This window comes from Panicum hallii, chromosome 2 (assembly GCF_002211085.1).
Source record: "Panicum hallii strain FIL2 chromosome 2, PHallii_v3.1, whole genome shotgun sequence".
NCBI classification, from domain to species: Eukaryota; Viridiplantae; Streptophyta; class Magnoliopsida; order Poales; family Poaceae; genus Panicum; species Panicum hallii.
In genome coordinates, this window is record NC_038043.1 from 52,179,733 (window position 1) to 52,315,152 (window position 135,420).

Genomic DNA, 135,420 nt, shown 5'->3' on the forward strand with positions numbered 1-135,420 from the left:
GTATGATAAATAAAACACGACTGCTTACTGATTACCCAATAAGTGGCAGGGTTTGAATCAAATGAGACAGCATCCTTGCCTCCTCTATCAATTGCTCTCAGCACATCATCTTGAGTTAAAAGTGAACTGCTCTTGCTCACTTTGTCTGAAACTGCACTAAAAATTGACTCAACAAGTACATCACTACTATCATCATCAGCGTTGGATGACCTTAGAGATGCCGAGTCCTCTTCTGCCACCAGAGGTGTTGATGGGAACAATCTCTGGAGTTCTTCCAATAGCAACATGGTAAAATATGGCATTAGACAAAGACACAAAACTGAACTTCGAAATTGTGCTGTGGATTACCCAAACTAACAAGGGCCTGCACCCCGAAATCCGCAATTGTGACAGGAGTTTGGTCATTCTTTTCAAGAATACTCTTGCCACCTGAAAACAGCGACCTCTTCACCTGTCAAAATGTACAACCGAACAGGCAAAACGGAGCTCAGACACTTTCTCTAGTGAGATGTCAGTCAAACATTCAGATCTGTTCCACCATATCCAAAAGATAACTCACAAAAATTACATGTTGATACAGTACAGACTATTGGCTGCTTATCATACAAAGCAAACACTGTTGAGCTTCCGGAAGTACTATGCTTCTTCAGTAATATCTCAAATTCGACCTAGATCAACGTCGGTTCTCTTTTTGGATGATGCATGAATAATTTGCTTATGAGTACATTCAGCATTGTGTGAATTATTATACCTCAACGTTTTATTTCTTAATGTAACCCATATAGCATGAACTTACCTCTACCATGGTTAGTGTTTCCTGTCCCAGGCATAACTATATTGTGCTAAGAGTTTGACCCATTTTGTCTTGGAAAATGGAATGGCGTGCTCTAGGTATAAAAAAGAGGGTGTACCAGATGCTGAAAGACCCCGCATAAGGTCTCTAGGGAAGGAAATTTCTAGAAAGCCTTACCCTTGCTTAATTGCAAGGAGGCTGGGGAAGGGAATTTCTAGACCACGACTGCCCTTAGTACATGCACTACTAAGCAGATGGTCATTTTGAATCCTTTTGTTTAAAACTAATTAAATAACAGTTTATGCGAATGAACAATGCGAACCACTTACGCATATAACGAACACATGCCTCATTGGATGGCTTTACTGAAGTTTGTGGGTGCATAGTAAATCAATGCTATTAGGATCACAAACCTAGGTAGTAGTGGCGGAGCTTAAAAGAAGTAAAGACTCAAGAGGATGCCATCAGTACTATATTGTTGCTTAATGTGCAAATTTATTAATTTCTAAGCATCAGTACATACATGTAGAGAGAAACTTTGGATTGAACAAGTTTCATGGCTTTTGAAAGCACGGCATCAGATTGGCAGCCTGGTGCTCCACAAATTAGTAAAGACAGATGTTTGTAAAGAAGAAATCAAAACAATGTTGGTCTCAAAGATCAAGCCTTATGCAAAATACTTGACCATTTAGATAATTTCTGTCCAGTCGTACTGTTGCATTGCCAAGATGGGAGCCTGTCAGAGCCCGGTTCGCGATTTAGACATCTAATATTTCCCCAATGGTGCACGAATTCTATGCATGACTGCCTACATCAACTGATCCCACCAAACTGAAACTGATCCGGCGCAGATGTATAAAAACGAAGCCTCTAATTTTATCAAACCAGTAAATCAGGAGGAGAGGGGATGAAGTCAACTCACGTCAACGCAGAGGCGACAGGCGCGCTCGACGACTGCGGCGGCCGCGGCGAGCTCGCGGTGGTGGGAGGCGCGCTCCGAAGGGAAGGGGAACCCGTAAGCCTCCGCCGCCACTGACATTGCTGCATCCCCAGCCGCCGCCCTGTCCAGGAACGAGCACGAGTGAGCCTGTGGGCAGAAGCGGCGGCGGCCGGCAGGCGACAGGCAGGGTAGGGTTAGCCCGTTAGGGTCCGGAGGGTCGCGAGTTCGTTCACCTGACGGAGAGGCGGGTGTGACGGGGAGCCGGCGGGAAGTACAGCCGGCCGCGGCCGGCGACGAGGAGGCGGTGCGGCGGGAGCGAGAGGTGGAGGAGCGGCATTGGTTGTGTGTGGCGGGAGCGAGACGCGCGGCGCGGCTGCGATGCCGCCGCGGGCGAATACGTATACGTATTCAGAGGGGTATATTCGGGACGTGGTAGAAGAGAAAATACGCGTTCAAGGTACTGGATACGCCATCTCTTGCTAATACGCGTCGCGCGCGCGTGTACGGGCGGCAACCTGGTAAGTGGTAAGAATGGCCCATTCCGTTACCTCCTAACTGGGCTGAGCCTAAGTTTTATGTTTTCGAGTTCAGTTGGGCCTAGAAGTAACCGGGCTATAAAAGGCAGTTAGCGTTGTCAAAATTTCTAATAGGGACCCATTCTTGAGCTAGGTGCCGTTCACGAGAAGATTTACAAAAACCACGTCACATGTCTATGTAAGTTGTTAATATCCTCTTACAAATTAACTACCACCTCAATTGCCTCAAACGTTTCGCGCATGCATCCTAATTGGAGAGTCCACCATCACAGGCCTGGTCTAAGTTAGTTAGTGTCTTAGTGCTATGCATTGCTGTGGTATGGTGAGAGAGGCGTGAGTTCAGTTATTCAATTTGTTGAGGGAAATTTGCAACGTTTCCTAAATCGTGAACGGCACAAGCCAGCACGGCCCTGCCAATTTCATGGACAGTGCATCCTCAAGATGAATTAATGTATTTTTTTTTCACAACGGGAGGAGGCATAGGTGGCTAGCTGCTCCAGCTTTGGAGTGCAGGACGGTCCGACCGGATGTAGAGTGCCCCGGTGTATAGAGCTACTCTAACCTTCAGCCCTAAATTAATTCATTTTTTTTGTTGGCAGGGAAGTGTTTTCATGTAGCAGTATAGTAAAATCTACGTAGTATATATATCACCACAAGATGTACAAGTGAATGCATTAATTCATCATCACTGGTTCATATATTACAAATCACCAAGTCCCAGCAGCAGCGGCTCTCCCTAATCAACGAGACCTCCATTAACAAAAGGATCGGATGGATCTTCCCATACCCTCTCACTCATCACAAAATGATACCACGCACGGATTCACATCCATCGTCTCCAGCGTATGATAGCAGAGATCACAGTTACTTCAAGAGTAGCACGGTTCGATCGATGGACGGACGGAGCTAGCCATGGCGGGCGGGCTTAGGAGGATCCTGATAATCCGAACGTGTCGAAGATGGTGGTGTGCAGCGGGTCGCTGAGGTGGGTGGCCCAGTTGTTGAGCGGGCCCTTGCCGGTGGCGGCGGCCTGCACGGCGAAGCCGAGGAAGGCGACCATGGCGAGGCGCGCGTGCTTGATCTCCGCCAGCTGCAGCCGCTCCTTCTTCTCCGGGTCGGCCGCCAGGCCCAGCGGGTCGAAGTAGGAGCCGCCGGGGTAGATCCTCTTCTCCGGGTCCAGCTCGGCGTTGCGCTGGAACTCGATGTAGCCGATCACGAGCACCTCGATCCAGATGAGCGTCGAGATGGAGAAGGGCAGCGGCTGACCCAGGTAGGACGACCCGTCCACCAGCTCCACCTGCCATGCCATGCCATCATCATCAATGCAACGCTCATGATTTCATTCATCAACGCTTGCACGGCATGGGTTTAATGAAAGAAAATGGGTATGTACGGTACCTTGCCCGCGTCCTGCCAGGTGACGCCGGTGAGCCACTCGACGGAGAGGGCGCCGAGGGTGGCGAGCATGGCCCAGCGGCCGTGGATGAGCTCGCACTCGCGGAACCGCTGGAGGCCGAACACCTCGCTGTAGGGCTGGAACGGGGTGGACTTCACCTCGGAGGACTCGAACCGGGTGCCGATGATGGCGCCGGCCTCGTTCTTGGCCAGGTTCTGGTCCAGCGAGTCCAGGTCGAACTGCAGGTACTCCACGGGCTTGCCGAGCCCGAACGGGTCGAACCCGTAGTCGCCGACCAGCGACCCGTCGAGGTAGTCGGGCGCCACCGCGCCGGGGAACCATAGCGGCCGGTCGGAGCTGGTCGACGTCTTGGTCACCTTCTTCGGGGCAGCCGCCTTCTTGCCGAACCCGAACCGGGCCACGATGCGCCCGTTCTGCGGCGCCGGGTCCGCAAGGCGGGTGCCCAGGAATGTGCTCGCCGCGGCGGCCACCGACGAAGCCATGGCTGCTGCTCCTTGTCCTTGCTGGTGTGCTGAGAGGTCCGGTGGTGTGTGTGTGGCGGGGGAGACGGCTCGTCACGGGGTACAAATAGGATAGTGCTTATAAGAAATTCCGGTGTTATCCCCGCGTGGCAGATCGGACGGCCCTCGGACGGATGTGATCTATTTGACGGCCGCGATGGGCTCTGCCTTATCCGGGTCTTATCTGCATGGTCCAATGGATGGGCTGCTGGCGAAGGGCCTTGGGACACGTGGAGGGCCGTGATTGGGAGGAGGGCGCTTCGAGCGCCTCTGATTTGTGGTCTTCACCTCTTCGGAGTGCCAGGGGCTGGGAAATATCGGCCAAAATAATCTTGGAGACCATGTGGTTTTGGAACCCAACATGGGTGTGAGGCTCTGTTTCTGTCGCTCACGGCAACAGATATCTCTGGTTCTGTAAAGTTTTGGACGTGCATTGTTTCAGGCAGCATAGGCTGGACTGATGTGAAATTCCATTTTATTTCAGTTGCTTGTTCTGTCCAGCTAGCCAAGTGAAAATGCTGCAGTTTTCTCACACGCCTGGATCCAGCACAAAATGCTCCAACACCTTGTACTTCTCCACCTAAGATATTTTCCAGTTCATTGAGCCCGGTACACAGAAATTCAGATAAACAACACATCAACTGATTTCATGTTCATCACAATATTCAAGTGAACACGGAGCCTCTCAAGTTATCGCCACCAAGATACAAAAGAGGAAAGCTATATTTCTCAGCTTATGAGTAACATTGATCCCCACATACCTCTTCATACACTTTGAGAGAATGAGTACACTTTGAAGACACATGAGATAAATACAAAATATCTGTCCAATAGTAAGAATAATCTGCATCCTTTTGTACGGCAGAATGCTGCACCACACGACAAGCGGCCAAAGATGTCTCTGTGGTGAAAGGGGATGACTGATATTTTCTCGATACGGTCCAGATGTTACTGTTAATTCTGTTATCCGTGGAAACTCTCCTCTGCAAAAGGCTGACCTAATGCCTCATGGAATAAAGGTCTCCATCAAATTTCGTAACAGCTTCGTTCGGCTTTGGAATTTCTGATCTTTCTTCTCTCTTCTTCTTTTCCCTGCAAGTATAGTTAAGTTGGGTAAGTTTTCTGTCACTGGAATGACAATCCAAAACAGTAAACATATGGGCAACATGGACAGTGCAAAAGGGTGGAGAGCATGTAAACCAAGCAATTCACAGTCCTTACTAAAAGAGGAGAGATTCAAGTGGCCCAAAAGGGTAAAACCCTAAAATTCAATGATGAGGTTATATATCTCAAGCATTTAACTCACAATAGAAATTCTCAAATAGCTTAGTGGTATCATTTAATGAATATATCCAACTTAAATGACATGTAAAGTGACAAAACATTAATGTATTGCTGGGATATGGTATTTACCTATCGACGTATTCCTTGAGAAGTTCCTTGGCTTGAACCAGCTTCGAGAGTATGTTGCGGTAAACATCGAGGTCCCTATCCACACTTCTTTTATTGATGTTTAATGCAGCGCAAAGCTATCAAACGAGAAATGAAGTCAGTGCTTGCTGGAAATATTAGCGATGTAGCAGGGAATAGGTGCATTCAATTCTGATATCAACACCAAGCACTATTAAACTGCTCAAATGCTTAGCTGAAACATTCGTTACACATTACAAAAATGACTTTATCAGGATGTGCTACACTGCCTCGCATGTGCAAAAATGGTAACCTACAATTGAAGGGCAATCTATCATAGGCCCAAGCACCAGCTAACAACATTATGAACAAAAACTGTAAATACAGTTAGTGACAAGGCTACCCGACAGTACTAGGTAGAAGAGCACACCCCATTCAAATCACAGGTGTCATTTCAAGGTCAAATGTTGTAGAAGGAAGCCTAACTTTGATGAGTCTGCCTATAGAATTATCTGGATAGGTCCTAGAGGATGCTAAATGCTACCTAGCACAGACTTACCTCGACCCTAATTGTTATTTTCTACTTTGTTAGAAACATCATAGAACACGGATCAATTCCAAACTGACTCCCATGCCATAACAATTAACATATTTGCAATCCCTTGGAGAACAATATTGAACAGGCCAGTACAAAAAAGAAAGCTATGTAAAGACAATAAGATCTCACAAATGAATCCAGTTATAAGTGGCTCAATGTTTTCTTGTAATGAACACTGCGTATTAAATATAAGATTCAGATCAGACGATGAATTGATTTAGGCCAAACTGTGTGCACTTTAGCCACAAATAAGACATACATAAAAAAACAAGTCCTTTCTGTAAAAATCTCATAGTAGAGAAGCTTATAGGTAAATAGGAAGCATAATTGAGAACACACGCAACAACTAACAAGAAATGCACAAAAGAAATCAATAGTGGCAGGAACAACCTTGTCTAGAACTGTTGGCTCCGTTGCATTTGCAAGCTCAAGCAAACGGAACAAGCCAACTGCAAAGAACCGACTATAGCTGAAGTTTGCCGTACCCTTGGCCCTTTCTGATATATCTTTCAGAATGGCCTCTATTTCTCCATCTCTGGAGGAGAAATCAACTAACGAGTTACCATTCTGAGAACGTGCCCACTCTTCCATCTTTTGTGCATCAGCTCTGTACAGCAGACAAAAGAACACATATTCTGATTGTTCACAATAGAAATGTTACTATCTGAGGAAAGAAACTTTATGTATGCCAAGTTGCCAACTAGTACCCCAAAACGCATAAGTTGTTATTGATGCCAAGAAAGATAGCATCTAGTGAACCAAAAAACAAAAAACATGTGAACATTTAACTACTGTACCTCAGAAATATAAAGGAGGTAAAGTAAATAAGCTGGTAAAATCCTTCTCTATGAAAAAATCCAGATTTCACAAAAAAGTTGAAGAGTAAAATAAGTTTCATGCAACATTGATGGCTTAGAATAACAACAATTTACCTTAAAAGAATAAGGGCATGTTTCGATGTTACAGTATTCGAAAATATCTTTTAAGAATGTATTATGATATACCACAGTTTATGATTGCTACAGTACTGACTGGATGATAACATGACTCACAAAGCCAAATATGTGGGCTATGAAATGTACCTGTATTGATCAGGATCTTCATTTAACGCTGTTATATATGCCTTGAAGATGGAATCCCTGTCCTCATTGCTGGGGTACCCTTCCATGAGCTGATCATAGACAGTGACAAAACCAAGAGCAAACACAGGATCGTACTGATAGGTTCTTTTGTATCGCATCAGATGTTGCTGAACCAAAAGTTCTTGTAGGACTGTAGTGTAAATGCTTGGGATGGGGCGTTTGTATGACTTAAGGAAGTTCAGCTTTGTTTCTGCGACAGTAGGTGGGACATCTGCACAAGATTATAAATAAATTAGAAGTTGCACAAGATGTTCTGCATCGGATCCAGTAAGTTTTAATCGGAACATATTGAACAGTGTGTGCATTATCATGGCCCAATAGAAAATACTTGACAGGTGATTTACAATTTGTTTGAAAGTAGACATGACAAGTTGTTTGTTAATTTTTTTCTCGAACCAACAGGAGGACTGCGCATCATTATATTAAGAAGGATTAAGGATTGGTCTGACATATAGGATTGGGCTTGTTATTGCATTGATCTTATTCTACACTGTATGCCAAAAGTCTATACCCTATAAATTAACTGCTCATGATTATATTCTACACGATAAAGCTTATTTGGATGACTTGCTCGTACCAGTCCTCATTTTTCAGAAGGACTGCACACCAGTCCTCTTCATGTGGAATTCAACACATAAAAGTTCAGTGAATTGCGTAACTGCATTTTCTAAGGAAGTAGCAGCATGAAGTGGGACTAGGAACCTGACTGAATCTGATCGACTGAAAAGAATTTAGTATTTGAGCTCATTTCAAAACCTTATTGCATCTGAATTATGCTGTCTCTAGCACAGGCAAAAGGTGAAGAGTTGAATGGAGCTATGGATGCATAGATTGAATTCTAGGATACCGTGCAGCCAGCAAACCCACGAGTAATTGGGTTGATGGAAACAGATATTTGGATTTGATTGCTCACAGCAAAGAAAGGTCCGCTGGAACAAAAGTGTTAGAACAATACATCCAAACGAGCTAGAATTTTTTTAAAGAAACGAGCTAGAATTCATTGCCAACAAAAGCCACACCAGCTCACTGCAGGGAGCATGACGACGACCACAGAAGAATCTGAGGTGGTGTGCATAGGTGAAGGAGGCACCACCGCTGGCAAGGCCAGGAATCGCACATTGGTAGGTGAACTTGGGATGAGGAGGAGGAAGTCTTTTGAGGTGAATCGCACAGATTGGATGGTGATTCGGATTCACTAGTTTGAGATAGCGCTGCAGCCACAACCCCGACAGGACAGATAGAGATAGCTCACCGCCCGCCGTGGCCACGCACCGCACCACCGAGCGCGAGCCCCGCCGAGCCCTCGCGCTGAGCACGACGGCGCCGGAGACGGCCGCCACCGTGGACGACGGCCTCCACTCGGAGGCTCCGCGCAGCGCCGCGAAGGGAACCGACGATATGGCCGCCATGGGACACCCCTTTGGTCCTACAGCCGGTCGTTCCGCCAGACGCGGCGGCGGGTGGTCGGCGCCGCCGACGAGGGCAAAATGGTAAATGCAGGGGAGCGAGTGCGAGGAAAGGCTATTGTTCGTCTGGGTAGCGAGGGATGGGATCTTTCTTATCCAGCAGGCCTATGCAGGTTCCTCGGCCACTACTACGTTGCCACGTGGCAGCTATTCTTTTGATAGGAGATTTAATTTTGTTTTTGATACTTTTTAAGGTCTTTTGGGCAATTTTTATGGGCACGAGAGGTTGGATTTGCTTGCGGCTTTGCAATTAGGATCTGGAATCTAGTGGACTGATGGCTTCGGTTTAGACTTTAGCAGCTAAATGTTTCCTGAAATGTTTGGTCCCTGTTACTTTCTCTTAGTGGTGTGTACGCAACAAAAACATATGATAACATTTTCTGAATAATTTGTTTGTTTGTATAAGTTGATTATGTGTATTTTAACGTGATAATGTTCCTTCAATTCGAGTGCAAACTAGGTCTGATAATCATGGAGCAACAAAGAACATGTGTATGTGTGTTTGATAACTGCATATTCATGTAGCAAATATGCTTCTTTGAAACTTTTGTATATCTCTAACTCTAGCAAAAGCTGCAAATGTTGCAAATATCTTTCCTTGAAAGCTAATATGAATTTGAAATATATAATCTCCTGTTGAGTACATAGCATAGATATGAGCAAAAAAATTGACATATTTTGTGTGATATTTCCACTTTAGTTTGTCAAACTGAGCCAAAATATCATCCACCTTTATGAACAAAAACTATATCAACTTTTAAGAAACTACCCTATGAGCACAAAATAAGAGATTTGGACAATTTTGAACTAATTAGTTTATCCTAATTGTTATGTATTTAAAAACTAAAAGGAATATGATGGGAAACGTGATCATATCTTGGTTATGTGGTGTGATAAAGTTATAGGTCATCTACTAAACTTTAGGGTATTAGGGGGGTAGAGAGAAAAGTGGCAAAGGGAAATAAGAGGTAGACTCAACAAATAACAGGAAGCTTATCCACTTGTACAACCTTTAGCTAGAGAGAAAAGTGAGCAAAAGGGAATAAGAGGTAGACTCAATAAATAACAGGAGGCTTATATATCCACTTGTATAACCTTTAGCTCTGATTTTATTAGTTCTTAGTCTCTATAATAAACACTCTTTAACCATCGATACTCATCCCTACTAGCAATGAGCAATTGAGCATGGAGAAAATGGAATATCATAAATAGTATGATAAATTCACAACACTTTAGCTAAAAGATTTTCCATAGCCATGTGGTAAGCATGGTAATAATAGCAAAAATAAAATTGATCTTCTACAATCCAACTAGTGGTTATTTTTTTAAGTGGCTGGAACTTCCAGTAACTACTATTCTAGCACCCAATTGTTCTTCACTTCATTCCATTGCGTGAAATCCTTCATTGGCTAAACAATCATTTGGTGATGCTATTTCAGGCTTTGCTCTCACCGAAGCTATTGCATTGTTTGTCCCAATAACGGCCTTTTCTGATTTCAGTTGTTGTAAAATTGCAATAAGTAGTGTAAAATTTATAGAAAATACTTAACAAAGAAATGTAGGCCAAAGGTTAAGGGCATAAATTGTTAAAATTATTTTCATTCTCCACTATGCTAAAGAAGCTATGAGTTGTGTATACAAATCACAAAAGCTTGTGAAACTCAATGGAATATTCAAAAGAAAAATGTAGTTTGAGTTTAATCGAATGATGCCTCTGATATCCAAACTCTTTAGTTGATGGCTGCTTTCCTCTTTAAGCAATAATAGATTTTTGACTTTTCCAATTGCACGTGTTGTATTTTCTCTTTTAAAGATAGCGCCTCCTTTCCCTCTTATACTTTTTTCCTTCCAAGTGACGTGTTCCTTTCCTTTACATGTGTTATGTAAAGGTGCAGAAACAATTAATATTATTTTTTGCATTTTCATTTACATGTGGAGATGTTGTTCTTTGAAGAAGAGACCTGATTCAATTCATAGTTTTTAGTGTATATAATACACGGATGTCCCATAAGATAAGTAAAAGTATAAACTAACAATTTTATTATAAGATAACAAAAGCAATAACCGCCTAAATAATGACAATTTATTGTTAGCATATATATTAGTATTATAATATTGATCGTGCGATGGCTTAGTCACTCTCTCATTGGTAAGGCCTCTCTCCCTCTTCATTATGCCTCCTCCATTATTGAGTTACACCCTACATAATCAATCGTTATTAACCGTAATTCATTGACACATAGTAAATCTATTACCGGTTGGATCAGTAACCACGATGCACCAGCACCACAGCTCATGCGCCTGGGCTTCCACGAATGTTTGGTTTGCTGTCGCACTGCGGCGCTACGCGGCCACAATACCGCAGTTCATCTTTTACGCCAAGGATCGCCTAAAGTTCGGCGTCATATTTTTGGCGCAGCCACAACAACAGCGTGGCATATACAGGGTGCGTTTGGTTGAACTGTGAAAAGGCTGCTGTCACATGTCTACTGTGAAAAAGCTGTTGTGAGATGCCTGCTGTGAAAAAGCTGAAAGTCGTTTGGTTCAAACTGCTGTGAGTTGTCGACTGTGAAAAAGTTATATATTATTTTTATGCAAATTGACAGTATACAATATTTTTTTGTGATGACCAAATTTTTTTTCCTCTAAATCTTTATTTATATATATGAAAATATTTGGAGTTAACTTTTTTTATTCTTTTTTAATTTATTTTCCTGTATATGAAAATCTTTATTTTCTTATATATAAAAAAGAATTGGAAAGGTATATATACGCGACCAATAGTAGGTGTGTAGTTTTCACAAATTCATAAAAACTGCAAAAGTAGGGTACAACCTGCTTTCAAATTTGTACTACAGCAGCTTTTTCAAAGCAGATGCGGAAAAGCTGAACCCCTTGGTTCAAGAAGCAGAAGCAGGTTCTGAAAGCTGAACCAAACGCAGCCATAGTTGCGCAATAAACAGATTCAAAAACTGGGGCGGGCGGAGGCGCGGACACGGCCAACGCGAAGACCGGCGGCGCGAGGCAGGCAGGGGCGGGCGGAGCGGAGACCAGCGGCGCGAGACAGGCAGGGGCGAGCAGGGAAACAGGCGGCTTGCGTCCTATGGGACGAAGGAGGAGGAAGATGAGGATGACTGCACGAGAGATTGACATGCGGGTCCCGCATGTAATAAGCTAATAATGTGAAAACGATCACCTCAACCTACGTGCATGTACCTCGAACCAAATAAAAAATTAGGTTAGATCTAACCTCTCAACCAAAGGCTAGATGGATTGGACCCAATCCAACGAAAAAAAATAGAAATGGACCCAACCTATTCCACTTCATTCCTAAAACAAGCAGAAAACCGATGTTGCCACACATCTATAACTGCGAGGCAATATTACAACCTCTGCTATCTAAGGTTGTCCAAGTATGGTGCTTACTACAAAGAAAATTTTAGTGCGGTCATGGTGCACCAGCATATAGATGCTGCCGCTCATGCACCGGCCATCATCGCTGGGGAAGAATTGACTGGAGGTGTTGGATCCGAGGGCTAAACTTTAGCCCTCGTCACATCAAATATTGGTTAATAGTCAGAGTATTAAATATAGACTAATTATAAAACTAATTACACAGATAGAGGCTAATTTGCGAGATGAATTTATTAAACCTAATTAATCCATGATTTGTAAATTAATCCACAATATACTACAAATTATAGATTAATTAGGTTTAATAGATTAGTTTTCTAATTAGTCTATATTTAATAATTCTAATCAGTAACCAAACATTTGATATAATATTTGATATGATATGGGCTAATTTAGCTCTTGAATCCAAACACGGCCAGCTGAAAGCTACAATTGGACGGGAACATGTCTGCTTTCAGAGTTTCACTGCTGTCACCTCCTTCCTCGTTCCTCCGGCGGTGCATAGAAAACAGTAGGATCCATCACGGGCCAATGATTTGCTCCACTGTAGCAGCAGCAGCATAAAGCCGCAGTCCACAGGCCATCATATAAAAGTCAACCGGAAAAAGACGCGATAAAATGGGCGAGATCAAGGATGCAGAACGCACTGTAGCGAAAGCTGGAGGTGAAACGGTGAAAGAAAAGGAGATCACTTTAGAAGAGTGGGGAGCGTGAGCGCAGCCAGCCCGGACCACAAGCCTCACCGTGCCTGGCGTGGTAACTGGTAACTTGCCTCATGGCGATCTCCGGCGAGGAGAGGCACGCGCCCGCCGGAGGCGACTCCGGCGGCGGGAAGCTCTGGAACCTCTGCCGTATGCCCTTCCGGCTGGCGGGCGGGGCGCCGGCGCCGGCGACTCCGCAGTCGTCCTCGTCCGGGATCCACCACTCCGCTGGCCGGTACGGCCACGAGGCGCCCGTCGCTGGGGACGGAGGCGCGCAGGGGGCGTCGGCGGGGTCGATCTCGTCCGTAGCCAAGTCGCTGCTGCCGGCCCGCCGCCGCCTCAGGCTCGATCCGGCCAATAAGCTCTACTTCCCATGTGAGGACGCGAGAAATTAAAGCTCTTTTAACTCTTGCTTGTTTAATTATGGGATCTCCTCTCGAGTAGTCTGGAAAGTAGCCATTTTTGCCTGATCTGCTTAGGTCGCATGCCTAAAACCCTTTGATTCCGCTATGTTTTTTCTGCAATTCTTTATTAGTTTTGCGCGATCTTAGCTATTCCGAAGTTGTCTGTGTAGGAAGTGGGATCTTGTAGGCCGATTTGGTGAATGAGTTGCTTGATTCTTGGAATGTGTTCGTTGGGGTTTGGTTTTGGTCGGCGACTGGGATAATACCCTGGCTCCATTTCCACCCGATTTTCTTGATCTTGGTGTAGATTGTAGTGGTTATATCATCAATCTATGAGTTCGATCTAAATCGTAGTGGACACTTGTGTAGTAGTAGTTCCAGTAGGGAGTACCATTACTGAATTTTTAGTAGAAGACTAGAACTCACAAGATTCTGGAACTGAACTTCAAGTAGGATGGTGTCCATAGCATTAACTATGTTGCTACCTCTGATTTTTTTTAGCTGATTTGGCACTATATTAAATAAGAGAGAGGGATGAGAGGAAGAAATCGAGTCTCATGCAACGCCTGTTTGGATCTCATTGGGGGTTATAAGAATCTGGATAGTGGATAAGGATTATAATCTGGATTCTGCCCCTAATAAATGCTGTTATCCCTTTCTCTCCCCCTCACTCGCTCTCCAAACAATCTCCATATAGTAGGGTTGATTGATTGAGGAAGATAGTTGGATTCTTATAGTCTGGTGATTGGATTCTTATAATCCACACAAGAATCTGGGGGTGTTTCGATCTCATAGGGATGGTTTCTTCATAATAGGTGTGGAAGATAGTTGGATTCTTATAGTCTGGTGATTGGATTCTTATAATCCACACAAGAATCTGGGGGGTGTTTCGATCTCATAGGGATGGTATCTTCATAATAGGTGTGGAAGATAGATGAGTGGTGGATAGGAGGGATTAAATTGAGTGAATAATTAATTTCTTGGCCTATGGATAGACATGGCGCATTGGAAACAAAAATGGTGTCTAGAGTGGTGTCCATGTGACATGGCAAGGTATGGAAACTACTTGCTGGTGTCTAATTGGAATGCCCTAACATTAGCATGTGTATAGCTTTAACGTTGTATGTCGGTTTAATCAAATGCCTGTTTGCAGCAGTTGTTTGTATCTAGCACTTGGGCAATAGAACTCATACCCTGGTAGATGGGGGTAATGAGATTTTGATTTACTTTATTTGCAAATTTTTTTGGTTGATTGTTGATGCTATGATGCACAAGTTTGCTGCGGCTGAACATGTAAATGATACATACTTATAAGTCTTTATTTCTCAAGTTGGCTGTGGTAGAACTCTACCTATTGTGCAAATTTGGTGCAGCTTTCTGATGATCATTAGCATAATTTTGTGTTGTCGTTTTGTGACATACTGTTACATTTGTAAGGCAGTTATTGTAGGTTGCAATGTTCGGGGAAATTGTATTATTCTGTTGTAGTAAAAACCTGTTAACAGATCAGCAAACAATCAAATATGGCATAAAGGCTAAAGCCTAGTTTTCTGGGGTTCACAGAAACTCCAAATGAACTCCAGCTAATTATCAACTTTTTGAATGCCAAGTATCTTGTTACTATATTGAAGCTGAAATGCTGTCTAGGACTAGAATCCTTGTCAGAATCAGATAAGTTATTATTCAATGGACAAGAAAAATGCATGATTGGCTAAATCATTCCCAGGCTTGATTTACTTTCAGCTTAATACTTGCATAATCACTTGTGCTCTTATGTTCTAATGAGTAACAGCACCAACAAAGAAGTTTCCATTCAACCTCATATTTGTTTAACATTTGCTATTTCGTGAAGAGAAGCTAATGGCATTCCCATCTTTGCCCTGTATAGATGAACTAGGAAAGCAGGTCAAAAGTGCAATTAGGATAAAGAATACAAGCAAGTCTCATGTAGCATTTAAGGTTCGTATGTCATATCTCATTGCACAACTCTATTCCAACATAGTATGTGTTGAATTAGCAGTGTATACACTACTTTTGTTGGTAATGATTCTTTTTTTTTCTGGCTGTTAACTGACATTGGAATCACTAGTTTCAAACAACTGCACCCAAGAGTTGCTTCATGCGCCCTCCTGGAGCTGTCCTTGCCCCTGGGGAGACTATTATAGCAACTGGTAATACCGCTATAACCTTGGATCTGTACTTGAAAAACAACAAGGTTTCCAGTGTTCTGTTTTGGTTCTTATCGTTTCATTTGTCTAACTTTCCAGTTTTTAAGTTTGTGGAGCACCCAGAGAATAATGAGAATATTCTACAAAAGTGCAAGGTCAAATTCAAGATTTTGAGCTTGAAGGTGAAGGGACCAATGGAATATGCACCAGAACTGGTTAGTAGCTTTTCCTGCGTTCTTGTTTGATTTCTACCAAAATCATGGCTGGTTAAAGAGGTGGGAGAGTATGGTAACTGTAGAGGTGAGTGCCTTACCGCCTTAGTCATAATTGATGCCCTAGGTGGGAGGTCACTTGGTGTATTCTCCACGAAGGCTAAGTAAGAAATTTTTTTCCCAAAGATGATACTGTCCGCGTGAAAAGGAAGTTTATGAGGTGGCAAGAGAGTTGACACATTTTTGGCATACACCTTGGGTAGAATAGGATGAGCTGGGCAGGAACTCTTATTTCGAGCTTATGACTAAAGTAAGCCCACTAAGTTGGGTATTTAATTTATTGGGTGTCTGGTTTTGGGGACCTCCTCACCTAGGGTGGATTTGTCCTTTATGGGTATGATTTTGGTAGGGTGACACCATTCTTGTTGTATTAGACTCAAAAAGCTTATGGATGTTACAAGCTGTGAAGGACTAGCTCATACTCAAACTGAACAAGCGAGATACATTCTGAGTTAGGATAAAATAAAATTCACTTTATTACTGCAAACCAAACACCTAACAAATTAATTACGCAATTTAGTGATTAGGGACTGCTAGGGTGGATTATAAGGGTTGTTAAGGTTGGTTAGTGGTTGCCGCATAATGAGAGTTTATGGCATCTGCCTGTAATTTGATTGTAGTGAGTATTTGGGCTGAGCCCTTACGAGCTCACAAGGTCCCTATCACCCCCTTACCGTTAGTTTGTGTAATATATTTCATGACATAAAGCAAAATCACATGTGCTCATTTTCTAGAGCCTTTTTCATGTGATGCCACCTGTACAGGGGAACTGAGAATTTTCGGGTGCTTATTATTTCTTCTTACTTACAATGCCACCTTTTCCTCCTAGGTTGATCCAGGTCTTAGCTTTGCTGTCCTCAGTAAATTAAATTATTTACTCTCTATGTTTCCAAACAATGTCTCAGTATTGTATTAATTTTGTAATACAAGGCATATTTTGGGGGATTCAACTAAAGCGAACATTTGTTTTTCTTAAAACTTAAAAGCGCTTACTCCCTCCATTCCAAATTATAGGTCGTTTTGGCTAGAAGTTATGTATCTAGCCAAAACGACCTATATTTTGGAATGGAAGGAGTAGTTGATAGGGTGATCCTAGTTGAACAATTTGTTAATATTTTGCATCTTACACATCTGGCCCATTCTGCATTTGGTGTTTTGAGTTGAATGGAACATGAGACAATGCATGCTTCTTGTCCTTGATCCAATACATGATATTATTGAGATTTGAGATGCAGATGCTATAGGGTTCCAGAAACTCTGAACTTATGAAGGGGCTCATGGCCTTGTGGCTAGTTCAGTTGTGTTCTGTGGATCATGTTCCTGTAAAGTGTAATCTGTAGTACGTCTTGTATTCTTGACTGAGGTGTGTTCATGTCTATGTGGGTGATGTGTATGTCTGAGTTTTGTTGCTTTCCGTTTGGAAGAGTTTGTGTTTTTGGACCAGTTCTCCCTCTTCAATGCAAAGATATGCAGCTCTCCTACGTGTTCAAGAAAAAAGAACTCTGAACCTTTTTTTGCTGCATTTTTTGTTTATACCATGTGGATGCTACTTTCCCCCAATTATCAGTAACTTCTTTTGTGTACTCAGTAGTTCTTTCTCTGTCTGGAAAACTAACCTTTTTTATTGATGTAGTTTGATGAGCAGAAGGATCAAGCTGTTGTTGAGAAGATCCTGAAGGTTGTTTTCTTGGATATAAACGGTCAAAGCCCTGTAAGCAAAAGATAATAACTATTTTGTAACTGTGATTCTTTTGATGGACACTGGAATTCTAATGATCTCACTCGTTAATTCTTTTTCAAAGCAACTGGAAAAGCTCAATAATCAATTAGCTGAGGCAGAAGCTGCACTTGAGGCACGGAAGAAACCTCCAGAAGAAAATGGCCCAAAAATTGTTGGTGAAGGGCTTGTCATTGATGAATGGGTATACCTCTCAGGCTCTCTCAGCTGACATGAAATCTTCTGGCTTTGTCTGGTTCAGTGATAAAATCCATCATTACATGTGTTCACTGCAGAAAGAGCGGAGGGAAAGATACCTTGCGCAACAGCAGGTTGAAGTTGTCGATTCGGTGTAAATTGTACCTTCTGTTGCTCCGCAATCTGTGCACATGGCTTCAACAAGGGCTGTGACATTCTGTAAACTCTTAGGTTTTGCTGTAGTGTAGTGTGTGTTGTAGTCTAGGGTTGTGCTTGCAGGATCAGTCCCCAAAGGACAAGCTAACCTCCAGTGTTATCAGTACTTCCCATGTAATTGTGTTAACAAATGTGTTGGGTGCTAGTGTTGGATGCGTTTGTTTGTCGGAACAAAATAAAGCTTATAATTGTTGGGATCAGAACAGGTTGGAGTGCCATGTAGGATATCTGCTTCCTGTTCATAATGGTTTGCAAGTGCTGTGCTGATTGGGGTGGGCTGGATCATATTGATAAGAGTTTCGAAAACTTAAAAACCTGTTGCAACCTTGCTTGCATTTTCTTCGTCTATTTGTTGTGTTGATCTGTAATTTTAGTTTTAGTTTTGGGTGCCCTTTCATGATAATTGATTTGAGTACTACGAAGCTGCTCTATCTACTTCTCCAGTGTGAGATCTGTTGTTGATAACATCGCTGGTATCAAATGCAGCTATTGCCATAGTAATTTAATCTGTAATCGGCCATGAACTACTTGATTCCTAAGCCAGATTTGCAAGATTAAATTACAGTGCACCGCATATACAACCTACTGATGCAAGTGTTACAATAGTAATGACGTATAGATGCTGTATAGAGCTCGAAACTTAATATCCCTGGACAGATGGCTCGAGATTAGAGGAAGAACCGTATGAGACATGGACCAGATCATTCGTTATTACAAGTTTTATCTAACAGTTGGACACCCACTGCTAGCCATCAGCACTCCAGTCATATAACTAAAACATAGAGAATTCTAAATCAAGCCTATGAGTGAACATAAATTCATATTCTCTTAATGAAAAAAGTAAGCATAAACCATACTAGTTCATCCCATTTGATAAATTTATCACCTATTCACATCCATGGAGGTATGTTCAGAGGTACAGAATTAATAGCTTGATACCTTGTGAATACAGGTCACTATGAATGGTAGTGATCAACCATTTGATCACCTAGGAGTACTGAACAAGGATCAGACGTCCTTATGGACACACTAGTGCTCCATTTAACAACCCTGCAACTTGTTTAACCGTTTGAATCACCAGGCCACCAGTCCCTCAACACAATGGTTTGTCTCCTGGTGCAATATAAAACCACTCGATGTTTACAAAATTTTTCGACTGCGACATCCACTTGCGCGCAAAATGTAGGACATGACCAGAAAGCTACAAATGATGATGCTCCACGACGAGATTCGTGAGATCTTGTATACGCATATAATATCAGCGATGGATTTCAGATAGTCTGTCTACGCAATTATCTGCGGCCTGTCACTTCAATCACTGCAAGTCTGCAATTTATTAGTGAGCCAACTAATCTTCTTATTAAATACTGTTCGTTTAAAAAGTGATGTAGTTTTACATTGACCCATTACTGACAGTTACCGGAAACGATTTACTGTGGCCTCTGATGCTAGTAATCTGTCCTGTAAAGAACTCCGAGGGAGATTTTAAAGAAGTCAAACTGGATTGTCATGCCCGTTAGAGAGATCGATGTTTGTCTCACTGGCTTTATGATTCATGCGGATAACCATCAGGTCCTAGCAGAGTATTATAGTGTGTATCTTAATGCAGTGTCAGAAACAAGATGCAAGCGAGCACATGCAGCAAGAAGGCTTGATTCTCGGCAGCTTCTTCCTGCTTCTTGCATGCATGTTCGTAACGGATAATGCTCCAGATCAGAGAACCTATCCACACCAGTCTTCACAGCGGATGAATTTCAGAGACCAAGCGACCGGCTAACTCTGATATCGGAGTACTCTGCATTTCATCTGCCATTTCCGCGGGTGGTTGAATTTCAGAAACCAAGCGACCAGCTAGCTCTGAATTCAAATCCAAAGCCCACTGAAACTTGCTGCTTTGGAGTGGAGTTGCAGGCGCGGCTCGAAATTTGGCGATCAGTATGAGCCGAGAGGGACGTGAAGCAACTGAACTGCTGGACGCGACGACTTTAAAAGGTGATGCGAGCCAAACTAGCGACAGGTTCAGGCAAGATGAAGTGGATGCTGCAGAGAAGACAAGCGCCTGTAACTGCAGTGCACATCGGAATCACGAGCCAGAAGCAATACCATGGACGCGAGGCCGGCCACGAGCTCCCGGTTTGGCGGAACCAATGGTCCGCCGCCCACCTGTTTCCCGAGGTGCTCGCGAAACCATTGGCCGCTGACGAGGTGGCACCGACGCACACCACGTCAACACATGTGTGTATATATATAGCTCGTTCTGCACAATCCTCCACGAACACTGACGACGTTCTTGAGGAGTTGTTCAAGTTTAAGCCACACAGCCGCAAAGGCAACGGAGTGGATTCAGAACGCAGGAGGACGGGGAGGATGAGGTTTGCGGTGGCGAACAAAGCGTACATGGCGGTGACGCTGGGCGCCGCCATCGAGCTCAAGGAGCAGGTGGCCAAGCCGTGCTCGTCCGCGGCGAAGCGCCGCGCCGCGCCGGTGCTCGCGGCGGAGGCCGGAAGGGTCGACGGCGGCGCCGAGGAGTCGCTGAGGATGGTCATGTACCTCAGCTGCTGGGGGCCAAGCTAGGCTCCAGCAGCCATGGAGGAGTGGCTGGTGGTGCCGCAGCTGCATGTACATGTTTCGATCGACAGCTGTACCGTGAGGTTGCTAGCTACCACTTGCTAGTGGCCGGCAGCATCTGCTTTCGTTCTCGCTGAGCTCCGAATCCAGGAACCGTCGTGTTCTTGGCTGGATGCTCGTCCAAGGCTCAAGCTAGCGGAATCAAAAAAAAAAAAGGCTCAAGCTAGCAATGTTACAATCAAGCTGCCATTGTACGTCCCTCAAAAGAAAAAGCTGCCATGTACATTTGTTAAAAGATGAACTTATAAATCTGGAGCAATCCAATGTCTTGCCCCCCTTTTGCTTTGTGCTTCGTTTATCTTGCACAGAGCCACAGAGTAGTTGCACAGACTTGATGCATGTGACTTGACCAAGAGAAAAGAGAAAACAAAAGGAGAATCAAGCTACTAACAGTCAGGAATCTTAAGATAATACTAGTACCGTGTTATCCCAAGAGAGCACGACCAATTATCGGTGTCGACCATCACCATTATTTAGTCTGAGTACTGCACACAAAGTGGCCGTGCAGAAATGGACAAGAGTGCATGCAGCAGCATCTGCAAGGCGACGGAGGAGGGTGCCCCACAGCCAGATGACGGAAAACGATGACTCACCACCTCGCCTCGGGATAAGCCTCGACACCTGTGGTAGTCTCACTCAAGCTGGTACCAACCGATAAGGCCATCATCTCGCGCCCTCCTTTGCACCCGGTTTCTCCCCTTCTTCTCCCACGAGCCGGCGCGGCAGGATATGCTTAGTGTTTGAAAGCCCAAACATAAGCCTCTTTTGCTTAAGATTTTTGTTATCTCAAACAGAGATTAAGGCGACTGTCACTGTCTTTGTGTAGACCATGAGTTCCTACTTTTGTACTACTCATGTCTCAGCATACATATCATAATGATATGAGTGATATTTGTGTATATGGACTCGTTCAGCGACCTGTAAGGAAACCCATGAATGCATACATATCATATTATTTTAAGGAATAAGAATTATATTTCGGAAATATTTTAAAAAGCTTCTTTCCCTTAAGATTCAATGAACAAGATAGAAATTAAGACAAGTACTACTGTCTTGTGTAGAACATGAGTTCTATCGAAATTTTGCACCAAACCTTGTCAACAAACTTTGTACGAAAAATACTAAGAGCCTTTCTTCCATGTGAATTATTCACATAATGTTCATTGGTGTGCATCTGCTCAAAGGGATCAACCCAACTTATTATGTTGAGATGTCTATCATAAGATTAGCATCACTGTTAGTAAGATGACATTTCCTCTCACGGAGTAGTCATCTAGGAGTACTTGGCCGGGATGGTTGGATTGTTGATGGGCCACTATATCTAATTTTTCAAATCGAATAAAGGTAGCTGATTAGATTAAAAGATGTAATTGAACAATTATTCACCGCATTGTTAATGTTTCATTAATTGGTGCCACATTAGCCATTAGCCAACACTCACCTGATTCAAATAAATGTCGCACTGCATAAACCTATCTAGTTTAGGGAACCGGAATGACCGGATGATTTGTGATTTCCATTGAATTCATGGACACTGCAGGAGAACCGGCTTAGAGTCCATGCTTGTCAAGAATCAATGTAGAATGGACATGGTTACAAACAGAAATCGAAAGAACAGTGGACCCGACGAGGGAATCCGGGCCTCGAACAGGCACAACAATTGAGTGTGTGCTAACTGGGGTGTCACATCAGCATGACAGCAGAACACTTCGACTTGAACTGTGGATTTGAAAGTTTTGTCTTGTGCTGCGGGTGCTGTGCTCCGGACTCGACCAAGAATGGAATCCACAGCGGAGCAAGGGCATGTTTAGATTAACTGTAAACGCAAAAAGGTGTAAACGTAAAATAAGGGCTGTAAAAGTTTAAAGTTTTTGCATCTCCCACCCCGTAAACGCAAAAAAGCCGTAAACGCAAAATTTTTGAAGGAATCTTGCCAATTTGAAGTACTAAATGAAGTCTATTTACAAAACTTTTTGTATAGATGGGCCGTAAATCGCGAGACGAATCTAATCAGCCTACTTAATCCATGTTTGCAACAGTGATGCTACAGTAACTATCCGCTAATTATTGCTTAATCATGGATTAATTAGCATCATTAGATTCGTCTCGCGATTTACAGCCCATCTGTGCAAAAAGTTTTGTAAATAGACTTTATTTAGTACTTCAAATTGGTAAGATTCCGTCGCAAAAAATTTTTACATTTACAGGGCCCAAATGCTAAAAAAAATACGCCGGTCCATTTAGATACGTAAAGACAAAAACGTCGTTTTTGCAAAAAAATTTTGCCTTTACGGCGTGATCTAAACAAGCCCCAAGTCGAAACGTGAAGGAGAACCACGTGACCCACAGCCGAGTTCACGCAGCTCTCGTGTCGTGAGAAGCACGCGAGAAACTCGGCGAGATGCAGCCGCAAAACCGGCCGTGTCCTCATCCTCCGGCCCCGCAAAAGCACCCGAGCCAGGAAATGAGGAAAAGGGGCGCAGGAACGGATAATTACCAAAACCGCCCGTCCCCGAAAACCACCAGCCACAATTACCGAAACCACCCTCCGGCCCGCTACAAATACCGCCCCCTCTCCCACCCTCCCACACCTCCCAGCGCCAGCAGAGGTGTAGGCAAGGAAGCAAGCGCGAGCCGAGCTGCAGGGGCGAAGGCATAAGAACAGGGCTAGCAGTAGCAGCGACCGCCCCCCACGGTGGTTTCTGACGAGATGGCGGCGCCCATGAGCCGGGTGTGGGCGGCGGCCACGGTGGCCGCCGTGCGGGCGCAGCGGGAGAGGGCGCCCTCCGCCGGGGCGCGGGACCGGCTGGCGGGGCTCGCCCCCCAGGCGGCGGCGCTGGCCGGGGCGCGCGCGGCCGCCGGCGACGGCCGCAGGCAGGCCGGCGCCGACGAGTCGCTCCGCAAGGCCATGTACCTCAGCTGCTGGGGCCCCAGCTGAGTGAGGATAAGCCTTGTGGCCCGTGGGGCCCTCGGCCCATGTGGATTGGATGCTCCAGTGCCGTTGAGATGCTGGGGGTTCTGGTGATTGGGATGAAACATAGCAAAGCTGGGACGACTCTAGGGTGACTTGTACATATGCTTCCTGTAAATATCTCATGGGACTAATTGGGGAAAAATAATCAGAATCGCTCGGCTCCCTTCTTATTTGCAACTGATTCTCGGAAGGTTTCGATCGATCAGAGAGATTCAGAGCGCACGCGCGACGAGACACCTCTGCCGCAGATGCGGATTCGGGTGGAAACTATTTTAGCCATGTCGAAGCGCGATTCCTTTCTTCGCGAACCGCGGCACGACCACGCCGGGGAGAGCGAGCGCGAGAGAGACGCGACAGCCGGCAGGCGACGGGCAGTCGAAGCCGGACAAGGCCGTGGTGGAGCCTGACGGGGGTTGGCTGCTGGCCTGCCCTTCACGTGGCGTCACGTGACGCCGGGCCACCGCGGTCGCCTCCATGGACGGGTGGGTGGCGTGGCGCGGCCGAGGCATGGGCGAGATGGGGCCGACCGTGGACGGCGCGACGCGACGGGACCCCGGCACGCGTGCGCGATGCCGGTGCATGCACCAGGGGTGCGCCGTCGCCCCAGCCCCTGCAGCATCATCCTGCGATCCGTCCGGGGAGCCGGCGTGGGAGCGAAGAGCAAGTGGGCAACTCACTCGGCGGCTCCGCATCATCATGCCGTCATTGGCGGTGCGGCCGTAGCGGCTCTCCTAGTCTCCTTATCTCCTACGTTACTGGGCTGGCATGCAGGAGTCTCCTTATCAAACCAATGTAGTACTCGAATCCTACGCAACAAATGGCCCATAAACGCCACGTATACAAAACAAACCTTGCGGGTCCATCAAACAAACGCGATGGATCCAACAGAAGGTCCTGGCGGAAACGCGCTGTGGCCCAGGGGCCCATAGCCATGCATCGCGGGCTTGCTTGCTATGATCAACCTAGGCCCATATCGCACACGAACAGAAAGTACACAACACAGCAGAGGACGTGACCAACAGGCTCGTACTTGAACAGGATATCCACTGCCACCATGCGCGATACAGCAGAGGAAAAGAATACTCAGGTTTCCATCCAATCACCATCCAGTAATCTCCTGTGCTACGATACAATGCAATACACACGCCAATCAAACGCTACGTACAAAGAATACCACGCACGCCGCCGCACCACCGCACGCCCAGATGGCTAATGCAAGCGTCCTCGCCGCCGCTCGGAGCCTCAGACGGTCAGACGTTGTCGGGGAGGTCGAAGTGCTGGACGCCGAGCACCTGCAGCGCGGCGTTCTGGACGAAGAGGACGACGCCGCACTTGGCGGCGCGGAAGCCGTCCCAGAGCGCGAACTGCACTGTCCCGGAGACCGTCTTCCTCGCCGAGGCGCCCTCCCGCACGGCGGCCACCTTCTCCAGGCGGCGCACCACGTGGTCGTTCAGCAGCGACTTGCCCTTGTTCTCGCCGCGCCCGCAGTCGGTCACCAGCCCGCTCTCGTACAGCGCCGCCAGCACGCTCGCGCCGCCGGCGCCCTCGGCGCGGCTGCGCAGGGCGCCCGTGAAGGACGCATTCAGCGTCGTCGGGCTCGGCCGCTGGAACGTCACCTGCACGCACGCCAGCACGCGGATCGGATCAGATCAGATCAGATCAGGTATCCAGGTCGTGGTTTCGACGCCGCATCTACAGTGACGGTGACACCCCATCAGCAGAACCAACCAGTATACGACAGATCTGAATAATCCTATTGTTGATCTGAATAATTGTTGATTGCAGATCTAGCAAGCATAAGAACTGAACAGTGGCTGATGAGACGTTCTGCATCAACAGGCTATCAGAATATCATGCTTCTGCTTAATTTGCAGACCACTTGATGATTGAACAGCTTCTATACTATTGAATTATCTATATCCGTGCAGATGACATGGTGGCAACAAGATCGGACATGCCATGGTAGCTAGTTACCTTCATGGCTGGCGCCGGGAACCTGGGCGCGTCGCGGACGGCCTGCGCGAGCGCGTCCTGGTCGGTGCCGACGCAGTGCGCGCGGCCCTGCACGACGACCTGCGGCGTGAAGAGCGTGTCGAGGCGGAGCGCCTCCACGTAGGCCTTCTGGCGCACGGTCCAGGCGCTGGACGCGAAGGGGTCCTTCCACCCGCTGTGGTCCCAGTAGTCGACGTGGAACGCCAGCACCACCACGGCGGGTCCGCCGCCGCCGCCCTCCTGCTCCGCGGAGTCCTGCGCCAGCCGCGACGCCACCGCGTCGGCCTCGGGCGACGCCCCGCACCCCTGCGACGCGAACAGCTCCACCAGCACCGGGCCGGGGGCGGCCTGCTGCTGCGGGTCCTCTGCTGCCTCGTCCCCCGCCGCCGCCGTCACGCCGCCGCCCCTGCGGCCGAAGCACGCCAGCAGCCTTGGCGCCATTGGTCGTGGTAGGCAAGTAGCTGCCGGCGGTAGTGGTGTGGTGCGCCTGGCTACGGGAACGCCGTGGTGAAGGGAATGAGGGGATCAAGTGATGAGCGGGATCGCGCGGTGGCGTGTGGCGGGCAAGGCAAGTAGTAGGTGTAGGTGTCCCGGGACGGCGTGGTGTGTGGTGGGGTAGCCGCTAAGTGGGTGGAACGGAACGTGGCGGTGGCGACGGCAGCAGGACACCAGCCTGTCAGCACGCAACTCCTCTTGGATCTTCGCCGGCTGGCCGCCATGTGTGTTCGTGCCCGCCTAACCTCCCAGCTCCAGCTCCTGCTCCCCTTTCTTTTCTCAGATTTTTTTTTTATCTCTTCTGCCGCGGACTTTGCATTTCTTAACGTGGATCCACCAGGTTCAGTGCGATCTGTAATCACATCATTCCGTGGCCATGCTCTTTGAGCTTTAGGGGAATGGAAGGAGAATGGGAAGAGGAGGAACGGTGGAGCACGCTTTTGCTTTCACGATCGAAGGGATGCGATGCTTTGGGTCCGGTGTGTGTATCTTGTGGGCGCGGCGGCCGCCGTGTCGGCGAGTGGTTGGATCCGGTCCGTGAACAAAGAAAAAAAATTGAAATGTAGTCTTCTAGCTTTTTCATCCTTTGTTTTAAAACTTTATTTCTTGTATTTTTTAACCTCTCATTTTGAGGTTTAGAGCCTGAGAGCTATTGTATTTTTTTGGCTGTATATAAAAAGGCAGGTTTCAACTATTATCTAAAAGAATCAGATACCAGGACTGGCTTCCGCAGGATGAAACAGGCGGGGCGGGGAGGGGAGCTGCTAGCGTGGGGAGACAACGATCGCGCGCGGTGGCGAGTGCGGCGGCGCACCTGACGGTACGTCGACGTCCGACCTGATCGGCACCGTCGGCCGATCCACCGTTGGGAGGGCTCCGTCGCCTGTCGGCGTGCCTGGCAAAGTACCGTGGCTTATGTGGGCTGGTACTGACACCATTGTCAGCACGCTTTCAAATGGACTGGCTCTGGCTACCGATTTCAAGTGGGCTGATGAGGATGGTAAGCCCAACCAGGCCCTTTCCTCCTTGAAGTAGCAGGCTTTGGTGGATTATCGAAGACGAATAATGTACCGCCGTTTCTTGCGGGCCCACAGTGGGAGTTCCTCCGGAGTCCAGACACATATGAGCCTGTGGTCGGTAGTAGCTATTGGAAAGTACCGATAGCCTGTTTGGCATACTCAATGAGGCCCATATAAGCGAACTCATATGTTTGGGCCATATTTTGGCTTTCCAGGTCGAGCCCGAAGTATTTGCATTCCTTTCCTGCGTGGGCGGAAGAGTCCATTTGATCCATGTCACTCTTGCAGCTCGATTAGCTGGCACGATGAAGTTAAGATGACTTGCATTTTGAGCTAGCTGGGCTGTCTGCCTGCTGCCATGTTTTTAGTCTCCGGATCTAGTCTCCCCGCTCCCTAACATGGTGAAACTTTGTTGTGTCTGTAGACGGGCCACAAAGTCAATTAGTCGCATCATGCAGTGAAGCTTTATCTACGGAGTCTGGACTTTGGAGTCGCTGCGTCTGACGCATGCGTATCTACGGAGAGCGGAAACTTTTTCCCGGGCTCCATTTCCACAGCTGGCGTCGTGGGGCGGCCGACTCCCCCGGCCTCTCCGGACCGGACCCGCCGTCAGCTCGTCACAATCCGCGGCCCACCGTGGCGCACTCGCCTCGTCCGCGCCGCGTGCGCGAAGCCGCGCGCGTGGCGCCAGCCGTCCCCCGCATTCCGCTGACCGCCGCGGCCGGTCGTCGTCGACGACGCCGAGCCCCCGCCGGGATCGATTGCAGGTGCTGGGTGAGTCATCGGGTCCTTGACTTTTACGGTTCCAGAAAGGAAAAAAAAACGCATCAGGGCTAAGGTTGCAGGGGAGCGCCATCACGATCAATCAGCTGAATCAGCTCCAGCCAACGCACCGTCCGCCCTGCAGCCCCGTTGGGACTTGGAAGGCAACCCAACGCCAGGCCATGAACTCGCGATGTGTGTGGATATGCTTAGCAGCGATACGCTGACGCAACGACTAGGATAGTGGTAGGACGAGTACTCCGCTACTACTGTGCATAGCGGCAGCCCATGATGAACGAGACCGCCGGATGCCGTGCGTGCGGGAGAAACACGCGGCCGGTGGCGCGGCCCCGAATCGGATCCCGTCACGTGTGCGCGCCGCGCGTCCTCGGAAGGGAAGAAAAAGAAATGGTGGTGGGCTGGTGGTAGTAGCTGGGAGCTGCTGGGAGAGAAAAAAGCAGAGGGTTATCCACAAATTTATCCGGATCACGTTGCGTAATCCGCCGCGGCGCCGCGCCAACAACCGCCTTTCGGGCGCGCGCGCGGATCAGGTTATTTTTCGCAGGTTGCTGGAAAAAGTTGTCACGCGCATTTGCGCCCGCGTGCGCGCAATTAATCCGCCTAATCTAATCCGGAATGGCCCGGGCGCTTCTTCTTGTTTTTTGTTTTTTTCAAAGACTGGGCCGGGCGCTTCGGCTTTCCCCCACCGGGGCCACCTCGCCTCTCGATCGCTTTCTCGCCACGACGACGAGAGAGCTGAGCTCGTGACGGCCATGCCGCTGCTCCTGCTAGCACGTCGCCGTCGCTAGAAATCGCCCGGCTAGTCATATGATCTCGGAGGGCTGGATCTGCTGGTTTGGCGGTGTTCTCTTTTTTTTGGGGGGCGTAGTGGCCATTGGGTTCTTTCGATCCGCTCTCGCCCGCTTTTCCGGCTCCGGGAGCACGGGAGAACTGAGAAAAGGGATCGACTTGGGGCCCGGATGAGACCGGATCGGGCGTGGATAAGACGACGCTGCTAGTAGTAGCGCCTGTTGTTGTTGTTTTTAAAGATCATGAATCTTGCGCGTTCAGCGTATATTAATTAAAAGAAGGAAGAGAATTGATCTTATTTATAGATAAATAGGGTCCGAAACCAAACAAATATAAGTACAACATCTACCATTATACACTAGTCGGTTGTACTGGAACATCAACTCGCACCGTACCATACCATCTCAACTCAAAACACAGCAGCAGCCGGTTGGACTAGGACATTAACCAAAACTCACTCGATTTTGGCCGGTCGAATTGGAACATCGACACAAGTCTCGATGAAAAACTCCGCCTTTTGCTGTTGCCTGGCGAGTTTGGTGGCTCCATCTGCCTGCCTTTGTATTTATTTCCGACACGCTCTTCTCGTTCCTGATTCTGTGATGTAGCACTGTTTGCATCGTGGATAAGACGGAGACGCGATTTTTCTTTTTGGCAATGCTTTTTTGTGGGCTAAAGATGTGTGCTCAGTGTGTGGTTACGAAGGAAAAAGGTGGAGAGAGTTTAGTTGAGCAGCGTGTTCGTACAATAATCTGCTCCGAGATCATGCGCGGCTCGTTTACATTGCTTCTTTTTGGAATTTGGATGATCGAAGCGGCTTGCGAACGCCCGACCCGGCAGAAGTTCTAGAAGATAGCTTGCGGATCTTCTCTCAACAAAAGTAACTAGTAGTTGTTGGGGCAATGGATAACGCATACTCTCTGCGTCTCGGTATATAAGACATCTGATTTAAAAATTGATATTAGTATTACTGCATTGTTTTAAAAATTTAGAAATATATTTAATTTTCTCTATCAATACTATTATAGTATTACTGCATCGATGTGAGCGCGTATTATATTATAGAACTCGAGAGTAAAAAATTATATATTAGGATGAAAGGAGCGCGTCTTATATTATTATGGGATTTACGGGACTTAAGTACTACACAGCACAACGTCCTAGTACGCGCATACGCTAGTCCTTCTCCCTGACGCAGCTGCTGGTAAGCTGGTCTGGCCGCGTGTCAGCTTGCTGCGGGAGCGCGGCGCCCTGGCCGGTGACGCTGACGGCGTCGTTATCCCTTCCATCTAATTCCAAGCAGGGCGCGTCGTCCGCCGTTCCACGTGACGTAGGTGCGGCACAGAAACGGAAAAGAGAAAGGAAAGAGGAGAACGAACAAGGGCTCGCGTTTCAGCGTGCATGTTCTGTTGCTCGCTGGCTTCCCACGGATTCTTCGCCGGATGATAGCAAATCATTCATAGGCAGCTCCCGTGAGCCCGTGGCCATGGTGGCCGCCGCGGACGGAAATGGCGATGATTCTCGGAGGCCCCCGTCCATTTCCATCGCCTTTTCTTCTGAAGCGCGAACGATTTCTGAAGAGATTTTCGTCGCCTGATGAAAAGCTTTATGCTTATCAGGGCACATCGATCGATCGGCAAATGCGAATAGCTTTGCTGTCGTGGTAGGAAACAGGGTGGAAATCCATGCCACCATACGGATCATCTAGAAATCGATCACATGTTTGAACGAACGTACTACTTTGCAGCCGTTTTCCTGAATTCCGCAACTCTCAGCTTAAAAAACTCATTCTCATTTGACCTTGATCGATCAAAACGCCGCGATTTTATATTTTATCTTTTCGGCAATGCAAGTGTCAGCTTTAATTGCTGTGGATCTGGAAGTCAGTACCCGGTAGTCAGCAAGAGTCCATGCACACGGAAAATGGCAGAGTTTTAAACTTGCAACTTGCATTCATATTCAAATCCGATTTGATCCACACCCCACATCGAGTATCCGAAACAAAGAAAAAAGAAGACAACAAACGAAGACTTGTTGACCCTTGGTCATCATCCAGTCACCCTACCTAACGCGACGATTTATAATACAGTGAATCCTTAAACTTTTGAAATTTCCCGCTAAACCCGAAGAATTAATTCCGTATGAGTAAATTATTGCCCGACACCGTCAGCACCGAGCGACGTCCGGGCGTCACGGGCGCACGGCTGGCCGGCTACTGGGCGCCGCCGCCGAGCTTGCCGTTGCCGTTGGCGCCGCGCATCTCGAGGTCGGCGCCGACGTGCACGTCCTCGTCGCGGATGAAGCGGCCCCAGTACCAGTGCGACTTCCACACGAGCACCATCTCCTCGATGGGCACGTTCTTGGTCTCCGGCAGGAACAGCGCCACGAAGATGGTCATCACCACCACCCAGGCGCCGAAGAAGAAGAAGAGGATGAACTTGAAGCGGCACAGCATGGGGAGGAACGCCTGCGCGATGATGAAGGTGCACAGCATGTTCACGGACACGTTGATGCTCTGCCCCGCCGACCGGATCTCTAGCGGGAAGATCTCGCTGGGCACCAGCCACCCGAGGGGGCCCCACGACCAGGCGAACCCGGCCACGTACGCGCAGATGAAGAGCACCACGATGGCGGCGTACGCCTTGGGGATCTCGGCGACGCCGGAGAACCCGAACTTGGCGCCGATCAGGCTGCCGACGACGATCTGGCAGGCGAGCATCTGGGCGCCGCCCTGCAGGAACAGCTTGCGGCGCCCGAGGCGGTCCACGGTGACGATGGACACGAAGGTGGCGAAGACGTTGACGAGGCCCGTGATCACGGCGGACATGAGCGAGGCGTCGTCGGCGAAGCCCAGCGTCTTGAAGAGCACCGGCGCGTAGAACATGATGACGTTGATGCCCGTGAGCTGCTGGAACATGGGGATGACGATGGCCATGACCAGCTGCGGGCGGTAGCGCGGCTGCAGGATGTTGCGCCACGGGTGGGCCACCAGCTTGGACTCCTCGCTGGCGGCCACCAGGTCGTTGTACTCCTCCTCCACGTCCTCCGTGCCGCGCACGCGCTTCAGCATCCGCTTGGCGGAGTCGGTGTGGCCGCGCTCGATCAGGGAGTTGGGGGTGTCGGGCAGGAACAGCGCGCCCACGGCGATGATGGCCGCCGGCACCGCCGCCAGCGCGAGGCTCACGCGCCAGCCCCAGCCGCCCTTGATCTTGGCGGTGCCGTAGTTGATGAGGTTGGCACACAGGATGCCGATGGTGATCATGAGCTGGAACCCGATGTTGAGCATCCCGCGGAGGCGCGCCGGGGCCATCTCCGACAGGTACACCGGCACGGACTGGTTGGCGAAGCCGACGCCGATGCCGAGCAGGACGCGGCCGAGGATGAGCATGATCACGTCCTTGGCGGCGCCGTTGAGCGCGGCGCCGATCAGGAACGTCACGCCGCCGCCGAACATGGACCACTTGCGCCCGGCCACGCGCGTCACCGTGGCGGCGAAGAAGGAGGCCACGAGCGCGGCGAGGTAGAGCGAGGAGGTGAACATGGTCAGCAGCTGGCTGTCGAACTTGCAGTACTGGTTGCTCTGGTTGCGCTCCGCCTCCTGCTCCTTGCGGTAAACCGACGGGAAGAACTTCATCAGGAACGGGTTCATCGACGTCACGCCACCTGATCACCATTGCAGAACGTCAGTATTTTTCTTTTCTTTGGCACTGGTTTTGCTTGTAGGAATATTCTAATTTTCTGAAGGAATGATCTGATGTAATAGTATTTTTGGTTAATTGCAAGAAGGCTTGGTGATGCATGGAAAGATTCTTCTTGGCTTTGCAAAGATTTTGGGGAATGGAATAAAGAAAAGGAGGGGAATATCGCAGTTTTGTTTGTATGTGTAAAATCATGCGTCGGGATGTCCGGCAGCACGGTAGGTGAACTAAGCCCGAGAAAAATACCCTGATTACCCTGATTCACAAGAACAGAGCAGCAGCGTGCGAGATGCAAACAAAGAGTGCATTTTTTTCTCGCTCTTTTAATGACAGCCATGTTTTTTTTAAAAAAAAAGAAGATCGAGAAGAAGAAGATGAACCGGAGCAGAGAGATGTCCGGCTTACCGGAGATGCCGATGTCATATCCGAAGATGAGGCCGCCGGTGGCGGCGACGATGCAGGCGAGGAGCACGAACATGGTGAGCTTGCCGGGGTAGTCCTTCCCCCCTCCGGTATTCACCACCACGCCGCCGGCCATTGCGACAGCTCACACTCAACCAGAAAGCACAAAGCTTTCACCTCTCTCTCAAGATCACAGGCTAGCAGCTCCGCACGACAGGCCTATGCCAAAGTGAAACGAAGCGTGGAATGAAGAATGGAAGTGCTCGTGAGCGCCCAGAGACGGAACGTCGACGAGTTCAGGGAGGAAGAAGTTCAGAGGCGAACGATGGCAGTGCTGGGACGGGGGAGGAGCGAGCTGGCATTTATAGGCGGGGAGAGGAGTCAGGAGGGGCCTCCATGGCTCCATGTGAATGGGCGCCGAGTTGGAGGGTGGGGCTGCCAGCGTGGGCCCTGCGCTCCCCTCTCGCCCCGCCGGTTGGCGCCCGTTTCCCCGTTCATTAATTGTAGCCGTGGATAAATCTTTATCCGGCTACCGGCCCCACCCCCACCCCCGTCTCCTTCCTGGAAAGACCCCGGGCGGCCATTAATGTGAACACGCTGCCGGCGCAGGTGCAGCTGCTTTCCGCTTCCGGCGATGGCGGAGGGGGAGGGCCGCCTCGCCGCCGTCCGCCGCGGCGCGCGCGTACAAGCCCGAGATGGGCTAGCTGGCGGTGTTATCCGTTCCCCCTCCCGTTTTCGCTGGGAATGTAAACGTGCAGCGGATTACGGCATGATTAGGTTGGCGGTGGAGGGATTAGTGGCCGAATCTCCTGTGCTGGTGTCTGGATTCTGGAGCACCACCGGCTGATGACTCGGCGCCAGGTCATGCGCGCTTCACGCGTAGCGTAGCAGGGTCGATGGGGTACCTTATTCGTGCTGATCAAGTACCTCGTCGGAGGTACGATTTGCTGACGTGGAACCGGCTGTGAAAGTGCAGGTCAACGGTGGTCAAAACCAGAGCAAAGTAGCAAACTGATGCGGCAAGTTGCACGAAAGAATGGCAGTGCTAATATTACTGTAGCTGTCGTTTTCTCGAAATAAGGCAGTAGCGTTTTCACACTACTCGCGTACAGTCGACCGTTTTTCACATGGTCTCGCGTCTGTGTACGGAGTACGTGTTCCAATCTCGTTTCGCTCGGCGCCAGCTATCGTGCCTACGATGTTACCAACCGTCTTGCAACGTAACTGTCATGGAAACTAATGGCAGGCTGAACGGGTTTATTTTTTCTCTTAGGTTGCCTGTCTGGCCTGACGGATGGCCATCGTGCATAACTCGATGAAATCAGATAACGGGATGCGTTTATGATCAAGCCGTGACGTGCTGACCGGCCGCAGGATCGAAAGAGCCCGAACTTGGCTGCATTCACCCAACACATGCGCGCTGCCACGAAAGTTGGGCGAATGATGGGGGCCATTATTCTAACACAAAGCACGGCCACACGAAATCAAGCTCGGGCGACAGTGCTACCGTATCATCGCGCACATGTGACAGGTTGGCACGAACGGCCGTCCAGCTACGGGATATCTACTTATCGCACGTGCGACTAGTCGTCGTATTATTACTATTTCCAGCGAATACATGCGATAATACGGTGGCTAGTTATAAGTGCGATAAACAGACGTTGCACTCCTCCGTCGGACATCTTCCAGGAGAGTGGAAGATCATGGCCCTCGTCACGTACGGCCTACATGGTCCGGTGCCGTCCAGGGCGCCGACAGCCTTTCCCGATCCGTGAGCGTGTTAGGAACTAACGATTCGCCGGAGAGATTTTTCGCCGTACTGGCTCACGCCACGCCTCTGCGCCGTCGCTGTGCGCGGCGGGCGCCCCGGCGGAGTCAAAGGAGGCGTGCGACGGTGGCGCAGGCGCCCGGGGGCCGGCTAGCTGGCCGGATCGCGCCGGGTGCTGGTCCAGGCAAAGCTAGGCCGCAGGTGTGGGATCGGTCCGGCCGGATACGCTAGCTAAGCTTGCAGCCGTCGACGTCGCCGCGTCGCTGAAGCGACAGGGACGCCGCCTCCCATTTCTAGTTTCCTACCGCTGCCGCTTCCGGTCGCGTGCGAGAGACCGAGAGCAAGGCCAAACGCCGGTCACGATCCTAGCCTCGCCATCGTTGGGTGGTACATGGCAAGCAGTAGCTGCTATAATTTGGTCAAAGGGATGATGCAGATCTCGACGGTCGGGAGTAGCCCATGTCGGTCTCTCCTGTAGCATTTAGCACGGGCCGTGCGTTTGGGCTTCTTCACAACAGGGGCGGGTACTTTTGAATTTGATCGACCTTCGTTCTTGTGGTCCAGGCCCTGGTTCAACGCGCAGAGTACGTTCTGTACGCGAATGTAGGTCTACTCACTGAACCGTGGAAGCGCATGCCAGTAGGAGGTGACCGTAAATACACAAGGCTTTTCTTTGAAAAAATAAATACACAACTAAACAAGGCTACTACGGAGATGCACGTGGCATGTACATGGACGCATGAGGCATCGCAGATCGTACTACTGAGGAGTAGGCCGCTTGTTCCTCCATAGCTCTTGCAGCTTGCAGAACGCAGACGGGACGGGGGAGGCACAGGGCAGGCCTGCGATGCTAGTCAACGGTCAACTGCGAGGGAGACGGGCCATGGATCGGAGCAAGAGGAGGGAGAGGTCGATGCGCGTGCGTCGCCGCGATGACGAGAGCGAAGCCAGCCGTCCGACGACGGGTGGGTCCGGCGACCGGCGGCTTTGAGGTCATGGTCGAGCCCAAGACGTGTGCATGTGAGCCTGCCAGTGCGTACGCAGCGCGGCACCTCCGCATGGGCCCGCCTTTTCCAGCCTCTCGAGTCAATGCCGGCCAGCCGGGTCAACTGCTGCTGATACCACCAGTCGACTGCGAGTCCTGATGCTGATGGGCTCTTCCACAGCCTCTACTGTCGCCGGGATAAGACCCCGCTGAGGTTTGACTTGATAATTGATCTGAGACGACGCTGGCATGCTGCTGCACATGTCGGCTGGCACGGCTAGTCCGCAAGAGCCCGAAAAAAATGTGCGGGTTGGGGCCATGCTGACTGTGGGCCGTGTGACCAAGGGAAAGTGGGGCCCTGCAAGCAGCCTCGTCTGAAGAGGAGAAGTACTGGACCCCGGCCCACCAATCAACATCCGAGTCCAAGAGGACAAAGAGGAGAGCTGCCGCAACTTTGCAATTTGCATGGTGCATTGCGTCCACCCGTTTTTGTATACTGCACTTTCTCGACTTTTCGTCGGCCATGCGACGACTGCTACGCTGTGCGGGATACACATTGTCGCATTTGAACACTGTTATTACTATGCGATCATCGAATTTCCAAATAAATTAGTAGTACCTGCAAATACAGAATACGTTATCTGCCCTCTGAACTGCTGCTCAAAGTCCAAAACAATCGGCTAATTGTACTAGACTAGTCCGAAGAAACTGAGCTGCGCGACAGCAAGCAGCAGCAGCAGCAGATGAACAATGTGCCGCTACCAGTAACCAAGGCGGAGTTCTAAAACCCTGAGCTTTACGTGGTGGAAAGCTCGCCGGCGATTCTCGCGCCATTTCTTAGTTCTTGGAGTGCAGGACAGCTTGGTGCTCCGTCCATCCACCAAAACTAGAAAAGTTGTTTATTTTGAGACTTCAACTGCCCTCTTGTACCGTTCATGTGTGCTTTACGGCTCTACGTACGCCCCGGACCACAGGCGCTGTGACCTGACCTGTGAGATGTTTACAGTTTACACCGTATCCGTATCGGCAGTCAATTACAGTGACACTCAGGACTAGGGCAGAGGATGCAAGTTTTCTTCCTTGAGCGTATGATTTTTTTTTTCAAGGTCAATGCTGGGGACTCACAGTCTCACCGGCAGGTCTTCCTACGGCTGCCTCGACAGTTACGACTGTCACATTCAACCAGCAGGTAAAGCAGGTTTATCCAGCAGGAATTTTCACTATACTAGTACAAGTCAAGCAGATTCCTTTTTCATCGCATCAAAGAAGCGGCCCCGCCAGCGATCAAAAGCTGGTGGAAGAGAGGGATTAGACTAGACTCGACTACTTGGAATCGACATGTGCAAAACGGGCGTCCACAATTAAAATTTGGTTGGGTTAATTACCCTTACTACTCCAGGTATAGATGAGCACAAATTATACGAGTTTATTGTTCCGCAGCTGAGTCGCTCGGCAGCACGAGCGTGTCTTTTCCTCATCTCATCCCTGGTCCTAGTCAAAAGCGGCCGCGCTTCGAATGCATGCGTGCACACTGTTTGGGCGTTTTATTCTCTGGAATAGATTTGTTGTAAAGAAAATTTAAGAGGGGTCGCCCTCTCTGGTGCAGATGGAGCACGAACTCGCGGGCCGTATTCTGTGGTGATCAGGTCCTTCGATTTCGTTCCAAACGCTAATGCCGTCCCAGTCACGCGTAATCATGTGCAGATTCTGGTCTACATTCTTCCAAAAAAAAGATTCTGGCCTACATTGTTCCGAGAATGACATGCAGTTTGTAATTGAAAAAAGTTTGCCATCTTGCCCATAGTGGCTCGTCAGCTATCACCATTGGCCACGGGTGCTCTCTCGCCTGTGATTTGATTTGGAATCCCATGTGTTGGGCACTAGTGTGATTTTGTGAAGCGTAGGCCCATGCCTTGCGATTGTGTGTGGGGGACATGGAGGAGACGTAGGAGGCAAAGGCACCGAGAGGCGAAAAATGACAGTCACCTCGGAGCGAGGCGGACCTCCGGTTCAGTTCTGATCATACAAAGTTGCAGACGCATTCGGTGAGGGTCCACGGCGTACGGCATGGGGAGCTGCTGGCAACACTGGAGAAGGGCCCAAATTCGGTAATGAACTGAAGAAACAAACACTGGGCTCACCCAGATGCTCGACGGAACAGGCCCACAAATGTGCTGGGCTTGGGCATGTTCAACAGCTCAAACGGGAGGAGGAGGAGGCAGCGCAAAATAGAGATAAGGATAACCAACCCCTTCGTGGGCTTCAGTTTGTGTAGATCGGCCCAAATGGCGCATGATCACGGGACGGATCGCGTCACACAGGGCTGATAAAACCCATCTAAACAAAGCCCAAAGCCGTAAAGCCGTAAGCCGTCGCACAGAAACGCCGCAGCGGGCAAAGCGAGGCGCAGCCGGACCTCGCGGGTTCGCGGATACGCGCGGCGCGGCGGCATCACAGGCCTGGGGCACGGCGGCGCGCCCGTCCGGGGAGTCGATCTCGACTGTGGCCTCCGGTGCCTGTGGTCCAGCGGAACTGCGGATATGGAACCACTCGAGCAGCAGCGGTTAGCGTCCGCCATAGGCCATTGCTTTGAGGTTTCAGGAATGGAGGAGCTGCGCGGCCACCACCATTGACGATTTTGAGATCGTTGAGAGGAAACAAGAGATCGTTGAGAGGAAACAAGAGACCCGCCCAAAAAAAATGAAAAAAAGAGAGATCAATGCGTTTGCCGGGAGTCGAACCCGGGTCTATTGCTTGGAAGGCAATTATCCTAACCGTTGGACTACAAACGCCTTTGTTGGGTTCCTAAATTACAACCGATTATAAAACTATTAACACGGAACCATTCTACGTACAAGGCCCTGGACCCTACGTTGTTAGTCATCAATACTTTTGCCTCTCTGCTCACAGGGCTAAGTTTTCTGTAGGCAGGTCAACTCAACAAAAAAAGGTTGGGAAGAAAACAGCGTCAGATTAACATAATCTCCGGATGATGTAGTAGCCAACCTAACCCAACAATCACCTCACGGTCTTCCAGAATCCCGGAACATCTTTCCAGCATTGACGTTCCAGAAGAAAAGCTGTTGATTGATGCATAACGGCGCCTCCTTCTCTCAACTGCCTTGGACTGTGAGACAAGACACCTTGCACATCACAGGGTCCAATGCCACTACGCAGCTGACGGTGCGACCAATTGTAAGGTTGGCCGGTGTTGGAACCTGGAAATCGAGTAGAGGGAATTGCTTTGCTTGTTGGACTCTCGTTTTCATGTGTTCACTGCTCGGTGAATGGCTGCTGGAAAAGGCAGCTCGCCTGATTGACTGATGACTGGGGAACAAACTCCTGATTTACTGAACTTGCCCCTGGAAAAGAAACCAGTCCTGGCTGAATGATCCGTGTTTGGAGATGCTTTGGCCACTGTCTCTGAGACTCTGACTGAAGCTTCTCACGACAGGTCGAGTAGCCGGTAGGATGTTCTCCAACTGCCATCGCGGCTCATATCTCTCAAGTCCAACTGACTGCTCAAACATCTTGTCTGAACCTTGAAGCAAACGAATGCTCCTAGTCTAGCAGGAGCTGACCTGACTGTTCGGCCGAGAGGGGGACAGGAAACTAGAAACGCAGCCATCAAGCTGATGCCAATGTTGCGTGTCTCCTTCAGCCAGTAATTGGACATCGGGCTCTTGACAGGGAGGTTGAGCAATAGAAGCACGGACGGTCAGTCGGTGATAGGGGCAGGTACACGCTCCAGGGCCTCGGCGGCAAGAACACGGGATTATGCAATGCGATGCTGGAAGTTTCCACTGGTCCAGGATTCAGATTCAGTCATACAGAAGTACTGGTGTTGCACATAAAGCAGTGTACTGTTCAATGGCCGTGCTTCTGCATCGCCGTTACAGATTTACAGTAGCTTCCAGGATCAGTCAGATAACTTCATCGCCCTGCTTTGACTGGAGAGTACAATCTTCAGAGCACCTGCAAGGCTGGAGCACGTGAGATGAACCCACGGCTAGGAGTACATCCTTCAAAGGTCCGCAGACGGCCGCAGCAATGAATCGAGTGCGTCAGAGAAGAGAAGACGACCAGAAGCCAATGGATCCACAGCTTCTGCGGGCAATATGTATGCCCACATGGATGGATCGAGGTAGAGAAGACGGTGACTTGAGCCCATGATCGGAGCTCGTCGGCAGGCACGCAGTACCTGCACTTTACCGACTGGTACTGCGAAAGCGAAGGCGACCCTACCGCGCTGGCGAAAGCTCAGATCGATGTGCCATTCTGCTGCTGGACGAATGGTTTCCATCACACATTTGAGCCATGGTCCAGGCCGCCATCCTTTGTGTCAGAGATGAATGTGCTCGCGGCAGGCAGGAAATCATCCCACGCACAGGTGAAAATGTGTGATTTTTTTATGCTGATGCAGTCACTACAAGGAAGGAAGGATGAATGGATTCGTTGTTGAATGGACTTGCAGTTTTTATTTCACAGAGATGAGTGATATACACATGGGGTGACAAATCACCGGGTGATTCATTCTTTGATTCCTTCACAGTAACAAAAGATGCAAGGAACTCGTGTGTTAGCTAGAGGTACAGTACTGGTAAGTGACAGCTAGTTCTTGTCGCCAAGGATTACAGGCTCCAGATGCCATGGAAAATGCTCCTCAGCTTGCTCCCGCCAAGCTTCTTCACGATCCGTTTGGCGTCCGGGACATCAGTCTCCGCAAGCTTCTCGAGATTCCTGCCATGGACAACAGACCATGAGAAATTTGTTGAGATGCGATCAGCATGGGGTGACCAGCTCTTCATCGGTGTCGTTGTTTGTACCTGACATGCTCCGAGGACATGATCTTCCTCCGCCCGGAACTGCTGTCCGTGAGGTGCATCAGCGTCGACAGCAGGAACCGCTTCGCCGGCGTGGGCTTCTCCTCGTCGAGACCCAGCAGCTGCAGCAGCTGCGCCACGCTGCGGTCGTCCTGGACGAACCGCTTCCGGTTGCGGTGCACGGACACCAGGGCGCAGAGAGCCTCGGCCGCCATGTCCCGCGTTTCCGGGGACTTGGCCGCGCGGAGGACGCTCACCATCTCCGGCATGAACCCGGCGTCGCCCATCGCCTTCCTGATCTCCTCCGACACCTGGCACAGGCGGTGCGCAGCCTTGAGGGCGCAGTGCTGCAGTGTGGTGTCGCCGTTGCGGAGCAGGGAGAGGACGCGGTCGAGGAACCCGGCGGCGAGGAGCCGGTCCGTGGAGGTGGGCGGCGAGAGGCAGACCGCATCGATGGCGCGGAGGGCGACCTCGCGCGCCTTGGAGGAGCGCGTCGGGGAGGACGGGTCGAGCGCGCGGACGAGGGACTCGACGGCGCCTTCCTGGATCACGGCCTCCCTGGCGGAGCCGTCCCCCCCGGAGGCGATGGCCGCGAGGAGCTCCATCGACTGGATTCGCGCCGCGTCGTCCGTGGCGGCGCCCTGCGAGAGCGACACGAGCGCCGGCACGGCCCCGGCGTCGGCCACCATGTACTTCCTGATCTCGTCGACGCCCGCGAGGCTCCGCAGCACCCGGCACGCCGCGCACACGAGCTCGCCGCCGCTCGCGCCGTGGTCCGTGCACACGTTGAGCAGCGCCGTGACACCGCCGTGCGCGGCGACGGCCCAGGCGTTGTCCGAGTTCTGGGTGAGCCTGCAGAGCACCCGCGCCGCGCGCTCCTTGGCCGCCGCGCTGCAGGCGCCCGCGTCGAGGACCCGGACCACTGGCGCGATGACGCCGCCGACGACCAGGTCGCCCCTGTGCGCGTCGGACCCGGCGATCACCGAGACCGCCTCCAGGGCCTCCTCCTGGACGCGCGCGTCGGGGCACTCGAGCAGCGCGACGAGGATGCCGACGCCGTCGGGGACGTCGGAGGCGACGACGCGGACGCACTTCTCGTCGTCGCGCAGCACCTCGGCTAGGGCGGCCGCGGCCTCCCTCCGCATCTCGGCGCCGCCGACCCGGAGCCTGGCGAAGAGGTCGCGCACGTAGAACCGCACGTCGTCGCGGGTGGCCCCGGCGCCGGGCCGCGGCACCACCAGCGCCCGCGCCCGCGCGAGCGCCCCCGACGCGTACACGTCGTCCAGCCGCGCCACGTTCGCGTCGAGCGCGGCGGCCAGGAGGTCGAGGTCGCTGCGCAACCGCAGCTTGCCGCCGCCGTAGTGCCGCCCCTGGCTCCGCGGCACCAGCTCGAGCGCCTCCCGGGCGGCCGCCGCGACGTCCCGCAGGAGGCTCACGAACGCGTCGCACCTCCCCTCGCCGTTCTCGTCATCGGCGTCGGTGGCGGTGATGTCGGCGAGGCCGGCGTGGAGCCGGTTGAGCCGATCCCTGATGAGCTGCCACTTGAGCGGGAACAGGGTCGCGGACAAGGAAGCGGAGGCCAAAGAACTGACGGCGTCCAGCGCCTCCGCCAGCATCCCCTGCTCATCCGCCTCCACCTCTTGGCTCCCCGCCGCCGCCGGCGCGGCCGCTTCTTCCTCCCCTGCTTCTCCCATCCTCCTGTCCGGAGCTGTCAGTGGCCCAACAGCATCCGTCTGCTCTTCTCAGACGAAGGCTCACATGCGCTGGATTCCTGCCGCGCTTGCATCCCGGTGGTCGAGCGAAGAAGAGGAGGGGTGGAATGGGGAGAGAGTGGTTTTTCAACAGGTGCCGGGTCTGGCCGGTGGCTTTTTCACCGTTGATGCAGCTTTACTTTTCGTGCATGTGGGATCGAAGCTGGTCCCCCAGGACGCTGCGGGCCCCATGTGTCTGCTGTCCAGGCACCAGGGCCAGGTAGGCATCGCCAGGCAAGTTTTCCAAAGGTTCTCAGGTTCCAGGCACCCGGCGAGGCAACCTGGCTATGGGACCCACTCCTCCTTGGATTCTTCCCCCAGTACTTGCCCACGCCTATTCTCTCTTTTTCTGAAAAACGCCTATTCTCTCAGGCTGCCATTCTTCTCCTATCTCCTTCCCCAAAGTTCTCCAGTGGAGTCTTCCTCCTATTTCAAGATCCGCCCTTGATGGATGGTGGTTAAGTCCATGTGTATTGTTTACCATCTCAGTTTATGTGCACTGTTACTGTTACCATTTCAGTTCCGTGCAAATTTGCTACTGGGTTAGAATGGTTTGAAGAGATGCTGCCCATGGGCGATGCTTCCCAGTTCTGTTACCAAGTTTCAGACAAGATTTTTAGGATATCTTTTGTGCAGATGAACTCTTCATCTAGTGGTGAGGATGATGAGTTAGTGGAGATATCTTGTGCAAGCGATGATGAAGAAACAAATAGGGCTGCACTAAGTCAATTGCACCATATGCAACAATTTGGAGGTGTCACATCCATGATGGGTACGTAGTTTCATGATCAAAACCAAAAAGTTGAAAACTGGACTCTCTGGATGTGAATGGGTTATGAAAACACTTGACAATCCCACACCATGCTACAACATGTTTAGAATGAGCAGGGAACTTTTTTATATAGGTCACATGATGTGTTAGTGTCGTCATATGGATTGAGGTCAACAAATAAGATGAGTTCCGTTGAGTCCTTTAGCTATAATTCTGTGGATAATTGGAGCACCACAATCAATTAGACAGGATGAAATCCAGTTCGAGAGGTCAACCGAGACGGTTAGTAGAAAATTTAAATAATGCTTTCAAATGTATTTAGACTGTGTGGTGATATTGTGAAACCAAAAGATCCTCAATTTTGAACAATGCACCCTGGACTGTAGAGTCCTCGTTTCTCTCCACACTTTGATAATTGCATTGGAGCAATAGATAGGACACATATACCAATTGTTGTTCCGTCATCGAAGTTGCTTTAGCATGTAGGTCGATATGGCTACACGACTCAGAATGTTTTTGCTATTTGTGACTTAGACATGAGATTCACCTTTGCGGTTGCGGGTTAGCCTGGTTCTGTACATGATATGCCGGTCTTCAATGATGCTATAAATAAATACGGTGATAAGTTCCCTCATCCACCGCAAGGTAAGTAGATATGTTGCATACAAGTGGCAGTATTACTGGTTGTGTGTGCTAAAATTCTAATTGTGCAATTTTTTGTATTAGAAAAATTTTATCTAGTGGATTCGGGTTACCCTAATCGTACTGGTTATCTTGTACCATAAAGGGAACAAAGTACCATTTGCCGGAATTTTGACAAGTTCCAAGATCAAGAGGAAAAAAAGGAGGTATTGAATTACTTACATTCATCCCTGCACAAATATTGTAGAGCGATCGTTTGGTATATGAAGATGATGTGGCGGATTTTGTTGAACTTACCAAGCTATCCGATAAACAAACAAAGCAAAATAATACTTGCTTGCATGGCCCTACACAGAAAGTGCAATGACAGATCAGGATTCTGGTATATGTGACCAAGATGAGACTGTATGCCAATGCTGCCATCCTCTTCGTATTGATAAAGTGGTGCTAATAGTCAATTAGGCGATGAGGATGTCAACATGAACGCCTTTCAAGATTCTATTGCAAATGCTTTGTTTCTTAGTGATGGCTAGTGACTGCGAGAGGGTGTTTGTACAGACAAATACTGCTTTTGTGTGAATGTGGCTGCGACTGTACTGATGCACTTTCGGATGTATGTCTCATAGCGTAGGCGTTGAAACCAGTGATATGATCATATTAACGTACGCATGCACCTGTGATAAGTGCTGCATTTGGTGGTAACATAAAAGAAAATAGCAAGGGTATAAAAGGAATGTACACATAAATATCCATAAAATCAGCTGCCAGAATCTAGGTATCCGAACAGCAATATGCAGATTTTGTCTAGAATCCATGCAAAATCCTGGATTCTCATATTCTTAAATCCTATCCAAACGCCACCTAAAACACAAGCGTTTGGCTACCCAGTACTACTACATGCCAGCCAGGCTTCAGAATGTGATGAAGAGCGTTGACGTGATAAAACCACCGGTCCAAAATTATTGTGAGTTTGAAGATCGGATCATGGTGACAGGGGGGAGACCTGGACAGGAGCAAGATAGATCCACTGGAAGAAGCGGAAGGGAAAAGGGAAGGGGGAGAGACAGAGAAAGGGAAAGCGGAAGTTGTGCCGGCGGGGGTGGAGATGGGCTTGATGATTGTACTGACAACTTGAACCGGATGAAAATTTTGTGCCTGGTGAGTGAGGCAGATACACGACGAGGCACGAATGAGGCGGAGGGAGGGCTGCAGCAGCGGTGCCGGTGCGTGGAGTGTGATAGCTGTAACTGCACGGCGGTGCTAAACTGGAAGAGTTGAGGCGGGCGCTTTTGCTTTGGCGTCTTCATTTCAAGGACAGGTAGTTAATGGAGCTGGAGGCGGGTGGGCCCGGCAGTGGGCGGCGGCGGCGGACCTACCGGCCGGGGAGCAGGCGCGGCACGAGCGCGCGACTGCTGATGCATGCGCTGGCTGGACTCTCCTTTTTCTTGATCATGCTGGCTGGGCTCTCGGGGGAAGGCGACGGCGAGGCTCCCCCTTCCCCACCCTGGGGATCGGCGAGGTTTGGTGCGGAGCGGCAAGAGCACGACGAGGGGAATGGAATGGCGGCACAAGTGACCAAGCTCCGCGCCTGCCAGCCCCCGCTAGCTGGTAGTTTTAGGGCTGTGTGACATACCCAAATGCTAGGCGTACTCTGTGAGTGCGCATGCAGCGTTAGAGATTATTGGACTATGGGTAATCCCCAAAAACATGCCACGAATTAGGGTGTGTTCGTTTCCTGAAGACTAAAGTTTAGAGGGGTCACATCAAAGAGAATCTTGTCATTTAGAAGTATTAAATAAAGTCTAATTACAAAACTAATTTCAGAACCCCAGTGCTAATTCGCGAGACGAATCTAATGAGGTATATTAGTCCATGATTAGCGGATGATTACTGTAGCATCACTGTGGCAAATTATGGATTAATTAGGCTCATTAAATTTGTCTCGCGAATTAGCACCCATCTGTGCAAAAAGTTTTGTAAACAGATTTTATTTAATACTTCTAAATAGCAAGATTCTCTTTGATGTGATGGGTCTAAAGTTTAGAGGGTAGGAAACGAACAGGGCCTTAGTAGGAGCAGTTTAAGAGGCGCGGAGAAGTGGTAGTTTTATATTTCATTCTATTTTAATTTTGCTTTTCAAGGTGATGTATCTCGAAAAGCGAAAATAATTAACTTTGGCACTAGATGGAAGTAACATGTCGTCAAAAAACCAAAATGATTATTTACAAGTCAAACCAACTTATAACCACCAAATTTGGATACAGTACCAAGAAAACAACTCTCTAGTAAATAAAAATTTATAACATCATTGTTTAGAAAGGGTGTGTAACATGGTACATGTAAACATAATAAGATATGGAAGCGCTACTTATATAATAAAAAAAACCAAACGGCTACGGTACTATGAGCATGATTAGTACTTCAGCGGCAACAAAGTGCACTCAGAGTTAGAGTAAATCACACTGTAGCGTTGATCGTTTGGCTTGAATTGTTGTACATTTTCAACCTATATACATATACAAGGGCACTTTTAACCATTCATATCACGAGAAGCAGCATCGAGTACTTACCATGGACCGACGGCATCATGGCAAAGCCATCAAAATCTGTCAAGTCGATCCAGGCACCTAGCAGCCAGCTGCAGCCTGCAGCCGAGGGAATCATGAAGCACTGACACTGAAGCATCCACTCAACGCCGAGGAACGCGCGCGACTGGACAACAACGCATGCACGGGTGCATTCCTGTGTGCATTTCTGCCATGTAAACTACTACTCCACAACTGCCAATCTCCTCATCGCCTAGGAAAGGGTCCATTCATCTAGCCCAGCCTTGTCCATCCACTGGCGCTTCTTCCCCCTCCCCCATGTGAGCCCTTCCTTGATTTGGCTGCACCTGCACCTCCATGGCTCCATCCCACGGGGCAATGGCTGCGGTGTGTCGTCCCTCACGAGAGGGCCTCGCTTTTTAGCTGGTGTGGATGTGAAGGAACAAAGGGCGAAAGGGGCACAAGAAAAGATGCATAAAAAGCTCTGCATGGCGAAGGATCACACAAGAGTCTTGTTGCCCTCATGGCAAGAAAAGGGCGCCCGATTTCCCCTTTCTGGAGATCTGCAGAATACTCGGCCGTCGGTCATGTGAGAGCGAGAGGCAAACGGGCACCGGCTGCCTGCTCCCAGCTACCGGTTTGTTACTGCAGTGTGGTCTGTGATGCTCTATTGCCGTGGTAACGCTTCGGCACAGAATGGAAACATGTGATTCGTAAACGTTCCATCAGGCAACAGAATGGAAAGATGAGAACAATTCAGCTTGATTTTGCCGTGTGTATGGCTGCATGCTGCTGCATTGGAGATTATCGTCTCTGGATGAATTGTGTGAGCCCATGCCTGCATGGGAGCTGGGGCAAAGCACATGTGGGTGGGAACTGTGGATGGAGTGCTGCTACTCGACCAATGTCACTGATGAAACCAATCAATGTTTCGCAATATGCAGCTGAAGTGGTCATGTTTGCATATGGCTGGAATCATCTACTGTTTGGAGTCAGTACCCAGCAGGATAAGAGACCATCTCCTCCATAGAAAAAAAAATGCAGGCAAAGTCAGAACAGAACCATCAGATATATTGTGGCTGACTATATATCACTCATCTCCAGTAGTAAGTTCCTTCAGAAATCTTGGAGGCATCTCCTATTCTCCTTACAATACCATTGTTCTCTGAACAAACTTAATCAACTGGTAATACAAGATCCTGGAAAAGGGACAGATCTCTGATCTGGACCCATGATTGCTCTTCAAGACCATCATGGGCAGTGGCTCCCAATTAAAGCGCTGCCGAAGTTTTGGTCCCATGGAAAGTGGTTGTGGGTGACAAAGTACATGTGCTATAGCCCATAGGATGATATAGTAGCAAAAGCTTCTGTTTCCCCATGGACGGGAAAAGCCAGCTCCACTTTCTTGAGAAGAAAAAAGTTTGCAAGCCAACAACTATCTTTTGCTGCAATGTTTATGCATTGACGACTCAAGTCATCGCAGAAGATTTGGCTGCTAATTGTCAAACCTAGGGCGTGCTGATTCTCTAGGTGCTTTGAGTGGCTCAAGGATTTTGTCATGTCTCTGCAAGAAATGTTTATTCTTTTTCTATATAAAAAAAGGAGCAAGAAACGTTTCTGGATGGAGTGAGTGCAGTTAATGCTGAAACAGACATGATTAGAAGGGACAAAATCAAACTTGACAGTTAGTGGCATATGATCCAATCTAGCTCATCACTAAACAAGATTATCTGAAGTGTAGGTAATTTAGACGGAAGGCATGTAATCCAAAGTAGAGCAAAGATGTACCCAATCAGGACCTTGCTTTGCTTAGCCATCCAAGATCGTGTGGTGGAATTACTGGAATAGTTGCTCCTCGAGCTTTGAAGAGATAAGCCAATAGATGCATACACTACAGCAGTTGCTTTGAGGTAGGAACTGCTGAAGTTTAGCAAAAATATTATTGGGAACCTTATGGAGAGCTTTTGCTACCTATAATTAGCCAACTGAAAGCAAAACACCACCAACCATCAATTTGTCACGTATGCATCCCTTAATTAGTCGTCTTAAATTGTTATGGAGTTCGTGATACAATGAACCATGTCTCATGTTCTCCTATGACAAACTTTTTTGTTTCATTAATTTACTGCTGAATTTAATTAGTTTCATGCAGCAGCGTTTGTTTACCACTGACACAGCCTGCCGGATCATGAAGCAGGATTGTAGAACAATCCAAGATCCAGTTTATAAAATATAAACTGTACTGAATGTTTGGGATCCAAGATATGTTACCGTAGAATGTAAACAGGAAATAGGTTTAGAATCACCAGCTGTTGGTCATCTTACCCATTTCTTCAGTACTTCACAGAGATTGATGTGTTCAATCAAGTGCTGGGGCATAAAGAAGTGGTATTGTTTGGTAAACGGAAAATGATTAAGTTGTTATACCCAACCCACTCCACATGCTCTGCTGCAGTTCCGACACAAGACCCATTTAATATATGCAGTCGAGAAAGACAAATGGTCGAAGGCAAGAACAATTATAGGGACTGGTGAATATAGCATCTACTAAGAAATATATTAGATTAAAAATTGTCTTAAAAAAGTTGCATTCAGATATTGTAACCCACAAAAGAAAAAACAATGTCAGGCCAATATAAGACAAGACTAAAGTTCAGATACATGAAGAGCGTATCACAAACAAAACAGATAAACAAGGACATAACGCATAAGTGCAGAAACTATCTGAAGAGTTCCTGTGTGTGTGACACTAACCAACACCTGTAGGCAGATTGATGACACCTTTCTCATGTACTACTAGTAATGTAGTTAGTTACTACTAGTTGATACGCGGACAAATTTTGTGAGGTTGATTAACTCTACTAATTCTGATCAATTTCATTGTAAACTCTGCAAAACTTGGACCACGATTCTCCCCAAGCAGGATTCGAAGCTACGACCAGTCAGTTAACAGCCCACTGCTCTGCCACTGAGCTGCTGAGGAAAGGGGAGATTCGACCTCCGCATCGTGACACGCACCTCGGCTGGTTCTAACTTCTAATGGGCCGCAGCTCTGTATGAGCATGACTTGGCCATAGCAGGGCCATTCCTTCATTTTCATCATATCCAAAAAGCTCCAAATACTGTCTGTCTCCAGATTCTCTACTGGAGTGCTTCTTTTTTTTTTTCTTTTTGAGCAGTTGTATTCAGTCTCGAGGTCCAGCCTGTACCAACGCGGCCTACGGCCCATCCCAGAACCTGTGTGGAGTGAATGTGCATGCAAAGCCGGACGAAAGTGCCGTCCAAGCCTTGAGCGTTCTACTGCCCTATCCCAGCAACCTGGAGAAGGGTCCTCCACAATCTCTTCCGTGGCCGGCGTTCGACGCGGCGGATGCTTTCATACCGCCGCCGCTAGCCAGGCCACGAACGCCGAGGCGCGGCCACGGCGGCTCCACTTGTCGAGCACCCTGCGGTCGCTATTCCATCGCTCCCGACCGGTCCTCAATTTCGCACGCGGGAGGGCGCTCCATTTGGTGCCCGCTATAAAACCCGACGAACTGAACATTTGCTGCATCGAACACATCGGCATCTGCTCCACTTCCTCTCGGCTAGCCGGGCCTTCGTGGCGTGGAGCAAAGGCGGCGGCGAGCGAGGATGCTGGAGAGCCAGGCGGTGATCGGGGACACGGACATGCTGCAGGCGATGCAGCAGGAAGCGCTGCGGCTTGCCGGGAAGGCGCTCGACGACTTCGAGGCCGTCGACTCCACCGAGATCGCCCGGTTCATCAAGAAGGTCGGTCGGTTACTGTTGGTTAGCTAGATGCAGTGAATGCTGAACATGTTTTCATAATTGTTCGATAGGATCAGCCTGACGAAGCTGTTTGCCTGTTTCTCTGATTTCTGGTGCTGCTGTGTTGTCACTTGTCAGGAGTTCGACCGGTCGTACGGGCCCGGATGGCAGTGCATCGTGGGCACCGACTTCGGGTCCTTCGTGACGCACCACTCCGGCTGCTTCATCTACTTCGGCATCGGCAACTTGGCCATCCTGCTGTTCAATGGCGGCGCCGTCGGCGCGGCTCCTCAGGGTGCCACCGGCGAGCAGGCGCGGCGAGGTGGTAAAGGGTCTAAATATTTAGGCTAGAGAGTCTAAGAATCCGATCCAAAAGGATTGGACTCTTATTTTTTATATAATTTTAAACTAAAAGTATATAAGAATTAAGTTGGATTACGAAGGAAGAACAAATTGGATTACGAAGGAAGAACTAGGCTGTGATCACCTGTGGTGATTGCTGTGCGGCTGTGCCCAAGCACGTAGCCCGTGCTTACCGGCCGGGTGAAAGTGGCCGGACTTGAAATCTGGAAAGGGATGAGAGTGTAGCGATCAAACTTGCACGTCCTCACTTGGTGAAAATCTTTGTTCCCGCGACATGTCTGCTGGGTAAACTAGAAGAAAACGATGGCAACGCAGTGGAAATTCACATGAATTTGAATCCTTTACACGTTTCTCCAGACAATGTTTTTGTCTAATCACACACACACGCCATTCCTTCAGTTCAGACTCGGGGCCCAGTAGACGCCGTGGGCAGTGGGCTATGGGCTATGGACCAGTCCTTCGCTATCCTCTTTCCTCCGAACAATGCACATGGGCCAAAACCTGACCTGGGAGACAACATTGGCCCATGAACATACTGCTCTTTCCGTTCCAACTAAAGTCACTGATATGCTAAAAAAAAAACTAAAGTCACTGATCAGTGACCCGACCCGAGTTCCAGCCAGATCACCTAACATCCTATCGGGGCTAAGCTAGCCAGCTCAATGACACTATCGATCCCACTTTTCTTCACCACTTTTTGCACACATCGTTCTCACGTTTATAAATAATTTACTTGTCAAAGATGCAGATGTTAGGTGTCAAAAAAACCCCCCTCAGATATCGTGCTCGTCGACACCACACCAGCAGAGCTAGGTGTAAACAAGATGTCCAGCTATCTAGGTCTAGGAAAATCAAGTCTCCATATGCTGCCAGAACATTGTACCTGAATCGGCTGCCGTCCAAATCATGGTTATGGAATGGGAGCAGTCTGTTCACGTGGCGCATGACAGGGAGTGTCTGAAATCGTCTCTGAATATCTTCAGCTGCCTGCTCGGTTGCCACAAACGATTTGATGTCAGAACTCAGAACAACATGCAGCCTGAAAGAGAACCGGAGACCGACAGGTTCAGGCATTTGAGCGACGGGCAAGGAAATTAGGTGATACCGAATGCTAATCCGGCAGGAGATCGCAGTCGGCAGCACCTAAATCTGCGATGAGAAATGGAGCGGACAGGCTCTGATGGCATTCGCTCAGTGCGTACTGGCGCATCAGATCACATCAGGATCGCATTTGTTCTTGTGCTCTGAAGTCTGAACTGATTCGGCGAACCAACTTTAACCAACCCAGCCAACCACCCAACAGGCGGGTACTACCACTGACGCCATCGCTAAGGAATCCAGATCCAAGCGGCGTCGCCAAGGCACTGGACACCCGCAACAAAAGCTTGGCGATTCGAGCACAGTCCACCCACTGATGGCGTACACGCACGATGCAGAAGCACAGCGCGTACCAGTGGAGCATAAAGGCCACAAGGAAGAAGAAGATCAGGATGCCTGCCAATCTTGCAATGCCCATCGATACCACTCAGAACTCACAAGAGCTCATGATGCTCAATCAGTCTCTTTCGCGGTGAATTTAAAAAGACCGGAAGAACTGTGGGATCTGCATAAGTTATCACCATTATCTCAAATAAGCAAAGCAATCCGTTTGAGAAAAAGGGAAAGCAGCAACGCTTCTCACTCAGTATCTCCTCACCATCCTATATGTACATTGCGGCAAGCCATCTAGATAAACGCACTCGAAGAACTCCACCAAATCCCACACGCCTGGTCAGCAAAAGTTTTGTTAAAAGGCCCGCGAAACGAAGAACCAAGAAGAGTTTAATTCCCCGAGTAAAATGGGAGGAGCGAGACGTGTGTCGCGTCCGGGCAGTCGATCCCGTCACTGGCACCTGGAGATGTCGATCTCGATGAGGCTGTCCTCCTCCAGCAATATCTCGATCATCCCGTCCTCCCCCTCGCCCCCGCCGCCGACGCCGTCGTCGTCGCTGCCGCCGCTGTCCGAGTCTGAGTCGGAGTCGTCGAGGTCGGAGTCGGAGGCCCAGGACAGGCCCATCTCCTCGGGCCGCCCCCACTCCGCCTCGAACTCCTCGTGGATCACCTCCAGGGCGCGCCCCTTGGCCGCCCACGACGCGAACTCGAGGGCCTCCGCCGGGAACACGACCTCCCGCTCCACCGCCACCGGCGGCGGAAGCAGCGGGTGCGCGGCCTCGTGAAGCTGCTGCTGGTGCTCCTCCTCCTCCTCCTCCTCCTCCGGCGGCGGCGGCGACGACGAAGGAGGAGGGCCGACAGGAGCGTGGTCCGCCGCCGGCGGCGGTGGCGCGGAGCCGAGGCGGAGGATGGAGAGGAGGAGGAGCAGGGAGGAGAGCGAGGCCGGGGAGAGCACGAACAGCAGCAGCGGCCGGGGGAGGTACAGCACGGCGAGGAGAGATGCCGCGGCCGCCGCGGCGAGGAGCGGGTGGTGCTGGTGGGGCTGCCGCCGGTCGCAGCCGGCGGGGACCTCTTCCGCCGGCGGCGGCGGGGAGGGAGCGGAAGTGGCCATTTATGGCGGGAGGAAGTGGGCAGTTAAAGCGGCGGCACCCGCCTAGCGCGGCGGTTTTTATATAGAAGTGGAAGCGGACAAGCAGATGAGATTTGCCGCTAGGCTCCGGCCCGGTTTGGCACAAGAGAAGAGGTCAAGACTCAGGAGGCTGATGGCTTCGATGAAGAACTGCCGCTGCTGCCTGGCAGTCTCTTGCAAAGTGTACGCTAGGGGAGAGGACAGCAGGGTAGATAAGTCAGGGCTCAGCACGGCCAAACCGTGCTGTGTGAAAACTGGGATGACTTTTAAGTGCTACTGCTTGGGCATCGTACATTTGCGAGCTACTATTTCTTTGGGCGATTTTTCGTGCTTTGTGAGACATCGTACGTTTAAGGGCACAAGTCGTATCGCTTAGTATTAGTATAATTTGGAGCATGGTCTGCATTTGTGTAACCTAGTATGCACGGACTATAATTTTCAAAAAAAGTATGCAAGTAGTTCAAAGTTTTGTAAATATCCTATTGAAAAAATGATGTTCCTCCTGTCACATATTTAAGCCCATCTATCTTTGCTAAAGTCAGATATTTTAATTTTGACTAGTAATATTGGAAACATTATATACACTGCTATCATTATTCGTTACCAAAAAAATACATATTCTTCCGCATGGTATCCCATATAATTACTTAAAAGGGTTATACTAGAAATGGTGACCTGATGGGCTTATACATGTGATTCCGCGAAGTAGCTATTTATGTATTTGACTGAAAATAAAGGGTCTAACTAGACATTGTTGTGCAATCATGTTAACCACATATTTAAAATATTCAGGGTCATGCCACCATAGTGTAGAACCTGTTCCATTTTGGATATCCATATATCATTTCTAGTATCATGATTAGACGAGTTTTGATACAAAAAAAATTGCAAAGTGGTACAACGTTTACACCATTGGTAGTACAAATCTAATTATTCCTTTTTAAACAAGTTTACACGAGCGCTCCTATGTCATTTAAGCACAAGTCTAAGTACTATAAATCCAATGACGAATATCGAAACAGAATTGTTCCGGTGACACGATTGTTTCTTTCAGGTGCGATGTGCCCGCAGTGTTTTCGTCTTCACAGACACAGCTAGTAAAGATCCAAGAAGACATGGGCCGGTCAAACCGGCGTGCCCTGTGACCTCTCGGCAGCAGCGCAGTGATGATGGCCGCCGCACACGGAGACCACAGGAAACGGCGCGCCGGCAGTCGCTCGGCTCGGGCCTCGGGCGGAGCCGGACGAACGAACGGAGCGTCGTGAAGTGGGATGGGGGACGATCAGAGCCGCAGAGGCAAAGCCGGGCAAAAAGGCGGCGGCATCCTCTGCTTCTGCTCTGCTGCCTGTCCGATCGCCGGGGCGCCGACACCAACAAAGCCGGGCCGCCAAGCGAAAGCGCCCTCCGGCACGGCCCTGCCCCGGCCGTTTCCGGTACTACCCCGAGCGCGCGCGTAGCTGCGGTCCGGTGCCTCCTCGCCGGCTCTCGGCGGGACGCGTCGCCGTCACGGACCACGGGCAAAAGCATCCCTGGCCAATGGCAGCTGGCAGGATCGCTTGGACTCCAAGGCTTTGCCAGGAGGGGGAGGGGCGGGGAGATGCGGGATGGCCTGGGAGGACGCCAGGAGCCCAGGACGGAGGCATGTTCGGGGTCGGTTGCGCTGGGGCCTGGCGCCGGACTGTCCTGCGCCAGATTACTTCTCTTCAACAACCGATGCTTAGCTTCTTGGTTCAATGGCTCTTGGTGGTTTTCTGAACGGAACTGACGGATGCTTTGAGGAGATTCAGGTTCCGAAGCCCGGATAAACTGCAAGTCCGAGAGATCCGGCGTTGTACTCGTCCCTGGGTCCTAGGTTTCAGCCTTTCTTTTCTGGCGTACACGTCCCCAGGCTAGGAGCAGTGTTATACGATACGACGTCTGTCAAGCCCCAATCAGCTACTGGAAGGTCTGCCTGACAGCGTCGGAGCCCAGATCTGAGCGAATGTCTCGGCATCATGCATGGTAGGAGCAAAGCGGCAAGTAGCTCTCATGCAGAAGGGACGAGCTAGCACTGTGTGTGGCGTTGATGGTGATCGGAGTCCAAACAAACTGAAGCCGTCTCGCGTAGTGGGTAGTGATGTTACCAGATCACCACACTGCGTGCGGTAGTACGATACAACGTCATTATCTGCTGACATTTGTAGCTCCGCATGTTTACACAACCGCTGGAATTCTACTTGCACTACTGCGGCGACCACACAAGGTGCCCCCCGCGAGAAAAACGTGACCGCTGACCCGTACAAAATTGCTCCTCCGGGCTGGGGTCTGGTCCAATAAGAACTCCAGAGAAATCTAACTAACATGAGTGACTCATGATACGGTGATCTTCAACGTGCAACTTTTCTTCAAAAAAAAAAACTTCAACGTGCAATCGCGGACGCCTTTTTGCGTCCAAGAAAGAAGGAATCTGGCCTTTTTTAAAAAGACAGAAAAATAATCTGTGGACATGGTTGGAGTCCGATTGTCCAAAGAAATGAAAACGCTTTTGTAGGACGTCCTGCACCTAGAGATTGCGATCTGTCCCTTGTCCATGATGATGCCGGGGGCAGGGCATCTCCCGCCCGCACGTGAACTGATGGTGCCGTGCCGAGGCTTCGGCGCGGTGCGGTGCGTCCGGGTCAAAAAAGGTGCCGAGGGGAAGCACAGCCAACTGAATCGTCCATTCGTACTGCAACCAACGATGCACTGTAACTGAGTAGTAGCACCTGCTACTCTGCTAGAGCAAATCCCGCTGTAACTGAAGCTGCCCAGGACGCTGGAAGATTGTGGCTTCAACATTAGGCCAGCGTCTCAAGTGTGGGACACGTGTAGAGTTTATTTTATCTGCACAGACCACATACTACGTACGCCGTCAGCACGTGCCATGTTTTTGTTGCTGCTGCTGCTGCTGAATTGAACACCAAAGAATACAATCAGCAAAACTGGACACCAGATCAGAGATACACGCAAGAAAAAAGAAAGGAGCAAGAAAAAAGAAAGGAGATACTAGTACATACTGTTCAGTGTGATCCTGTCAGTGGCAGAAAAGAGAGACCCGGGACTGTGCTGGGGTTGGACCCCCGGGCGGCCGGGCGTTCTGCGATCAACCGACGCCGGCTGCCGCGCTGTTGGCTTACCTTTTGGCGCGCCAGACACCAGCACCGTGGCCCGATCCGGCCGGCGGCTAAGGCTGTCTCCAACGGTGCTCTCTAAACTATTCTCCATCCTATATATAGAGAGAAGATTCCGTTCTCTATTGCTTCAGCAGCGTTCTCTAAATGGTCATTTAAAATAAAGAACGCTGCAGGTTTCCTCTATATATAGAGATTCTCTCTCCTCTTCTCTATTTTTCTTTACGTTTTAAAATAAAAATAAAATATGTCCATAGCATTTGAGGTATGATAAATACGTACGTATAAAAATTTGGAACAAAATACGTTTCTAATATAGAGTTTAATGTATAGCGAACGAGATTTAGAGAACGTTGTTGGAGAGAAATAAGATACAGAGGAGATAATTTTGCAGAGAATTCTGTAAATAAAGGATATAGAGAAAGATATAGAGAACGACAGTTGGAGATAGCCTAAGGATTACGTTACCGTTACCGTTCATACCTTAAAAATCGGTGATCACCGGTAACCATAATCGATCGATTATTGATGATTATCAGTAAAAATCAACTGATAAGGACGGTTAAATTCAAATTGTCGATATATATTTGTGTGTGTAAATTATCGTCCCACACATACAAAACTAATAAAATTATTGCAGTAACATACTTATCAGCATATTTCTCGATTTATCAGTCGAAAATCACCGATTATCGTCGATAAATATCGATTATTTATATATATATATATATATATATATAAAAGTTCACCATAGTCCATAAGAAAACACATAGGCATAGTTCATATACACCAAATTGTCCACAATCCATAAAAAGCACGTAGGGCATAGAACATAAATGGATACTAGGTTCATAACTTCATAATAAAATTCTACTAAACTCCGTACAGAAATATGTTCAACATATAAATATAATGCTTTATTCTTCAGTCTCCTCTTGATGTGCATGATACCCATAGTTTAGGTCCTACATGTTGAGATAAAATTAAGTAAGAGACGAACACAAAATTGATGAATAATTATAAAATAATACACTCCTGGATCCCAACAGACATATAAGGAAAAGAACAATGTATTAGCCCTTCTGGCATTTGATCCATAGGCAAGGTCTGTGGGGGGTTAGGGTTGGGGGTATACCCATACCACCATGGTACTGGTGGTCCTGGGGAGTGTAGCCTGGGAGTGGAGATGGGGGCAGGCCAAAAAAATTGCACATTGGCTCTGGGATTTCATATCCGAAGTTAGGTGCCTCGTAATACGGAAAGGTTGTGCTCACTGAGTTTGAGCTATCATCTTCTTGAAGAGTGGATCGATGTCAGTTGCTTCTCGTCGTCCGTTGAGAAGTGAGTTGACCATGACCTTGATCTTCGGTTGTATGGGTGAAATCTGTCTCCCCAGTAAATCTTATAGGAGACACATAACTATTACTTCCTCCAACACCACTGCATTCAACACGATCAGTCCCTCCAGCATCGGGAGCACCACTCCCTCCATCATCAGCATCATCGTCATCGCTAGGATCAGGAGTTGTGTCGCCACTAGAAAAGTCTTCATCTTCAGGTTCAATGGTCTTTTTGCTCCTTTTTTGTGGTCCCTGAGATTGAGAGATTTTGGTCTTTCTTTTGCCAAGATGTGTGTCACCAACATTCTTAGTTGCCCATTGATCTAAATTTACATCCTCCTCTACTATAGAGGTGAATATCTGGCTAGGAACCGGAGTATCAGTGCAATCAGAATCCTCATCCATTACAGGAGGTGCATTAGACCTGCCATGCTCCATCCAATCTTGAATCGCATTTCGATAATAATAGAACGAGAGGTCCATCGTTCTATTAACAGGGTCAAAGTCACTAGGCTCAACTGTGCTTCCTGCACGCTGGATACGGAGACGGAGATTGTAGTTAACAAAAACCAACTTATGCAACTTGTTGTGTCCCAATTTATTACGCAACTTTGTGTGGATAAAGCCAAAAGAACTCCAGTTTCGCTCACATCCACTGGACGAGGCACATTGAGAGAGAAGCTTCATTGCAATGCGTTGAAGCGTTGGTGTTTGTGAACCAAACATAGACCACCAGCTAGCAGGTGAAGTGCCACAATCAACTGCCAAACGAACAGCTAGCTCTCCCGCAAAATCTCCATACTTTTACCTAAAAAATTCTGTTTGCTGAAGTGCAATTGCTGCTGTGTTTGTATCACACATTCTTTCTACTCCTATGCGAAGATCTGTCATTAAGTTACTGGTTGTCCCCATGGTATAATGCACAAGAGGATTTAAAGCATAAGCAGCCTGTGCATACATCCCATGCAAGACAGTGGCCATCCTATTGTCTATTACTCCCATGAACTGATCAAAACGAGCTGGATTTGTTTGACTGAAGTTGGATGTATATGTCTGTTTTGTATTATGATTCTGCATAAGCACTTCACCTAAAGTTGGAACCTCATCTTGATGAGCAAACCGCAAGAAAACATACAAAAGGCTCCACATCATATAACACACTCTGCATATTTTCCCACCACTCAAGATTTGTGAGGTTTCTGTATACTTCTTTACCCATATCTGTTTTGAAATGCCTACTCCCTTAAAATTTTGCGGACACCATCAATTGAATAAATTGCTCTTTCTTCCTAATAAAACTCTGAAGGAACATGTAATTTGTGCCGAACCTTGTTGCATTCCACTTCACCAATTCACCACCTATGGCAGACCTCATCATATGGTGCAATGAGTTAGAGTTGTATAACCAGTTACAAATCTTCTTAGCACTATCAATACATGCCTCATGATCTGCCGAGTCTCTAATGTCCTTAAGCATAAGATTTATTGTGTGGGCAAGACATGGCTGCCACACAATATGCTTGCACTCGGCATTGAGCAATTGACATGCCTTCTTATAGTTGGATCCATTGTCAGTCACTAACTCGACAACATTCTCCGCGCCAACTTTGTCCACCATTTTTTTTATTAACTGCATGTTTGTACAGTTCATTAGTATACAAGTATTGTAATACTAGCATGTTGTGTACATTATAGAACTACCAGAAGTACATACCTCAAGAATATAATTAGCATCCTGGGAATGCCCTGTTGCATTATATGACTTCCAAAAGTATATTATTGCATTATATGACTTCCAAAAGTACATAGTGCCATTGCAGTACAACAAGAAATTTATAACATTTATGCGTGTTGGCCCAGTCCATAAATCACACATAATTGTGACACATAAGTAGGCCAGTGCTGCTTCCACTTGTCGATCTCTTTGTTGATTTCCTTTTCATTCTCGTCCAAGTACACTTCATCAATCTCCCATCCAGTTGGGGGCTTTATCCCAGTTCCTACATTATCCCACCAACAAATTACAGTCAAATAAAATTTGTTGTCGCAACGTAACATGCACATCTATGCAACTCACCTTGTTTCTGGGTCTCCAAGATTGCTGCCCTAAAGTAAGGATTATCTACTTTCCTGCCTGGTATACCAGATGACTGACAAAACTTTGCCCAAGCTCTCCCAACCTTTGTCTTAGTATTTTTTCCTTTATCTATCCATGGGCCTGTATCTATCTGTGGTTGTATAGGGCTAGAGGAAGAAGCAAGATTGTAGTCCCTTGCTCGCTCCGGCACCTCTGTCGTGCTCTTGGAGAGCATCCTTGGGAGTGGACCTCCAGATCGGTTTAATCCAGAACCACCGCCTCTCTTATATTGTTGACCAGTCCTCTCTATGAACACATGCTCTTCCCTCGATTGCCGTATAGCAGCTTGCAAATCAGGGTCTTCATCATCAGCCTCCAAGACCACAAAATTACTTCTAGCTACTGCATTTTCTCTCGCTCTTTGACTATCCCTTTCTTTCTTTTTGTTCCTGGTCTTGTCGATGTCAAGCCCGAAGTATTCTTTCACCTCCTTAGGAACACTCGGACAATACATAATATTTTTTCCCCTGTGTGCTAAATGTTCCTTTAGTCGTGTTGCCCCTCCCCCACCCTTTTGTATTCGACAATATTTGCACTTGAAGCCAATACCAATCTTCTCTCCATGTTCCCATACCAGATCTTTGTTGTCACCCATTCACCTACGAAACAAAAATATGCTATATATTATATTCATTTTTATTTTAACCATATAGTAAAATTTTGATGTAGCATTCCAATATAAACATTCGTTGTAATATTTAACAGGAGACCTGCACTAGAAAGTATACCACATTATGTAATAATAACCCCCCACAATACACTCCAGAATGCGATACAAAATCACTTCTAACGATGCATCAGTACACCAAATATATAAGCAAGTAGTGCATAATCGAAAATCCCTCGAAAACAACTCAAAACCGTTGATTTACCTCGACTATCGTCGATTTAGGGCTCGATTTCTCGAGAAGATGATGTTCTCTAGTGGCCCCCAACGATTATTGTACTAGTCTATCTGATTATCGCTTCAGTCTCACGTTAATCGCTCACATCTTGGTGATATGGTGCGCCAGCTCCATGCATGAGAAGAGGAACAGCCGGTGGAGAGGAAGGGGAAAGTGAGTGGAGAAAGGGGAAAGTGGTGGTCCAGTGCATGGTGTGGTCCGTTGAATGCTCCTGTATACACCCGTGAATGATAAAAAAGAAAAACGGGTTAACGGGTTATAGGGTTTCTAATGCATTTTGATTGATAATTATTTTTTGCCTAAGTAAATAGTGGTTAATTTAGACCGTGGAGAATGTCTAATTTTTTATAGAATCTTTTCCCTGATTTTTATAAATTTTTAAATTTTAAATCGAAATTTATCAAAATCTCAATTATAGTATCACTACGTGTCGGTGACGGTAAAATTCAACTATAATCGTTATTATCGGTCGATTTTTCAATCCTTGCCGGCACAATAATGCGACGGTTCGGCGCGGCGGCCGGCGCCAGAGATCGACCACCCTGACCCGGTCTCCGTCCCCAAAGACACGTGCCGTGCGCCCCACCTCATGCCGGCACCGCACGACGCGTCGACCGCACCAGTTCTTTTTTTCCCCCGAACCGAGCCGCAGCGCCGGCCCGGCCACTGCCGCTGCCGGCTGATCTACGGCTGGCAGCCACGGAGGCGGAAGCTGGCACAGCTGCGCGTCTTGTCGTGGCGTAAACGCGCGGAACGGGCCCCGGGCCGACGACCAGGCTCCTCTGGGGACGCGCGGCTGCACTGCACCTGCCCGCCCGGCTGCTGATATTTCTGTAGCAGCGGCGCTCGGCCAGCGCCGTGGTGGTACCGGTGGTAAAAGCGCCGTGCTCCACACTTGGGTCCGGGGCAGCTCAAATGATTGCACGAGCAGCTGCTGATTCGACTACTTTGCCGGTCGCCAGCGATCTCGTTTCCGTGTTCCAGGAACCATCAGTGTGTTGATTGTGGAATGACATCAGGAGGGTGCCACGGTGTTTCCTATCACTGCAGCGGCACCGGGCTGGGCAGCTGCACAGTCGACGCAGATCAGTATACGTTTGTGGTCGTTTGATTGACGCCAGATAAGCTAGCGACAGCAAAGGGTGTAAAAGAATCGCAAATGATCAGATCAAACGATTATAAATGACAGCGAACTAGCCTCAGGACTCTGGATTTTGGCCCATGCTGTAGTGGCTGGGCGGCTGGGCCAAACCGGCGCTCCAATCGGTGATAGGCTGATGAGCCGAAAGCCACACCGCCAACTCCAACAAACCGAACGAAAAATCTGGACAGACAGCGACTCTGAAAAAACAACACACCTGATGCCATGCGCACCCAGCTTTTCAGACTTCAGAGTTCAGAGACAGTGCCGTGCATGCACGCATGGTTCACACGATTACTACACATAACATCATGTAGTAAAGAGTACCAGTGCATTTTTCGTCAAGTTGTAGAGAGTTTATCTTCTCGTGCACACCAAGCATACAGAGATCATACACTTACAGCACACACAAGAGAGAAGAGAGATCGCACGCTCGACGCCCTCGCATATATAACTTACAAAGTACGTACACAAAAAGGAAAGGGGATAAAAACGTCGCGTGTGTTCTTCAATCACAGCATTGAAGAACCACCACCATATATAACTCGCTCTATATAAGCTAACTTACACATATGAGTATGCTATAATACTACTGCTACCTAAAAAGTTTCTCTATGACGTGGGCTACAAAAAGCACTAAACTTTGCAACCTGACACTACTAGATACACTGGCGAGCAGAAGCGGGAACTGAAAGCCTGTGACGATGTCATCGTATTTACATCTAGACCTCGGAGAGCAAGCTTTCGAACGACGCCGACAGGTTGACGGCGATGCTCTCCAGGTTCTTGCCCCGGAGGCGCGACCTCGCAACCCTGCGTTGCCTGGGCGCCCCGGGGCCGTCCTCATCGTCGCCGTCCTCGTCGCCTCTAAAAACGGCCTTAGACGACGGCGTCGCGAACTTGAAATGCAGCTCCCTAGCAACAGTTGTCTGCAGACACAGAATTGAACAAGACGATGTTAATGTTAGCAGGCGGAGTGGAGACGGTACACAATTTGGAATCAGGAGGCAGGGGTCAAAGTGCGTACTGCTTCGCTGACTGGTTTGGACACGAGGAGGAGCTGCCTCAGATCACTGTGGTTCACCTTGCACAGGACTTTAATCTGCAAAATTCGAATCGAATTGGGATAAGCAAAGCATGCCCAGAACTGAATCAGAAAATAGCAGATCAGCGACAAGCAATTACCAGGACGTCTTGAGGCAGCGATTCGAGGAGGCTGACGGCGTCGTCCATGTGGAACCGGACGCTGCGCTGCTTGCGCAGGGTGCGGACGGGCGAGTGCGGGCTCCTGGGGCCCGGAGCCGGCGAGACGGCGACCCGCTTCCTCCCGAGGATCCTTGTGCTGCTCCTGCAGTTCGAGAAGCTCAAGCTCGTAGCAAGGCACCCCTTCCTCGCGTCGCCCTGTCCAATTGCCATTTTTCCCCCTTTGCTTGTTAAACCCTACTACTGCTCTTGGTCTTTGGTGATACAGAAAAATCACTTATCCAATCGGAGATCTCGTGAGGAAGATTGTCTGCATGGGGCCAAAGATAATAATAATCAAGATTAAAGAAATAGATTGGCGGATTTCCTTCTAAAAACAAACCGATTTGTTCCCAAAATTTTAGATCGGAAATCCCGCGGAAGCCTCCGTGCAGCAAAACCCCCCGATTCAAATGAAAGGGAAGACAAATTGTCCTCCCGAGCCACAAACCAAAACTACAGCCGAACAGGCTTAGGCGAACAGACCAGACGCGAAAGAGCCGTTGCATAAAACGCAATCTAGACAAGGCGGCATGATCACAAACCAATCAGCTCTAATGCAATCACCCTCAGCGCAAGCTAGAAAAGGCACCAGCAGCTCTAGTCCAATCCCCTCTCAGCGCAAGTAGACACACCACGAAGAACAGAGCCAGAAACAGAGGGCAAGAACAAGAGCCAGAGCAAAGTCCAACGAAGGAGAAGAAACAAACAAACGCTAAACAGAAATGGGGTTTCGAGACCGGAGGAGGAAATTACCTCTCGGTTCGCTCGCAATCGCAAGCTCCTCCTCTCGATAATCGCACAAGAACCTGGGATGTCTTCCCCTTCCCCTACTGCTAACCTGCGGCGAATGCTGGAGGACCGGACCTGCGAGGTAAATTTGGAAAGAGCTGACCTCCCCTTCACCGTCTTTATAGGAGCCCCTTATTTGGTCGCCCGCGTGGGAACCTGCCTAGAAAAATCCTCCGCGCAGGGGCCTTTCTAGAAAATTACCGAACCGCCAGAATCCAAGGCTGGTTCGTGCACGAGATCTTTTTCACCTCCCGCGCCCACACGCTGCTCGACGCTGCGGCGCCTGGCTGACACGCGGGACCGGGAGAGATTTGTCCCGCGTGTCAGTGTCTGTAGGTCGAGAAAGAGGTTTGTCGAGGGGCGCGGGATTTACGGGAGTAGTTTTTCGAAATCGAGGCGGGTTGGCGCCCAACCCGCGTAGCGTGCGGAGCGCGTGGGATCGGACGGCCGCAGGAGTGGCGGGCCGGGTACGTGGCGCGATCGCGCGGGTCTGGGAACTAGCCGTTGGGAGGCGGCGGGCTGGTGGGGCGTGGGACGTGGCCCGGCGGCGGGGGGATGGGGTTGGTGACGTGGTGGCTGACCGGCCGAGATTGGATCGCCACGCACAAAAGAAACGACGGCCACGCGAGGAAGTCGGTGGAGGCCGGTCCGCCGCCGCCCACCCGTCGGGTTTCTCGCCGCGTGGTTCTTCCTCCCCGGCTGTTTAAAAATCCGGTTGTTGTGGGACAGCTAGCGAGGCGAGCGCGGCGCGGGGGGCGTTGGATTGGGACGCAAGTATCCTCTGTCCACTGCTAGCGGAGATTTTTTTTTTTACTGCGCGCGTTCATTTGCTTACATTTGCTTAATGGGGAGGTTTGCTGTGTGCATCGTGTATCCACGATTCCGCTTGTTCGATTAGCGAGAGGGTGATGCATTTAGGAATTAGGATATGCAAAACCTACAAACTCACTTGATTGAGAGGGGGAAAAAGAGTGATTTTTCCGAAAGAAACAGTGCTAGTGCGTTCACGTTTGGTTTTGAGACGTTGGTGCGTTCGAGTCAAATCGAGTTGACCGCGTCCGCGGTTAGCAACACGAGTCGAAGACATTGCGAGGACGGCGTCAAAGGGAAACTAGCCGGCCGGGTGGTGGGGCTGGGGCGCACGCGCACATCGCACCTTCTTCGCAGGGCGGTTCCGTTCAGCTCGGCGCCTCGAACCTATCGCATACCGTTTCCGCGCGACGACCGGACCACACGTTGCGGCTCCCGCTCTAGGGCCGGCGCTGCCGTTGCGAGCAGCCCAAGAAGCGAGCAGCGCTGGCGCTGCGCCCCACAGCCGAACTCGGGTCGGGTCAAGTGTGTGGGAGGGCGTGCGCGAAAATTCGCGAAGGGCCACACGGAGCAGCCCGCATTCCGCATGCGCCTGCGCTGCCATGCCACGGCTTCGCGCTGCCGGCGCTTCGGCATGGCATCGGGGGCGCGCGTCGCAGCTGCGAGGGAGGGGGATGTCGGGGAGCGCGTCGTCCGGTGGCGCCGCCGCTACCTTCTCGATGGACGCGCGCGGACCGCGCGGCCTGGAGCCCTGGATCACCGGAACGGCGGAACTGGATCCAGCCGGGGGGCGCGCGGCGCAACTCGTCACGTGTTCGAACACGAGCCCAGCCCGGCCGCGTCCACCACCCCCCACACAAGGCCGTGGCGTGGCTGAAGGGCCGAGACGACGTCCGAGTAGGCCCGTTTTGGTCGAGATGTTAATGGGCCGTTGAAACGCACACAAAATCAAACTCTCTCTTAGTTTAATCATCATCTGAACAATCTTTGATTTGCTTCTGGTTCTGCGCATGTCGATCAGGGAAGTTTTCGCTTTCGACTGACTAGGAGAGAGAGCGCGCAACGGGTTGCAGGATCTGGACGCAAATCGTGCCATCCGCCAGTGGACTAGTGCAGCGTCACTGTACTGCTCATCGTGATGCTAGCCAAAATCCCACTGCATGTGCCTGCGGTACAGTGCCGGTTGCCAGCACGGCATTTGTATTGACACCGCTGCAGTTTGTAGGTTCGATTTTTCCTGTCCGGAGCCGCCAAGCCTGCTGAGTCAGGAGGGACGCCGCCGCGCGAGTGGAGCAACCGGACAAACGAGATCGCGGAAAGCGGCCCGCCGCCGGTCAGAAGCGGACGATTCCGCAATTCCACCCCCGTCTCCAGGGTAGCTGGATAGCCTAGCCCGGATCGGCGGGCCCGGGACACGACGCGGTCGGCAGGAGTATGTGTCCGCCCCTCGTCGGAGACCCCTACATGGGTACATCTGGATCACCGCCGGTGCCTGCTGCTGCCAGCACGAGCAGCCGGCCCGTCGATTGTTCCTCGGCTTCGAGTCGTGGCCATTGCCCAATCATACGGATACGGGTACGGCGATACACGACGCGCGGGTAGACGTGGCGACAGGATACAGGGTGCAGGAAGTCGAGTCAGCAGGAATTCCGTAACGCTGCGTTTGCTTCGACGGGGAGGATTCCGTCGAAACCACCGTACGGTCGGCAGAGGTAACGGCACCGTGGCCTGCTGTTAGCAGCACGGAATCACCTCTGTTGACCTCGAGGCAGCTCGCGGTCTGCGCATCGCCACGCTGGTGCCATGATCACATCCGGCCAGCCGCAGATCCTCCTGCCGATTTTTTTATGCCAATTATAGAGATCCTCCAACTTATCTTGTCTTTTATATTTCTCGGTGGACGATTTGGATTTTAAGTACTCGTATAAGTTTCTAGTTTTGTGGCCGAATGTGTTCCTTTAAAATCGCTTGTGAATATTTAAGATCGGAATTTTCCCATAATCCAAAAATAGAGATCCTGCAACTTGACCGCGGCGGGGCCGCCGCGCGTCCGCGTCAGCGTCATCCGTCCACGCGCTGCGCTCGCGTGGATATTATTCCTCGGCGCGGGGCATCATGCATCCACCCCCGGGATCTGGCCCCCGCCGCCCGGCGCGCCGAAACAACTCAACAAGAGCCGGCAGCCAATCGGCGGGCGGGCCGGTGGGTTACTGGCTTCAAGGAAGGAAGACAGGGAGGGACCCGTGCATGTTGGCTGAGCTGGAGCTGACGAGCGCCGGTTGGCCTCGTGATCGCGCGCGCCGGGCATCGGTCGTACGGGAGCGCAGACCACGGCGCGGGCACACGGGTACTAGCACTAGACAGGATAGGAGCAGCCAGCAGGAGAGGCGGGAAAAACCGGTGACGGAGTAGGTTGCATCTGGCGGAGGATCGATCGAGGCTTCCACGAACCAAGAACTAACGACCCCCGCGGGACGTGGACCATGTGCGTGCACGCGCGGCGCGTCGTTTCCGTTTCGCTCGACTCATCAGCCCGTCGGCAGACACGTTATAGTACTACCACCACCCGCTGTTACCTTCCCTTCCCTTCCCTCCCCTCTGCTTGTGAATGTACACGTAACATGCCATGTACGTATTCCTCGAGCAGAGGCGCAATTCTTCACAGCCACCAGTCTACAATGATCGCTGCCACTCGATGGTGCGTAGCTTTCACGGCCGTCCCAAACTAGATGGAAGCCGGGAGGGCGACAGGTCCAAAATCCAGCTATTGTTGGCCTCTTATCTTTCTCGTCCCGAGATCTCCGTACCAATTATGCAACCTTTTGGCCCTACTCCGACACGCACGGTACACGTCACGCCCACGATACGGAGCGCGACCAGTTTAGCTTGCATGGACGCGTCCCATTCAATCTCCCGTGGTGCACTGTTGGCGTTTGTAGTGTTAAAAGTAGGAAGGAGAGCGTAGAATGGAATGAATAAATAATTTATTGATTGATTAAATAAATAATATGATTACATATTTATACGTGGTGAAAGGATGTGTCCAAAGAACATATCTTTTGGGGGTTCGGATCCTTCGCAGGTCAAGAACTTTTCGTGAAAGATCATATCTATTATCTACTAAGAGGTGCCTCTATGTAAAGGAATACAAACTAATTGATTATTAATAAATTTAATTCTAATTCTAACAGGTAGCTTGCCTATTGTACTGGGACAGGCGGGCGCCGGGCAGAGGCTAGCGCGTCAAGAGTTAATGAGACCTGCAGATCACACGCAGTTAGATTGCTGCTGGATAATTTCGTAAATGTTTACCTCATCAATACGAGTAGAGCTGGCCGAGACACGTAAAACAGACTGGTGGTTGCTGGCTGCTGGCCACCAGTTGTGTGCGCGCGTGTGGGACCGGCTGTTCTTCAGCCGTCCATCGAAAGCTAGCTCAGCTAATAAAAAACACCCCAACCCCACTGAACAACATATGAACTTTGCTTATAAAAAAAACAGCCACTACGTCTCGAAGAACAGTGGACAGATTAGCTACCGCAACACAACCAATTAAAATATCTAGGGGATTAAAATATCATCACCTTATCTCTGGAGTCCGGGCCAAACCAGTCGGCTGGGGGGAATTGCAAGACGAAGCGAACGCAGTTGATGACCTGGCAAATCGGCACGTGCGCGATACAATAAAAAAACGAGTATGATTAGGCGGGTGATCTGGCGATAAGCCCAGGATGAGACGACACTACTGCCGTACTGCGAGCGGTCGTCGATCCTGATTGCTGTTGATCAACCAAGTGTGAATAGAAATTCAGCATAAATGGATTGCACTAACAGTATAAGGCACAGGTCTAAGAAAGGAACTAATAATACAAGGCATATGCATATAGAGTAACGCAACGAGAACATGCTCCGAGAATTCGAAGAGGGATTAGACTAGGAAAGAAATATTAAGTTATTAAAGTTCAAGCAAAATCCTAAATACTCCTAGGAGGCTGTCAGCATTACTAAATAGATGGCGCTTACGGTACACCGGCGGTCAAACATTATATCCACGGTGTCGGTAAATATGGACGGGATACCTCCTGCTAGAGTGTCCAACCTGATGGGCGCAAGGTTAACCGTGATCTCGCCCTTGGCCTCTGGGTCACGAGGTGTACGGCCCGGACCTGACAGCTGGGGACATAGTCTCCGGACCTTCTCCCCCGAGCTCATATAGGTCCGGCGCCTCCACGTGCCCACAAGGACATGGTGCTCAAGTCTGACCTCCACAGGACCGGACCCCCCAAAGGGTCCGGCACCGCCACGTGTGGGAGACAGACCCCTATGGGCCCGTCCACCCGGACTGGCCTCGTGGGTTCGGACCTCCCCTTCCCTCGGGAAGGGGGTCCGGTGCCGCCACGTGCTACTAAGGAGGCAACAACGGGGCCAGCCACGTACCTGTGACAGAAGGCCCTCCGTGGGACGCCAGCCCAACTACCGCATTAAATACGGGTAGGTGGGCTGCGCGCGCCCAAGTCAAGGCATGGCCTACCCGTTGCTACACTGGGCAGGTATGCTGACACCACGGCAAGCCCACCTATTTCCAAGGCGGCGCGTCGCATCGCTACGCCCTGTGTGCGGACAGCCGGTATACAGTCAACTCACAGCGCTGCGCGCGTGAGCAAGGGGTGATGATGACCTGCTGCAGGAGAGCCGAGGCGTGCGCCGCCACAGTGTGCGCGGAGGTGACGGTGCGGCGGGTCACCGCCGCCCCTTCAGCTGTCAGAGGGTACTGACCCAATAGTGACAGCACGACTTCCACTGTGCGTAACACTGACAGCAGGAACTGTGCCGGTAAGGCGGTACACAACCATATCCAGGCTGTAGATACGAACATCAACTTTCCGATCGAGAGGACTACATAGAGGAGCTGGAGAGGAAGATCTCCATATCTCTCATATTACAGCCTCCCGTAGGCCAGGCTCACATGTCGGGACCCCGCACAGTGTATGCACTCCCCTTGGTCTATAAAAAGGAGAGTGTGCTCGTTAGAACACAAGCTCTCTTGGACTCACGAGGTTCACAAGGTCCAACAATTCTCCAAGCTTTCTCAAGCAATACAACACACAAGTGGACGTAGGGTATTACGTTCCGGCGGTCCGAAACACTCTAAATCCTCGTGTCTTTCCCGTATTCATCCACTCTTTGATCAACTTTCCTAGATCTCCCCCAAACTCTTCCTAAACTAGGATTAACTAGGATTAGGCAGGTGCATTCCGCCACCCGGCTGGAGATTTCCTCCGACACACGAGCACGTCGTCTATGTACCACTACTTCAAATTCAAACCCGTTCTAAGTTGGAGACTCCAATCCTGGATGATGGATTAGTTCTCAAACTTTATATACTTTGACAGCTAGTATATACACACAAGATATTACAATTTGTAACATGGAAAAATATTGCTAGATTTCTTTTCACACTTTATCGAAAAAGATTCCTTTTCACATCTAAAACTTTCGAACAACTATACTTTACACGTAGATACTAAAAACCATAACTAATTTGCAAAGATCGGTGTTCTTACGAACTTATGCTTGCTTGTAATTCGTCATAGCGGCTAATGTGACCTCTGCGTGGTACGAGGTCCGGGGGGCGCATGTGCCTGTGCGCGGTGCGCCGCATTCTTCAGATACCCCCGGCAAAGGACCAAGGACTCGAGCCCATCAAAACCAGTCCTGCGTTCCAGGGGTCCAGGCTGCGACAACGTGCAGGTAGAACAGACAAAAGAAGGCGAAATAGCAAATCCAACCCTGTCAGGTAGAAAAACCACAGCCCAGCACCCCTGAATCAGGCAAGCTGCGCCGGCGGCCCGGCGCTGCCCATATATAAATACTGCCCCCCGGCATCGTCTCCGACTCGCACCTCACGAGCAGCCAAGAGCGAAGGCAAGCGCACTCACACACACACGCCACCGTGGCAATGGCCGACACGGCCACCACCGCCCCGCTCCTGACGAGCCACAAGCCGCCCAAGGCGCCGACCATCGATGACACCATCGAGAATTACATCGGCACAACCGGCGTCATGCAGCTGTTCAAGGCCATCCTGCTGGCCTTCGCCTGGGCCTTCGACGCGCAGCAGGTGTTCATCTCCGTGTTCACGGACGCCGAGCCGCAGTGGAGCTGCACCGGCGCCTCGGCGTCCTGCTCGCCGGCCGCGCCGCCGGCCTCGCCGTGCGGGCTCCCGCCGGGCGCGTGGGCGTGGGACCGCCCCGCCGAGACGACGATGGTCTCGGAGTGGGCGCTCAAGTGCGCCGGCCCGGCTCTCGTGTCGCTCCCGGCGTCGGCCTTCTTCGCCGGCTGCCTGGCGGGTGGGTTCCTGCTCACCACGCTCGCGGACTCGCTCCTCGGCCGCAGGAAGATGCTCCTCACGTCCCTCGTGTCCATGTCCGTCGCCGGCGTGCTCACCGCGTTCGCGCCGAACGTGTGGGCGTACGCCGCGCTGCGGTTTGTGTCCGGGTTCGGCCGCTCCATGGTGGGCACGTGCACGCTGGTCCTGTCCACGGAGCTCGTCGGGAAGCGGTGGCGCGACACGGTGAGCGTGGCTGGCTTCTTCTTCTTCACCGTCGGGTTCCTGTCCCTCCCGGCGCTCGGCTACACGTTCCGCGAGGCGTCGTGGCGGAACATGTACCTGTGGACGTCCGTGCCGTCGCTCTGCTACTCCGTCCTGGTCTACTTCCTCGCCCAGGAGTCGCCGCGGTGGCTGCTGGTGCGCGGGCGGAAGCAGGACGCCATGGACACGCTGCAGCAGATCGCGTCGCTCAACGGCAACAGCATCACGTCCAGCTTCTCCATGCTGCACGCGTGCACAATGCACGCGGACGACGGCGCCGGCGCCGGCGGCGCGTTCGCCACGATGCGGTCGATGTGGGAGCGGCCGTGGGCCCTCCGGAGGCTGGCGGCGATCATGACGACCAGCTTCGGCGTCGGCATGGTCTACTACGGCATGCCGCTCAACGTCGGCAGCCTGGGCACCAACCTGTACCTGAGCGTCACGTACAACGCGCTGGCCGAGCTGCCGTCGGCCGTCCTGTCGCTGGCCTTCATCGGCAGGGTGAACCGGCGGACCACGGTGGTCGCGCTCACCGCGACGGCGGGCGCCTTCAGCCTCATGTGCGTCGCCATCCCGGAGGGCTCGACGGCGCGGATGGTGGCCGAGCTGCTCGCCTTCTTCGCGACCATCACGGCGTTCAACCTCATCCTGATCTACTCCATCGAGCTGTTCCCGACGTCGGTGCGCAACTCGGCGGTGGGGCTGGTGCGGCAGGCGCTGGTGCTGGGCGGCGTGGCGGCGCCCGTGCTCGTCGCGCTCGGCCGGGAGCGGAGCTTCTGGTCCTTCGGCGTGTTCGGGCTCTGCATCGGGTGCCTGGGGCTCTTCGCCGCCTGCCTCCCGGAGACGAGGGGCCGGGGCATGTCGGACACCATGGAGGAGGAGGAGCACAAGGAGGCCGCCGCCGCCGCCACGGCTTGCACCGCAACCGACATTGCCACGAAGGATAAAAGCGACGCCGTGTAGTGACGACGTCGGTGTTCGTTTCACGACGCGGCAATAATTGTTGCTCTGATGATGATATTTCGGCGGCGGCTAGATAGGCCTAGCTAGCCTAGGAGCCTGCTCTGCAGGTCAAGCACCAAGCTGTCAGCCTGCCGCCTCTGTCCAACCGTGTAAAGCTTGCTGCCAAGTTGCTGCATATAATTCTGTTTCAAAATTTCGTCAAGTCCGCGAGTTGTCTCTAGCAGAGCAGAGCCCGCGTCCTCTCAAGCAGATCTCGATGCCTACCCGTGGAACTGCTGGAGCACATTCAGATTTTATCCACAAATATAGGCTATTCTAACTATACTAGGAGACCCCAAATTAATTCTTTGACAAATATAAGATGATAACTACTAACTACTTTTTAGAGGAAATGTGAAATTGACACAATTCTATGTATGTGCTATCTTGATGGGACCCAATCCGACCCAGTCCAGACCTAATTGTCCTCTACCGGCCTTAACATTCACCGGCATCATCGCGGTGGTTTATTTAACAAATTGGCACCCTACTAACATACCTCTATGTCGTTGCCGTTTCCTAGACTTCCTTGGTCGAGGAGAACCCTTTAGGATTTACTTGGATTTGTCTATAGAAAAACTCGAGGGTTTCATCAATTCTTAGCACTTCAATTTTTGTTTCTCGCCTTGGCAGTTGGCACTACTTTTCCTACGTCCTACCGCACTCATTCGACGCTGGTGAGCCGACGCCGCCACCTCTGCCTTCTCCCTTAACTCCTATGAGTTTCTTCTCTGCGTCCTCACCTCCCATCTGTCTTCCTAGCTCGTCTCTGGAGGCTCCTTGTCATCAGAGCCATTGCTACATTCCGTCTCTGACAGACTGCTCCTTTGCCTCTCCCGTCGTTAACCTTGCACCCCACCATCTTGCCGCCGCGCCTCCTGTGGTGCCCTGCCACTTTGCTCACCACTACGCTTGCCATTGCCCTTGACAAACAAATTGTGAATAGAGAAATTAAAAAAATATCGAATGTTAGAAGTGTCCACACACACTTATTAAGTGTCTCTTTAACTTTCCCAAATTCTTTTCCCCCATTCGAGTGCCATGCCACAAAGTCACAAGCAGTGTCGAAGCAAGTTAGGTTCGCCATGGGACAGTAGAAAGAGCAACACGAGTGCACACTACTTAAAAAGCATTTGTAGTCACGGCCAAAATCTATTTGTGCCGGTAGTTTTGACACCCGCCAGCAATTCTGTGCCCGTAGAAATCAACATTTGTGCTGACGGGTGTACGATCGTTAGCACAAATTTGTGCTGGCGGTCATCTTAAGCACCCGCCAGCCCAAATCAATTCCAATAATTTGAAACTTTAAAATGCAAAATAAAATAAAAAAATATTTTCACATTTTAGTAGCCATCTACACTCAATCCCCCATCATTTGACACAAGTCCCACATTTTTTCGAGCACATACGGTGTACCTGGTTCAAACCTGAGACCTCTCGCTTCGTACGTTTCTTCCTTACCATCTCACCTACCCATTACATCTTATCTTCCTAAGATATGCTATTCTTTTGATATCACTTTTCCAAATCTTATATTATGTGTTTGACACTCTAAACGATCTTAAATTGAAAAAATTCAACTACAAAGTTTTAGATATCGTCGAGTACTACAACTTTGGTATAAAGTTTGTCTTCATTGGAGGTTGTTTCAAAAATTCAAATTTTCATTTTTAAAATTAGATTTCAGAAGTGGTAACGAATATTTGGCATGCTAAATGATCTTGAACGAAAAATTTATTAACTACAAAGTTTTAGATCTCGCCGAACTTTATAACTTGGATATAAGGTTTGTTTTCGTCTTAGGTTTAGGTTTGTGTATAACTTGGATATAAGGTTTAAAGTTTGATTTTAAAAATGGTAACGAATATTTGGCCTAGTAAACAGATTTGAATGAAAATATTATCAACTATAAAGTTTTAGATCTCGCCGAGCTCTATAACTTTGATATAAAGTTTATCTTCATCCGACTTCATATAAAATAATTATTTAATTTTACCTTAAGAAAAATAATTTATGCTGGCGGTTGATATAAGCGACCGTTAGCACAAATACCTATCATTTGTGCTAACGGTCACTTAAGTCAATCGCCGGTACAAATTAATTTGTGCTGGCGGTTGGCAATAGCGATCGTCGAAAAAAAATTGAGGTGCCTGTACTAGTGGCACAGTGGCCAACAAAGTGAACTAGACTTTCTATAGGCTCCCTCCAGGGAGCTGTGAATCATGCATGCGCGCGAGTTTGCCCATCGGCTCTAGCCTCCTACTACGCGGCTTTGCTAGATGGCTGGGAAGCTCACCAGACCTATTTCTCCCTTTAGGGCATTTTAGTCATTTTGCATATGTGGCTTGAATTTAAGTAAACCAGCATGCTAGATAGAAATAGAATACCCAGATGGCGGCAGCAGTTAAGGTAGTACTCATGAACTAGCTAGGTGACAATTAGCTCTGCGTTTCAAAACGAACGGCGACTTTTAGTTAGGTACTGGATCAATTCGGACCTGATTTTATGTTCAAATGATTTGCATCCTTTTTTTTCTATAACCCTCTTCCGAATGAGCTAAAACTATTTTTTGGACTATATCCACATGGATCACATCATTGAGAATGTGAGGGTAAGCACGAGAAATGTTGAAAGGAGTGTCACTGGTCTAATGCTCTCAGCTGTCATCTATCTGTGGAGCTGTCCCGGCCCCGGCCGTGTTATTTTATGCCGGCTGACTCAGTGGTGACCGCGGATGCCAAAGAAGTCGGTCGAGATCCTAACGCGAAGCACATTTGAATCTGTTATGGCTCAGCACAGCTAGCTCGATCGACAGTACATCAATAGGAATTCGTGATTGGCATTCTAGTGCCAAACTAGGCTATCATGCTTATTGCTTTGGCAGGTGCCAGGAACATGCATGGTGCTTGTAATGCGATGTGCCGGTGTGGTGGCATTTTGCCTGAGTCACAACCGCATCCTTCTCCTGTACTACTGTATGTGTTGCCGTGGAACCATGTGGGTGTACAGATGCTTGACCTGCTTTGAGCTAGCCATGGAGCATCCCTTCAATTTCTTGCATTGCATTCAGCGTATTTGAAGCCTACTTGCAAACAAAATATATCGATGTTGCAGTGATGGTGATCCAAGTTGTATCTTAGAGATTGGAAAAATCAGAACCAGATACAACAAAGGCCGCTTGCAAGAAGGGGGGTCTGGGCAAGATGTGTCTACTAAGCCTCCGTTCGGCTGCTTGTGTGGTGGCTGGGCTGCAGCTACTGCTACAGGCAACCAAGCAGCCGCCAGCAGCCGAACAGCAGCGGCAGCTAGCAGGAAACAGCCCAGCGGCTGCTTTCAGCCCAGCCGAACGGTGTGTAAGAAGCCGCTCTATGTACAAGCCTTCACTGCTATCATCATGAAGGTTTTCATGCCAAATAGCCTCGTAGCACCAAGTTTCCAAAATGTATTAATTAACATCTATAACACATCAAATAAGTAAGCCATGAACAAATATACTCGATATATGTACCATGAGTGTTGTCTTTCTTTTATATAAACTTGATCAAATTTAAAATAGTTTAACTTAAGACAAATGTTCTTTTTCTTCCACCTTTTTTTTTCTCTGAACACCATCTAAGATCCTATGTGGTATTGTATTGGATGATTCATAGGACACCGTACCAGCCTGCCAACAAGAGGATATATAGTAGTAGGACGCACAGCTAAGCAGGAACTTTGGACTCGGTTGTACCGACATATACGCACGCAGAGCTTGAAGGCAACACACAGCAGATCTGGGGCGCAATTATGCGCGCATAATCTCTCGATGACGTGTGAGCGATTAAACAAAACGGCAAGTGACAAAAGCTGGTAGCCTCTTGTTGTGAGTCATAGATGATGAACAGCCTTCCAGATGGATCTCGGGACCCCTCGCAGCCTCTACGCTGTCCCGTTGTCCGGACGGACCTTGTTCCTGCGAACCACGCACGCCGTCTGCCATCCGATGCTCTCTGCATGGTCAGGCCTGAATCAGCAGACCACGCTTAGCTTTCACATTTCGAGAACATTCAGGATTGCGAGATAGAAAAATGCATGGTCTTTTTTGGTCGGGCTTGGGGCGTCCTGCGTCGCAACTTATGATGGGAAGCTTCGCGTCACATGCGGTCTCGCCGTCGCAGTTTCGATCGGTTTCGGAGGTTGATGTACCTGGGTTTTGATCGTGCGCCTCCAGTTGTGTTGCTCATGGCTTGCTTGGGTTGAGCCAGCAGCTTTCGCCTCCCCAAAGAGAGAGAGAGGGAGCTCTTAGGTGAGGGGTGGAGTGTACCTGCCGCCGGAGACTATCGGGATCGTCACGGGCACGGCGCCCCCGCCTGCCGGTGAGTTGGTGTGGTGTTTGGCCGTGTCTGCAGAGTGGGCTCTTCTTTTCACACGCGGATATCGGAGACGAGGGCCATTTCTCTCCAGAGCCCAATATGCGAGGCCCAGCCCAAAACTGGAACTGGCCTAACCAGGCTCGAAAAAGATCCTGGCACAGCCCAAACAACCTTGTACTAGGCAATAGCCAGCCACTCGAACAAAATTTCCGGCGGTCCTCCCTCCCCGGCGTGAAGCCTGCGGCGTTTCTTGGGACCCCAGGTTCCAGACACCGGTGGTCCGCCGCCGACGGCGAAGAGTGGCACGCCGAGACGAGTTATTGGTGGGGTTGCCGCCCGCGCTCGTTACAGAAGACTCGCTTCGTTTACGTGCGTGACAGTGCTGCGCATTGGAGACTGAAGATGAAAGCTTTCGTCTTCCTCGGAGAGCCAATCGAGAACGAATGGCATCTGCGCGTTGGAGGGTGACGGTGGAAGTTCTGATTCGTGAGTGAGAAATGACACTATGGCAGCTACGGTCAATCGATATGATGTCTTCAGAGAAGCAGCACCTGTCGATATGAACAAGCACCTCCTTGTGGCCGGCCCCAAGACTACACATAGCCAGACGATGCACGGCCAAGCAGGCCGCCTCCACCGCCGCACGGAGAGACCATGGGCGCCACCACGAAAACGGAACCCTCCTCTACCGCAGAGAACGACGACGCCGACCATGAGCGACGGCCTTGAGCGCGAAGCGAAACGCCGTGGCGCAGACGCACTTCGGCAGAGCCAGGGATCGGGGACCATGGTGGAACCATGCTGCAGCGGCGGCGAGCTCTCCAAGGAGGCAAAGTGGACGGCCGGAACGCGGCGGCGCTCCGGCGAGCCCCGGTATGCAGGAGCAGGCTGTGCGACCCCGGGCCTGGACGGTATCTCAAATACCGACCGGGGGTGGACGGTGTTTCGAATACCGTCCAGCCCCGGGTCCCTCCCGTCCGTCCAATCATGGATGTGCGGTCCAGATAATTCGGAAATTGTCTCTTATTTACATCCGCTTATTCCCCCTCCCCTCACCTGGTCCATCCCAGCGAAGAGAAGCCCACGCGCGGCGCCGGCATGCCCGGTGCCGGTGCGGCGGTGCGCCGCCGGTGTCCTGGCTCCTGCGATGGAGCGCACAAGTCTTTTGCACGGCAGCGTGCTGCCGTGACGGTAGCCTCATCGACAGCGGGGCTGGGGCCTGCGTCGGACCTTCCTCGCCGCGTCCGAGGCAACCACCGTCGCCGCCGGCAAAGCTGCCTGTGACCCTAGCCACCGTTTTAGCAGAGCAGATGCTATCTCTGCAACTCGCCAAGCAACAGACGGGACAAATGGAGATCGTGACCATAAAGAGAGCTTAGGTGAGGGGCGGAGCGTACCAGCCGCCGGAGACTATCGGGATCGCCATGAGCACGGCGCTGCCGCCCGCCTGTGAGTTGGTGCGGTGTGGCCATGTGCGGGCACTGGGCAGAGTGGGCTCTTCTTCTCACACGCGGATATCGGAGACGAGAGCCATTTCTCTCCGAAGCAGCCGGGCAGCCCCGCCCTCATGTTCAGCTTCATTTTCTTCGCCCGGTGTGGCGGCCAACCAGTGGCCGATGATGCCGGGCGCATCTATTCCTAGCATATGCAATTTGAGCTCCTCCAATCGCAGGCGCCAGCTCCCCGCCTTTCTCCTCCGCCGCCTGTAACCCGTCACCGCCCGCCGATCTTTCCATCCACCCTCTTACCCCAAAGTCCGGCCGCTGCGGCTCGCCGAGGAAGACGAACATCGCCTCTGCAATGTGGCGAGCTCCACTCGCCTATGCGATGAATACATTTTCCCGATGATGCCTACGGTCAGCTCTCACTAATCCTGTTGGGCTTCCAGAGCTGCCGAGCAGCCCGGCCCAAACCAGTGGCACCCAACAACACTGTGGACCCACCCCTAAAAAAAACACTGTGGACCCAGTGGCGCAGCAGGATGCCATTGCCATCCGAGGTGGCAGCGGCGCCGCTCCAGAATCCAGTGCCGCGCGCCGATTGGCCGGAGCCAAATCCAGAAATCTCCACCTCAAATCCGAAAAATCCAATCGTCTTCCCCCTCGAGCTCGCGTCCCCCCCGGGCGGCAACAACAAAAACACTTTTTTGTGCTACAAATACGTCCACGTAACCCCTCTCCAAGCCTTAACACCGCAGCAGAGCACGCATCAAGCTACAACACGCGCGCGCAGATGGCGTCGACGATCATGGCCGCCACCTCCCGCGTCCTCGCCGCCAAGACCCCGTTCCTCGGCCAGGGCCGCGCCGCCGCCAATGCCAGCCCGCTCCGCGACGTCGCCGCCGCCGCCAGCGGCCGGATCACCATGGTACGTGTACACGCGAGCCCGCCGGCAGCCACCACGCGTTTGTCCGGAGCTCAGGGCGCTTACCGACGAGTGCGTTCCGCTTGCAGGGCAACGACCTGTGGTACGGCCCCGACCGCGTCAAGTACCTCGGCCCCTTCTCCGCCCAGACGCCCTCCTACCTCACCGGCGAGTTCCCCGGCGACTACGGCTGGGACACGGCCGGGCTCTCCGCCGACCCGGAGGCGTTCGCGCGCAACAGGGCGCTGGAGGTGATCCACGGGCGGTGGGCGATGCTGGGCGCGCTGGGATGCATCACCCCGGAGGTGCTCGAGAAGTGGGTGCGCGTGGACTTCAAGGAGCCCGTCTGGTTCAAGGCCGGCGCGCAGATCTTCTCCGAGGGCGGGCTCGACTACCTGGGCAACCCCAACCTGGTGCACGCGCAGAGCATCCTCGCCGTGCTCGGATTCCAGGTCATCCTCATGGGCCTCGTCGAGGGCTTCCGCATCAACGGCCTCGACGGCGTCGGCGAGGGCAACAACCTCTACCCCGGCGGCCAGTACTTCGACCCCCTGGGCCTCGCCGACGACCCCGTCACCTTCGCCGAGCTCAAGGTCAAGGAGATCAAGAACGGCCGCCTCGCCATGTTCTCCATGTTCGGATTCTTCGTGCAGGCCATCGTCACCGGCAAGGGCCCCCTCGAGAACCTGCTCGACCACCTCGACGACCCCGTCGCCAACAACGCCTGGGTCTACGCCACCAAGTTCGCGCCCGGGTCTTAAGCTAGACGGCGGCCTCTTCGTGCCGGACCACCATTGTAGACTACTCGATTGTACCACCACCAATGAATGCAAATATTGCCATCTCACGATTCAGGATTGTACTGTAGGAGTTTTGGGGTTTGCATTATGCTCTCTGTCAGTTGTGACTTGTGTGCTCTTGAAACCGATATTGTGCAATTTATGATCCATATATGCAGCTGCTGCTTTGCATTTCGGTTCCTGTTTTGAGTTGACTTTCAGAGCACTGCTAATCAGATAAACAAATTTCCAAATTTAGGATTCAAATGTGGAGTAAAGAACTGAAATGGCAGTACAGAATACCACGCAATGCAAGCAAAATTTTCTGAAGAGACGCCTGGCACCATCAGGCATTCATAAGCTTTCCAAAGTCTGGTACAACAGCGGAGCATCTCACAGAGGAGCATCTTCAGATTAAGCAAGCACCAAAGTGAAGAAGAACAGAGTAAAATGCGTTGCGCATTTAAACATTTTCTTACTGTACACATCTTACAGCGCTACGGTCGCATCTCTATTTGCTCATGGCGGATAATCTGTATCTAATTACCCTTCCATATCTCAAGTTTATCACTCTACATAAACGATGACATACATACACGGAAAACTGAGGACTAATCTACATGTACAGAACTTTTGCTTCACCTATGGATGTTGTATGATTCTTTTGACACTCAGCAACACTGGACGAGTAACAGCACCGCAACCGACGATGGAGCTCATCATCATCTCAGCAGCCAGCAGGCTTGCAATGAAGAGAAGAACCAGGAGGATTTCTTCTCGCCTGCCTTGTCGTTCTCGGTCACTTTCCTTGACCCAATGGCAGCAAAATGTGGGGAAGGATCTGGTGTTACCTTGCACATTCACTTTGAGCTCTTCTTCCCCCACCATCTTTTCCGGGATTTCTCATCATGAGTGCCAACCTTCTGAAGATTGACCTTTGTCTCCTTTAACCGAGATTTGTAATCTTTCTTCCATGTAGCAAAGCGGTCCTTGAGCTTCCGGAGTTCCTCGTCTGGGTTCATATTTGAACCAACCTGACCAGACTTGACTGTGACAAGGAAGCCCGCATCATCTTCGAACACCTGTCGCCTGTCTTCAAACTCCTTTGCTAGGTGGTTCACTGCATTTACTCGCCTATCTGAGTTTCCTGCTGAAACTTTAGCTTCAGGATGGTGGTTGTGGTGTCTCGACTCTATCACTTCAGGTGTATGGGTCCCGGTGGACAATGTATCTTCAGAGTCATACTGAGCATGTGCTGGAGTAAAATCAGTCCGAGCAGCTCGAGTGGCCACATCATCAGAAGCTAGGCTCTTTTTAGCAGCAACAAGGCTCAGCTGAAAGGAATAAATAGAATCACATCCAAAGGAACAAGTCTTCTGAAGGATAATGCCAAAAAAACGCAATTTGCAAGCCATATAATTATATACCACTATTTTCTACAGTTAAACTATTCAGGCACCTACACGGCTACACTAACTAGGCACTGTAAAATTCAAAATCAGAGCAATTGTTCTTTAGTTCCTTTAACACTTGAATGGAAAAAATTCTTTAATTTTTTCATCGGTAATTCCATGAGAAGGTATGTTGTAGTACTATCATCCTTCAAAAGATGATTACCTGCAGTGAAGAGAGCTGTCTCTTCCATGCCTCTTCCATAGATTTCATTTTGGCCTCATACTCTGACCATTTCCTCTCATACTGTTCCAATTGCTGTTTCAGCATTACATTTTCTTCCTCTTTGTCCCGCAATGCAGCCTCAGCTTTTGAAATACGACCCTCAAGTTCTGCGATGACTGGCTGGTGAGGATAGCATCCATTCATTTCCTGCCATTGGATACTGATATTAGGAACTACTATGCTTTTTCCACCTATGCATTAGACACTTGAGCCAATTCTAAATCTTGTACAGGGAAAACTTCTCAAGTTTTTTTAAAAAAAAATACTATTGGATATCACAAATAACAGAAATTTCAGAAGCGCATGCTGTTAACTAAGCAACCATGCTCATGCAAATTCCAGATGAAATAATAGGAGTAGCGAATCTTTCAGATTATGTATTGCTCATTCAGTACTGGATGAGATCAATATGCAGCTACCGCATTATGAGATTGGAAGAGATAATAATATGATATCCTTTGACATAGAACTCACATGACACACTCTTGACTCTGAAATATTCTTCCTCATGTCCCCTTGAACTTTGTTGTGACTGACCTTTGACTCCTCTTCATTCTGCAAGCACTTGTATTTCATCCTGGCCAGGCACCCACGCATCACTGCAGAAACATATAAAAGCACATGATTAGATAGATGCACTACCTTGGGGCAATATAAATATATAATGATAATAGACCCTCTTTCAGCGTATGAATTACCTGACTGAAGAAGAATGATATGTTTCAGTTGATCATTAAACATGGTAGCTGCGATTCGACGCCTAGTGTACTTCTGTATGAGAACAGCTGCCCTCCATCTCTTGACGGCATTATCAAAGTGTATTCTTGCTCTTTCACCGCGTATAACTGCAGTTTGGAAATTCAAGTGAGTTAGACAAGACAACCAGCATTTGTAAAGCTGATAATTAAGACAGGAAGAGTAGTTTAAATTTACAACTTCACATGCTGGTCAAAACGTCAGAATTTAGGAATGTTTTGAACAAAAAAAAGGCACAATAGAGTGTATTACATGACTGCAAAGTCATTGCTCCTTTCTTCAGTCCCTGATAACCCTGTCGAAAATGCAACCCACGGAAGTGTTTCTGAATACAAAGGGTTCCATGGAGCATCTTCCTTTTAGCATTTTCCAGTGCAGCAACCTACAGAACAATCAAGAATAGCAAGCACATCCATGAATAAGAGTAGTTGTAATCACAATGTAATGTTCACCAGAATATAAAGCTTTAAGTTAATTTCACAAAACTATAACTATTCACTCCTAACTATCAAAAACTGCAACTCTGAGGATCAATCTCACAGAACTGACACTACTTGCGCCATGCCGCCATCACTTTCACATACCCGCAGCATTTTATCCAGGCCCACATGTCAGCCACACAAGTTATGTGTGGACTGTGTGGCTCCACACAAAATGTTGTTGGTTTGTGAAACTAAGGGCAAAAAGAAGATGAAGGTCTGCGAAATTGATCTCAAAATTCTAGTTCCTTGATAGACATGAGTAGTCGTAGTTTATGAAATTAACTCTAAAGTTTTTGTATGCTAGTTCAAGAACCTACAGAATAAAGAATAATAAAACATATCCATAAATAAGAATACATGTTATCACAAAGTAAACTTGGCCACATTATAAGGCTTTTGCATGCTGCTTGAGGGTCCACTCTAGGATTAAAAAAAAAGATTAGAAAAGTCATTATATTCTACCTGTCCTGTACGGAAAAACAATTTTGTGTATCCAACTTGATACATTTCAGGGGGAATATTCAACTGCTGCAAAACAGCAATTGAAACACTAAGTGGGTCTTGAGACGCAATAGAGCGCAGGAGAAGAAATCCATATCTGCATATCGTATAACAAGCTGTAAGTCAAGTGGCACACAACATCTAACAAAATAATAAATAAACAGGTATATATTTGTGAGGTCAGATTATATGAAACAGTAACCTTTCAGCAAACTGTTGGTGAGTCATCCTAGTTGGATAGCCCGTTCTTGATATTCGAACAACTTCAAGCACTCCACAGCATTTAAGCTGATGCAAGACAAGATCATGCTCGAATAACCTGGGGCGTTGTTTGCCATTTGGTTGAATGCATCGAATAAAATGAGGAGTTGTGCTCTCCAACTGCTGCATCAGCTTGAATAGTTGAACCTGAATACACAACAGAGCATCGAGATGGCTAAATGGAATCCAACTTTACAGAAACAACAACAAGAACATGACTTGAGGAGTTATGAACAAACAACTAAAAGCACTACCAAATTATATAGCTGAAAATATATCTAGAGACAATTTCTACATATAATCAGATAGTATAAAAGAGTAAACAATTGAATCAGTACCTTAAATTTGGTGACAACACTTTGTTTCTGTGTATCGACTACTGAGTGCCATGACTGACTTGATTTATTCTGAGAATCAGCAACCATGACAGAAGCAAAATGTTTCGGAAGTTCACATTTACATGATGAGAGTAGTTGGATTGACTCAGAGTGCAACGGATCTCTGTTCTTCTCCAAGAACCCAGATGTATCATATGTCACCTGGAATCAAAATCAGGACAATTATCAAGACACATATAGAAGAACTTCAACAGCAAATGGGTTAAATCAATAACTGAAGGAGCAAACTTGCAGACCAAAACGATGTTGGAGACTATAAAATATAAATCAAGGTGAGGATTCACCAACCTCTCCCGCATAGTGACAAATCTTAAAAGCACCTTCTTGTTCACCTTTGAAGCAAGAGTTACCACTTAACTGCTGCTTAAGCTTGTTAGCAAAGGAAAGGTCTGTTGCCTTTGGGAAAGTAGACTCTTCATCCAATAATGACAATAACCCTAGAGGTTTCTGCAAAGCAACAGAAAGTTGATGTAATAATAGACATATAAAATTTTTAAGAAGTAACCAGTAAAGCTTACAGTCATAATATGGTAATATTGCAATTTTCTTCAATGCTTCCACTTATACATTAATAATTACAGCCACTTCCTGATCTATATTTCTCTTATAGAAGAAAACATGGAGTAACTCCTCTTGAGGATATTTCCAGCTGTTCCAACTTCTGTTTCTCATTTTTTATAAGTAGATGCTTAATTCCGCTGTAACAGCTCAAAATTCAGACATTCTAGTAACTTGGACACCGTTAAAAGGGCAAAGTGCAACTGATTTGCTGATCAAGATAACTAGAAGGGTGATAAACTGTATCAATTTCCATCTGTGCCAACTTCTGTTTCTCAATGTTCATTTGCCCTGTAAAACCTCAAAATTCAGGCATTCTAGTAACTTGGACATCATTGAAAGGGCGAAGTGCAACTGATTTGCTGATCAAGATAACTAGAAGGATGATAAAAGTGTAACTACTGCAAGAATTTTCAATGTACTGCAACTAGAAAACAAATTTGAGCAAAACCAAACAGCCACAGAACCTAAAATGCATACATTATTTCTTCATCGGGTGTCAGGTAAGCAATCACAAAATATATGCATATCAACATCAGTCTCGGAAATTTATTTTAACTACATAGAGACAGCAAATATATGGTCCTCATGTAAAAGGGGCTGCATGAAACACCGCTGCATACCTTCTCAAAGAGAGATAAGCAATCAGTGTTATCCACAAATTCCACAGGAGCCCAGTCAATTCCGTCTTCCAAGTATTCCTGAAAAGAATAAAATCAGCAGGTGCACATCAGTATACTGATATAGTGGTTAAAAAGTGTAAAGCTGCAAGCAAATGGATATAGGAGCCAGGATCAGACACAAGAAAATAAAAAGGGAAGCAGCTCTACAATTTTATGAAAAGAAAGATAATTCAGGCTGCGTAGATCCTAAAACAAATGAGTCATGTTCATAGTGGGCTAGACCATTTGTAGTCATAACCAGAGCTCCAAAAGAGCTGGAACTAGTATAGATTCCAGGCCTTGCCAACACAAAAACAGGTCACTCCATGTGGTTTTTTAGGTTTCTGTGTTTCTTAGAATCTGTTTTCTCCTTCGATAATCACTAAAAGTTTGGTAAATGATCACAGTTGACAACCCATCATTGGATCTGGAACCCTGGTGACAAGTTGCAATAATTTTGACGTCCACATGATTTTTGTACAAGGAAGCACAGAATCAATTGAAAGACAAAACACAAAATAAATAATATTCAGATCAAATCAAATCGAACCATTCATATCTAACTTACATTAGACAAACCAGCATCTGGCCGCATAAGTGGCAAAGTTCACAGTCATTTACATCTTTAGTACACAGCAATGTCCTAAAGTTTGCAGGGTCATTTGTTTACAGGAAGAAGGCGCGTGGAATATGATCTATAATTATTCATATCTTTGGCGCTAACACAAATAATGCAAGAAACTGTTAGAAGCTTACCTCCTGTTGTAGTTTGAAAAGATGACGGTTGAAGTGCTGCTGCAGCCTCTCATTAGCGTAATTTATACAAAACTGCTCAAAGCCATTCTTCTGTAACAGTTCAAAGATGTTATAGCTGAGAAATTGCTGAGAAAATCAGTATGAAACTATTTGAAAATACTCCATACATTGAAACATTCAAACCCATAAATATCTAAAATACTTATGGATCTCCATGTACATTGCCTCCCCGTTCCAAGTGAGTGGTTAATTTGATCAACGATCCAGTCAAATAAATGGGCATAGATTGACTTTGCTAGTGCATCCCTTGCATCGATGGCCTAATTTGAAAAGTTTGAATAAAATTATAAGGGATCAGATCAATTAATCCACTCAGATAACATTTCCAGGTAATTACATACCTGCGTCAATGTCAGTTTCTTAACAATACTGTCATTTCCTGCTCGGATTTTACGAGTGGACATAGCAGTCACCAGTTGATTGGAAGTGCAGTCTAGCAGCTTTGCAGCCGTAGCCAACCCTGTGAAATCATTACATAGTCAAAATCCATTCAACGAATTCTGCAAAGTTCAAAGGACACCTACACCTACACCAACTTGGACAAAAACACAGAACAAAGATGTCTTGCTTCATATGTTTGCATTTTTGGGACATTTCTACTGGGCATACAAAAAGAAATAAATGAAACAACTTCATTTGAAAATGTACCTTCATTTGAAACAACTTCAACATGGTTTTCTGTATCTACAACAGAGAATGATATGTTTCCCATCCACAAGACAGCTGCGAGCATAGAAAACAATTTCATTTGGTCTTCCTTAGATATTTGAATAGTATCCAATGCATCCTGCACATGAAAAAAGAAATAGAATAAATAACAATAAAATAAGATATTAGCGAAACTTTGGTTGCAAATTTGAGTTTTCCAATAACATTACCACTAGCGCCGTGAACTTTTTAGAATCATCGACACCGTCAATTCTCAAGCAATTACTCTGCTTCAAGTAATTGTAGTCATTGGCACTTTTCAGAAACAATTTTTCTGCAGCAGCTTATGCATGTAATGGATTAGAAAGTGAAAAGAGGAGATATGAACAAAGATGGTTTTACACTTCACTACTAAAAGACAAGCATATAATATAGGCAGAATATGGCATAAGTTCCTCGATGGAAGCACCACTTGCAACATTTCAAATTGTAATTTAAGCACATCAAACGCCACCGTATGATTACTTTTGAGAAGGGGAGGAGCTCCAGAGCACAGTTGATAGAAAATATGGTAAGATCTCTCTCCTTGTGCCCTTTGAACCACCCTTGACTGCAGGTGCAAGTCACACCATATTAGACCTTACAGACATAATAAAGTATGGATTTGTTCGCAATGCATGAAATTACTGTACCTTTTCAAGCAGGACTGCTCCATGAGATTCAGTACGAGGTACATACATGCCCAAGAAAACAAGTTAACAGGGAGTTCAAGGATTTCGTGACTAGCCTTCTAAACAATAAATGGTAGAGAAAGCTTACAGGTCTGAATTTTAGCACCACACATCTTCCCAGTTTCAGAAAAGTGTATTTCAATAAGTTTGCCCTACATCAAAATCGTAACAGCACCATAATAATTACACAAGAATTGTTAACCGAAGAACACTAGGACAAAAATTGTACATGAAGGTGAACTCACAAATCGACTTGAGTTATGGTTTCGTGATGTTTTTGCATTTCCCAGTGCTTCCAGAATAACATTGGTCTGAAGAACCTCAGATTCCATCCCACTAGCACCCCCTAGAGCAGCCAAATATTGCATTGCAATTTTAGCCGTCTCAGTTTTTCCTGCTCCGCTTTCACCACTGAATATGATGAGGAACGCAGGTAACATATTAGAAATTTGGTAACTCGGTGTTTAAAGAGGAGGTAGATAGGCCAAACTAACCTTATTATTATGGATTGGTTTATGCCATCTGCAGTGTAACAGCAGTTGTATTAGAAGATACTTCTTGCAAAACAGTATAAATACCTTATTCTCTTTAACACCTACCACGTTGCATCTCATTAAAAGCCAAATCAGCAACTGCATACACATGAGGATCATCCTTGGTCTTTTGCTTGTACTGCATGATTGAAGCTTTTCCATAGAGTGGAACCTCTTTTAATGGATTAACGGCAATCAAAACAGGTCCTGCTTTTGTCTACACAAAAGAACAGATAAGGATACTTACAAAAAGCCACATATATCATCATGACATTCTTGCATAGTGCTTACATAGATAAGATCACGAGAATATCGCAATTGCAGATTGTAAAGAACTGAAGGTTCATTCAAGTAGCTCATCTGGATCAAATCATCCACTCCATCAAGAACATCAGGGTTGGCAGGCAAGAGCCTTTCTGGTGATATTGTCAAAACCTGTGTAAAGAAGTCTTGAGTAAGAATTTTACATGAGTTTCATTCAATAACTAAGCTAATATGGCATTATAAGACACTCACTTTTCCATCAGCCAGGAGTATTTCAGCATCATCTCCAGATATCGATTTAATCTGTCCAAGTTCCCACTTTGCATTTGGTGAAGAACACCAAACTCGTAGCTTCTGAAATATAATTTACACAAGTTATGATTTTGAGTAGCTTTTCCAACCATGATGGAAACATAAAAACATCACACTCAAATCTCAAGTGAGAGGATTTATAAGAGAACTAGTTCCTTGAGATATATAATGTTGTAAGAAACAGCGTGTTCTGGTTATCCAGTGTCCATACTTCTAAGTTTACAGAAATATTCCAGTTGTCCAATATCCATATGTCTAAGGATCACAGTAGCATGCCTAAGTATTTGTGCACGCATTTGACAAACTGGCCAAAACAAGCATGAAGTCAGACCCCTTTTTTTCTTTTATTTTGGAGGGGGAAGTCCGACTTCCCTGACAACGAAAAAAGCATTATGCAAATACTGCATCTACTGGTAAATGTGAAACAACTATGAGCTCATCATAACCTAAAAATAACTGTGACTTCACATAAAAGTCCTATTCGTAGATACCAAATCAAAGCAACCTTTAAGCAAATGGGTGTGTAAATTCAGCTTATAGGCAAACACAGGTAAGCACCACTTTGATTTAGCATTTCTTGTTCTGAATCTTAAGCGACCTTTTGCATCATGTCAAAGCAACTAGCCCACCTACTTGAATGAAATTATTCACCCTACTTCCACTTGTAAAATTAACAGTACAATAATTAAATCTTACAAATCCAAGGATGAAAAAGCTTCTCACCTTCTGGCGGACATAATCCATGACATCTGTGCATGCAGGCTTCCCATTCATCTTCGCTGTTGCCAAGGAGACAGATGGGGGATCCTTACAAACTGTCATACCCTTCCTCTCCTCATGAAATTTCTCAACATATGGTGACTCCTCCAGCACTTCTGAATTGTGGAACTTCCTCTTAGTCCCAAATATCCGACCTTTCACCGGCTTGTCCTCCTTGGTCTCCAGCCCAGAAACCTCTTTCTCAACATCTGGCTTCTTGTCAACTGGCGCCGTCTCCACAGCAGCAACTGTTGTCATGCCATTCTCAAGCTTAAACCCGGCTGGCAGTGAGGGTCGTCTTGTCGTGGGCAACCGTCCACGGCACGTTGGTCGGGCCGGCAATGCCGGAGGGGCATCCTTAGGCTGCTCATCACGCTTCTTTATCGTCTCGAGCAAGACCTCGAGGGAGCTCTTCTGTGTGGCTGCTGCAGGTGCCATCACGGTGGCCGCAGAGAGCATCACCACTGGGAATCAACAAGCCACCAGCCCAAACCAGTGACTTACACCAAGGCTCAGACACCAAAACGCCAAATCCAACAGCCGAATAGCACAGGGGCCAGAAATTTCCTCATTTCGCATCAAAACAGCGATAACTTGAGAGGCAAGAGCCCCCTAACTCACCAAGGGCTCAAAAGTAGCAACCCCCCAAACCCCAAATTCCACACAGACTCAAAATTCGTCCAGGAATCTCTCAAAAATTCAGGCTCTGAACCTCAACTCAGCACCAATCGCACGCGGCAAGGACAAATTTCGGCTCAGCCCGCACGGGGTGGGGTTAAAAACCCAAACTCTGCGCGATTTTTGAAGGTGGGGAATAGCCGGCCAAGCTTGGAATCGGCAAAGAAGAAAGAGGCTGCGGCTGCCAAAGCTGCAATCTTTGGCGAAAGGAAAGGCCAAAGAACCCGAGACCAAAGCAAAGACTGCCGAACGAATCAAAGCGCTGGCGTACTAGGAGCAGCAGCACACGCAGGTGGCCAAGAAATCATCAAAGGAAAACGCATCAAGACGCGAGCACTGAAGGACAGGATAAATCCCCCGCACCCCCCTCCTCTGCCGCCCCCCGCTGCAAGAAGGAACAGGGAGCCTGCCGCCCACTCCGAACCGCCGCTCCCCAAATCGGAAACGTAAGACGCGAAAACAAAACCGAAATTATTTTTTCTGGGGAGGAGGCTTTTGCTTCTCCCTCACATTTCAAACCTCCGCTCCGCTCCTCTCCCCATATCTCCGTGTCCCTTTCCCCTGCCCCCCTTGATCCGTTACTTAGGCAGTGGAAAAAAATGTTTAGGACAAAGCAAGCCAAATGACGCCTATACCCTCACGCCGGCTCGCTAATTACGCTGCGGGGACAGTGGCGTTTTGGTGAATCCAGGGGGGACGGAGGGCAGGTCGATGAACGGGCGCCGCGGGTTGGGGAGGCGCGGTTCGAACCGTTGGATGCGAGCGACAGAGAGACTTCAGTTGGGCGCGAGAAGTTACGCAACTGCCCCTAAAGAAAGGTTAGTGCGCTGGCACAAAGTCATTTCGGCTCTTTGAAAAAGGGAATGGTTTGGCTGTTGCTAATCTTGTTCTGTTGCGAGAAAAGAAAGGAGGTGATGGAAGGTCATATCCGGAAGAAGAAAAATGTCTGTGTGGGGAGAAGCTTCTGTTCAGCAGGCTGCCTTTGTTTGTGCTTGTGTGGCATGGTCAATGGGAAGACCCATGATATAATGTTTCTACGAATGCGTTCTTTTTTCCTTGTACAACGGAGTGCCCCAAAAGTAATGTTTTGTATTTTTGGTCAATGGAGAAAGTATGCGGATATGTTAGAGCTCGTTTGGGCCGAGGGAAGGGAGGGGAGATAAGAAACCGGCTCCTAGTGAATAGTGTTTTGTGAGGAGAAGCCAGAGTCAACCCGAGCGCTCCCAAACAGGCTCTTAGGGCCTGTTTGGAATCGCGCCTAAGGCGCCACGCCTAAGGTTAGCCCCTTGCCACACATGTGGCGTGCCTAAGGGGGCTAGCGTAAGCTCTGCGTTTGGTTCATTGCCACGCCTAAGGTTAGGCGCGGATGGAAAAAGTGTGGCAGCTGTTTGGTTCATTGCCTAACTTCATTTATGCCACATAATTTTTCAAGCGATTTTTGAGTATACCATTCAAACAAAATACAACAAGCTTATAATACATGTGGCCAAATCCATATAAACAGCCATACCATGTTAATAATATATCACAACATCCATAACACATGTTCATAACATGTTCATAACAGACATGCAACATTCATAACAACTGATTGCATAAGTGCATAAGAGCAGACTACAAATATCACCTCTTAACATCCATTAACTAAAGTTCACAAAAGGGTGAAGCAACAGCTATCACCAAAACTATCCATCTCCATGAACCGTCAAGCAGAGCCTATAAAAGAAGCACTCATTGCTTAACAAAAGAGTGGAGCAGCCTACAAAATGTGCAAAAGAACTCCCAGTCTTCATTGACCACATCCTCCTAGCTGAAAACTCGATGAGCCTAATACAAGTGCAAATTGAACTTAGCAACATGTAAACAATTTTCACAATGAATACTGAAATAGAACAAGTATTACCTGAGTACTTAAACAAAATAGCAGGCCACCATACATAGCCAATTCACATCCCCGAATCGCTAAGAAACTTGAAAACCCATGACTGGAATGTTACCTCGGATGAGCCCGATAAGAAACTACGCATCCCCTTTTGTTCTTTGGATGCTAGAAATGTTCCTACCATCAGCTTTTGGTCACTAGTTAAAGTCATGTTCTCAAGTCTTTGTCATAATATATCATCAGAGTTGCGCATAGATGGTGGAGGTGGTGGTGGCTTCCTGATTTCATTTTGAAGTTCCACTAAAGCAGTTGTGATTGCATCTCCTACCCTAGACATGCGGCTCTTTGGTCTCACATCTCTCTTGGGTGCTTTTCCCTCACTTCTTAGACGCTTGACTCCTGAGCTAGATGAGCTTTGCTCAGCCACTTGAGATGCTATGCTGGGCTGTCCACTTATAGGGGAAGGTAAAGTGTCTGAATCATCACCTAGATTATCTTCAGGCGGAGCATAGCTGGACAAGTTATTGCATACGTCATCATCATAATCATTATCTTCATCATCTTGTGTCTCATTCATACAAGTGTTGGCGTCCATGGCAAGAGAACCATCAGCACTGCTGTTAAGAAATAGTTCCTGCATTTCATTGAAGAATTTGATGGGCTTGGACAGGAGCCTTCTTGCCCTGACCTGCATATAGTAACATGCTATTAGTTAATAATCAATATTTCAATCACTTAGTAATATATTAACAAAAAAGATTGGAAAAAGGGAGTACCTGTAGGTTAGCCTTCTCTGAGTCAGATATGATAACCATAGATCTGGAGGTGTCAAATGTGTTACCACTCTTGCTTAAAGCTGTTTTAATGAACTTCCAATTTTTCTTATAATGTCTGAAATGTCTCTCAACTTGAGTAGCAGTTACCCCCATATTGAACTGCCTGTTCAATGCTTCTGAACACTTGAAGTGATGCTGTTTTTTTATCTTGAAACCAGCATGCTGCTCCTTTATATAGTCAATGAACCAACCAAGTATAAATTTAGTTTGATCCTCATCCCATAGAATGGTCCTCTCGCGAGTGGTGCCATCACCTTCATCCTTTTCCTTCCCCTTGCCCATATCTGTACTCAAGATCAGTTCATAACAGTGTCTCAAAATTGTCACATGTTATAATGTTACAATCAAATAGGGTCTCAAAACAGCAATCCAAATCAATTAAATAGGGTCTCAAAACAGCCACATAATAATGTCTCAAAACAATTAAATAAGGTCTCAATAAAGCCATACAATACATTTAAAATAATATCCCAAAACAGTAGCACAATCATCAATTTTGGTCCCACTCATCCCACATTTGGTGAGCTATCTGATCACGTATGGTTGCCCATTGCTGGTTGTCCCTATTAATATCCCTATGTGAACGATTGCTTCTTGGAAGAGTTTGAAACCATGTCGCATCATCATAAACATAAATATCAGGTCCATCATCAATTATAAAGTTATGCAAAGTGCAGCATGCCAAAACTATCTTGACTTGTGTTTTTAAAGGGAAGAATGGTTGACTTGTAAGTATCTTAAATCTGTTTTTGCGCTCAATCGTTGTCCTAAGAGAGGAGTGACGAAGGTTGAACAATTCTCTTGGATTCTCCGGTCGTCTAGTACCCTGAAACTCCTTAAGGTGGTACCGGACACCTCGATATGGAGGTAATATGCCAGGTCTAGCAGCATAACCAGCATCGGCTAAAAAGTAGTGACCTACAATTAGATTGAACTACCATTAGCTATTCATTTTGGAAGCTAAAACACGGTATATTAATGACTTGACTTATACCTTCTGGAATTTTTAAACCTGACGGCCGTGACAATGCATCTTGAAGCACAAAGGAATCATGAGCTGATCCTTCCCATCCGGCCAACATATATGTAAACTTAAGGTCAAAATCTACGGCAGCTAAGACATTTTGTGTTGGATAGTGCTTTCTACCCCTAAACCTATCTTGCATATATATAGGAACCGATGCCGGTATATGTGTGCCATCCAATGCTCCTACACATTTCTAACACAAATAAAAAAAGTGCTCCTGTTAGTGATTATTACAAATTAATATAAAAATGAATTCATTGCATTATATATACATATATATATATATATTACCTCAAAGTATGGGTAAAATCTTCCTGGGCTGGTGGATATCTTTGGATGTGTTTCCGTAGTTCTCATGACAATAATATCACGAGATAATACACATAAAGCATCCAAAACAGCATTAAAATATCTACTAACAGTCTCTCCGGAGCGTAAGAACTCAAAGCCAACTGATCTATTTGTCCATCTATGACCAACAAATTTCAAGAACATAGCTACTTGTTCCTCAATTGACACATTAATACTATCCTCTAACAATCCACGAGATCTTAAAAGACCACATAACCGGTGAAAAATAATTTTACGCATGCGCAACTCACTAATACAGTTGGCTTCAGTTCCATTATATAAACGGTTTAACCTTCTTTCTCTTTCCAAATCTCTTTCTAATAAAGAACCATATTTGGGCCTCCTCATCAATCTATCCTCTTGCAACTTGTACCACAACATACAAACGTAGATGGCTAGGCAAATAAGCAACCTTCTTCTTCGAATGCTATAATCATAATAATAGTTCTCAAAATAATCCTTCATTGCACCCATCTATTCAGATTTAAGAACTATTTTAGAATGTATACAACATAAATGATATAAGTAAAAATGCAGAGGATAGGTATACCCTGAACAGAAGATGGATGGCTGCCTCGTTGCAATAAACTCTGAAAAAAACAACAAAAAAAATGTTAGAGCCAAATGCTTGGGGGGGGGATCTGGAACGCTCTGTTCCAGAGCGCGCGCGAGGGGGGGGGAGGCTCTGTTCCAGGAGCCTCCGCGGGGGGGGGGGGGGGGGCTCCGTTCCAGGAGCGCTCATGGCGGACCGGTGCGGCGGAGCTTCCGCGGGCAGGAGCCTCCGCGGGGGGGGGGGGGGGGCGTCCGCGGCGGAGCGCCGCGCCAGAGGGAGGGAGGGAGGCGGCGGATCGGGGGGACGGGGCTGGGGGGCGGGCGGCGCCGGCGGCGGATCCGGGGTGGCGTACCTGGGCGGCGCGGACGGAGGAGGAAGGGGACCGAGCTGCGCGACGCTGGTTGTGGGCGGCCAAATCGAGCGCCGCGGGTGTGGCGCTTTTTTGTGTGGCGAGCGGGTTGTGGCGCGCCAGAGAATGCGTGGCGTGCTAACGTTAGTATAGGATCCAAACGCACGCCTAACTTTGCGTGGCACGCCTAAGGTTAGGCGGTGGCGGGTTAGGTAGTGTTCCAAACGCGCCCTTAGTATCTTCTGTTTATTTTTATTTTTGGCAATAGCTGCTCTTGTTTTGTTTGCAAAGTTCTATGAGGTTGGATAGCGTGCGCATTGGTTGCTTAAATATAATTGCTTCCATGATCCCACTGCCTTTGATGGAACCATGTCTGGAAACCTCAGGAGGTAGGGGCTAATTACTCGCATCCAAGTAGCTGAATTACAATGTTGTCAAGATAGCAAGATATACCCCACACCGGTAGAAGTCCCTCAGATTCGCTCCAAACCTCATCGAAGCTCTGAGCTTTCAGATGCCAGGTAAACGCGCCGTCCTGCGAACCACCTCCGCATGTCGCCGCTGCCAAATCCTCACACCGAATTCCATGGCCACCGCATGGACGACGACGTACCACGAGAAAGTCACCGCCCCTGCAGGACACGCCCAGGACGCCGCCCCAGGAGCACGGCCGGCACGGCTCGTCTCCAGCGGGGCGACCACGGTAGCCGTCGATACGCTCGTACCGCCTGAAATTTCATGGCGCCACCAGACGGGAGATAAAAGGGAGAGGGGCCAGAAGCCTAGAAGGCTAGAACATACTGTACCTGCCGGCTGCAGTGAGCGAGGGACGCTGAAATTCCTGCCGGTGACAGTACAAATTTTAGTTTTTTTACCTAATCGGGTGTCAAAGCTTGGCCTCGTGGCCAGCCACGCTAATCACGCTCGGTCCAGGTGCAGAGTAATTCGTGGCAGCTGGGAGAACGTGGCGTCCTTGCAGGGCACACGAGGCGTACGGGACACACCGTGACGTCCAAGGCTACGTCTACGTGTACACCGCCCGTAACGGGCCAACGCGTCGCGTAACGGGCCACCGTATCCGTATGCCAGCCAGGCCCATACGCCCGTACTACACCATCGGAGACGCGTGCGCGGTAAGCGTCGCACGCCAGGCAAGGCAGGAGGCAACGTGGGTGTGGCAGAGCGGCAGAGTACACAGAGAGTGACGGAGTGTGAGGGACTCTGCTTTTGCACTGCAGGTTTGCAGTTGCAGCGTGGAGAGTCTCAGAGAGTGAGATGTGAGAAGATGCTTTTGAACGGGTTGCTAAAAGTGTTCGTAGACCGTGATTAGTAGTAAACCTTTATCTTTGCATTGTGTGATTGTGATTCTATCCTTGCATTCAGCTTTGCTTTTGCTAAGGTTGCAGTGACAGCCATGGGGGCAAATCAGTACTGGTTCTGGTAATTGCACGCTACTGCTCCTTTTTTTTGTCCTTTTCAGAACTACAGCTACGGTGCTGTCATGCTGGGGCCTGGCCTGGCCTGGCCTGGTATTCAGTTCAGTTCGTCACACCTCCTCTGCACTCGGCAGCGTGCTGTAACTGTGAGGCGGGCGGGCGAGTGCAGTTCAGGCTTGCTTTCGATTGGGCTGCTCGCCGACGGGGAACACACGAGCGCGGATCTCCTGGCCACTGTCTCGGCCTACCCGTTGCCAATGCCATGATGCATGACCCGCGGTCTTCGGTTGCAGATCTCGAGGCAGGGGTCGGCGCCCAAATAAAAGAAAGGTCCGGCCCGGCCAGGTGACTGAGCTAGGGCCCTGTTGCCTGTTGGAAGCTGCTGGATTCATACATGTCGACCAGCTCTCCTGTCCCGGGCAGGCAGCAGAGCTCCCTGCTGGACTTTATATCATCGCATGGTGAGTTCAGAGTTGGTGACTGCTCTGAGCTCTTGCTGCAGAAATACCGTATGCAACCTCCACCAAGCATTGGTCCTGGGCAAGCCCCCACCACGGATAGTCGGATAGGGTTTAGGGTGGTCCGATCCAAGCCGAGCCTACGAAAACCCAAACAACCAAATCAGTTGACACATCAGCTGTCAAACTCCTCGCCCGGTCACACACGCATGATGGCCAAACGGTTGGTGGCATGATCATTCCTCAGGACTCAGTGCTCTCCGGAATCCGGAGCCTTTCGCAAGCTTTACCACGCACCAGACGCAGACCTCTAGGCCGTTTTAAAACACAGGATCGCCATCACCAAGCAGAGGATCCGAGCCTAACATTCTAGCTTAATGATCAGCGGATCATAGATAATGGCGGCCACCCCAACCATGATGGAGCTAGCTCGAGAGAATCCGAGCCGAGGGCGACGAGCTGCTGCTGCATGCGCCTCGTGTGCGTGGGCGATCGATGCAGTGGCAGCGACAAGGTGAGGTCGCTCGCGGTTGCCGTATTGGCGAGATGATTAGGTGCGGCAAAGCTGGGTCAGGATCATGAGGGGGACGCGGCATCATTGCAGGCCTTGCTTGCAAGTGAGGGCGCACCGGGAGAAGAAGAAGGAGAGGGGGGGCTACGGCGAGGGCAGGGCAGGGGGACAGCCAGCCAACCAACCATTGCAGCTGCATCCGGTGCACTCCGGAGTCCGTAATCCTTTCCATTCAATACGGCCGGGGCACGTTGCATTCAGGGACCACGCGTATCTGCTACTTGTACTCCCAAGTCCCAACTGGCCTGCCAACCCCACTTCCACGGTTCCGCTGCTATCATACTCGAGAGATACTGCTACGGCTATCATAGCATGAGAGGAAGTGTGCCTACTCGCTTTGGTCATTTTTCCTTGAACTCTAGCTTTCTGTTTTTCATTCCACCTTGATTTCAGTTGATTGAAATGCAGGGGATTCTTTCAACCGACGGGGTTTGAGCTCACCGGTGAAGTTATCTGAATGGTTATGTTTGCATCTATATGCACACGCTCCCCCAAACATATGATCCAGGTAAAACGTAGAGACAAGTGGCCTTTTTACCCATGCTCTTAGGGGGTTTTTTTTAGAAGAAAAATTTTCAAAACACTACCGAGTTAAGCTATATGCAGGTTTCATAGTTTGTGATACATCTTTATAATCTCAAGCAAAAGGAACATCTCCTAGTGCTGTCTACATTAAGCCTGGACTCGGCATGGAATATTATTACCTTTCTCTCCCTACCCGTTTAGGTTTTATAGGTGAAGTCGCGTATGCGTGCTAAGCAAAATATCTCCACTCGTTCGCGCGTGCCATGGCACTGTGGCAGAGAGGGCGGCCGTAGTACGCCCGAACGAAAGCGACGGCGAACACTTATCCAGAGCGAAAACGAAACGACGGGACGATGCATTCCTCCCCATCACGCGCCCTGCCGCCGCGGTTTTTTCTGCGTGGCCGCCTCCGGCCGACGGCACGGGCCGGCCGGCCGGCCGGGCGCATACTTCGCTTCGCCGTTTTCGCTTGTCGTGGCCGGCCGGCTGCCGGCCCGTGGCGCCGCCCCGGAAAGCGCACCACGTTGCGTGCCATCTCTCCATCCTCTTCTGATCTCTCTCCGTCCTGCGCCTGCACCCGCCGCTGCAGGCAGGTTTGGTGAACCCGGCCAGTCGCACCGCGCCACGGCGCCAGTGGCAGTGTCCCAGCCCCAGTCCCAGCGAAAGCGACGCCGGGGTGCGTGCTCCGTTTGGTGGCCGAGCAGCGGCGCACTGCGACTCGCTGGGCCAGATAGAGGAAAAGGACAGACGACGGCCGGTGAGTTCAGAATTCATGGGCGAGCGATGGCTCCCTGAATGGCCGCATCGGATCGCACCAAATGGACGCACGCCGGCGGCACGCGCTGGATTGGATTGGAGGTCCCGCCTCCCGGGTTGACGATCGAGCCACGCCGCCGTGTCGCGTACTAGCGTCGTGCGCCGTCCTCTTGTGGCTGCGGTTTCCGCCGGCGCAGAGGGTGGTGGCGGAGGGGCTTGATCGGGAGACATGGCCTGGATTCGTCTAAGTCGCCAGCTCCGTAGGGTTTCGTCGCCGATGGATGCGTCTTCAATTCGTTGCATTTTTTTTTCCCCTAGTGATGCTTTGACGACCGATCAGCGCTGCGCCGTCTGGAGCACTGAAAATTCAGGATCGTTTTTTTTTTCAATCGGCGTGACGCGGGCTCGAGCTCAGACGTGGCGGGCGGGCAGCCAGGACGTTTGACTTCACTCCAGGAGGGTCCGGTGGCTGGGTAGCTGGACGACTGTCTCTTTCGTCTCCGGGCAAGTGGACGCACGTACGCACCCAAGAAATTTTGAGGGAGTAAACGGTCGCCATGCTGCGGCCTGTGGAGATCTGGAAACATGAGAAGAACTGACGGCAGCACCTACTGTCAATTCTTTTCCATGTTTCTAGTCAAATCGCGTAGCGTGCCAAGTGGCGGCAAAAACCACTTGCTTCTTGAGCCTAAACTTCGCGCGCTGTCTAAGGCGTGACCAAATCTGAGTACATGACAATTGACAACCGCGCGTTTGGGCACCACGCTGTGGCTTCTTGAATATTTGCAATTCTGAGGAGAAAAAGGTCCTTGTACCTATAGCTTTTGAAACATGCTCTTTTTTCCTGAGCGGTATTTGAGACACGCTCTTGAGAAAGGGCCAAACGGGAAAAGAACAGCAAAAGGAAAAGAAAGGGAAATGAAAGCAAATGCGCAGTTAGTTGGGGTTTGACCCAACTAACTAAATGCAACAAAAAGCCCATCAGAATCCACCACCTGACTTGTGAAAAAGCCCAGCCCAGACTTGGAATACATTCCGGATGCTGTTGGCCCACGGGCCTTAACCAGCAGTCCTGATCATACGGTGGGCTGCATCTCTTAATCCCGCGGTTGTCACTCCCTGGTTTCGTCCGAGACGGAGTGACGGGGGACATCGAATCCCGCGAAACCCTAGCAGCGACGAAGAAGAGAAGGGCGCGCAGGCGGCGCTGCCATGGCGAAGAACCGGAACAAGAAGAACAAGGCCAAGAAGGGCGGCGGCGGCGTCGCCACCATGGACACCTCCGAGGGTGGCCCAGTCGCCTCCACACCCGCGGAAGCTCCGCAACGTAACTTTTCCCCTTTCAGTTTTCTATTAGGAGGTTTCAGTGGTTTATTTGATTCCTGATGAAAGAGCGGCTTGTTTCATGTTTCTTTCTTATTGCTGTGCAGCCATGGATACATCCGAGGGGAAGCAGCCATCGTCGAAATCGACGGTGCTCGGTTCCATCAACAAGTAAGGACATGAAGCGCATCAATTGCTGTTTTTTTCCAGTTTTTTTCACGGTTTCGTTGTGTCAATCTTTATGAGTGAGCTTCTTTGTCAGGTTATTGAGGTGATCCTTTCAGTATAATTTAATCTAACATTAGCAATATACGTGTCGTTGTTGTGGGATGAGATTGTTGTTTTGTGCTAGCTTGTTTGTTTTGATAAGTAGGGGAATCATTTAATTTGATCTACATGATGGGTTCCGTAAGATTTTATCTAATTTCTCTTGTATGGACACAATTGACTGCCTCAATTGAGACATATGCAAGAACTACATCATCAATTCGTATGTATCCTATGACATTGTCCATGTTTAGTTTCTCTATGTGTTGACGCCCAAGAGGTTTCCATAATTAATTTAACAATTTATATGTGCTCCATACATGCTGTCCTGGTTGACTTGAAAATTGTTGGATGTGATAATGTGTCTGTGGAGCTTGTGGATTTTTCAAACTTATTGCGCCAACTTTGCTGAAAATTTCTGACCTCTGACCTTGTGAATTGTATTAGTATAATATGCACCATTCATTGATGTAATGCAGCATTTATCTGGTTTGGTTGTTGGCACCATCACAAGCATCTGTAGAAAATCTTTTTAAGTTATTCGAGACACATAGCGTGTGGATTCTATTTCTTTGGTAAATGGATTAAATAGATAAGTCTGAGCTGATTCATTGATGTGAGAAGTCAACTTGGAAATGGCATAGATTAAACAATTCCAAAATGGGTGGAATTGACGTTGGTTACGGAGAATGAGCTCTAACGGCCTTAACCACAATCAACTGTGCTCATATGGACATTTCTGTTTCTTTTCACCTGATGGATCTTCTCTGCAAAAAACAAATTTGTTTATGTATGGTTGTATCTTTCACCCATTTTCACTTGGCCAAATAGCGTAAGTCCGTTGAGCAAACAAGGCTAGTGTTTTGCCAGCTCTACCGGATTCTTCTTGTCAGTGTCTCATGAACCTACACAGTTCAGTTTGTAGTATGGAAATGTGTTGTTGCTGACAAGATTTAATCAATCCAAGTTGGGTTAACTTGCATCTGTTTCGACTTAATTGACGTATATTTCACTAGTAGACTCCTGAGGGCCAACAAAGTTTTCGACCATGGCATGATTAAGATTGTGTTCAAGCACCTCCCAACTGTAGCACCTGCCTAAATGTGTTGATCTCATTTAGGTATCTCTTAATGCGTTATATGTTAGGCCGTTGAGAGTGGATTACTGAATTTTTATTTACATTATCTTCGTTCCCCCTGTCCCTTCTGAAACTTCCTTTTAGTGTTTAATCATGATACTAAAAGTGAACTCCTGATAATTTCCATATAAATGAATGTTAACTCGTCCTTCACTTCTGGTACGGTCAGCAGTCTTTGCTGGAACTTGCACTATTGCAGGCTATATACATATGCTCAGTCTTTTATGTTTCCCGTTGACTAGGAAAATAAAAAAAGGAGTACAGATGAAAAGGTCACAGAACGCGAGGAAAATGAAAGCAATTGCCAAGGCCGTATCAAAGAATGAACAGTCCGAGGAGAAGATCCACAAGGCAAAAAGCAAGAAGACAAGGATTCAGTCTGCCAAGTCTCTGTATGATTGAAACATTTAGTGGTTTGCAGAATTTTGTGTACCCATGTAATTCTATCTTGTAGAGCAACCAAAACTGTGTTTCTGGAAGAATGGGAAAAATCTGCATTTCAATCTTCAGCCAGCAAAGGTTGTTGGGACTTATGATCTTCTTTACGGAAAATCTGCATTTCGATCGGCCTGCAAATGCTGTTATGACTTGTGAGCTTATTTACACGACCTCTGGAATTGTCTGTGCCATGCTGCCTGGTAACAGTACCATCAGTTTTGATCGGTTCTTGGGTTACATTCTTTGGCTGCATTTTTTGGCGTCGACCTTAGGATGCAGTAACCAAGTACGGGGCCAATTGTAAAGTTCTGGTTTCATTTTATGTGCCCTGCAAGGCTGCAACCTGCATAGCCGTAGGCAAACCTGTGCCAAGGCTTCACCATTGAGCCAATTCAGTCTGGAATGTGATCTGGTGCGCGCTGGTTCATTTTACGGAAGAATGGTTGAGGATATTCTTGATGTAGCATATTCTGTTTGCAAAAGAGTTGAGATGGTTCCAAGTGCAGACAGCTTTATGGAAAGATAAATGTTAAATGGCGTCATTGTGATGGAAAAAGGTAAAAACAAATCAACTTTTGTTTCCTTTCCCTTTCGAATAAGTATCCAAAGAACTTTTCTTTGCAGTCGTCGTAGATTTTTATCTGCATCTGGGGTACGAATTATAGCCTTATACCTTTCCCAAAAAAAAAGATTATAGCCTTATAGGAGGGGCTTGTCCCTTGCACCAAATGGTGTCGATTTGTAGAGCGAATTGCACGAAACCCATATTTTGTATTTGTATAACCCACTACCGTGTACCATCGGCTACGTCAGCTGTATGCACTGTACTTTTATCTTGTTCTGACGGGCCTTGATAGTTGGTTGCCCAACTTGTTAGTTGATAGAAAAAATGGAGTCAGGGATGTGCATCTCGACCTTGAGAGATCCACATTCTTACGCAACAACAAAGTAGCAAGGCGCACAACATATCTGGAGTTGTTGTTTGAGTATACAGCCTGATATTTCCGTGTACTTTTCAGCGTGTATGCATTGTAGATAGGCTCTCATGGCGTCACCAGGAACAGCGACAAGTTAGCTGAAAAGATTCCACGGTTTGCTCGGCCATGCGTGATCACACACCCAGGATCGCGTATCGGCCGGCGTATCCGAGACGCACCGTCTCCTCGTTGTCGTGCGCTCCTCGTAGCGAGATCGATCCAGGACGGCGACGGCAAGGATGCCCGGCGCCGGTTTCGTTTGCGTCGGGGGAAGCTATCTGTGGTGGAGACCGCCGCGTTCCTACGGATGAAAGCGGCCTCTTCATCATCGAAGGGTTGATTCTCCGTCGACCAGTGATCGCGACAGTAGAGTAAATTTTTTTCACTTGATAACCACCAGCTTCAGGGCTCAGCTCTCCATTAATTCGCTCGCTTGCAAGTCCTTTCAATTGACGGGCGCCGCTAACTAGTGCAACTATCTCAGTCACAGGATCTCAAGTGCATGCATGTACCTTGGTTCAGCTTTGTCAGCAGTTTTTTTTCTCTTCTTCTCCATTCGAAAGACCTTTCCAATTGCGTATCAAGAATTTGACCCCACAACGATTTCTACCGTTGCTACTGATTGAATCCTCGACCTTGTTTACGAGAAATTCCCAGTTTCTAGGCTTGTAGTTGTACTTCTAAAAGGTCCCGATATGATCCTCCAAGAGGAGAGTCCCCGAGCAGTCAAAACCACCTCTCCAATCTCCATACAACACACATGACACAACTACTTCGTGCGACTATAATTGCTGCTCATGTGCCCAGTCAATGCGTGTTGATCCTGAGTGACTACACAGGTTAACCATAGATCTACTCCTTTGATGTTTGATAAATCTTCGTACGGCGACTTTTTGGTCAGCACGGCAGTGGGCCCCACGGCTCTACGCCTTTTCAAAGCCTTTATGCAAAGAGGTCCAAACGCCCAAGAATTAATCTTTTTTTTTTGAGCAGCGTCCAAGAGTTAATCTGTGATTATGGCGGACGCCCTCATCATCAACCGCATGACGGCTTGCGCGAGTGCCTGTTGGGCTGTGGCTGATCTCTGCACTGTAGCTCTAGCTCACTAGCTGAGAGATAAATCGGTGTACTTGTTTAACACACAGAACGCAACGACAGTGACAATGCTTGTGCGAATGGGATGCCCATATGCCTAAATCACAAGATATCTAAGTTTACATTTGCTTGCTGTAAGATTTTTTTCCTTGCTTGTAGGCTTAGCCCGTTAGACGCTGTCTAGTTTAAACGTTCGGTTGGGTACGTAACATGCATATAGTGATATAGCCATATAGGGGTCAAGTGCCGATTGCCCAGTACTACTAAAAACTGTCTACCCAGTGATCATCTATCATTGACTAGCATGAAGCTCTTTTTTTTATGAGTAATTGACTAGCATGAAGCTGAGATGATGCTAAGCAATAAGCATACCATATCTACAAACAGGAAACTGAACTTCATTTGTCCTGCGTCAAGCCAAATCAGGCAACTACTCTTACACTCTTTCATTGTCAATTTGGAAAGAATTGCAAGAGACACCCCCACCACTTTACCTACCAAGAGTCCAAGGCCCATGAGAAGAATTCCACGTGGCATCCTGCCCGTGCTTCTAGAAGATAAAAATGGCGGCTCCTCCCACCGATACCCCAAATTACCTGGACTTCTTTAGAAATGATCATTAAAATTCTTAACACACTAAACGTACTGCGTAGAAATACAACACACCATACGCCACACACACACACACACACACATACATACATGCGGACCCCACCACACGAAAGGCGCCAACGACAATATATTAACCGCCCCCACCACGTCACCCCTCTCAAACTCCCGAGTCCCAAACCTCCGCAGCCTTCGCTTCGCTTCCAACCCCCATCGATACTTCCCAGCACGCTACGAGCTCCTCAGCTCCGCCTCATCGTTCCATGGCCGATCCCAAGCCCCAGGCCGAGGCCCTGGCGGGTCCCGCGCGGATCAACGGCGCCGCGTCGGAGGCCACGCTCTCAGGCGGCGAGCTGGCCTGGCGCCCCGCCGGCGGCGGGGAGGGGCAGGAGCGGCGGCTGGAGCTGGAGTCGGAGGTGCTCGGGTGCCGGGTCGAGGGGAGGAAGCTCAGGGTCGCGACCTTTTCTGCGAGCGGCGGCGGAGACGGGGAGCGGCCCTCGGCGCTGGCCTGCGGCGGCGGGGGCAAAGAGGGAGGAGGGGACGGGAGCCGGAGGAGAGGGGAGGTGGTGATGGAGATGGAAAGCGACGACGCCGCGGAGCGGTGGGGGGACGCCATCAGGGATCGCCTCGCCTCTCTCGGTAATTCAGAAATCAGAACCCACTACTGATACTCTGCTAGTAATAATTTGGTAATTTCAATTCCCCTGCACCTGGCGTTTGACTCGTGGCGCGATCGATTTAGTCGCACTACTATTGCTTTTTTAATTCGATCGCGTGGTTGGAGTGTTGGGGGGCGGCTCGGCGGTCGTGCTAGTGGTTGCGTCGCGGACTTCTGGAATTCGTTGACTCGATTGGATAGTTGCGAGGAAAAAAAATGCTCCTGGTTCCTGATAGTGAGGGGGAAAGACAAAACAAAACCAGCAGAGCATCCAGTCGTTTTGATTGAGTTCATCAATGATAATGGTCGTAGGCGTGCACAGTTCTGGCTCCAAATCTTTGTTGGTATGCGTACAACTGTACGGCTGGTGACTGTTCTTGTGGGCATACTCTGGCCAAAGCGTCAACGCACAAATGTAGCAGTAGTATGCAACGTGCCGACGAATCCTACAGAGTTTGAATTGTCCATGGATTCTTCTTCTGAGCCTGGTCCGCTCAATTTCCATGGTTGGGATCAAATGTGCATGTCGCTGATGGTGCACAAAGCTTGCACTTCACTTATTATCATCCCAAGCTTTCAATTTGATGTTCAAGTCAAGGAATCGTACATTTTTTGTAATGAATCTGATGCATGTTCATGCCATGCAATGCAGAGGTGATATTTTTGTAATGTTATGTGTACCTCCCTTGTAGGTCCATTTTTCTTTTCAGATTTGGTCAAATGTTACTCTCAGTGTCACTGTTGCCGTTTAATGTCACCCTTGAGCATTGCATTACCTATCGACGAAAAATATCTGAGCTGACTCCTTTTCTGCTCAGTTTTTTTTTGTTGTTATCATAATGCTGATCTAAGTGTTCCATATTTCTAGTTGGTATTAGTTAATGCTTCTCTGCACTCATACGGAAAAGTGTAGTAGATTAACAAAGCAATTCAAACACTAGTTCGACCTATTAATGAACTCTTAGCTATTCCTCCTTCAGGCCGGCCAAAGAGACTGTTCATTATAGTGAACCCTTATGGTGGAAAGAGAAGCGGTCGGAGTATTTTCCAGAATAATGTCCTACCGCTCATTGAAGCTGCTGGCATTCTTTATACGATGCAAGGTGTGTGGTGTATGTAATATGTATCATATTTTTGGATTGATAATTATGATTTCCTGTTACTCTGTATCTAACTTCAAATTGTGCACCATGTTTAGAAACCAAGCATCGCCTTCATGCTCAAGAGATTGCACATTCACTGGATCTTAGAAAATATGACGGGATCGTTTGTGTCAGTGGAGATGGTGTCCTGGTGGAGGTTAGCAAAATATGAGAATTTCCGTTTGTGAATGCAATTATATGCAAGTTGTTACACTCTGAAAATCATCTGTTTTCAGATGTTCTGAGAATTGTTGATTCTATTTGGCTCCTTGCTGTATTTTGGGGCTTCTGCTTATTGTTATTTTGTTTTGTGTTTAGGTTGTTAATGGTTTCCTGCAAAGGGAGGACTGGGAAACAGCAATAAAAGTTCCACTTGGGATCATCCCAGCAGGTACATTATCATAGCAGCTCCTTATCACAGTGATGCAATGATGCATATTAGTGATAGTACTATGCTGTCTTAGGTTCATTCCCATCTGCAATCATTACAAAAACAATTTGCTAAATTCTTGCAGCTTGTAACTTTTCTACTTTTTGTCAGATTGTAGCATTTGGCACTTTATTGTCATTAGTGCTCTGAGCACACTTTTAACACACTACATGTGCAACAGGTACTGGAAATGGAATGGCACAATCTTTATTGCATGCTGCTGGTGAACCGTTCTCTATATCAAACGCAGTATTTGCAATAATCAGGGGTTAGTCTTTTTGTCAGTTTTCATCTGGGAAGCCACGTCATCTATCTTCAGAACCCTTCCCCTTTATGTGTGTGAACAATTGCTGATGCAGCTCCTTTCTTTTACACAGGTCACAAACGTGCACTTGATGTTACTTCTGTTGTGCAGGGAAAGACAAGGTTCTTTAGCGTTCTGATGCTTACATGGGGTATGTATTAGCTTGATTTTAACTCTATTGGCAACCATCTCAGATATAACTCTGTCACTTTCTTTTCTTTAGCAATAAAATTTACATCGAAAGCCTGAAAATGATCGATAAACTGCAGGTCTGGTAGCTGATGTTGATATTGAATCAGAGAAGTACAGATGGATGGGAAGCGCTCGCCTTGAATTTTATGTATGCCTTCTACCCTAAAAGCTTATATCGAGTACTTGATTTTATTTGCATCCATATGTAACTCTCCCTTCATTCTATTTATTGTCATCACCGCATCAGAGCATGAAAAATAGAGAACCTTCAGAGATGCATTACCAGCTATACCAGTGTGATGGCACCCTGACAGATGCATCTCTTACTTCACATCAAAGAGAATCTTGCTATTTAGAAGTATTAAATAAAATCTGTTTATAAGACTTTTTGCACAGCTGGGTGCTAATTCGCGAGACAAATTTAATGAGCCTAATTAATCCATAATTTGCCACAGTGATGCTACAGTAATCATCCGCTAATCATGGACTAATATACCTCATTAGATTCGTCTCGCGAATTAGCCCCGGGGTTCTGCAATTAATTTTGTGATTAGACTTTATTTAATACTTCTAAATAATAAGATTCTATTTGATGTGACCCCTCTAAACTTTAGACCCCCGGAAACGAACGTACCCAGTTCAACGTTCCTATTTTACTTACTAGTTTGACATTCCAACTTAAGAAAGTAGTTCTCATTCTGAGGATCTTTTGGATTTGCAAAAATTGACACTGTGCTCTGCCATGTGCAATACAACTTCATTTCAGTTCCTTCTCCGCGTGATGAACCTGCGACGGTACAACGGGCGTGTCCTTTTCGTTCCAGCCCCCGGATACGAAGAAGTCGGTGAGCCCGTGGAGCAAACCACCAGTTGTAAACAGAACGGGGTTACCACTGGTAGCCAAGAAGACAAAGCAAATGACAGAAATGGCGAAACGATCGGTTATCCAGGCCCATCGATCGAAGAAGCTGATCTCGAATGGAGATCGCTGAGCGGTCCATTCGTTTCTGTCTGGCTTGGCAACGTTCCCTTTGCTAGCGAAGATGCTATGGCAGCACCAAAAGCAGAGGTCAATCTCTCTCCATTTTTGTCTGCTTATCCCTATTTATGTTCATGATCAGCAAGTTACAGTTCCGCCTTTGGGTGTGCCCCCTTCTCTCCATGACCTGATTCATCTTTATAATTATCGCGTTGCAGTTCTCCGATGGGTACCTGGATGCAGCTATAATCAGGGATTGCCCGCGGTGGGACGTGCTCGGGCTCATGTTCCAGATGAAGGACGGTGCGTACGTGAACTCGCCGTACGTGGAGTACTTCAAGGTGAAGGCGATCCGGATCGAGCCGGGCCTGCGCGTGGGCGGCAGCGGCAAGGGCGGCATCATCGACTCGGACGGGGAGGTGATCGCGCGGGGCGACGGGGCCCGCGCCGGCGAGGCGGAACACCTGATGGCGTACGGCCCGCCCATCCAGCTGACGGTGGACCAGGGGCTGGCCACCATCTTCTCCCCGAGATCGAGATGACACATTGACACGGCTCTTGTTCACCATTTATTAGTGATCTCCTCTTCGTTAGCCGCGCCATTTTAACGTCTGAATTCTGAAATCGTTTGTTATAGTACTGTGTAAATACTCACACCGCAATACAAGCAAGCAAGCGCCAAAGGATTCTTTGTTATGTCTGTCCGTCGAGATTCTTTGTTTCCACAGCTACTGCTTTTCTGGCACTTGGAGAAAGGGGAAGTGTGCAGGACCAGTTCTACTTCTGTATGCTGCCACATTAAAGCCCAATACAATTTCTTTTCTGTTTCCTGCAAAGCTGGTGTCGAATCCGCCATGGAAATTACAAGGTCCGAAACGGGCCTCCACGCAAATGCACTTGCGAGAGGCTTGTCAAAGAAGAGACTTTTGACCTTCACACAATCGCACACTGACACACTGTTGTGGGAAGCGAGGCTGCTCGAGCTTTTCTGCACTGCAGCAGCGCAGGGCACGTGAGGGGTCAGTCAGTGAAAGGCAAAGCGGAGATTTTTGCCGTGCCAGGACCAGGGCGCAGCGCCATGGGGGAGGGTGGGTTGCCCGTTGCCCGGTCCTGGCCTGGCCTGGCGAACGTGGCTTCTCGCATGCGGGAGCAGTCGTCGAGCAGATGGGAGGAGGATTTGGCATCACGCGGGTCAGCGGCGGATGCGAGGGCCTGATCTTGGTCGTAAAGAAAGAAACCCACCACCCCTTGATTGCCGCAGTGGTGGCCTTGCGTCGCGGCGACGTGCATGCAGGGTGGCATATTGTCCCGTCCTGCGTTGCGTTTGCGTGCCCCTGCGAGGCTGAGATCGACGAGAAGAATCTTTTTTTCCTCTGGGCGAGATCAGAGTCGCCCGGCCGCAAGCAACTAATAAATGAGAGTGGAGGCATGGGTTCCATTCTGGCCCCAAGCTCCAATCCAGCAGATTCATTATAAAAGAAAAAATACAGCAGATTCGTGGAGCGGAGAGTTAAAGTCTGTCAGCAGTTTTACTAGAACCGACCGACGACTTCTCACGCTAATCCTCTTCTTTTTCCTATGTTCCAAGGCTTGCTATACTATATTTATTTGAAGAAAATACAGTAATCACGGGTTAGATGCATGGTTAGAGCATCTCTAAGATTACTCATCTCTCTCCCTAGTAAAAAAACTACATCTCTCTCCCTAATAAAAAAACTATCTTTAGTAATTGGAGGTGCTCCAGCAGACTACAAATTATATCCTTAATACCAAAATATTTTTATGATTACCAAAAACATATATCCCTCCTACTTAAATTGTTTCTCTACCTTATCCTTTAAGTAACGTGCTACAACAATAGACTATGCATGCAAGCTTTCATGCATGGTGCGGTACGCCGTACGCGAGCTAGCTTGCTAGCACATGGCAGGTGGCACATGCATGCATGCCTCGTCTTAAAAAGGGGTGCTGCGTGACATGCATGCACCACGCATGAGAGAAACGAGCGAGGGGTAGCTAGCTAGCTAGCTGCCGTGGCAGGGGCCTCCTCACCCTGATGACCTGATCCTCTGCCCGGCCGGGACCGCCATCGATGATGATAGGTGGCTGTGGTTCCTCCTTGATCGATTGCCTGTCCAGCTGGTTCGATCCATCAGTTTCTACTCCTACTTTCTATTCTATCATGCACGCAAACGTGGCCGGCCTCTTTTATTCGTACTATGCTGTAGTCGTATTGGCTGCAGAGCTAGAAGACCGCGATATATTATATTTCGAACAGATTAAATTTTCGCACAGAAAGGAGGGTCGGCACGGCGAGTTGAACGCGTGCTACGGATAGAATACTCGTGCAAACCGGAAGATAAACTATAATTAAATTAGATCATGTGTTGGATCCCTGGCCGGACACTGTGTGGCGAAGCTTATCCAAGATCAGAGGGGCCGGCGGCACGGACATGAATCATGCAACCCCTCCGACCATTCTTCAAACCAATAAACAAATTAGGTTGGACGTCCAGAATTTTCATAGGCGACTGTACAGATACTTGGCCCTGGTAAAGCTTTGTCCCCGTCCGCGGCATGGGTGCGATAAGAAACTCATTTTTATCTGCTAAAAGCAAAATATTTTCGCATTTTTCTATTCTTCAACAGTGCTATGTGGCGATCCAGTAGCCACAAGTTGGTGGCACTGGTAACAGCTCGTGCTCGGGCGGTTGAGGGTTCGTTTGGTTCCGATTCTCCCAACCAATTCGTGTTACCGAAGTTGAAATCCGAATCAAAGGGCTCCATCCATCGAAGTGATTCCCAGGAATCTACCGATTCCGCCAGTTCAATTTGGAATCGGGTGCCACCCCAGATTTCTACCGATTCCACCACCTATTTACCCGCCTGCCACTGGTAAAGTGCGTACCAAAGTGCGTACCGGTTCGTTTCTATTTCTTCCGCCTCCTTGTTTCTTCCCCACGAGGCCATCTTCCCCACCGATGCTCCGATCCAAAAACTCGCACTACTTGCCAACTTCCCATCGACACTTACGGCCAGCGCACTGCAGCGGCCGGCACCCATCTCTGGCGGCGCCCACTCAGTCCTCCCCCACCGCAGCGCCGCTCTGAGCCCCTTACCTCGCTACCCGCAGCCGAGCAGAGCTCGGGCTTCTTCCCCAACCGAGAGCCGCTGCCGCCGCCATCGATCTACGCAAGTGAGTCACCCCTGACCCAACCGAAGGCAACGTGAGCACCACCATCCTCCCCGCTACCTCCCCTGTCGTCTTAGTGGCCCTGCCCATGGCTTTCCTGAGCCGTCGCCGAGCTCCTCCGGCCATGGCCGTTCCCTCACGATGCAGCAAATGTTCCAAATCGCGGTCGCCGCTGAGGTCGAGCGCAGTGCCAAGATCCCTGGCCGGCGCGCCGCCTCGCTCCCCTCCTGCCGCGCGCGCCCAAGGAGCTGCCCCCTTCCCGGTTGGGTCGAGTGAGGAGAAGCTGCCAGGTCGCCCGGCCTCAAAATCGAGTGGGGAGGAGCGGGCCCCCATCTCCGGCGCGCGCCCCCATCTTCGGCGACCCCGGCCGACGGTCTCCTTGCCGCGCGGCCACCCAGCCTCCGCACTGCCCCCATCTCCGGCATCCCACTCGGTCTCCCCACCTCCATCGGTGGGAAGAAGATAAGGCTAGGAAGAAGTACGGGAAAGGAATAGAAAAGGAAAGGGGGAAAAAGAGAAAAAGAGAGATGGAAAAAATATAAGAAAGAAGAAAGGAAAATTGATGTTTATTTATATGTTATATATAATTTTTAGAATGAAATACAAAAAGATGATAATTATAAAATTGAATAAATTAGTATATATATATATTAAATATTGATAAACTTGAAAATTTCCTCTCTAAAACGGTCATCTACAGGTCCATGTGATTAATTAGAATATAAACATTCTTACACGGTCTCAGGGGCATAACAGACATTTCTTACAGAAATCCACAGTTGGCAGTTGATTCAGCCAAACAGCTTTCAGCTTTCCGACAGCTGATTCCACACAACAGCTTTCCAATAGCTGATTTCAGAAATTATATTTTCAGAAATCCACAGCTGAATCAAACACACCCTGAGTGAGCCTCCGCCCTGGCCGCCCCCGACCTCCAAAACAACAAAAGGTGCGCGGGCGGGGGGGGGGGGAGGGGGGGTTCGGTGGCGAAGACAGACCACTGGCACAGGTGTGGCAACAGAGACTCCGGCCACCGAGCATCCGCCGGCTCTAGCGCACACGCATGCATGCGTCTTTTGCGGGCCATGCATGCACCGATCCGCGAACAGGCACGGCACTACTGCCCTCTTGTTTTATCGATTTTTTTTTATCACTCCCATTTAACAGCTACGTCTCTTCAGCTTTCATGATTCCTTTGGGCATATCTGACGGTGACAAGTAAACAAGCTAACATTTCTTTGATAAAAAAATTTGACGCGGCCGTCAGCTGACGCGAGCGGGGGTGGTTGGGTTGCACGCACGAACTCACCTAGTGACATAATCTAAGTTACTAATTAATCATTCGATGAGCTTTCCATGCGTCGATTAATTTTCGTGTGGATATTCTAGCTAGACCGTCTGAAAGCACTATGCATGCATCATGAATGCGGGAAATTAATTAATCGACCCCGCAGTCATTTGACGCAACTACGTATAGCTGCTGCTGGTATGCATAGAACAATAAGTACTCCAAGATTTTACTTTTCCGAAGCTCAGTTTAGACGCAGGTAAGAAAAAAAATAGATTTGGGTTTACGCCAAGTTTTCTTCCAAATTAACTCAAACCCGTTCTTGTGTAGGTGGTGCTTGACGACGTAGTAAAGGCACGGGCTGCACCGTTTTGCGTAGGCTTGGTAATAAAGGGGCCCGTACATATGGTACACGTTTACAATAGGGGCACGGTTTAAATCACTCATGCATTATGGAGATCCTTTTAGAGTTTGTGGAGAATAGCGAGCATATCATTGAAGCAACAAGAAACTTTCATCATTCACTTTCGTATATAGCCATAGGAATACCAAAGATTGGCTTGCGTTATTTAACCTCGCAAACCATGTGATGCGCAGAATAGAAACACACTCGAGAGAGCAAATGACCTCTGTGAAAGGAACCTGGACTCCCATGATCGTCTAGCTAGAGTACGTACCAAAAGCTTCAAAATCAGTAAATTCCATCTTCTTTATTTATGAAATGAGTGTATATGTCAACCGTAGTTTCTTGAGTTCTCCACTCAACGAAGAACATTTTAACGCGTATATTCTAGAACGGGCACATTTCAATGCGAAAAGTTCACATTTGGCTACCTTTACAACTGTATGATTACTCTTCCGTTCAATTACTACTAAATTATTAAGAGGACCTTATGGATCACTTCGGTTACTAACGGATACATGTGTTTCCTGGTTTCGTTACAAAAGGTACGTATATTTCGGTTCCGTTGCTCAATGGTGCGCGCATTTTTTTGGTTCGGTTACTAAGCGATACATACATTTCCCGGTTCACGCATATATATTCTACATCTCACTGACTTCGTAGCCAAAATGGTTGATACAGATGGTAATAAACCTAGTGCTTACATAGATAGTAGCTAGGCACATGTAAGCACTGTTTGCGTGTTCTCAAATACCAACCATGTCTCTCTCGTCACCTATTCTGGATATCACATGAATATCGTGGTTTGAGTACACAAACGCCTCCAGCTATATCCTTTGTCGCGTATTTCTGTATCTCTTGCGAATACCATAGACTGCGTACACAGAAAACACTACAATTTTAGGTGCCGTACAAATACGGAAATGCCACCGGTCGCGTATACAAAAAGTATTGATAGTGTATATATTTTAGCACACAATATTAGATGTCTTATGAATACCACCGATTAGGTATTAGCGCATTCTTAAATAACAGCTACGTTTTTTTTTGCCACAACCATGTGACCCAAAAAAAAAATTGGTGACCACACCCAATGCAAAGGAAATCAAAACCTCCACGGAAAAGGACCTGGATTTCGCATCGCGTTGTATGGTCATCCTTTTAGTACTAGCTAGCGCACGTACGTCCATATGGACCATTCCGCGCCCAGTCGCATTCCTCGTCCCCACAGCCGGGAAATGGCGCGACCGGACGCGGCGGTACACGTACGTGGGCACACCGTGCCGTCGGATCAGATCTTGACGCGCAGTATCCATCCATGGATCGGTCGACCGCATGGCCGCGGATAGCTAGCATGCTGCATGCGCGCCCTCTCGGACAGGTGGTTCCCACCCAACTACCCCTGCGGACCCACACCCGGCGCGCGCGCTGTGCTCCTCGCGGGTGATCGCGACGTACGTCCCGGCCTCTCGGGGTCTCGCTCGCGCACCGATCTCAAAGCACGACACGAGGCCTACCAGGCTGCTAGCCCCGCGCTCGGGTCCCTCCACTAGTTGGAGCCGCAAGCCGCGCGAACCACCACCACTGCTTGGTTTCGTTGGGACGGACGTGGGGATGGGGCAAAGAAGGATAGATGGATGGATGGATGGATAGATAAATGAACACGAACGGAGGCCGGGCGCGGCGCGGCGCGCCTACGGGGGGCTACGGCTACTACGCGGCCGCGGCCGCCCGCACCGAGCGTCCCCAGGTGGCCTTGACGGACGAGCGCGCCGCGACGACGACCACAGGACGTGGCCTCGCGCGCGCAAAAGCATTTTCGTTCTTTCTTCCCCCTCGGCACCGAGCCGGAGCCGGAGCGAGCAGAACACGGGCCCGTCCCCGCGCGGGGCACGAGAGGGTGGGTGGGTTGGTGCCCGCCGGTGAGCGCACCGCCCGCCGCCGCGCTTCCGTGCCGCCCGGGCTCCTCCCCTCCCCTGATGCCCCCCGATTCGACGCCGCGGCTGCGCGTCCGCGCGCTTCCTACCACTACACGGCTACGCGCACCACACCATACTCCATCGCATCGATTGGTCCGTTCGTCCGAGCCCGCTCGCGTCGCCCAAAGAACTCCATTATTGCGTAGTGAGCTACCGCGCGTACGTAACCCCGTACGTCCCCTACATGATGGCCGTGTGCGCGTATTGATTTATTCGCTCGCCAGTACGCCGACCCGCGATTAAAAACACAATTCCCCTCCGCGCCAGCAGTACGCTGCCTGTAGCTGTTGATGCGGTGCGGGCGGCATCGAGGGTATACAACGCCGGCTGTCCTTTTCGCCAGTTTATTTTACGGCCTCATGCAGATGCAGGGCAGGCCTGGGATTGAACGTGCATGGGTGGATCGAGCACGTTTTCCTCCGTTTGACTTTGCAGGGGGGAAGCCGGGAAGGGGAGGGGATCGGATAGAAGAGGGGTGCTAGCTACTTGACGAGTCTCGGAGGGCATCGCCAACAATTTTTATTTTTTTGTTGTTGTTGTTTCTGGAACGAACTATCGGCTCCTTTTCTCCTTCTTTTACTTGAGGAGGGGGGGGGGTAAAATTTCCATGCATGCATGATTTTCCGCCGGACGTACAACAATAGGTCAATATCTGAACATGCAAGTCGCTACGGTGAGCCAAACAAATCGCTTGCAAGGAATTGTACAGAGCTTGCAAGCTACGGTGACGAACGGATCGGCGGTCACGTAGACGATTACGTACGGGTTAGTGATAAACGGGAGCAAAGCCCTGGTGCCGCAGCGCTGGCAGTAGCTTTTGGGGGTGAGACCGAGGCAGGCCGGCGGTGTACGCGTAGCAGGAGTAGTCCGAGCGCCGGTACTGCTGCTGCTGCTGCTTTTCTGGGGCTCGCTTTAAAAGCCTTCCCCTCACCTCCTCCACCCCCGTCTCCTCCTCTCCTCTTCCCCTGCCTCGTCTCCGCCCCTCCTCGTCTTATTCCTTTCGCCCCCACGATTCCCACGCCCCCTCCCAAAACCCCCCACCTCGACGCGCCGCGCGGCCGCCGGCTTAGGGTTCGGCGCGCCCCATGTCGTCGCCGCAGGCGCCGCCGCCTCCGCCTCCTCCTCCGCCGCCGCCCGCGCCCGCGCCCCCGGCCGCCGCGCTCGCACCGGTCTCCGCGACCCCCATCTCGGTGCAGCCGCCGCCTATCCAGCCCAAGCCGCCGCCGCCACAGCAGCAGCCGCAGCCGCCGGGGCCCGTTTCCGGCCCGCAGCCGCCGACGCCGGCGCAGCTCCTGAATCTGGGCCCGCAGCCGCCGATGTACCGGGGCCCGATCTGCTGGAACTCCTACTGCAAGGACCCCGACCCCAACTCCTTCGGCCGCCGCGGGTGGAAGGTCCGCTCGGGCCCGCCCTTCTCCGTGTACGCCGACCTCTGCGGGAGATGCTAGTACGTGCTAACCACCTTCCTCTGCCTCTCACGCTCGCCCCCCGCCCAATCGCGCCGTCGGCGAGGCGGCCCGCGTGCTCGAATCGCGCGGGGGAAGCTCGCTCCGTCGGGGGCGGATTCGCCTATGGCGCCCACCGGATCTACGTGGAGTGATCGCCACGTCGTTGCGATTTCGCGGGATACGCGGGGGTTTTGTGTAAAGTTGGTGTGGTTTTTTTTTGGGTGCTTTGACTTGCGTGCGACTCCTTATTCCTGATGCATGCATGCATGTGTGGCTTACTGCTGCCCCCTGCTCTCTGTTTTGTGTGGCCAGTTCGCAGTTTGAACAGGGGATATACTGCGAGACGTTCCATTCCGAGGAGGGGGGCTGGAGGAACTGCGAATCCTGCGGGAGGGTACGTGCTCTTGCATGCTATCATGCCTCTCGGTGGCTGTCCATGCTTCTTTTACCTGCTGAGTGATCGGTTCGTGTGCGTTTGTCTTCTGATCGAACAGAGGGTGCATTGCGGCTGCATCGTGTCCATCCACAAGTATCAGCTCCGTGATGCTGGCGGGGTTGACTGCGCCAAGTGTGCTCGGAACACTCGTACTGCCATGGTATGTCGTGAAAATTTTCATTGTCACTGAGGATTTACTATTATTGGGGGCAATTAAATTGGGGGGGGGGGGTGCTAAGTGCATGCAGCATGAGCCACTTTTATCCTTGACTGTTCGCTGGCTTTTTAAGTCTGATATTTCAACATGTTGCATCCATTAGTGGGCATAAATCTCTTGAAGTAAAGCATTTCAGTGGTTTGTTGTCACTTGGGTTTCTAGTTGTGCCATTTGATTGGCAGCATTAATTAGGTGGATGTTATATTGCTAATATCCTGCTTCTACTTTCTAATGCCATTAATTAACTTATGTCCTTATGTCAAGGATGTTTTATTTATTGAAACAATGCTAATGTCATTTACTGAAGCTGGCAATTATTTACATGGAGGATGTCTATTTTCATATTGAAGAGGCTTCTATTTATTATGTTAACTGAATAGTGGGAGCTTGCAGTTCAGATGTTCTCTATGAATTTAGTTCATGTTTTGATCCATACTTGACCACAATTTGTGCTTGTGCTTTGTAGGCACCACCAAGTCCTGTATGGGCGTCCCCGATGCACAATTCTCAAAATGTAGCTGAGAGAAAAGACATTCCTGTAAAGAGCTGGAGACCTCCTGCCGGGCAAATTTCAAGTCAGTGGCGACAGACTAATCTGTGGAGTGTGTCCAGTATACAGTCGGACTTGCAGCAGCGTCTAGCTTTTGAGTTTGATAGGCCTAGTGGTAGCGAGAAATTACTTCCTGGGCGCACTTTTATCCATGCCCAAGATAGGAAATTTGATGACATGCATGACAGACCAACAACTCCTGCTGGCATGAACCACATTATGAGGGAGAGAGATGCCAATGGGCATGGCCAGCCTACCAATATGGATCCAGCATACTCTTATACCCTCTATCACAGAGATGGATCACATCCAAATAATCTTCATGATCCTAGTCACCATGGTGGAGAAAATGATTCTTTGTCTTCCCGGAAAGTGGCGATGCCAGATGCTTGTACAAGTGTGGATACTGGATTCAAGCTTGATTCACATCATCCATCTATTTTAAAGGATGATCCACCATCCCTTTCAGTTGGATTGGCTTCTAATTTTGCATCACAGAATGGACCGAAAGACCACATCAGAATTGCACCTGCTCAGCAGCAAGCGCAAATGGCTTCGTCCTCATTGCAGAAGCAGTTCTATTCTCACACAGTGAGTGGTTATAATGAATTCCAAGCGCAAATGCGCAATGGAAGACCCAGAATGGATGCAAAGGCGAGATCACAGTTACTTCCCCGCTATTGGCCAAGAATAACAGATCAAGAGCTACAGCACTTATCTAGCGAGTATCCAACGTATTCTACTTTATGTTATTGAGCATTTTTCCTTTAAAAAGATATTCCTCTTCATAGTCGAAATTCCACCTGCTGTAGAAATGTTATTTGTTTGAACTCTTTACTAAGTTTTCCCTTAACTTTCACACAGTTCAAATTCTGTTATTACTCCTTTGTTTGAAAAGATGCTAAGTGCTAGTGATGCTGGGCGGATTGGTCGTCTAGTTTTGCCAAAGAAGTGTGCTGAGGTGAGTTGTCAATTCGATTGCCATTTTTTTGTTGTGTAGATTCTCTGTGGTTACGCTATCTCAGGGTCTAATGTTATTGAGAATGGAACATTGCCTTCGTTGCTGTTACTAGTTTGTTTTGTATGTCAACGTGATATCTTTTTTTTTACTAGGTGTGCCATATCAGAATGTTTTATTAACCTATGAGTTGAACATTCAGCTCTATTAGTTATCCTGGCCCATGTCATAAATTGTTAATAGATGCATGAATAAATTGGAAAATATCTATAGAAAGCAGAGCTTATTTAAGAGAACCCTGCTGAGAGTTTATTTTCGTTGGGTACAATCATATTATGTACTTAGAATCTTAGACCATTCTGTTTTTATTTTGTGCATCCCTTATTTCAGAAAAGTTCCCTAATTGGAAAAACATTTTGAACAGGCATACTTCCCTCCAATCTCTCAACCTGAAGGGCTCCCTTTAAAGGTTCAGGATGCCAGTGGTAAAGAATGGATATTCCAATTCCGTTTCTGGCCTAATAATAATAGCAGGATGTATGTATTGGAGGGTGTCACACCTTGTATTCAGTCAATGCAGTTACAGGCAGGTGATACAGGTATGAAGCTTTTCTTAAACAAATAGATGTTAGAGTAGGTCTGCAGAAGATTCGTGACATTAGTCCTATATACTGCCATGAATTACTCCTACAAGAGAACAGACCTATTTCTATGTACTTCTTAAATATGCTGCCTGATGCCCTGACCTGACCTTTTGTTGCAATGCTAATGCCTTTAGTTTATCTCTTTCAACTATGCCGCGCTTTCATTTCATATATTTCTCATTATCATAGTTATCATTTCCTAGTTTTAACTTACAATGCTATTTTTCTGTAGTAACCTTCAGCCGAATAGATCCAGAAGGGAAATTGATCATGGGGTTCAGGAAGGCAACTAATATTTCTTCTGAACAGGTATGCACATTGAAGTATTTAATTATATGTGAATTTTGCTGCAACATAAAAAAAGCATTTAAAGATTAAACTGCTAGAAAAGATATGCACATTGATTGCAGTTATAATGTAACTTGAAAAGATAAGTCAGATGCTTCCAATTCTGTCAGTATTTATACGACTGATGACTGATGAAAAGCTATTTTAATGTCCATACCTCTCCAGTGTCTGCAATTTCAATTATATGATGCATCTTTGTAGTATTTCAGTTCTCAAGATTCAAGCTCCCCTTTTGTTTCTGGGACCTTTTTTTATCAACTGAAATGAGATAGTTAATGTAATAGTTATGTCAGCAATATAAACAATTTGCTGTGTAGTTTTCCCTAATCAAACTAATCTACAATACGGTGGTTACATTTTAGAATTTTAAAGGTAAACCATCTTTACTCATTTTCTTTTTCTCAGGAGCAAACAACAAAACCTGCCAATGGGGCCCCAGCAACTTCAGAGGCAAATGGTAAAGTTTCTGCTCCAGATCCCAGTCCAAATGCTGCAGTTTCCCGACAAAACAAGGTCAATACAGAGACCAAAAGCTCTAGCCCTGTGGAACAAACCGCTGCCTCCAAAATTGAAAAAGATGGATTAACACAGAAGGAAGGGCCAGGAACTGCTAGTTCTTCTCCAGGGCCTGCCAAGAGAAAAGCAGCTAATCTTACTCCAAAGAATAAACGACTACGGATGGAAAGTGAGGAATCAATGGAGTTGAAGATAACATGGGAGGAAGCTCAAGAATTGCTTCGTCCCCCTCCTAAGGCCCCCAACATTGTTGTTGTTGATGGGCATGAGTTCGAGGAATATGAGGTATGGCATTCCTTTCGACATTTATCTTCTTAAAAATTGCCTTCTCAAACTGAAATTTGTTCTGAGAACATCTATTTCAAGGACTATATTTGCATGCAACACTTGTTCTGCTGTTTATTCGTACTGTTTAATAGAGAAGAAAAAAGACTTGTTTCTGATATTCTGTATTGAAATCCTGTGCATTTCAGGAGCCACCGATACTTGGAAGGAAGACATATTTTGTGGCAGATCAATCAGGGTAATGTTTTTTTCAAACTTGAAAATTGTTACATATACTTTTTTATTTATCTTATTAAATGGATTTCAGTAACCTTAGCTGTGTTGACACTCATGCTGATTAGCTGATACCAACTGTTTTGCTCACTAAAGTTATCAAGCTATCTTTCTTCTGTTTGATTGTGTTTTTACTTAAAGTAGTTTAAATTGAAATTTGTATTAGCTGTCAGTACTTCCTACATATTAGTTATGAAGTGAGTCAGTGACATTGCAAAAATGCGATTTAAATTCTTTTGAATTCAACCTGTAATGTTCCCAGCAGTTTAAACTTTTAGTCTCTCTAGCACTTGCATCTAAATTTATCATTTTGTTTTAACAGTTCGAATCATCAATGGGCCCAATGTGAGAATTGTTCCAAATGGAGGAAGCTGCCAGTAGATGCCCTGATGCCCTCTAAATGGACCTGCTCTGACAATAAATGGGATTCGGAAAGGTGACCTTCTGTTAATGTGACTCGTTGTTTCTTTAAGAAGATTTCTTCCCATTTTATTTTTTGTGGCATTCTGAAAATTATGAAACATCTTTACATTCATGGGTCACTTGGTCAAAGCTTTTCCTTCAAAGTGGGCCTACCTGGAAACAAATCTTAACCCAAATGCCAGCCTGATCTTTATGCAATTATATTGGTTGTAATAATAACTTATACATGTACGGGTAATCAATCCAAGTATGTCTAATCAAAGTCTGTAGCAAAACATTGGACAATGAATCACATGACAGGTTCAACATTGTTTAATTTATAGTAACTTCATGAAAGAGGAATTACATAGAAGTGATCATCATTGAACATGTTCAAGGAAGTATATGATGCCTGCAGCCTCTATTTAGTACATGATTCAATTGAATATGTACTAGATAGAATGCCTGTACAGAACACCACGTTGCAGTGTTCTGTTCACTGATTTGATGCAGCTATTATTAAAAGGCTACTGGTATAAGCACATATTTCTTTTGTAATTAGTAAGTTGCTAAAAATTGACCAACCTACATGTTCAATTGTTTCCAGTCTTCCATTGAATATGATTCACTGATGTGTGATTTGACCTGAATACCTGATATATTCAGTTCTAGGACACTTTATTTTTTTGAAAGACAATTATAAGACTTCTTGTAAGTTTTAAATTATCACCTACATATTGCAATAGTAAGGTGTGTGGTTTTTTCTTGTTTACTTTAACTGTATGATACCACCAAGTTTAGTGCTCTACACATAATAACACCTCACATCAATCCATTAAAAAATCTAGATCCTTTTTTGTTGTACCTTGGTTTCTAAAAACATTTTCCACTATTATGTATGTGTATACCTAGGCTTAAACTATTACCATCAAAATTGCACTAAATGGTACTGCATCATTACCAACTGGTGAACTGTTTTTAGCAACGGGTGGAAACTAGCGAGCCTGTTTCTCAAGTGTTGTTCAAGAAGATACGGGGGTATGCTAAATAGTTAGTATCTGTACTCTACCAGACTTATCATGATCTTTCTATTAAATATCCAATTGTGACAACCATATATTGAAATGAGCAGTTAGGTGTATGTTTTGTCAGGAGTCAAGACATAACTAAATATTAGTTATTTTGTGACTGGTTATATATGGTTTGCTCATCACTATATCTTAGCTATTCAGTTAATCACCACTCTTTTTGTCTCTAGGTCTTCTTGCGAAGCTGCACAAGAAATAAGTATGGAGGAGCTTGCAGAATTGATTCCTATAAAATCTGGTATGGTCCAATGTCCTCTAAAGTATATATGCTTCTGCAGTAGTTGCAGTTTCATCAGTAGTTCTTTCCAAATAGAAATGCAGGAGATGTATTTCTGAACTCTAGATTGCCTAGAGTTGTGAGCACATGCCGCTAGCCTACAAAAGAATAATCTGAGATGTGAGATGTGGACAATGGAGAAGGGCTCTGACCTCGGAAACTGGGGATGCCAAAGCAATTTGTAGTCCTAGGCCTATTCATGGTCCGGCCTGAGACTGCTGAAACCGCCAGACCAACTGGGATGAGACCAACTGCAAGCTTGTGTGCGGGTCCAGTTTGTTTGGTGTGAATACCAGTGAACTCGTTTATCACAGCATGCTCCTGACAAGCCACTCTTCCCCTTTTATTCATGGGCCCACCTCTCTCTCATGTAGTCTCTCCTCTCGCAGTACGCATCTTCCCCAACCTCCCGCCCCTTCTCAGTTTTTCCCAACAAGAAGCTCGGCATGCAAATCCCAAACCAAATTCGACTAATACAGAAAGCCAACAACCCAAATCAGTCGCCTGGATCTTAATTAGATTTCTGCATCTTAAGTCTGCCGATTTCATGTCCTCTCAGGCAAGAAATCAACAGTTTCGCCCCCCAAATTTTCTCTCCAAAGCTTGCTTGCTCACTGCTGGCACTCGATCCCCACAGTCCCACACCTTGACTGCCTGTCTGTTGCTTGACTTCTTCCGGTTCTTGAGTTCTTGACCTTGTCGGCATTCTCATTTTACTAGTACTGCTGGACACGACACCATGGCTGTCGGGTGCAGTGATGCTCCGTGGCCGTGGTCTTCTGTTTCTTGTGGCACCCTTGTCCGGGTGTGGAGGTTGAGGCAGCACTCTACGGTGTCGCCTTGGGCATTGCTGATTGAAGGAGAGAGAATGGCAGCATCCAGCGGTACTCATCACAGGACTCCTTCCTGTCCTCCTGCCTACTACCACACGAACATGGCAGTGGCACTCGTCACAGTGCAGAACCATTGAAATCCATCTAAACCACTCCACTTGTCTCCCAGGCGGGCTGGGTTGGTCTGGTTAAATGGGTTACGTAGTCCTAATGCATGCTATAGCAAGGTACTTAGCAACATTAAAAGGGATTTCACATTTGTCCAACGTTTTTTTTTAAATGCCATCTTGAAGCTTGGCCTAACCCCATTTCATAGCATTGGTTCTGTTGGCCCTTTTCCAGACTCTTGCTTTGTACAATTTAGGTGATGCATCCTAGAACCCAGGATGCTTGGTTACAATTCCGAATCTGCTAAACCATGATTGTTTTCTTTTTTTTTCCTCGACTGGCTTTATCCATGGGTAATGAGTTTCCATGTATTGGGCGTTTCCGTTTAGAAATGGAAGCTTTTTCGTGTTTGCTTGCCAGCATTGGAATGGCCTGAATGGAATGAATATTAAGATAAATAAAAGAAAAAATAAACAATTAAGAAAGTTTTTCATTCTTATATTATTTTCCTATACTTGACTGATTCCAATTCGTTATTTCAACGACACCAAATGATCTTTCGAATTGGTCAAGACTCTCCAGTTTATGGCCCCCTTCTATTATATATGGTACCTATTGTTGTTTCAGTGAATTTGCGGGTAGGCTATGCATAATGTCCCTCTCATTATTCTTTGTTAATACCTTTGCATAATGTCTAGTATATAGGCGGTTTCATTTATGTGCAATTGGGCTATAACTGCATCTAATGGTATGCTGTAGTTGGATGCAAGTGGGATTCATGGTTCGATGATAGTGGGCTTCTCAGTTTCAGTTACATTACAAAGAAAGCTTTTTCTGAATTGCAGGTCCAGGTGGAGCAAAAAAGCCCAAAGCTAGGGTGGAAGGTGAAGCTATTGATGCTTCAGATGGGCTCGACACTCTTGCAAACCTTGCAATTCTTGGTGAAGGTGAAGCTCTCCCGTCCCAGCCAACCACGAAACATCCCCGCCATCGTCCTGGCTGCTCATGCATTGTCTGCATCCAACCACCAAGCGGGAAGGGCCCAAAGCACAAGCAAACTTGCACCTGCAATGTCTGTATGACGGTTCGACGCCGTTTCAGGACACTCATGCTTCGACGTGAGAAGAGGGCGAGCACAGATTCGCCTCGTAAAAAAGATACAGGCCAATCCAGCGAGAGAGACAGACAAGGTGGATCTGGCCAGCTGGCGACCAATGCCAGTGCAACCAGCTCTTCCCAGAAAGCAGCAGATACGAAGGCTAATGCGCCTGAAGATATGGCCGTAGATCACAAGGTGACATCCTCTCCTGTCAAGAACCACATTGACCTGAACATCCAGCCTGAACGGGATGATGAGCAGTCACCGAAGTCTGGTGCCGCTGGTGCATTGAACCGAGACAATCCAACTTAGGGTGGCTCGCGCGGAGAGCTGGATCAAACCGCTGAGAGTGGACATAGATAGCTGATCGAACATATCCTTCCGAAATGTCTATACCCATTAAGAAAAGACGTGGCATGAGGTGTTGTAGTGTAGGTGGTATCTGTTACCTTCCCATACCATAGAGCCGGTTTTACTTTTTCCCAGACAGACTCAGTGGTAATGTTATCGTGTATACATAGGCCAGGATATCAGTAGGCGTTGCGTGGGGCCTTGCGTACCCTGTATGCATGTATGTATTGCAAGACCAGCGCGTCGTTTCAGCAGTGTTAACTGGGAGGTGTTCATGTATCAAGTCCATCGCTTAGCTACCGAAGCATTGCCGTCGTCTTTAACTGGGCTGGCAGGAAGGGCTCCGTTTTCGCATGTCTGTGTTCAGGATAAATGCGTTCGTCACACATCTTTGCGTATGTTCCCTGATGTAAAAATGGTCGTCGTCTTGTTTAACAACTCCGTTTTCGTATATCTGTATGGATAATGCTGGTTGGACGCAAAGATTGGCATCTAGACTGTAAACGGGCGCCCTGGCACTGGCACCGACAAGTTTGATTCACTCTCTGCACCTGAGAAATGCTTTTGAGGCGCATAGTCATACCGTGACTAGTGTGCAGCAGAATGCCCTCGGTGAGGTCAAGACTGTCTCGACAGGTCGTCGGTGACCATCGATTCCACCATCTCCGCCGGGCTTCGTCCCGCGGGTGAGTGAACTCACACAACACCAGACGCTAACGCTAGCTGTGCAGTAGGAGGCTCATCGACAGAGTCGCACAACACGGTATGACTATGCGCCGAGCAGCAGCTCAGTAAGCAGGCAAAAGAAATCGGGGGATGCTCAGGCCATCACTAATCCGCACCTGTCACTGCTAACAAGTGCTATCAAACTTGTCCTTTATCTTGTGCAAAAAAGAAACTATCACTATCACCTTCTTACTTTGACAAAACCATATCTTACAGAGATCAACACCCCAAAACCAAAATCGAGAACGGACACGAAACAGAAAACGGGGAGCACTTTTGCAAGCTGCAAACTATTTTCAGCTAGTTTTCATTCAGACTATTCAGTACTGGCTGCCCCTGCCGAGCATGTCGTTGTAGTGCTTGAGCGATTCCTGCCGCTGCAGCCGCATCTCCATGTTGAACTTGTGGATGAACGCCTCCACCCGCCGGTTCAGCTCGTCCTGCCCCAGCGACGGCTCCCGCCGCACCGGCGCCGCCGCGGGCGCCGCCTTGCTCCTCCCGGCGGCGCCGTCGTTGAAAGTCTCGGCCTTCCGCATCGCGCCCGCCGGCGCGGCGACCGCGGGATCGATCTCCCCGCTGCCTACGCCGCCGGACGGGCGGCGCCCCGGGCGGGTGTCCCAGGTGTCCGACTTCTTGAGGTGCCGCGCCAGCGGCGGCCCTCGCCCCTCCGTGATGGCCTTCCATGTGCTCTCCAGCGTCTCCTCCTTCCGCGGCCGCGCCACCCGCAGAGCCCTGCTCCCTGCAATGCCCAGAAATTCCCATTGGTACCGTAACAAAACGTCGATTTCTTGGTAGAATTCATCAATCAAGGGCTCGGTTTTAACGGCTCAAATTTAAACAGATTGACTAAGGCAGAGCACCCAGGAGATAATTTGAAATGGAGATTTCTGCTGTGTGTTAACGATGAGCGAATGTGTACGTTGCGTTACCTTCGGGGCTCGGCTTGGGCGCCTTCCGGCTGAACCTCGCCGACACCAGCGGCTTCTCCCTGGAGTTGGTCAGGTCAGCGAACGGCGCCACCTCGCTCTCTGCATCCGCCTCCACCTCCACCTCCACCTCCGCGCCCCGCCGACGCGGCGTCCACGACGACCTTGAAATCGAGAATTCTTCATCCTCCTCCACCGGCGACGGCGCTGGCACCACCGCCGCAGTGTTCATTTCCACCACGGGCTCCTCCACGGCCGGCACGGGCATCGCCACGACCGGTGCAGGCACCTGCAGTGCGACCGCCGGCTGGATCCCATCCTGCTCCGTCTCCTCCTCCGACACTCCTGCTACTCCGGCGGAGGAGGCGGCGGCGGCGGAAGCGTAAGGAGAGGCCGACGGGCGGTCGCCGCCGCTGGCGCTCGGCTGGAAGCGCGACGACGCGGCGATGGAGATGATGATGGCGTTGATGACGAGGTAGAGGTACGGCGGCGTGAGCCACGTCGCCGCGGCCGCCCGCGCGCGCGGCAGCTCCTCCGCCACGAACGCCGCCGCCGCGGGCCCCAGGAACCGCACCCCCGCCGCCGCCAGCAGCGCCGCGGCCGCGGCCGCGGCCGCCTTCAAGGTCCGCTCGTACCCCATCGACCCCCTCCCCGCCCCGACCCTCTCTTCCCTCGCGGTTCCAGCTCCCCAAGCCAACGCACGAGCCTCAGGTGACGCCGCCGCCCGTCCCGTGCCGTCGTCGACCGTTTGGTTTGCTGTTGCTCGCAGCGGGCGGCAGCTAGCGAAACGGAAGGGAGCGTTGCAAGCAAGCGTCGCGGCGAGAAGAGGTGGGCCGCGGCGGGGCGAGGAATTTATAAACCAGGGGGGTCGGCCCGACGGCGACGCGTGGGCCGTTGGATGGGGCGTTTCGAGCGGTGGATGATGCGGGGGGCGCGGAGTTCCGTCCTGTCTGGGCGCGGGGGTTGCTTCGTTAGAAAGGTCTGGATCAGCAGCGGCAGCGCAGAAGTAACGAAGGGTGGCTGACAGCTGACTGGCTGGCTGGCTCGTGTGACCGCGGGGACGGGACGTCAGGGTCTCCATGGCCGGTGGCGGAAGGTGGACGTCGACCTCCCTCCCCGGCCGGCTCAAAGCGCCACGGGATTCCGCGGGAGTTTTCCGCCTCGGGGTCGCGCGTCCACACGATGGTGTTGGTTCACCGGCCGCGGCATTGATCGGACGGCTCGGATCGAAGTGTTACAGGGTCGTTGACACCACGTACTGGGACCGTGTCGTGGCCATTGCATTCGCACAGTGCTGGGCCACTGCTCAGGATACAGACGGATCCCGTGGCATGTGGGGTTCATTCACTACCGTGAGCGATCAATCCTTGTCCGGGGCCCTGCTGATAATAAACGCTGGTGCGAGACAGCAGAGCTCGGAGGGAAAACGACGGGGGAGCCTAGGGCGGCGAGGCCGGCCGAGCTCCAACTCAAACGGTCAGAAAAATAACCGTTGGGTGCGGTGGGGAGCCAAGCCAGCCAGCCAGCCAGCCAGCCAGGGAAGGGACTGAGGAAAGAGAGGCGCGGAGGGGCCCAGCCGGCAGGACTAACCTTCCCCTCGTGGGCCTTCCCCTGCAGCCACGAGGGCCGGGCTCCCCGCCTAAACAAAACGAGAGCTCCCGCTTTCTCTGACCCCGGGGGCCGCGCCAACCTGGCGCCCGTACCGCCGTTTTCCCAGGCCAGGCTGATGTGTCCAGCTCGGCTGACCTCACAAACGCCACTCCTGATCGGTGTCAGTGCCCGTGTCTATCTTGACTTCCGTCTCCAGTTCTGCTCTCCCGGATCCCGGCCGTCTCGTGCATGATGGTTCGGAGGTTCCAGGCTTCCAGCCGTCTGCCATGCCGATTAAAAATGCCTGCGCACGATACTGTACAGCATGTGCCGCTACCCGTACGTGGGTGTCCAGACATTTTGGGAGTCGATGGATCTAAGAGCAGTGTCTCACGACTAATCAACGCACGTTTCGTGACCCGAAAATAAGTAAGCAAGACAAGATAGTAATTCTAACAAGACTGGAAGAAAAAAAAAAAGCTGGAAGCCATACCGGCGATACCATGCATCCGTGTGCCCGCTCCTCGCCATGCTACCGCACAACAGAAAAAGGAGCCGTGCCGAAACGTGGCGCGCAACGTGTGCGCCGTGGCGGGATGGCACGAAATGAGCTCGGTTACATACGCCGATACGCGGCGCCGGCTGACCTCACGCGCGGACGGCAGATACGTACGGAAGAGGATCCTCTGCAGCACTTCAGAGGAATCCTGACAGGTGCGGCTCGGTTTGGCCGCGCGCCTACCATCCCATGCAGGCGTGCCTAGCCGTATCCGTATTTCTGCATGCCCGCGGCGGAGACACGGGTGGTGGCGTGGCGTCGAGCGGTGGCCGAATCGGGCTCGCCATCCTCGCGCACGCACGGATCGGATGGCGTGTCCGAGCGCGTAGCCTCCTGCAGCTTTCGCCCGCCTACCCCGCCCGCCTCTCCACCCGTAGCCACGAAAAACTGCGCGTGGTACGTGATGGCCTTTTCTCTTGTGCGCACGGCACGGGATGGGGCGGAAAGGATCGATCGACGGGAGCTGTGGCCGGCCGGCACGTGGTGGCTCCCCACACGTCTCTCGTGCGCGCCACACGCCCTTTGCGCAGCAAAATATCATTCAGTAGCGTGTATATACCCTAGCTATAGATAGTAGCTAGCAGTTGATTTCAAAACTGGGGTTAGGGTTAATCTCGCCTAACACTACTCGTTTAATATTTTTATAAACTAGGTATAGCTCCGTCTGATGTGTGGCTTTTTTGTAGTAGTAGTACAATGATTGGTTGGCCCAGCCGGGGCCCACAAGTTGGACTCGCGGCGGATCTCCCGGCGTTTGCTTCCGTCCTGCGAACTCGTTCGTGTCCCCAAAACAATGGAGAAGCACTACGCATGCCCGTCGACTTTTAGATCTATCAACCATGCGAAACCTGCACATCGCAAGCATATCACATCACACGAAATGAAACAGAAATAAATAATAATCCGCGTGCTCAAACAGCTAGCCCATCACAGCACTTGGATGCTCACGCTCCCAATGCGCAGCGGGTGCCGAGTGTGACCCTGCTGAACCTTGCCAATCCGGTGCCGCGGCCGGGATCGGATCTCCGGGCGAGCACTCTTTTTCCGACGGGACGTCTGGATACGCTGCTCTGCGCGTGTTGTGCTGGCGTTCCCGTCCGCCGCCACTCGTGGAAAGCTGTGCGGCCTCGGGCGCGGCCGGCCGGACCGTGCCCGTGCACCATGTGTGCCGTGCATCAGAAACGGAGGTCGACCTGGCCGGCCGATCGAAGAGGAAGAGGCCATGGAAAAAGGGCATCCGTGGTGACCGCCAGACCTACCCACCTACCAAAGCTCATGAGTAGTTTGTCACTTCCGGCATGCATGTCATGTGAGCAGGCCGGCCAGGGGACCCATGTGCAGGCCCCAATTTAGTGATGGCCATAAGCAGGGCATCATGCATGGCGGCCGTGGCACGACGACGCCATGAGCTTTATTCTGATCGAATCATTTTTGCCGTTTACGACGCATCCGCCAGCAGCGGAAGAAGTTTAAGGGTAATCTCATTTTTTGTGTGGTAGCGGAGTCTTTGTGGTATCGATCGATCTTCAGGCATCGGGTGGCTGTGATCGACGTTGCGTCCATGCGTTGGGTTGCGCGGCGACCTTTTCGCTTAGCTTGGAGCGTTTCTCCGTTCTCGATCTATCATCCTTTTGGTCGGCGGCGGACAGGTCCATCGTCAGACGAAGCACCCCTGGTCATGGCATCTGGTAACCCTATTTTTAACTTTGACTTTTAATAAAAATAGTGTTACTAGATTCATCATGAAACCAATTATTATAATGCGCAACTCTTTCTATTTAAAATAATTTTTAAAAATATAATAAAAATTAATTTTATTTTTATCGGATCAAAGTAGTATATTTGGAGGGTGTACATGTTAGTCGCTATTTGGTCGCCGCCACACGTCCCGGTCGTCGGAAGCTGCTAGACCTGCTAGACGAATCCTTTTCACCGCCCAGGTACATACAGCTCCGCTTCACTGTCTTCAGGAGAATCGTTCCAGCTTGTTGGGTGACCGGCCTGCCTGCCTGCGGTGCCTATGCTCCATGAATGCCAATCCATCTATCCATCTACGACCGTGCGCGGACTGTGTCACTGTGTGAACACATCTCGTTGACCATGGAACTTGGGAAAGTCACTATCGGCGATGTAGCTCGCGCGCCGTTGCATCAGCGAGAATCCATCAGTTAACATCTTCATTATCCAGTCTTAATTAGTGCTGGAGGGCATGTTTATTTAGAGGTGGGACTTGGGTCGGGCCGTGCCGGCCCGGCCCGGCCTTCTTGTGTCTCGTGCCATGTTGGATTTGACTTTTAAATACGTGGGACACGTCTACGTGTCTTATCTTGCCATAACGGCGCAGCACTATTTTTACTAGGCCCAAGCACGGCCTATTGCATGCCGGCACATCTTTATACCGTGCCAGTCAAGCACGGCTCTCGATATATTTTACGATTATCGTCATATGGATACTCGTATGTTTAAGTACTCATCGCTAAATAAAAAAATTTCTATGCATAGAAAATGAAAAATCATCTTTTTTGAATGACTCTATTGAACAATAATGGTTGTTAATTAGAAATTAGCATAAATTGATTAATATTAGAATAACTGGCTACACACAGGTCGAGAGGCCATCTTCATGCCATGCTGGCCCAAGCACGGCTCAAAATATGGACCATGCCATACGGCTCATCGTACTGAGATCGTGCCGTGTTCTCATGTTCATGTCGTGCCGGCGCGGTCTAAAATTTTTCGTGTCATGCCATGCTCTGGTTGTGCTAAAACACCGTGCCGTATCCCGTTTAAAAATAGCACGGTCCAAATCACAGCTCTATATTTATAGTTATTCTTAATATTGTCGACGCTACTGTCAGTCTGTCACCGTCTCCTGACTTCCTGGCCGGTGGCCGCTCTGGTGCCGCTGGCGAACCAAAGGCCGCTCGACACACTTGCACAAGCGAGATCGGCCACCGCCGCGTCCGGGACTCCGGTGGCCGGCCACCACGACGACGACGGGCCGATCCAGATAAAACGACCAGCCAACCCGAGTTTTGCGCGTTTCAGAGGAAGCTTTATTTCCACGCGACCCGTCACTAGTCGTCAGAAGTAGTCAGGCCAGTCGCCGGAGTGCACCTGCAGTCAGGGGCGAATTTAAGCCACTGTTAAACTTACCCTGCTGCAGCTCAAGGGGCTGTCATGTTTTTCCAGAATCATATGGTGAATATAAGCTTGGTTAGTGGGAAAAAAGAAACTTATCCTTGTGCCGGTGCACCAAACGTGGCGTCGCCCCTGCCTGCAGTGAGCGAATAGGCACTAGCTCGCAGCCGCTGACCTGACCCTCTCTCTGTTTGAACGAGGAATGAACACTTGTTGGACTCCTTTTTTTTTTTGTCATACCCCGGCCTACGCACGACGAGACATGCACATTATTGTAGGCTTGTGCCGACTATATATATATATATGTGAATGCCACAGACTACTATAGAGTGTATAGCAGTAGCCCGACGTACGTGTATGGCATGCAGGCACACAAAATACCGTGCCATCAATTGGACATCGTTCATGTACTTTGGACTATTGGTACTTGCCGGCGTGTACGTGTACAGGAGACAAGGGATGACGCCAACGCGTAAGCAAGGTTCTTTAATGTACACTCGCACGTGTCGCGGCTAGAGGGCGCAGCTCGCTAGTTTAGCCAGGGGCATCGAGGCAGCACGGAGGCTGAAAAGGATTGGGGGTAGCAGAGTACGTACGTGCGCGGGTAGACGGAGAATCCCTGAACACAACGGCACGCAGAGAATTCTAACATAGAGTAGCCACGACCCGAACACTGCCATGCACAACAGACAAAGATAAGAAGATAACAGCAACGGCATGGGAGCCAGATACTTCCATGGTACAGACAGACGGCGCCATATATATGCTAGCTCCCATGACTCCTAACGATACCATGGCTTAGCTAGGTCGTCGATACCTATCCACACACACCGCGCCGTACGTACATGACGCGTTGACCACGGCAATGACGGGCTTGATTAATGAAATTTCACCTGAGCGCTTAGCTTATTGCATCAGCAAATCACTGCGGAACACTATACAAGTTTATCCGAATCTCTCATAGATCCTTGTTCTTAATGTTACCGAGATGGACATCACCTGCTAGCTCTGTCTCCCAACTTCCCTGCTAACTGCCACGTCGCCGGCGGGCCAAACCCCGCTCGACACTTGGTCATGCACCGTCGAGCGGCCGGCGACCGGAGGCACCCGGACACATCCAACGACTCGTTGTTCGATCAGAGGTCAGGTCCGTCGGCAGAGCACACCTGCAGCATCTATCTGATGATCCCTGCATGTCTGCAATGCACGGTGCCCCTACAGGCACGAGAACGGGAATACAGGCAGTAGGGGGATCGTGTCGGTTGTAGGTTTGCACCGACCGTGCAAGTGCATGTGCTGTAGGAGACCGTTTGTGTGTGGCCGGTGGCCTCGCGATCTCTCCTGCTGCTCGCAACAACCGTCGCGATCTCGCTGTAGTAGGTACACAGGAAGCCACCACGGTGTCAACGTCGTCGTTGGCGCGAAAAGATTGAAGTCGACATGTACAGATATACATAATCCTCTTTGATGGATGCGGAGCGGATAAACAAGGATATATAATTAACAAGATAAGTTCAAGTAGTTTCGTGCCTTTGACAGTCACCATCAGGATATGGACTGTCGTTAGAGATCTAACATTATGTCAATGCAAGTAGTATAACACAAATGTGGTAGAAAAGAAAGTTGCTAGCTGGAGTAGTTTTTTTCGTTAAATCCCGCTCGAGCTTGTGAACGTTCTAAATACTCATTGCGAAAGTAACTGTGACCCTGTATTAGAAAAAAATATTATAAAATTACTGAACTGGGCTTCAGAAACCGTTGCTGATCATGTTTGACGTTGGAGACCACAGAGGAACATGTGTGCGCCTTAAAGATGCTACAAAACCTAAGATCCCATTTGGATCATCTGAAACTAAAATTTTAGTCCGGAACTTTAGATGATTAAACATTAGATAATTAAACTTTAGTCCATGTCCGTTTGGATCCATAAGCTAAAGTTTAGATGTGGGATACATATAGAAATATAGAAATGTCATTTTTACCCTTGGATTATATTGATGTTGTGCCAACATGCATATAGTGAGGGGTAGTTTGGTCTTTTCGCAGTTTTTAGTCTACCTAAAGTTTAGCCATATGGATCCAAATAGTTTCTGGAACGTACATGTATCCCATAACACATCTTTATTAATCGATGCATCTTTTGGAATACGGGGATCATTCTCCCTCTCTCCGATCCTATAGTCAGCGTATGGTACGATACGTCAAGCTTCTCGGTCTGGTAATCTCTCGTCGACGTCGTATATCTACCAATCGTGGGCCGCGGCCGGCGGGCGCGTATACGCGGCAGGCACCAGCTGCTAGGGCACATACTTTTCGACGGGACCTACGTGGTGGCGGATCCGCTGCTCGGCGGTCGGCGCGGCGCGTTGGCATCCTCGTCCGCCGCCACTTGTAGCACCAACACCAAGCGTGGAAATGTATGGCGATCCGGGGCGCGCGACTTCTACCTACTCCCACGAGTCGCATGTCGTTTCCGGCCGGCATGTGAGCCAGCCGACCAGGCACCGCGTTGACCGGGCCGGGCCCATGTATGTGTGTACACGGGAAATAACAAACAAGCGGTCACGCGCGCCCTATGTGCCTTTGTGTGCAACTGCACGTACGTATGATCCAAGTACAAGTATAGTGCAGCTACCCCATCTCAAGAAATGATGTTGTTTTTAACAAATATCAACCAAAAATTTTTATGCAGATTTTATTCAGGAAACATACTGGCTACGCCATTGGACGCAGTTGCGGCGTAGGGAGATCAAAAGGAGATGATGATTCAGGCATGTCACTTGCTGGAGAGGTCGGCTCTTGCTCCTTCGCTTCCTATGGATGATCTTTTTAGTTTACGGATTGGCTTTCAATAAGCATGCTTTATACTTTGAACGTTTTGTGAGAACATGGTGTGGTTGCTACTACGTGTAATAGTTTTTTCTATTATTAAAAAAAGCTAGCATATTCCAGAGGCATCTCGAACCATGGAAATAAAGAGACAAAAGCACAGGATAGATAACAACGGCATGAAGCTATGCAGGGACGACGTCCTTGCAGGCAGCTGACGCCATATATATCATAAACGATAAGGCATCTATAGTTTCTTAGTAGGTCCAACTCCACAGCATACCTATCCACACATTATACTGCATGACTACTGAACGACGCGTTGACCGGAGGACACCTCGTGAGAGTTTGCGCTTTTGCATCAGCAAAAATCAAGTGTAAAAGCGAGGGCGCCCGTTCAAATCTTGCATAGATTACTGTTATTCTTATATTCTCATCGAGATGGACGTCACTTGCTAGCACTGTCTCCTAACGTCCCGGCGAACCACCACGCCGCCGGCGAGCGAAACACTGCTCGACACGCCGGCCGTGCACCGATCCGATCGAGCGCGACTGGAGGCACCTGGACTACACATCCAACGACCAACTAACCTGACAAGCTCTGCGCGTTGCAGACTGTAGTCATTCGGTCGCCGGCCACTCGTCAGAGGTCAAGTCCGTCGGCAGAGAGTGCACCAGCGCCTGATTGACCACTGACGAACTGTATGGTGCCCCTGCAGACACGATCACACGAAGGGTCGGACCGGCAGTGGGAACGTGACCGTGTCGGTTGTAGGTTTGTACCGACCGTATGCGTATGGTCATGTATGGTAGACCAAAGTGTATGGACAGTGCCTAGCTTCTCGATCGTCCTGTGCACAAAAACTGTCTGTGTCCTTGTTCATGTGCTCTCCAGACTCCAGAGTACGTGCAGGAAGCAACGGTCAATGTCAGGGTCGGCGAGGAGGACCGAAAATCGACACAGATAATGTGGGATGGCGACTGGACAATAACAAGGATAACAAGATAAGTACAACCTGCTTGGTTGGTACCTTGACTCAGGATTAGGTAGGCTTCAGGATACGCTCAAAAGAACGTCACATAATATTTTTTTAAGTACCAAAGAAAGTTGTCAGTTCACCTTGACGTGAAAAACTCTTTTCCTAATTTTACTGTTCTACCTGGCTAGTTCACTTCACTTTTCGAGTGATCCTAGATTGGAGTTCACTTGTCTATTGAGTGTCCGAACAGCTTCGGATCCTTCCAAGGCACAGGGGTTCTCTCTCCATTCACTTTGAGCTGGGTTTCTTTGTAGTTTCCAAAAAAATATTCCAGTGTATGAACGTTGTTTAGTGCTTATCGAAGAAGTTATTGCGAGTTTTTTTTT

At 49.0% G+C, this 135,420-nt stretch overlaps 21 protein-coding genes, 1 long non-coding RNA gene and 1 other non-coding gene across 27 annotated transcripts in view; 9 read left to right on the forward strand and 14 right to left on the reverse strand.

The window, feature by feature from the left end:
• Positions 1–2,122, reverse strand: part of LOC112882872 (putative PAP-specific phosphatase, mitochondrial) — a 4,376-nt gene extending 2,254 nt beyond the window's left edge. The window contains exons 1-4 of the mRNA XM_025948047.1: positions 1,967–2,122; positions 1,716–1,854; positions 349–451; positions 36–271 (exon numbers count right to left, since the gene is read on the reverse strand). Coding sequence (XP_025803832.1) covers positions 36–271; positions 349–451; positions 1,716–1,854; positions 1,967–2,070 — 582 coding nt within the window. The 5' untranslated portion in view covers positions 2,071–2,122. The remainder of the gene's footprint in view (positions 1–35; positions 272–348; positions 452–1,715; positions 1,855–1,966) is intronic.
• Positions 2,123–2,912: 790 nt separating this feature from the next.
• LOC112882873 (chlorophyll a-b binding protein CP29.1, chloroplastic-like) lies at positions 2,913–4,247 on the reverse strand. The gene is made up of 2 exons (XM_025948048.1): positions 3,668–4,247; positions 2,913–3,566 (listed from the first exon to the last, which is right to left on the reverse strand). The coding sequence occupies exons 1-2, from the start codon at positions 4,166–4,168 to the stop codon at positions 3,195–3,197; spliced, it is 873 nt and encodes a 290-aa protein (XP_025803833.1). The 5' UTR covers positions 4,169–4,247; the 3' UTR covers positions 2,913–3,194.
• Positions 4,248–4,850: 603 nt separating this feature from the next.
• LOC112882874 (protein THYLAKOID FORMATION1, chloroplastic) lies at positions 4,851–8,863 on the reverse strand. 2 transcript variants are annotated; one of them, XM_025948049.1, is made up of 5 exons: positions 8,589–8,863; positions 7,277–7,547; positions 6,585–6,801; positions 5,600–5,715; positions 4,851–5,278 (listed from the first exon to the last, which is right to left on the reverse strand). In XM_025948049.1, exons 1-5 carry the CDS (start codon positions 8,743–8,745, stop codon positions 5,185–5,187), a joined length of 855 nt encoding a protein of 284 aa, XP_025803834.1. In that variant the 5' UTR covers positions 8,746–8,863; the 3' UTR covers positions 4,851–5,184. The 2 variants fall into 2 exon arrangements, with proteins under 2 accessions (XP_025803834.1, XP_025803835.1); XM_025948050.1 differs by lacking the exon at positions 8,589–8,863 and adding an exon at positions 7,914–7,938.
• A 3,950-nt stretch (positions 8,864–12,813) lies between these two features.
• Positions 12,814–18,177, forward strand: LOC112882525 (vesicle-associated protein 4-2-like). Its single transcript, XM_025947603.1, has 7 exons — positions 12,814–13,292; positions 15,210–15,280; positions 15,411–15,492; positions 15,589–15,704; positions 17,395–17,472; positions 17,564–17,683; positions 17,775–18,177. The coding sequence occupies exons 1-7, from the start codon at positions 12,992–12,994 to the stop codon at positions 17,832–17,834; spliced, it is 828 nt and encodes a 275-aa protein (XP_025803388.1). The 5' UTR covers positions 12,814–12,991; the 3' UTR covers positions 17,835–18,177.
• Positions 18,178–19,870: 1,693 nt separating this feature from the next.
• Positions 19,871–20,797, forward strand: LOC112882794. The gene has a single exon (XM_025947943.1). It carries the CDS (start codon positions 19,888–19,890, stop codon positions 20,464–20,466), a length of 579 nt encoding a protein of 192 aa, XP_025803728.1. The 5' UTR covers positions 19,871–19,887; the 3' UTR covers positions 20,467–20,797.
• A 2,299-nt stretch (positions 20,798–23,096) lies between these two features.
• On the forward strand, positions 23,097–23,671 carry LOC112883504. Its single transcript, XM_025948804.1, has one exon. The coding sequence runs from the start codon at positions 23,231–23,233 to the stop codon at positions 23,456–23,458; it is 228 nt and encodes a 75-aa protein (XP_025804589.1). The 5' UTR covers positions 23,097–23,230; the 3' UTR covers positions 23,459–23,671.
• An 835-nt stretch (positions 23,672–24,506) lies between these two features.
• Positions 24,507–26,263, reverse strand: LOC112883503. The gene is made up of 2 exons (XM_025948803.1): positions 25,469–26,263; positions 24,507–25,110 (listed from the first exon to the last, which is right to left on the reverse strand). Exons 1-2 carry the CDS (start codon positions 25,925–25,927, stop codon positions 24,745–24,747), a joined length of 825 nt encoding a protein of 274 aa, XP_025804588.1. The 5' UTR covers positions 25,928–26,263; the 3' UTR covers positions 24,507–24,744.
• A 4,233-nt stretch (positions 26,264–30,496) lies between these two features.
• Positions 30,497–33,001, reverse strand: LOC112882232 (sugar transport protein MST6). Its single transcript, XM_025947246.1, has 2 exons — positions 32,676–33,001; positions 30,497–32,235 (listed from the first exon to the last, which is right to left on the reverse strand). Exons 1-2 carry the CDS (start codon positions 32,806–32,808, stop codon positions 30,785–30,787), a joined length of 1,584 nt encoding a protein of 527 aa, XP_025803031.1. The 5' UTR covers positions 32,809–33,001; the 3' UTR covers positions 30,497–30,784.
• A 5,144-nt stretch (positions 33,002–38,145) lies between these two features.
• TRNAG-UCC lies at positions 38,146–38,217 on the reverse strand. The gene has a single exon. It is a non-coding gene; the product is annotated as a tRNA-Gly (tRNA).
• A 1,662-nt stretch (positions 38,218–39,879) lies between these two features.
• On the reverse strand, positions 39,880–42,085 carry LOC112879395. The gene is made up of 2 exons (XM_025943635.1): positions 40,252–42,085; positions 39,880–40,165 (listed from the first exon to the last, which is right to left on the reverse strand). The coding sequence occupies exons 1-2, from the start codon at positions 41,940–41,942 to the stop codon at positions 40,057–40,059; spliced, it is 1,800 nt and encodes a 599-aa protein (XP_025799420.1). The 5' UTR covers positions 41,943–42,085; the 3' UTR covers positions 39,880–40,056.
• A 7,409-nt stretch (positions 42,086–49,494) lies between these two features.
• On the forward strand, positions 49,495–50,677 carry LOC112879325 (dynein light chain 1, cytoplasmic). Its single transcript, XM_025943551.1, has 2 exons — positions 49,495–49,730; positions 49,866–50,677. Exons 1-2 carry the CDS (start codon positions 49,593–49,595, stop codon positions 50,076–50,078), a joined length of 351 nt encoding a protein of 116 aa, XP_025799336.1. The 5' UTR covers positions 49,495–49,592; the 3' UTR covers positions 50,079–50,677.
• Positions 50,678–51,702: 1,025 nt separating this feature from the next.
• LOC112879324 (protein SCARECROW 1-like) lies at positions 51,703–52,632 on the reverse strand. The gene has a single exon (XM_025943550.1). It carries the CDS (start codon positions 52,630–52,632, stop codon positions 51,973–51,975), a length of 660 nt encoding a protein of 219 aa, XP_025799335.1. The 3' UTR covers positions 51,703–51,972.
• Positions 52,633–61,738: 9,106 nt separating this feature from the next.
• LOC112881610 (F-box protein SKIP27-like) lies at positions 61,739–63,466 on the reverse strand. The gene is made up of 4 exons (XM_025946391.1): positions 63,321–63,466; positions 62,508–62,835; positions 62,350–62,424; positions 61,739–62,251 (listed from the first exon to the last, which is right to left on the reverse strand). The coding sequence occupies exons 2-4, from the start codon at positions 62,736–62,738 to the stop codon at positions 62,045–62,047; spliced, it is 513 nt and encodes a 170-aa protein (XP_025802176.1). The 5' UTR covers positions 62,739–62,835; positions 63,321–63,466; the 3' UTR covers positions 61,739–62,044.
• Positions 63,467–70,035: 6,569 nt separating this feature from the next.
• On the forward strand, positions 70,036–71,923 carry LOC112879453 (organic cation/carnitine transporter 2-like). The gene has a single exon (XM_025943701.1). It carries the CDS (start codon positions 70,126–70,128, stop codon positions 71,719–71,721), a length of 1,596 nt encoding a protein of 531 aa, XP_025799486.1. The 5' UTR covers positions 70,036–70,125; the 3' UTR covers positions 71,722–71,923.
• A 6,349-nt stretch (positions 71,924–78,272) lies between these two features.
• LOC112880757 (chlorophyll a-b binding protein of LHCII type III, chloroplastic) lies at positions 78,273–79,357 on the forward strand. Its single transcript, XM_025945515.1, has 2 exons — positions 78,273–78,479; positions 78,566–79,357. Exons 1-2 carry the CDS (start codon positions 78,345–78,347, stop codon positions 79,235–79,237), a joined length of 807 nt encoding a protein of 268 aa, XP_025801300.1. The 5' UTR covers positions 78,273–78,344; the 3' UTR covers positions 79,238–79,357.
• Positions 79,358–79,628: 271 nt separating this feature from the next.
• LOC112880756 (myosin-3-like) lies at positions 79,629–89,845 on the reverse strand. 3 transcript variants are annotated; one of them, XM_025945514.1, is made up of 24 exons: positions 88,578–89,845; positions 87,795–87,908; positions 87,570–87,713; positions 87,345–87,495; positions 87,240–87,267; positions 86,991–87,156; positions 86,834–86,897; positions 86,707–86,720; positions 86,540–86,624; positions 86,245–86,348; positions 86,015–86,153; positions 85,708–85,826; positions 85,474–85,626; positions 85,307–85,396; positions 84,512–84,589; positions 83,619–83,777; positions 83,271–83,471; positions 82,874–83,079; positions 82,633–82,768; positions 81,941–82,070; positions 81,631–81,777; positions 81,470–81,531; positions 80,873–81,079; positions 79,629–80,589 (listed from the first exon to the last, which is right to left on the reverse strand). In XM_025945514.1, the coding sequence occupies exons 1-24, from the start codon at positions 89,070–89,072 to the stop codon at positions 80,116–80,118; spliced, it is 3,666 nt and encodes a 1,221-aa protein (XP_025801299.1). In that variant the 5' UTR covers positions 89,073–89,845; the 3' UTR covers positions 79,629–80,115. The 3 variants fall into 3 exon arrangements, with proteins under 3 accessions (XP_025801299.1, XP_025801297.1, XP_025801298.1); XM_025945512.1 differs by having other exon boundaries at positions 81,407–81,531; positions 88,578–89,844; XM_025945513.1 differs by having other exon boundaries at positions 80,116–80,589; positions 81,407–81,531; positions 87,795–87,896; positions 88,578–89,072.
• Positions 89,846–90,868: 1,023 nt separating this feature from the next.
• LOC112883494 lies at positions 90,869–91,356 on the reverse strand. Its single transcript, XR_003226853.1, has 2 exons — positions 91,195–91,356; positions 90,869–91,118 (listed from the first exon to the last, which is right to left on the reverse strand). It is a non-coding gene; the product is annotated as an uncharacterized LOC112883494 (long non-coding RNA).
• A 43-nt stretch (positions 91,357–91,399) lies between these two features.
• On the reverse strand, positions 91,400–92,340 carry LOC112881274. Its single transcript, XM_025945951.1, has 2 exons — positions 91,950–92,340; positions 91,400–91,861 (listed from the first exon to the last, which is right to left on the reverse strand). Exons 1-2 carry the CDS (start codon positions 92,289–92,291, stop codon positions 91,400–91,402), a joined length of 804 nt encoding a protein of 267 aa, XP_025801736.1. The 5' UTR covers positions 92,292–92,340.
• Positions 92,341–92,499: 159 nt separating this feature from the next.
• LOC112881275 (protein ALP1-like) lies at positions 92,500–93,727 on the reverse strand. Its single transcript, XM_025945952.1, has 3 exons — positions 93,328–93,727; positions 93,004–93,229; positions 92,500–92,927 (listed from the first exon to the last, which is right to left on the reverse strand). The coding sequence occupies exons 1-3, from the start codon at positions 93,625–93,627 to the stop codon at positions 92,500–92,502; spliced, it is 954 nt and encodes a 317-aa protein (XP_025801737.1). The 5' UTR covers positions 93,628–93,727.
• A 5,417-nt stretch (positions 93,728–99,144) lies between these two features.
• LOC112881635 lies at positions 99,145–101,294 on the forward strand. The gene is made up of 3 exons (XM_025946422.1): positions 99,145–99,362; positions 99,466–99,529; positions 101,006–101,294. The coding sequence occupies exons 1-3, from the start codon at positions 99,248–99,250 to the stop codon at positions 101,163–101,165; spliced, it is 339 nt and encodes a 112-aa protein (XP_025802207.1). The 5' UTR covers positions 99,145–99,247; the 3' UTR covers positions 101,166–101,294.
• A 2,736-nt stretch (positions 101,295–104,030) lies between these two features.
• On the forward strand, positions 104,031–108,371 carry LOC112883238 (sphingosine kinase 1). The gene is made up of 9 exons (XM_025948509.1): positions 104,031–104,521; positions 105,521–105,643; positions 105,739–105,839; positions 106,001–106,073; positions 106,294–106,380; positions 106,490–106,567; positions 106,686–106,756; positions 107,375–107,677; positions 107,806–108,371. Exons 1-9 carry the CDS (start codon positions 104,146–104,148, stop codon positions 108,127–108,129), a joined length of 1,536 nt encoding a protein of 511 aa, XP_025804294.1. The 5' UTR covers positions 104,031–104,145; the 3' UTR covers positions 108,130–108,371.
• A 7,036-nt stretch (positions 108,372–115,407) lies between these two features.
• LOC112879811 (B3 domain-containing protein Os07g0563300-like) lies at positions 115,408–124,606 on the forward strand. 2 transcript variants are annotated; one of them, XM_025944216.1, is made up of 12 exons: positions 115,408–115,897; positions 116,211–116,292; positions 116,393–116,494; positions 117,018–117,835; positions 117,966–118,062; positions 118,484–118,658; positions 118,936–119,012; positions 119,457–119,852; positions 120,041–120,090; positions 120,448–120,561; positions 121,786–121,853; positions 123,679–124,606. In XM_025944216.1, exons 1-12 carry the CDS (start codon positions 115,536–115,538, stop codon positions 124,242–124,244), a joined length of 2,907 nt encoding a protein of 968 aa, XP_025800001.1. In that variant the 5' UTR covers positions 115,408–115,535; the 3' UTR covers positions 124,245–124,606. The 2 variants fall into 2 exon arrangements, with proteins under 2 accessions (XP_025800001.1, XP_025800002.1); XM_025944217.1 differs by having other exon boundaries at positions 115,536–115,897; positions 117,018–117,826.
• Positions 124,607–125,159: 553 nt separating this feature from the next.
• On the reverse strand, positions 125,160–126,767 carry LOC112879812. The gene is made up of 2 exons (XM_025944218.1): positions 125,939–126,767; positions 125,160–125,748 (listed from the first exon to the last, which is right to left on the reverse strand). The coding sequence occupies exons 1-2, from the start codon at positions 126,573–126,575 to the stop codon at positions 125,330–125,332; spliced, it is 1,056 nt and encodes a 351-aa protein (XP_025800003.1). The 5' UTR covers positions 126,576–126,767; the 3' UTR covers positions 125,160–125,329.
• Between the last annotated feature and the right edge of the window lie 8,653 nt (positions 126,768–135,420).

Bases quoted from the DNA above. Each gene is read 5' to 3' on its own strand.
- LOC112882873 (XM_025948048.1), bottom strand. From the start codon at position 4,168: ATGGCTTCGTCGGTGGCCGCCGCGGCGAGCACATTCCTGGGCACCCGC. The intron at 3,567-3,667 runs GTACCGTACATA...ATGGCATGGCAG, and splicing joins CCTGGCAGGACGCGGGCAAG to GTGGAGCTGGTGGACGGGTC.
- LOC112882874 (XM_025948049.1), bottom strand. From the start codon at position 8,745: ATGGCGGCCATATCGTCGGTTCCCTTCGCGGCGCTGCGCGGAGCCTCC. The intron at 7,548-8,588 runs GTGAGCTATCTC...AATCTTGTGCAG, and splicing joins GTGCGTGGCCACGGCGGGCG to ATGTCCCACCTACTGTCGCA. The intron at 5,716-6,584 runs GTTGTTCCTGCC...CTCGTTTGATAG, and splicing joins AGCCAACAGTTCTAGACAAG to CTTTGCGCTGCATTAAACAT.
- LOC112882525 (XM_025947603.1), top strand. From the start codon at position 12,992: ATGGCGATCTCCGGCGAGGAGAGGCACGCGCCCGCCGGAGGCGACTCC. The intron at 13,293-15,209 runs GTGAGGACGCGA...TGCCCTGTATAG, and splicing joins CAATAAGCTCTACTTCCCAT to ATGAACTAGGAAAGCAGGTC. The intron at 15,493-15,588 runs GTAATACCGCTA...CTAACTTTCCAG, and splicing joins GGAGACTATTATAGCAACTG to TTTTTAAGTTTGTGGAGCAC.
- LOC112882794 (XM_025947943.1), top strand. From the start codon at position 19,888: ATGCGAGCCAAACTAGCGACAGGTTCAGGCAAGATGAAGTGGATGCTG.
- LOC112883504 (XM_025948804.1), top strand. From the start codon at position 23,231: ATGGCGGCGCCCATGAGCCGGGTGTGGGCGGCGGCCACGGTGGCCGCC.
- LOC112883503 (XM_025948803.1), bottom strand. From the start codon at position 25,927: ATGGCGCCAAGGCTGCTGGCGTGCTTCGGCCGCAGGGGCGGCGGCGTG. The intron at 25,111-25,468 runs GTAACTAGCTAC...GCGTGCGTGCAG, and splicing joins TCCCGGCGCCAGCCATGAAG to GTGACGTTCCAGCGGCCGAG.
- LOC112882232 (XM_025947246.1), bottom strand. From the start codon at position 32,808: ATGGCCGGCGGCGTGGTGGTGAATACCGGAGGGGGGAAGGACTACCCC. The intron at 32,236-32,675 runs GTAAGCCGGACA...AATGGTGATCAG, and splicing joins ATATGACATCGGCATCTCCG to GTGGCGTGACGTCGATGAAC.
- LOC112879395 (XM_025943635.1), bottom strand. From the start codon at position 41,942: ATGGGAGAAGCAGGGGAGGAAGAAGCGGCCGCGCCGGCGGCGGCGGGG. The intron at 40,166-40,251 runs GTACAAACAACG...TGTCCATGGCAG, and splicing joins ATGTCCTCGGAGCATGTCAG to GAATCTCGAGAAGCTTGCGG.
- LOC112879325 (XM_025943551.1), top strand. From the start codon at position 49,593: ATGCTGGAGAGCCAGGCGGTGATCGGGGACACGGACATGCTGCAGGCG. The intron at 49,731-49,865 runs GTCGGTCGGTTA...GTCACTTGTCAG, and splicing joins TCGCCCGGTTCATCAAGAAG to GAGTTCGACCGGTCGTACGG.
- LOC112879324 (XM_025943550.1), bottom strand. From the start codon at position 52,632: ATGGCCACTTCCGCTCCCTCCCCGCCGCCGCCGGCGGAAGAGGTCCCC.
- LOC112881610 (XM_025946391.1), bottom strand. From the start codon at position 62,738: ATGGCAATTGGACAGGGCGACGCGAGGAAGGGGTGCCTTGCTACGAGC. The intron at 62,425-62,507 runs GTAATTGCTTGT...CGAATTTTGCAG, and splicing joins CGCTGCCTCAAGACGTCCTG to ATTAAAGTCCTGTGCAAGGT. The intron at 62,252-62,349 runs GTACGCACTTTG...CTGTGTCTGCAG, and splicing joins CCAAACCAGTCAGCGAAGCA to ACAACTGTTGCTAGGGAGCT.
- LOC112879453 (XM_025943701.1), top strand. From the start codon at position 70,126: ATGGCCGACACGGCCACCACCGCCCCGCTCCTGACGAGCCACAAGCCG.
- LOC112880757 (XM_025945515.1), top strand. From the start codon at position 78,345: ATGGCGTCGACGATCATGGCCGCCACCTCCCGCGTCCTCGCCGCCAAG. The intron at 78,480-78,565 runs GTACGTGTACAC...TTCCGCTTGCAG, and splicing joins CCAGCGGCCGGATCACCATG to GGCAACGACCTGTGGTACGG.
- LOC112880756 (XM_025945512.1), bottom strand. From the start codon at position 89,072: ATGCTCTCTGCGGCCACCGTGATGGCACCTGCAGCAGCCACACAGAAG. The intron at 87,157-87,239 runs GTTAGTTTGGCC...CATCATATTCAG, and splicing joins AACCAATCCATAATAATAAG to TGGTGAAAGCGGAGCAGGAA. The intron at 81,532-81,630 runs GTAATTCATACG...ATGTTTCTGCAG, and splicing joins TATCATTCTTCTTCAGTCAG to TGATGCGTGGGTGCCTGGCC.
- LOC112881274 (XM_025945951.1), bottom strand. From the start codon at position 92,291: ATGGGCAAGGGGAAGGAAAAGGATGAAGGTGATGGCACCACTCGCGAG. The intron at 91,862-91,949 runs GTACTCCCTTTT...TACTATATGCAG, and splicing joins CAGAGAAGGCTAACCTACAG to GTCAGGGCAAGAAGGCTCCT.
- LOC112881275 (XM_025945952.1), bottom strand. From the start codon at position 93,627: ATGCGTAAAATTATTTTTCACCGGTTATGTGGTCTTTTAAGATCTCGT. The intron at 93,230-93,327 runs GTAATATATATA...TATTTGTGTTAG, and splicing joins GATTTTACCCATACTTTGAG to AAATGTGTAGGAGCATTGGA. The intron at 92,928-93,003 runs GTATAAGTCAAG...ATCTAATTGTAG, and splicing joins AGGTTTAAAAATTCCAGAAG to GTCACTACTTTTTAGCCGAT.
- LOC112881635 (XM_025946422.1), top strand. From the start codon at position 99,248: ATGGCGAAGAACCGGAACAAGAAGAACAAGGCCAAGAAGGGCGGCGGC. The intron at 99,363-99,465 runs GTAACTTTTCCC...ATTGCTGTGCAG, and splicing joins ACCCGCGGAAGCTCCGCAAC to CCATGGATACATCCGAGGGG. The intron at 99,530-101,005 runs GTAAGGACATGA...CCCGTTGACTAG, and splicing joins GTGCTCGGTTCCATCAACAA to GAAAATAAAAAAAGGAGTAC.
- LOC112883238 (XM_025948509.1), top strand. From the start codon at position 104,146: ATGGCCGATCCCAAGCCCCAGGCCGAGGCCCTGGCGGGTCCCGCGCGG. The intron at 106,568-106,685 runs GTATGTATTAGC...GATAAACTGCAG, and splicing joins CGTTCTGATGCTTACATGGG to GTCTGGTAGCTGATGTTGAT. The intron at 106,757-107,374 runs GTATGCCTTCTA...ACTTCATTTCAG, and splicing joins GCGCTCGCCTTGAATTTTAT to TTCCTTCTCCGCGTGATGAA.
- LOC112879811 (XM_025944216.1), top strand. From the start codon at position 115,536: ATGTCGTCGCCGCAGGCGCCGCCGCCTCCGCCTCCTCCTCCGCCGCCG. The intron at 120,091-120,447 runs GTAATGTTTTTT...TTGTTTTAACAG, and splicing joins TTTGTGGCAGATCAATCAGG to TTCGAATCATCAATGGGCCC. The intron at 121,854-123,678 runs GTATGGTCCAAT...TCTGAATTGCAG, and splicing joins ATTGATTCCTATAAAATCTG to GTCCAGGTGGAGCAAAAAAG.
- LOC112879812 (XM_025944218.1), bottom strand. From the start codon at position 126,575: ATGGGGTACGAGCGGACCTTGAAGGCGGCCGCGGCCGCGGCCGCGGCG. The intron at 125,749-125,938 runs GTAACGCAACGT...TGGGCATTGCAG, and splicing joins GCCCAAGCCGAGCCCCGAAG to GGAGCAGGGCTCTGCGGGTG.